We start from the raw sequence: 144,179 nt of genomic DNA on the forward strand, positions 1-144,179 counted from the left end.
TGCTGTTTTGGGAGAAGAATCTGTGCAGGCAGAATTCCAATCAAAAAGAAGAAATGCTAATATATATGCCAAAATCACACAGGGCTTGATGGACAGAGGCTACAACAGGGACACGCAGCAGTGCCGCATGAAAGTCAAGAAGCTCAGGCAAGCCTACCAAAAGACAAAGGAGGCAAGTGGCTGCTCTGGGTCAGAGCCCCATACATGCTGTTTCTATAATAAGCTCCATGGATTTCTAGGTGGGGGACCCTACCACTACCCCACCACTGTCTGTGGACACCTACAAGGGGGGGATTCTCACGCAACATGGAGGAGGATTTTGTGGGTGAGGAAGAGGAGGAGGAGGAGAATGTGCAGCAGGCAAACAGTGAATCCATTCTCCCCAGCAGCCAGGACCTTTTCATCACCCTGGAGCCAATACCCTCCCAAGGTGGGATCCCCAACCCTGAAGATGGAGAAGGCACCTCTGGTGAGTGAACATTTGTAACTACAGTTCAGGGTTTAAAAGCAATAATGTTTAATGTTTGATTTGCCCTGAAGACTTGGGCATTCGCGGCCAGTACAGCTACTGGAAAAGTCTGTTAATGTGTCTGGGCATAGAGCAAGAATCCTCCAGGGACATCTCCATTAAGCTGTCCTGGAGGTACTTAAAAAGCCTTTGCAGAAGGTTTCTGGAGAGAGCTGCCTTATTTCATCCTCCATGGTAGGACACTGTAATATGCCAAACTAGTAGCAAGTAGTCTGGAATCATTGCAGCACAAGGCATGGCAGCAAATGGTCCTGGGTTTTAGCTGCATTCAAACAACATTCGGTCTATATCTTTCTGTGTTAGCCTCAGGAGAGTGATATCATTCACGGTCACCTGGTTGAAATAGGGGAGTTTTTGTAAGGGAACAGTGAAAGGACCCCGTTCATGCTGGGCTGTTTGCACTTGGCTAAAAGGGATCATCCCTGAGAATAGCCACATGGCAGGGGGAGGGGTGAAGGGATCATCCCAAATAGCCACGTGGAGGTGGGGAGAGGTGTGTGCTGCACATCTACCCGAAAACCATAGCCTCTCCTTTTAAATGGCAAACCCAACCAGCATTGCTTGCTATGGGAAAGGAGGATGCTGCAGTTTAAAAACATTCCCACATGTTTAGGAGGATGTTAGAAGCCAAACCCGTGTACCTTTTGGCTTTCCATGGCTGCCTGGAAATCGAATTCTGTGGCCCAGCCGTGTGTGATGTGTCATCATACCAGCAAGTGCTCAATATAAAAGGCAAAATGTGACCTTGTACCTAAAGCACATGTGCTGTCTGCTGTGAATTGCTTGATTCACTGTGAAAGAGTCTCCCTTTTGTTCTCAGAAATGTATCATCTTAAATTTTACTCTCCCTTTTTATCCCCCTACAGGTGCAAATGTTTTTATGGTTCCCCTATCATCTCCGTCCCTGAGATTATCACAGATTAGAAGGCGAAAAAATGCACTCACAATGACATGTTTTCTGATCTCATGCAGTCCTCCCGCACTGATAGGGCACAGCTGAATTGCATGGAGGCATTTAGTGGCAGAGTGCAGGAACGCATTAAGTGAGCATGAGGAGCAGAGGCAGGATGCAATGCTGAGGCTAATGGGGGAGCAAAAGGACATGCTCAGGCATCTGGTGGAGCTGCAGGAAAGTCAACAAGAGTACAGACTGCTGCTGCATCCACTGTAACCACCTGTCCTCCTCTCCAAATTCCATATCCTTCTCACCCAGACGCCCAAGAACGTGAGGCGGGGGAGGCTCCGGGCACCCAGCCACTCCATTCCAGAGGATGGCCCAAGCAACAGAAGTCTCATTCAAACAGTTTTGATTTTTAGTGTGGCTACAATAAACAATGTGGCCTTGTCCTCCCCACGTCCTCTACTGCACCCTAACCCACGTGGGCTACCTTATCAGTTATCTCCCTTTTTTAATTAATAAAGAAAGAATGCATGATTTCAAAACAATAGTGACTTTATTTCCTTTGCCAGCTGTGATCGAAGGAGGGAGAGTGGTTGACTTACAGGGAATTGAAATCAAGGAGAAACATACACAACTGTCACGCCAGTCATGAAACTGGTTTTCAGATGTGCAGCTCGCCTACCTGTGCTCTTCTAATCGCCCTGGTGTCTGGCTGTTCAAAACTGGAAGCCAGGCAATCTTCCTCAACCTCCCACCCCACCATAAATGTCTCCCCTTACTCTAACAGATATTATGGAGCACACAGCAAGCAGTAATGACAATGGGAATATTGTTTGTACTGAGATCTAACCTAATCAACAAACAGGGCCAGCGTGCTTTTAAATGTCCAAAGGCACTCACTCAGCCTATAGTTGAACTGGTCCTTACTGCTGTCCAGGATGCTTGTGTATGGCTTCATGGGAGCAAGGTGTAGGCTGGGTCTCCATGGATAACTATTGGCATTTCAACATTCCCAATAGTAATTTTCTGGTCTAGGAAGTAAATCCCTTCTTGCAGCTGCTCAAACAGCCCGGAGTTCCTAAAGATGCGAGCGTCATGCATCTTTCCCTGCCATCCCATGTTGATGTCAGTGAAACGTCCCTTGTGATCCACTAGTGCTTGCAGCACCATTAAGAAATACGCTTTGCGGTTTATGTACTGGTTGGCAAGGTGGTCCAATGCCAAGATAGGGATATGCGTTCTGTCTATTGCCCCACCACAGTTAGGGAAACCCATTGCAGCAAAGTCATCTACTATGACCTGCACATTTCCCAGAGTCACTACCCTTGATAGCAGAAAGTCAGTGATAGCATTGGCTACTTGAATCACAGCAGTCCCCACAGTAGATTTGCCCACTCCAAATTGATTCCTGACTGACCAGTAGCAGTCAGGCATTGCAAGCTTCCACAGGGCTATTGCCACTTGCTTCTCAACTGCCAGGGCAGCTCTCATCTTGATATTCCTTTGCTTTAGGGTGGGGGAAAGCAACTCTGAGTTCCAGGAAAGTGGTCTTACTTATGCGAAAGTTTCGCAGCCACTGGGAATCATCCCATACCTGCAACACTATGTGGTCCCACCTATCTGTGCTTGTTGGCCAGGCCCAGAATCAGCATTCCACTGTATCAACCAGCCCCACTGCTGACATGATATCTGAATTGCCACATCCTATGCTTTCAGGAACGTCTATATCCATGTCCTCCTCACAATCATCCTCGTGCTGCTGTCTCTTGGCCAGGTTCTGCACATACCACAGTATAGTGCGTGAGATGTTTACAATGCTTGCAACAGCAGCAGTGAGCTGAGTGGGCTCCATGCTTGCCATGGTATGGTGTCTTCACGGGTAACCCAGGAAAAAAGGTGCGAAATGATTGTCTGCCGTTGCTTTCATGGAGGGAAGGAGAGAGGAGACTGACGACATGTACCCAAAACCACTCGCAACAATGTTTTTGCCCCATCATGTTTTGGGGGCTTAACCCAGATAGCGTTCCACAGTGCACCGCTCTGTAAGTGGATGCTAGCCACGGTAGTGAGGACACACTCCGCCAACTTAATGCACTTACTGGGGACATACACAATTGACTGTATAAAATTGATTTATAAAAAATCAACTTCTATAAAATTGACCTAATTTTGTAGTGTAGACATACCCTTAGACTCTAATCTAATCCCCCCTAACTCTCACAAGCGGGTTTTACTAGTCTCACTGGAGTCACATTTTTCTCTTCACTTTTTAGCCTTGTAACATAAAATGGGTGTTGTCTTAAGCTCTCCCAAGCCTCCCACCCCTGTTGTCATATCCCTAAATTTGGTGAATGTTCACGGGTCTTTTAAAGCTGGGTGTCCCAAATCCTAACAGCAATTCAGAATGTACTTGTTATCTAATTTCCTACCCCCTCGTGTGGTTGCACATGCTCAAACGGAGACGTCATTACCATTACTGTTTCCTCAAAGCAGACTTGCAGTGACTTTATTTAGTCAGCCTAGATATCAATCTAAAAAAGAGTTTACTGCCTTCTGCCCGCATAAGGAGGAAGACAGTGGTGCTCCTACTTCTGCATCCATTGAAACATACCGATTTAAAGCTGGGAGTCAGTCAGTTAGTTTTACTCCTAGTTTTTTAAAGTTTTGTTCCACCATGGTAGGAAGAGAAGGGAGGGAAGGAGAAGAAAAAAATTAATAATTTAAGAGCTCCATAAATTCAGCGCTCTCTCCTCTTTAGAAAAATATAAAGTCACAATGAGTATACAAAGCAGAGGTCAGATAATTTAGCTTTGATAACAAGAGCTTGTTTTTAATGCTAATTAGCCAAAACTTGTACATTGTTTTTAAAAATTAGCATTTCTAATCACCTCCATTTAAAGTTCTCCTTTCTGTTAAAGATTAAAAAGAAAATATGCAGCCTCTTAATATTTATCTGGCAGGAAATAAACGAAAGCTGATAAAAGAATGAAATCTTAATATAAAAAAAATTTAATGAGATCTCATGAACAATTAAAAAACATATGTGTTCTTTTAAATCTATTGGAAAGAGAAAAACAAGGAAGGTTTAGCTATAATTACATGCTGCAAAGGACTAGAAAAGAGAATATTAAATGCTTCTCACCGTTCTTCCTGAAAACATGAATAGTGCTACAAGATGCTTATTAGCATGCACGTTGGTGTGACCTGGTTTACCACTGCTCTGCACTTAGGCAGGTGTTTAAAATAGATGCTCAGTCTTTTTTTACCTCTTTCAAAACTATGGTAGATGTGCAGAGATTGCACGGTTAGTTTATCTGTGCTCTCTGCTTAAGGTTTTGATGAACCCTTTGCAGGGAATGGCTCTAAAGGATTTGGTTCAAATTTTAACCTTTGGAGGTTCTGATGGCAAATAAACATGAAGAATTTCTGAAGGCAAATTGGACAGTGAGTCAGCACCCTTTAGTGACTAAAGCTTGCTACCTTCCAACATATCTTGTGTACCACTGTGTACGTCCTGGTATTTTCAACTTTTGTCTTGCTGGTCATCAGTCATTCGTCAGATTTCATCTACACTTATGTAGCAGTGCCAACAACATCTGCAGCCACCCTGAACTGGCTTTGCCATTTGACAATCTCATTCTGTGGCAGTTGTGCTACTAGATGTATAAATCTCTGAAAGAGCATAACAGATAATGATATCCAGCCACTCTAGTTCCAGAGTTCAGATGTGCTAAAGGGCATAGCCATATGATTATAAAGGGATTTGAGTAGTTCTGTTACAGAATGGGAGGACATCCCTTGCTCTAACTGTTCTTCCTCATCAGAAATCTCTTGGGGAACTCTGGGTTCAGTCCTGCGAGGTGCTGTGCTTCTCCCATCAAGGTCAACTGGCACTAACTTCAACAGGACATGAGGATGTTCAAGACCTTGGTGCATTAGGGCTGTTTCATGCAAGTTTCATGTTCTCCACACACCAGTTCCATGCGTTTTTACCTGGTGTACACTTGCCTGATGTTCTTTTGACTTTTTCTGTTTTAGAAGCATTTTGTTTTGTACCACGTGGTACTTACTTACACTTTCCCTCTCAGAGTTTACTGCTGTCTACTTGCTGCTATTTACCTATGATACAAAAGAAGCATGCTATAGAACTGACATGACATGCTATAGAACTGTCTTTAGTAGTTTGATACAGGTTTTTGGGTTCAGGGTGATTTAGAAGGATAATCCAGCTCTTTCATTACAAGAGGCTGCATAAAAAAGATTCTGGAGCTATGGACTTCATAAAAAATACTTGTTCAATCTGACAAGCAACATGTAATTGTTACACAAACAACTAAGGAAGGAATAAGAGCAACCTTCAAAGCGTGCAAGGTGTTGAACTCTGATTTTAAATGATGCTTGTATAGTTGATGGTTTACTTAGTGGGGGAGGAGAAAATTCTAGTAATACAGTTAGTAGTTGTATTGCGCTCAGAAAGAATGCTGTCATGGATATTGCCCAAAGGACTGGATCAACCTAACAAATTGTTTTGGGAGTGTCTTGTTATTGATTTATGTTCTATCACCACTGCTCAATCGCTTTTTACTCTTTGGAGCTGAGTGAATATCCCAGATTTCCCTCCTACTTATTATATAATGACAGATTGCCTTGCGGGTCAAGTAATTAGACTGGTTAATTTTACTCACCCCAGAAATGAGCTGCTTAACGATTAGAAATGCAGGAAATTCATTTACACTTGCATATGTGCATTCCAACAAAAGGATAAAAACATTAGATACCTAACGTGACCCGATATAACACAAATTTGGATATAACGCGGTAAAGCAGTGCTCTAGGGGTGGGGGTGGGTCTGTGCACTCCGATGGATCAAAGCAAGTCCGATATAACGCGGTTTCACCTATAACGCGGTAAGATTTTTTGGCTTCCAAGGTCAGAGTTATATCTGGCTAGAGGTGTATTTAGAGCACTTGGAAAAATCAGCTGTTAAACAGTAAGCTAGTCTTATCCTTAACTTAAGTGGTTTTAATGCCCCACAATATAATACATTTAAGAGGTCCTTTCTAATCAAAGGCTTTCAGCACCTTGATATCTGAGCACCAGGCAACAATTAAAGGTAGAATTATGCCTACCTAAAAGGAACTCTGTTCTCTCCATTTCTCCATGGAAGGAAGGATGCTCTTGTGGGTAAGTATTGAACTGGGTCTCTGGCAATCTGGATTCAGTTCCCAGCTTTACCACACACTTCCTGTATGACCTAAAACAAGTCATTACCTTACCTCACAGTTGTGTTGTGAGCTAAAGGCATTGTTTGTGAAGTGCTCAGTACTAAAGGCACAATACACATATAGAGAGAGATGGGTTCTCTTCTCCCACTGTTGTGATGTTTCTTACATGTCATCTTAGCAATTGCAATTGTACAAGAAATGCAAAATTTAATATTAACTACTAGAACTGGGCCAGAGCTGCAACAATGGATAGAATCCTGATTTTGACCCCTTCAGAATTCAGCTTCAGGGACTCTAAGACCATAAGGGGTCCACTATAATCATTTAGTCTGACCCCTATGTATACAGAGGTCATAGAATTGTTCAGCCCTACCTGTGGAAGGTGCACAGTTCTGGGCTTTCTTAGACTGTAAACTGTTTGGAGCAAGGTTCGTGCTTAGTGGGCAGGAAAAAAAAATAAATGAACTGTACAGGCCATTATAATAGACAACAGCAGTGTTCATATCCAGATCTGGGTTCAGATTTTGAACATTTTCCCCAGGTTTTTCCCACATCTAGGGTTTTGAAGGGATATATGTTCAAGAGTTACATTCTCTTTTCAAGCTTCCCTGCATGAGGCGCTTGCTCCCGCCTTCTGACTGTAACACATTTTGATTCAACCCATGTGGCCCCTCTATTTGCTTGTGGAGTATCAGAAAGTAGATTGCAATTTGTTTTCTTTCAATATATTATTCGGGTAAAATTATTCAAAGACTTTGCAACAATTATTTTTGTAACTCTGATTGGTTGTAAACACCTTCCTGTATTTGCTATTGGCTATTCATGGTCAGCTAATTCACATGCTATTATTTTTGTTCCCTGATTCAATGAGGGAATTCAATTTACTTCCCGAGCAAATACTCATGGAGACAAACGCAAATTTGTTTGTGAATCATCTTGCATGCAGCTTTCAAATGTGATTGGTTCATTGACTTTCAATAGAACTTAAGCTTCTAGATCACTTAGGTACTTTTGAAAATTTTATCTATGATCTTACAGCTCTCAGACAGTGTGCTCATTAGTTTCACAGGAGTTTTGCAAGTGTGGAGGATTGGGCCCTACATCTGATTTTCATGACACTTTACATGTACGTGGATCTTGGAAACAAGAGAGTGCAATCTCAGACAGCAGTGTGGCTCAGTGTCTAGGGCAAGAGACTAGGAGTCAGGAGACTGTTACGCTCTGAAGAGACTTAAAAGGTTTTAAAATCATTGGGAAGCTCAATATTTACTATTTAGAACAGCTTAATCTAATTTTATTTTCTCACTGTTTCCTTGCATATAAGTATTGGGTTCCTCCCTTTCCCCCTTTCTTTGGGGAGTTGCTTTATAGCACGGATAAACCAAAGGCACTCCAACCCAGATATGTAGTCAGTATTATGCATTTCATTAATAATGTATAACGAGCAAACTTGTGCCTTGTTCAGCCTGCTCAGTCTGTCTCCACTGGGCATATGTGATGTTGGATCATTGAAATTCATGTAACAAGTAAGCTTCCCTCTCTCCCCCGTTGCATATACTTTTTAAATTGATGCCCTTCATTGCTTTGTTATAATTCTTGAAGGAGGTTTCCTGCTGCTACATCAATGTCACCTTTTGCAAGTGACAAGAAGATTAAGTCAAATGCTGTGCATATAATTATAGCCAGGCCATTGGCAGTGAGTGACATGTTGCAGATGACATGGCTAATTCTGCAGTCGAGACATAATGTACGTGGCAAGAGTTACCTGTAGCTGTACTTTTTAAAAGTCGTACTGTCTCCAGAGCAGTGATAGGTAGTGCAAATCTCTTTGATTTAAAGGGGTGACAACCAAGATTCCAAGACAAGCTCAGTACGGCCCGTACATACACCTTATGAGAATATCATTAGAGAGTAAGAGGCTACTCACTGACATTGATCTCAACTGACAACTAATCTGAACATTGCTTGGAAAGTGTTTCTTTTATTTATTATTTTTTAAATTAAAATCAGATGTTTTGTGTCTGATTCTCTGCTCTGAGTTATTGGCAGTGCTAAGAAAAATATATAAAAAATGTACTATATCTCATGGATTGGGGGGAAGTTCTGACAGCTTTTATGTGCTTATCCTTGCTAGGTTGATCACTTTCTTGTTATGCATGGTGGAGTGATTCCATCTCAGTTTGTCCTTGATTCTCACAAAGAAGTAATATCACAGCATGTTAGTTAAAATACAAACAAAACATAAGAATATGGTGGAAATCTCCCATTTAATTTTTTCCTTTTTCTAAGTGCAATTTTTTAATTGGCCTAGCGATAAAACTAATAATGGAGCTTCCTTTTTTACCTCTTTTTATTACTAGCCACTAAAAGTGCCTGTGAACAATGAGCAGGGTCTGAATGAGCTTTCTCTTGACATCTAGAGATGCATTGGGGAAGAGACTTCAGGAGTAGTATGTTTTTCTATAGAAATACCTACTCTACCTCAGTGAGCAGCATAATGGAGCTGATTTGTCAAAATGATTAAATTTTTGGCTGGTGTTGGGTCACAAATCATTTTAGTATTTGAATGCAGGAATAATTAAATGTTGTTATCCTTATTGTACAAATAAAGGGAAGCAGAATTTTGCTTCGCATGCCCTGATTGAGGGGGTCACCCTAAACTGAACCTCACTTGCTAAGGAGGTGGAAGAGATGCCAAATTCTAGTGAAGATGAGAGTGGACAGAGACATGTGTTTTTGCTATGTGGTGTGGACTTTGCCTAAAGACCATTTGACCTGCCTGTTGCCTGTGTTTAATGAGAGAGCTGATTACTCTGAGAGTCCTTATTTCTGATTGTTGACTTCTAGATCTGACATCACTGCTAAGCAAGTCTAGGGGCTTGGCCTTAGACCTTATGTGGAGACAGTGTTGCAGCAAAAGGCAGCACAGAAACTTTACTGGCTGTGAGGTTCCCTACTACCTGCTGAAATCACTAAGTCCTGGGTTAAGTGGTGGAATCTCAGAAAGTGATGTGTATACGGAGCAGCAGCAACAAAGGCAGCCAGCGGTGGCTGAGAGACAGGGGTACCTACTTGTTGGTTACAATGGAAATTCAGGTCTTATTCACCCTGGAAGAATATGTGGATGGCTAAAGAACTAGAATTATTATGACATTGCAAGCACCGGGGTGGAAAATTTGATTGTTTGAGACTTTTTAGAGTCTTGGTTGGTGGGGTGATGGGTGCTTGGGTGTCATAAACATCTTGTTCACTGACACACTGTGAAAACAGTTGAAGGAGTCAACAGCTGGTTTGGTGGTCTGAACACAGGAGAAAGAGTCAGGAATTTCGAATTCTGAAAGCCCTGGCTCTGTTAACAAGCTGTCCTAATTCCTGCCTCATGGAAAAGTCTTTTGAAAGAAAATCTCCACAATGCTGAGTATTGTTCAGTGGGACAGTTAGTCTGAGGGTAGGTCACAGGAAGGCATGCAAGGATGAGTTGACTAACAAATGTTTTGGATAGACATAGGTTCCGTCCACTAAATTTGGATCCAGATGAAGATTTAAAAACAAATACAAACCCAAAGTTAAAGAATCTGGAGTTTACTTAAAACTTCTCATGAGTTTTAAGCAACAAATATCTATGGGGTTTGAGTTCAGAAATAGTTCTAAACAGCACAGTGTTTGGAGTGTTCATTAAGGGCAGAATACATCAATTTCAGTTCGCAAAATGTTTTTAGGTTTCAAAAGTTTTCTTTCCGAGGTGGAATGAAACAGACTTTTCAAAATATTGAGAGAAAAAAAATCAAGCAGAAGAGGGACTTCAGCCTTGATCTCCCAGGCCAATGCCCTGACCAACAGGCTATAGTCAGAGAGAGACTTGTGTAGAAACAGACCCAGTTTCGACAATGTTTTCCATCAGAAAATCTTTTTGTCAAATTTTCAGGCCAGTTCTACTGCTCACGTATAACCCTAAAAAACTGAAGAAAGGAGAGTGGGAGGAGATGTTGCTACCTAGCAACCAGCAGCTTCAGGCAGGAGAAACTCAAGAAGCACCACGGGAGCACAGCAGGTGGAGTAAATAAGATCTGAGATGGAGGTGTATGTGCTTGGTTCCCTCTCACTTTCTTTCTGCTTCAAACAGGTCATATTAGTTGGAGCATCAGGTAGGGGTAACTAATGACAGTGCGCTTTTATGAGGAAAAATAGATTAATGCAGTGAAGGTTGAAACCAGAATGTAACTCTTGAACATATATCCAGTCAATACCCTAGATGTGGGAAAAACCTGGGGAAAATGTTCAAAATCTGAACCCATATCTAGATATGAACCTTCTTGTCTTCCATGATGCAAAAAGTACTGAGGATCCACCCAGATGTGAGCTAAACTCATGGGAGTCAACAGATAGCACACGTATCTGGGAGACTCTGGAAGCCCCTTCCAAAGCCTCTAAACATTTGGTGAGGAATTAGGAAGCAGCCTTTCTATCCGGCATCCTTTCCTTGGGACCTGCTGGAGTCTAAGAAGGTTTTGTGGAAATTAATACCGATCGGCAAAGCATGAATAGTCCCTCTTTGAACAATTTACCCATCACAGTGGTGGTGGGGTTGCCTGGTGGGCATTCCCGTTTGATAAACACTGCAGGGCACCCAATAGGAATATGGCTCCTGAGAGAACCATTCTACCAATGGGGAGAGGCAGGGCTGGTGCAAGGAAGTTTTGCTCCCTAGGCAAAACTTCCACCTTGCACCCCTAACCCAGCCCTGCGGCAGCTCTCCGCCCCCCCCCCACCCTGAGGCACCCCCCCCTCGCAGCAGCTTCCCCCTACTCCTGGAGCCGTGTTGCACCTCCTCACCCCAGCTCACCCCTGCTCTGCCTCCTTCCCGAGCATGCTGCCCCCGCTCTAATTCTCCTCCCAGGCTTGCGGCACCAAACAGCTGATTGGTACTGCAAGCCTGGGAGGCAGGAGAAGTGGAGCAGTGACTGCACGCTCGGGGAGGAACGCTGTAAAAAAAATTGTGAGCACCGCTTTTTGTCACTCTCAAATCTTGGCACCCTAGGCAACCCTTGGCCCTGGGGAGAGGGATCTACCAATCTGTGGGATTTCAAGGCTGTTATCTTATCACTCCCACCAAGACTTCAGACCTTACCCTGTTAAAAGGGAGCATTTATTGGACAGTTTAGGAGCAAAATTCTGCCAGAGTTACACCCATTTCACTCAATTGAGATAAGTGGTTTTATGTGATTGTGAAAGGCAGAATTTGGCCCTAGAGGGTCACTCTCCTGGAGTTTTTTGAATAAACTCTCTTCTCATGAGTTTTCCCATAGGAGGACATAATTAAACCTGAAAGACTAAGACTAATTAGGAGAACTACTGCCGTAATTTTTTAAAAGAGAGTATTTTTAAAGCTTATTCACATGAAAGTAAGTGACTAGCAGTAATACATCAAAAATAAGAATGCTAAAGGATCTTGAGGGGAAGAGTTGTCAATGGACAAGCAGCAGGTGAATAATACTCAATGGGAAATGGAGTGAATAAGCTAAGAGAGTTTCTTTAATAGACTAGCCAAGAAATAAAGGACGATCAACTGCTGCAGTAACTGTAATTATGTAAAATTTGGCAGTTGGGGTTTGCAGAATTTTGCATGAATGTATGTTTGGTTTCCATTACATTTTTGTCTTTGAGATTTACATGAACCCCAAATGTCACACTTAAAATTTCAACTGAAACTGCCACATTTATCATGGAATCATAGGATGGGAAAGGACCTCTAGCTGACCTCTCGCCCAGTCCCCTGCACTCATGGCAGGACTAAGTATTAGACCATCCCTGACATGTGTTTGTCTAACCTGATCATAAAAATCTCCAATGACGGAGAGTCCACAACTTTCCTGAGCAGTTTATTCCAGTCCTTAACTGCCCTGACAGGAAGTTTTTCCTAATGTCCAACCTAAACTGCCCTTGCTCCAATTTAAGCCCATTTGTATTTGAGTAATGATTACCGTAGATACTCATTCATTAGCCCGTTAGTTTATAAACTGACCCCCTAAGATGGTTAGGTAAAAATAGCAAAAACTGTATGACCCTTTCATAAGCCGACCCTATATTTCAGAAGTTGGCAGACTTTGGCTCCCAGCCCATTACAGTAAGCCTCTAGTGGGCCTGGATGTTTTATTCACTTGGCACGTTCACAGGCATGGAGCCCCTCAGCTCCTACAGGGAGCTGAGGGTCTTCATACGTGCAGATACTCCAGGTTAACAAAATGACAATGTATTAAATATTCAATTCAATGATTCCATAGAGTTTAAAATCATCAAATTTTGGTATAGACCTGTTTATAAACCAACCCCTACTCTTTGATGCATCACTTTTTTTACCAAAAATGGTCGGCTTATGAATGAGTATAAACAATAATTTGAAAAAAATGTTCTAGCTAAAGAGAAAAGATCTTGCTATGTGTTAAGGAGAAAACATGTCTTATTCTTGTCCCCACTCCCTCAAAAACAGGAAGAAATTTCAGCTGACATAACTGGATATATTTAATGGACCAAGTTGTTTTGTATTAAAGTAATTCTCACCTCTTCCCTTTGCTTCTCTGCTCTGCCACCTTCCATGGTAGTATCGCTCATACTGCCATGAGCTCCATTTTTCCACAATAAGAGATGAGCAAGGAAATTGTCACTCATGCTGACAGACTGTTAGACCTGGAATCTCTTTTAACCTGGGGAGGAATGAAGAGCAGCATGCCCCCAGGCTTCAGTCTCACCCTTGGAGCAGAATTTTTCTGGAAGGTCTTCTTTAATGCTGGATAGGAGAGAGTTTGGCCATAGAGCTGCACTTCTTCTTTATGCACCTGCCCTTCTCTCATATCCAACTCTATTTCTTGTCCCCACCATTCATAAAGGGTGGAAAGAGGATTTCACACAATACCTTTTAAAAAATTTGAATATTACTTTTGCTATGGTACTATCACTCCATTTGCAGTCTCCCTCTCTCTCTGCATTTGCTTGCCATTCTGTGCACTATGATCATTTTATTGTTTTTTTGTTTTTTTAATTTTCCCCATTTTTAGTGTCTCCTAAGCAAACAATAATGTTCAAACTGGGCTCTCAAACACACAACATGTTAGTTGGTTTGAAATGAGGTCTCATCACTACACAAAACTGTTTAGCTTCACTAAAATTTTGCACGTCAGCAAACATTTTGGTAAATCTGGGCCAAATTCAATTTTTTTTATTCCAAAACCTGAAAGCAAACAAAACTTCAGTCTCTCCTAGCTTCATATCATCTTTTCTAGTGTTTCACATAGCTTGGCTGGGAACAATAAAATTTATCCAAGATATCTAAATTATTATTGAACAAAGAAATTATTTTGATTTTCATAAAGAAATCTTACTGCATATGAAGATAATATATTCCTTTCATGACTGAGTTCCTATAGTGTTAGTTAACAGTTGTTCACGTTCTAGCATCTTTACATAATTTAAGGTATTAGATCATCCTAAATTTATTCTGAAATTTCAGAAGAATTTATTTTATTGAATTTGGAAAGTTTGAGCTACTTTAAGTTATTAAAATAATATAATTTTAAGTAAATTTAGCTAGAAGCCTCTGGTAATTGGCTGATCCTTAACCAGTGGGCGGGGCATTCACTCAGGCCAGGGCTTTATAAAACTGCGCACAACTGACCAGGGAGCTTAGCGAACAGGAGCTGCTAACAGGGAGTTTCACAAGGGAGTTTGGAAGGGGAGTAGGAAGGGAGTGGGGGTCCCTTGTCAGTCTCATCTGTGACCCATTGGTCCCCTGAACCTATAAACCAGGCCACATCCAAAACCTTTCTGTTTAGAGCAGAGCAGAGAGGACAGGGAGCTGCAGATGGGAATTTGAGAGAGTTTGACAGAGGGAGGCTTACGATGGTTAGGAGGACCCGCAACACCTGTGGCAGCACTGCTTCTGTCTCCTCCAGCTGAGCCTGTAGCCAGACAGAGCACCAAAGCATGGATGCTTTTACCCAGATTCTGGTATGGGTTTGCAAAGACTGTAACTTGCAATTTCCACTTACTGATATCCAGGCTGGGGGTGGCATCCAATGTGAAAGGTGCCTAGTGGTGGAATCTCTCAGGCAGCAGGTGGGAGAGCTACAGGAGGAGGTGGCTAGGCTGAGGAACATCTATGTCCATGAGCAATTCCTGGACAGTATCCATGTGGAGACAGCTGACGTAGCTGTCCCAGTTCACAGGACTACTGACACACCAGTGGAGAAGGAGATGGCTCAGGGTGGACACTGGCAGCTGGTTACTTCTGGCAGCAGGCAGTGCTCCACCCCTGCTGCGAACCCTCCTGCTATGGTAATAGGTAACCGTTATGCTCTTCTTGATACAGGAGAGAAGGAATCACCCCCAACAGTTGAGGAGGAGAAGCCTCGTACCCCTAAGGCTGGGAGGTCTGCTGCCACCACTGACAATAAGAAACGTAGGGTAGTGGTGGTTGGAGACTCTCTGTTGAGGAGGATGGAGACACCCATCTGTCACCCTGACCGTTCATCCCGGGAGGTATGCTGCCTGCCAGGGGCCAGTATCCGAGATGTTACAGAGGCATTGTCGAGGATTATCCAGCCTTCTGACTACTACGCCATGCTACTCATCCATGTGGGCACAAATGATACTGCGAGGTGTGACACTGAGTAGATCAAGAGTGACTACAAGGCTCTGGGAGTACGGGTTAAGGAGTTTGGAGTGCAGGTGGTATTCTCTTTGATTCTTCCTGTTGAAGGTAGGGGCCCGGGCAGAGACAGATGCATAGTGGAGGTGAATGCCTGGCTGTGAAGATGGTGTTGCCAGGAAGGCTTTGGGTTCCACGGGATGCTATTCGAGGAAGGGCTGCTATCCGGAGATGACCTTCACCTTTTGAGGAGGGGAAAGGCCTTATTTGCGCACAGACTGGCTAACCTAGTAAGGAGGGCTTTAAACTAGGTTCGACGGGGACAGGTGAGCAAACCCCACAGGTAAGTGAGGAACAAGACCTAGGAGATGGGTCAGAAACAGGAGGGATCAGGGGCTATAATGGCAGAGAGAAAGGAGGGTCAGGGCAAAGCTGGGAGGCAAGATCAAACCAGTATCTTAGATGCCTATATACAAATGCAAGAAGTATGGGTAATAAGCAAGAAGAACTGGAAGTGCTAATAAATAAATACAACTATGACATTGTTGGCATTACTGAAACTTGGTGGGATAATACACATGACTGGAATGTTGGTGTGGATGGGTATAGTTTGCTCAGGAAGGATAGACAGAGGAAGAAGGGAGGAGGTGTTGCCTTATATATTAAAAATGTACACTTGGACGGAGGTGGAGATGGACATAGGAGATGGAAGTGTTAAGAGTCTCTGGGTTAAGCTAAAAGGGGTAAAAAACACGGGTGATGTCGTGCTGGGAGTCTACCACAGGCCACCTAATCAGATGGAAGAGGTGGATGAGGCTTTTTTCAAACAACTAACAAAAATCATCCGAAGCCCAAGATTTGATGGTGATGGGGGACTTCAACTATCCAGATATATGTTGGGAAAATAATACCGCGGGGCACAGACTATCCAGTAAGTTCCTGGACTGCATTGCAGACAACTTTTTTTTTCAGAAAGTTGAAAAAGCTACTAGGGGGGAAGCTGTTCTAGACTTGATTTTAACAAATAGGGAGGAACTCATTGAGAATTTGAAAGTAGAAAGAAGCTTGGGTGAAAGTGATCATGAAATCATAGAGTTTGCAATTCTAAGGAAGGGTAGAAGGGAGTACAGCAAAATAGAGACAATGGATTTCAGGAAGGCGGATTTTGGTAAGCTCAGAGAGCTGATAGGTAAGGTCCCATGGGAATCAAGACTGAGGGGAAAAACAACTGAGGAGAGTTGGCAATTTTTCAAAGGGACGCTATTAAGGGCCCAAAAGCAAGCTATTCCGATGGTTAGGAAAGGTAGAAAATGTGGCAAAAGACCACCTTGGCTTAACCATGAGATCTTGCGTGACCTACAAAATAAAAAGGCGTCATATAAAAAATGGAAACTAGGTCAGATTACAAAGGATGAATATAGGCAAATAACACAGGAATGCAGAGGCAAGATTAGAAAGGCAAAGGCACAAAATGAGATCAAACTAGTGTAAGCAGAGTCAGGATAAGCTCTACTCTGACATCTGGTGGAAAGAATGTCAGAGAGAGTGTATTTGCATAGGCACGCCTACCCTATCCCAGACTGCTGAGCGGTGGGACTGCTTGGTGACAAATGACTCACCCTCAGTTGGGTGGTACTTGCTAGACAAGAGACATGGGTTCCAAAACCCAGTGAACTGAGAGAGGCTGGGGACAGGTATCTGTGCCTGGTGGTGCAGGCTCCTTGTGGAGCTAGAAGCACCAATTGCACCTCCTCCTCTCTCCTCTGTGGAATGTCAGAGTTGATTTTTTTTTTTTTATTCCCTGAAGAATCTAGATACCGGGTACTGAGCTGAACGCACTTTGGGCTAATTGTGCACTAGCACTGGGGCTCCCCCACTAAGACTTGAGATCACTACGAGTTGAAATCATGAAAGAGCTGAAATGACTGAGCTGAGAGCACTGAGTACTGTGCTAACTAGTGGGGGAGCCTGAAGTTATACTGTGGAACAGAGCAGCTGGCGGAGTGGAGCAGTTGCGGGGACGGCTGGCGTGGATCACTGGACAGCTGGTGGCAGCAGAGCGGCTGGCAGAGCGGAGTAGCTGTGGGACAAGTGGAGCGGCCCACAGAGCGAGCGGAGCTGAGCAGTTTTGCAGAGCAGCTCATAGAGCAGAGCAGCTGGTGGAGCGGAGCAGTTCCTGAGGACGGCTGGAGGAGCAGAGTGGAGCAGCTGGTAAAGCGGAGCAGTTCGTGGAGAAGGCAGAAGCAGAACCCATGGAGAGGCAGGGCAGTTGGCCCCGGACCACGTAAGGTGCCCCTTTCTACCCAGGCTGGGGGGAGGGAACCTCTACAGATAACTCTTGAACTCTGGGGTGGCATTGACCAGAGACTTTTGGGTTGTTGGACTTTGGGGTGATTGGACTTAAAACCCTAAGGGGAAAAAGGACAGTGCCAAACGTACTTGGAGGTGGGTTTTTGTTTATGGTTTGTGTTATAACCCTGTTTGTGGTGTTTCTCCAATGGGATGCCGCATTGATTCCTTCCTGTATTAAAAAGATTTTGCTACACTCAGACTCCGTGCTTGCGAGAGGGAAAGTATTGCCTCCTAGAGGCGCCCAGGGGGGTGTGGTATGTGAGTGTCCCAGGTCACTGGGTGGGGGCTCGAACCGGTTATGCATTGTGTTACTGAAATGGAACCTCTGGATACTGAACCCGGCCCTTGTTGCTGCCAACTCAGAGAGGCAGAAGGGTTACACTAGCTATGGGAATAAAGGGAAACAAGAAGACTTTTTATCAATACATTAGAAGCAAGAGGAAGACCAAGGACAGGGTAGGCCCACTGCTCAGTTAGGAGGGGGAAACAGTAACAGGACACTTGCAAATGGCAGAAATGCTTAATGACTTCTTTGTTTCGGTCTTCACTGAGAAGTCTGAAGGAATGTCCAATATAGTGAATGCTTACGGGAAGAGGGTAGGTTTAGAAGATAACATAAAAAAGAGCAAGTAAAAAATCACTTAGAAAAGTTAGATGCCTGCAAGTCACCAGGGCCTGATGAAATGCATCCTAGAATACTCAAGGAATTAATAAAGGAGGTATCTGAGCCTCTAGCTATTATCTTTGGGAAATCATGGGAGACGGGGGAGATTCCAAAAGACTGGAAAAGGGCAAATATAGTGCCCATCTATAAAAAGGGAAATAAAAACAACCCAGGAAACTACAGATCAGTTAGTTTAACTTCTGTGCCAGGGAAGATAATGGAGCAAGTAATTAAAGAAATCATCTGCAAACACTTGGAAGGTGGTAAGGTGATAGGGAATAGCCAGCATGGATTTGTAAAGAACAAATCGTGTCAAACTAATCTGATAGCATTCTTTGATAGGATAAGGAGCCTTGTGGATAAGGGAGAAGTGGTGGATGTGATATACCTAGACTTTAGTAAGGCATTTGATACGGTCTCGCATGATATTCTTATAGATAAAGTAGTAAAGTACAATTTAGATGGGGCTACTATAAGGTGGGTGCATAACTGGCTGGATAACCATACTCGGAGAGTAGTTATTAATGGCTCCCAATCCTGCTGGAAAGGTATAACAAGTGGGGTTCCGCAGGGGTCTGTTTTGGGACAGGCTCTGTTCAATATCTTCATCAACGATTTAGATGTTGGCATAGAAAGTACGCTTATTAAGTTTGCGGATGATACCAAACTGGGAGGGATTGCAACTGCTTTGGAGGACAGGGTCAAAATTCAAAATGATCTGGACAAATTGGAGAAATGGTCTGAGGTAAACAGGATGAAATTCAATAAAGATAAATGCAAAGTGCTCCACTTAGGAAGGAACAATCAGTTTCACACATACAGAATGGGAAGAGACTGTCTAGGAAGGAGTATGGCAGAAAGAGATCTAGGGGTCATAGTGGACCACAAGCTTAATATGAGTCAACAGAGTGATACTGTTGCAAAAAAAGCAAACGTGATTCTGGGATGCATTAACAGGTGTGTTGTAAACAAGACACGAGAAGTCATTCTTCCGCTTTACTCTGCGCTGGTTAGGCCTCAACTGGAGTATTGTGTCCAGTTCTGGGCACTGCATTTCAAGAAAGATATGGAGAAATTGGAGAGGGTCCAGAGAAGAGCAACAAGAATGATTAAAGGTCTTGAGAACATGACGTATGAAGGAAGGCTGAAACAATTGGGTTTGTTTGGAAAAGAGAAGACTGAGAGGGGACATGATAGCAGTTTTCAGCTATCTAAAAGGGTGTCATCAGGAGAAGGGAGAAAACTTGTTCACCTTAGCCTCCAATGATAGAACAAGAAGCAATGGGCTTAAACTGCAGCAAGGGAGATTTAGATTGGACATTAGGAAAAAGTTCCTAACTGTCAGGGTAGTTAAACACTGGAATAGATTGCTTAGGGAAGTTTGTGGAATCTCCATCTCTGGAGATATTTAAGAGTAGGTTAGATAAATGTCTATTAGGGATGGTCTAGACAGTATTTGATCCTGCCATGAGGTCCCTTCCAGTCCTAGAGTCTATGAGTCTGAGTCTATATTTCAGAAATAAAGGTTAAAATATCCATTCTTTGTTTTCTGTTAAATGGAATTAAAATCACAATATGCTGTTCTATTTTCTTTGCAATTCCTTTCTATTTTGTGGGTACCTATTTGTTTTTTCCTAGACTGAGGTGCAAGGCAGGGAACAAAAGAAACAACAATCTAGACATACATCCTCAATCATACTCAGATCTCACTCAATTCTTAGTCAGGTATTCCTTGATCTCAATGAGGTTTGGATAAGTATGAATCTCAAGACATGACTGGGTGGTCCCGTCTTGCAAACCTAACTATCACTGAGTGAAAAGATCTATGTAACACTTCAATTATTTTGAGGATTTAAATGGTGTGACTTTCACTCACCAAAAGTAAGAATTCCATCTTTAAAGTTGCTATATCTTTCCTCTTAATTGAACAAGATTAAGTCACCAAACAAGTGTATTCAAGCAGCAGTAGTTTTGTTATTTATATTGCAGTATGACCTAGCCTGTGATAGGGCCCTATCGGGCTAGGTACTGTACAGACATACTGTAGATAACAATCCCTGTCCAGAAGAGCTTGCATGCTAGAAGTGGATAACAATTGGATGAGTTTGTGAGAGAGGGAGAACAGGAAAACTAAAACAGTGTTTTAACATAAACTTGCTGAGTAGTGGATAGCCAACCAGTAGCAGTAATCATCGTATTATTGTTACACCTCAATGGTCCCCTCCTTTAGGGAGTCCCCAGGGAAGTCAGATTAGCATTGTATATGGCTAACGCTGTTGCAAGCATTGCAAAGCATTTTGGGAAAGGTTAAAAGTGTGTGAGTGGGAAATGGAAGATTTTTTTTGCAGGAGTACGGGAGTCCAAGGGGGTGGGGGAGAAAGAAAAAAGCAGAGAATGGGTTAACTCGGCACTTTAGCTAGCTCTGTGAGAAGATAAGATGCTAGCCCTGGCCTAGGGTCATGGGTTCAACGAGAAATCTACAGACAAGAAATCTACAGCCGCCCAGTTGTGAGAAGAGGAGAACTAAGTGAAGCAAAGCTGCAAAAATAGCAGCAAAAACAGAGCGAATAAGGCAGCAATGAAGAAGGCCAACAGCAGGGAAAACAAATTTTTCAGAGCCGGTGTGTTCTGGGCAGCCTAGAAGGCCACAGCAAGCTGATTGGAACTGGTACAAATTGCACCAGGCACAGAGGGCCCTGGTCAACAACACCCTCAAAGAAACCCAGGACTTAAAAACCCTCCCAAGAGCTGGAGCAATTCAGAGATTACAGCAGATTTTTGGATGACCTGGGCCCAGGGCAAGAAGTCCCGTTCACCCCTCCCCTGTTCTTCTTATGTTACACCCAGGCCTGGCCAGTTTTGGGTAGTGCATGTGTGAGTAGGAAAGTGGGTTAGGACTTGGGGCTCTAATGCTTTCTTTCTTCCCCTGAGTGATGTGGGAGCATTCCCAGCACACTCTGCTGTATTTTATTAATGAAACTTTAAAATTTAGTGTACCTCATCATCTCCTCCCCCCAAAAAATCCCGTGGCCCAGCCTGATCAACTGTGGCCCAAGCAGCTTGGTAATGAAAATCTGTCACAGTTTTAGTGAAAAATTGTAGGTGCAGGGGAGAGCCTTGCAGAGCACACCAACTGTTTTGCCCTTGATATTTCATGTTTGCTCCTCCCGGCACTGTTGGTATTTCATGTTAAGGATTTTATAATTACAGGTGTGCCCCACCCTCAGTTGTAGCATAGCTGAGAACCAGAGGGAGGTTTAGCATTCCTCTCTCCACCCTGGTCGGTGGGGGAAGAGTGCTGGTGGGTCATCCCCCATTCATAGAAGTGCCGGGTGCTAGGAAAAGGACTTAGAGATCCTTGCTCCAGGACAGAATCCTTGGTCCGTACGCCCTCAGTCATAGAAGGGCTGAGTGAAAGAGGAGAACTTAGAGTTTCTTGCTCAGCCCCTGAGAGGGACCCTCAGTGATAAAAGGCCAAGAAAATACAGAGGGAAGCTTAGCGTGTCTCCCTCTGGCCCAGTAAGGTAACATTGGAAGCCCCAGTGCTGGCATGAGCAACGTGAAATCTCAAGTAATTAACAAACCTAAAGAGCTGTACTAATGAATTGTAACATCATGTTCGGGAAACAAAGGGGTACAGTTGCAGACTCAGGAGTCCTGCAGTTGTGGGTGATGGCATCAGCAATGAGTTCAATCCTACACGTATGGGCATTTGAGAGTGTGGACATGACAGTCCAGCTGCCCAGTCAGCTGGTGTCATGGGAGGCAGGTGGACCTGATGCCCGAGCCACAGGGGAGGCAGCAAAAAGGGAAGGGACCCTACTGCCTCTTTTACAGGGGAGTAAAGACATCTCCCAGCTGGAGAGGGCTCTCACCAAGGTGGAATACAAACCCTGGTGTTCCGTGATGAAGCTTCAAAGCAGTGTGCATTCTTGTCAGGATTTGTTAGAGTTGTATGCCGCGTATGAAAAGCAGAAGGGCAAAAACCTAGGGGCAAATGTGGGATTAATTTGGACTGCAGCAGTCATGTGGTATCAAATGTCGTCGGGACAGAAAGAGGAGTTGGGAAGAAGTGTGTACCCAACAGCTGGGGAGAGTCGGTGGGAATTGAGCAGATCACTAACCATGCGGCAACCCAGGTCTATGCCCAGGACAAGTTGCAAGCCTTAAGACAGGACTTCCAGGCAGAATAGGCGGGATGCACCCACCTGGAAGCACTGGCTTAGCAGGTACTGGTCCTTCAGGAACTCATCAAAGACTTGACTATCCGTGCTCAGCATACGCCGCAACAGCAGCGTGCTTGCCATGAAAAGAAAATTAAACAGTTAAAACATCAATTGGCCGTGCATTCGGTCCAGGTGGCAAGCCTCATGGGGGGATGATTCGGGTGGCCCTTGTGAGGGTTTTGTTCTCTCCCTTCGTGAGTATCCTCAATTTTGGGTGGAACCTTGTTGCACTCCTATAGCAGCCCCCATTCTGACTGAGCTCCAGTGAGTGAAGAGGGGGAGAATATCATATGTACGGCACCCCCAACTACGAGGAGAGCACCCCAGGGGGTAATTATGAAAAAAAAGGGACCAGGAGGGGTTGGGCTAGTGAAGGATCCCACCCTCCTTGCTAAATTGGTAGTGAAACAAAGCCTGTGCCCATGGAAAGAAACGGTGCAACGAGAAAAACAGGATTGGGCCCAGACAAGCGGGCAGTCAACAGATTAAAAAATTGAAAAACAACCTTAAGGGCATAGTGGCAAGAGTGAAAAAGGGAATAAGTGCAGACATGGATAATTTGAATCTCTATAACAGTACTTAAAATGGTAAAATCTAAGTTAATTAAGGTGTAATTTGGGGAAATAAGCAAGTGATTTAAAAAAAAAAGTAAAATTAACTCTACAGAGGCTGGAGAGAATTAATCAGTTAAATGTTGTAAAAGGTATTATGAAAAGACAATTCTTGATTTCTTTGCAGCCATTTTGAAGGAAAAGGGGCCCTTTTCCAAAGAAATATCTGTAAATAATCCAGGCAAAAAAGTTACCTAAATCATTTGACTATAAAAAGTTAATCAAATCTGCTTAAAAAAACCAATTAAACTCCTGATATTTTGCAGGTTTAAAATAAATTGGTGTTGTTTTAAATAATACCACTAAAATCCATTTGAATCTTTCATTCAAAGTTGCAAAACCAAAAAACACAAACACAGGTAACTAGTGTTGTTTAACGTTGGCATTTAGCATTTAACCCTGAAGGTAACTCAATGCTTTACAAAATTTAAACTGTTTTAAATAAAGACCAAAGTCGTGGCTGCAGCAGGGTAGTCAAAGCCAGAAAAATGGGGGGGAAAATTAAATCTGTTTTTTTTAAAACAAAATAGCAAATAAAAGCTGTACTAAAAGAAAGAAAAACCATGTGCCACACTGAGCCTTAAGGTGGCTCTGTGTAATCAAACTGTCACTTTGCCAAAGGGAGCCACAATAGGTTGTATTTTCTTTTTCAAATCACTGTGTGTTTTGGAAGCAGGAGTCAAAAGTTAAAAGTAATCAAAACTCGGGTGAAAGTTAGGCCATGTCTACATCTAAAATTTTGCAGCGCTGGTTGTTACAGCTGTATTAGTACAGCTGTATAGGGCCAGCGCTGCAGAGTGGCCACACTTACAGCAACCAGCGCTGCAAGTGGTGTTAGATATGGCCACACTGCAGCGCTGTTGGGCGGCTTCAAGGGGGGGTTCGGGGAACGCGAGAGCAAACCGGGAAAGGAGACCAGCTTCGCCGCGGTTTGCTCTCGCGTTCCCCGAACCCCACTGCAAACCGCAGGGAAGGAGACCAGCTTGCTCGGGGTTCGGGGAACGAGAGAGCAAACCGGGGAAGGAGACCAGCTTCGCCGCGGTTTGCTCTCGCGTTCCCGAACCCCCTGCAAACCGCAGGGAAGGAGACCTGCTTGCTCGGGGAACGGGAGAGCAAACCGCGGCGAAGCTGGTCTCCTTTCCCGGTTTGCTCTCGCGTTCCCGAACCCCTCTGCAAACCGCAGGGAAGGAGACCTGCTTGCTCGGGGTTCCGGGAACGCGAGAGCAAGCTGGGGAAGGAGACCAGCTTGATTACCAGAGGCTTCCTCCTTCCACGGAGGTCAAGAAAAGCGCTGGTAAGTGTCTACATTGGATTACCAGCGCTGGATCACCAGCGCTGGATCCTCTACACCCGAGACAAAATGGGAGTACGGCCAGCGCTGCAAACAGGGAGTTGCAGCACTGGTGATGCCCTGCAGATGTGTACACCTTCAAAGTTGCAGCGCTGTAACTCCCTCACCAGCGCTGCAACTTTCTGATGTAGACAAGCCCTTAGTTGTGTCCCTTTTAAGAAAAAGTCTCTAGGCTACTGATGGCTTTGAATCCAAACGCAAGCCACGAAGGGTCTGTGTTAATGCAATTACCTAACTAATAAAGGTAAAAACCATTAAAATCTGGCCTGCCTATAGAACAAACACAGGAAAATATGGGGGTAGTTTCTCTGTTTGCCTGCAATCAGCAAGGGTAATGGTAAAGAGAGAAATATTTTAAGCAATAATTTGTCACCCCACCCCACCCCTAAGGGGTAGAAGCATGTTTTTTTGTCTTTCAAAAAATCAGAAAAAGCTGAAGAGCAACCCAGAATACCAGAAATCTACTGTCACAATAAAAATTGTGTTTTGGTGTTCTAGGTTGTGTTTTGTGTTGTTTGTCTTGTTGCTTGCATTGTTGTATATTAAATGATGCAGAAAAACATCCTTAGGCAGCAGACAACATATTCAAAAAAATTGATTTTGAAGCAAGAATTATAAATACTGTAAACTTGGAGGTAATTAAGAATAAATTAAGCTCTCTGTCACAGCTACAGAACAGCCTAATACAGAAATAAATGAAAATAAAAAAACATATTGCTACAGCTATGGGATGTATTGAAATGCAAATACTGGCTTTGTCCACCTTGGAACGCACAACATGTATGGGGTAATATTAGTAAACACTAAGGTTTTAATACACTTGCTAAAGCAAACAAAACAAACAAACAAAAAGATCACTAATTAATACTTCTCAGTACAAATGAATGCAATATGTTTCTATCATAGTAAGGCCAAACCTTTTAATTGGGGGAAATTGTTAAACCACCAGGCTCTGAAAGCAAAGATATGGAAAGTTAGCCCACTCCAGATATTGCACATGAAATCCTTCTATCTACCCCAGACCTCAAGCCAGTGGGCTGGGGAGGGTGGGAAGCAACTGAACACCAAAGGTGGTACCGAGTGGACTCCTCAAAAGTTGGTATGCTTGTCCTTGCCTGTTGCTCCACAGCCCTGTAGTAAAGACATTTTATTAGAATCCTATATGTGGGATGAATTGAATAATAAAATCAAATACTGTATAATGGGCAAGGGGTATGTGTTAATTCCTGGAAAAAAGTATTTTAAAAGGATGAAAATGTTAGCAACTCGCTAGTAGACAAATGCAAATGTAATGTAAGTACTGTGTTTAACATAATCACATTTACTGTTTGCTGCCACCAAAAAGTCTCAGCTTTGCCTAGCAGAGGAAGGAGCTATGCAAAACCCGTGAAGCCGTAGAGACCACTTTAGATAAGAAAAAGGCCACGCATAAGGAAATCATCAGTAAAGACGTCTGGGGATGGCAAATTGAAAACAAGGTAATGTTGCAAAAGCTGCGGAAGGCGGCCCACACTCTGGACACCAAGTGGTGGGTCTCTACTCCTTTGTAAATAGCATCTCCCCGAGCTTCAGCTACCAGGCAAATTGTGTACGAGCTTCAGCTACCAGGCAAACTGAAATGGGGGCATGCCAATCAGCTCAAAACATATGTTTCTCCCTAGGTTTCTGGTCATGGCATCATGGGATTCGATTGCCTGGACCATTTGGGTTTCCAGCTGGCCATGGAATTCTTGGTATGACTGTAATTATGAGGAGGGAAAATATCTTCAAAGGCTCTTCCTGGCTCGAGCCATCGGGTGGCGCAAGGCTGGAGGGGAAGTGCTTTGGAAATAGTGCATAGTCTGGAGATACACAGCAGGGCCACAGCAAAATACTTGGTGGGTGGCCCAAAACCTCCCCTGAATCCCATTAGGACAAACCCTATTCCTCCTGTGGTGGCCTAAAGTAAAAGTGAAATGGAAAGCCCTTTGGCAAGCAATAGCAACTACTAATCTTGAAATGTAGTATGGTTGTTGTAACCTCCTAAACCAAGCAAACAACATCCATGACGAAAGCCAGGGAAGAACTGTTACGGGGACAACTAATAATTTAGGGAGTTTTCATCCATGCTTCAGTTTCCCCAATAGGTGCATTTGTGTTGTTTTTTTTCTTCCCTCTTGCTTTGCTAACAGGAAAAAGCAATAGCAGCGAGAGCCCGGGACACCCCAAACAGAAATGGTGGAACCACTCTTGCTGCTTCAAGAATACAAAATTCACCAGGGAAAGACCATGTATTTGTAATAACACATCTCTATGAAAATCCTTAAGTCTCCATTGTTTTTGGCATCCTTTATTAATTTTACCAGTGTCCAAAATTGGCCCTGGTAAAAGAAAAGGTCAGTTATCCATTGGCAGGGTGGTGGGGTGAGGAGAGGAATTGTGGCTTAGCTTCCTAGAAAGGTGGCATCATGTATTTATCTGGAATCTGGGATGGAGTGGTCCATGTGAAAGGTGGCTCCCTGCAACATGACTAAACGGTATGTGCTGACTACATCTTCTATCAGTACATATGGATTGCAAAGGGCAACACTTGGCAGCTGTAGCCTATGAAGCCACCTCAAATGATGTGTAAAGAAAAGATAGGCCAGGCCACTTTTATGAGGTAGGTCAACACATCTGGCGAGAAAGGGAGGCATCAGGATATGCTCCCACTAGGGACCAGGTGTTTACCAATACCTCTGCATGTGTTTGGAGGACCACCTACCCCAGGGTGCCTCTCTACTTGAGGTTAAAATCACGAACACAATTTTTTTCTGTGCATTGGCCCATTGTTATGCAACAAACTGTTAATGTTTCTAACAATGTTGTGTTTAATTTTTCATGGATAACACCCAATGTGTCTCTCCCTTTGGCACACATCCAAGAGCAACTTTCCATATTCCATACAGATGCCTCCTTCTCCACAGTGTTAAAACACACATTTAACCTGGAGAAAGCTGCCTTTGCCACTGCCATTCAAGTGGGGCATCTATGCCAACGGGGTGATGTGTTATGCTATGTAACTAATAAAGCCAGAAGTCATTATTGGCTAGTGTATGCAATTGTTGCTGTTCTAACAATCTTGTTCATGCTGTATTGCTGTTTATGTAGAAGGCCAATAGTAACTCTTGCCGCTATACGAGGGGGAGAATGGAAACCTAAGTAATGACCCCTCCCAACAAAATGTTGATTCGAAGTCAATGGGCAGAATGTCACTCCAATGGTCCCCTCCCTTAGGGAATCCCTGGGAAAGGCAGATCAGAATTGTATGTGGCTAATGCTGTTGCAAGCATCACAAAGAATTTTGGGGCACAACTCATCAACTATCTAGTATGGTAGTTTAGTCACTGGGTTACCTACAGGATCACCAAAGGGCAAAAAAGTTCTGTTTCCATTTGGAAAATACAATAATAAAAATGAAGATTAAATCTTGTTGTGTCACTAAAGAACAGATTTAGAATATAATTTTCTCTGGGGGGTTGGGGGGGGCGAGCTAGTTTTGAATCAAAATAGCCATTTATACTCCATACACTGGAAAACCAAATAATAAGGAAACACGACAAATAAGTTGTTAATGAAACAATGAAAAATAATATAGGAGGGTGAAGACTCACACAAAAGTGGTTCTTGAAGCTTTCCATGCTGGATAAATAATGAAAGAATCACTGGCCCGGAGACAGAGACAGAGTATAAGAACGACTCTGTAGCCTGATGGTTACAGCACTCACCTAGGAGGTGGGAGATCCAGGAGAGGGGGAGAGGCTTAGCATACACTCCCCCAGCCCCCATCTTGGCATTGCACACTGGCTAGCTCATGTGAGGTGCCACCTAGAGTGCTGGCTTTTGTGTGTTCCATTCTGAGGTGTCCATCTCCTTCCATTCATTGTAGAGGGACCCTAGGTGCTGAACTCACTTTTTGTGAATCCTAGTGATTTTCTATCTAGGTACCTAAATGTTAAGCATGGCAACACTGAGCATCACCATGCTTAAGTTCCTGTGTGAATATAGCCCCAGCTGTTAGTGGTGCTAGAGCAGACGTATTTTGTTTATTTTAAACGTTTTATCATTACTTGCGTGTATAGTGCGATTAAAATTTTAATCTCATATTTCAATGTGTGGCCCCATATTGTGTTTACTGCAGACAATTCAAACCCTAATCTGCACACAGAATGATTAATTTCTTCTTGGGCTTGTCTATGGTACTCATCACTGTAGTATCCAAGCCACTAGAGGGCAGTAGTCTTCCGATGCTCTAAAAAGTTGAGAATTTATTAACTTTTCAGTCAAAACATGCTTCAAATAATTATAACATTGGCAATGCAGAGGGATGCTAGAATTCCATGTGTCATTCAATCAATCAAAATGCTGCATTCTAAATATTCAAGCCAGTTTGTTCTTAAAAAATGTCAAGTATATTTGTGTTGCATTATGGTATAATCTGTATGTTTGGGCCACATGTTCATGCAAGTGAGACCTTCTTTAGAAGTCCTCCAACAATATTAGGGATCAACAACTAATGTGGACTAAAGCGTCTGTCTTCCATGGAAATTAGAAGATTTTGTGGAATTTAAGGTTGAACTATGCAAATGTATGAAAATCTTAGTCCTTCCAAAAGGGCTATTTAGTGGTTTAAATTATATGTAATCTATATTTAATCTAAATAATGTTTATTTGCTCTAGTGTTTATTGTAATAATCTATAGTAAAACCAAGATTGCAAGGTCTGGCAATCATAGAACCAACATATAGGGCCTAACCCCTTCTCTGGACCTGAACACAACCCATTTTGGGATGCCCATACGGATTTGTTTAATTTTGGTTCAGTGGGTTGGATTTGAATTAATTTTCTGGGATTTGAGTCAGTTCAGAATCAAACCCCCATAAACTGCTTCCAGAAATGTTCTTGCCCTCTTCCCTCTGCATACCCCTTCCATTCCTGTACAAATTCTCCCACACAGAAAATCCTGTCCTCCAACATTGTCCTTCTCCCCTTTGGATCCAAATAGCACAGTACAACAAACAGGGCTGGCCCACAACATCTTGAAAGAGTTTGCAATAAAAACAGTATGCAGCATTGTGGGGTTTTGAGTACATAAGCCATGGCCTCTCCACTTGCTCACCATTGGGGATTTCACGCCAGTAATGTGTCGGATGGAAACTTCTATTTTCACTGTCTTTGGAGAGCATGAAGTTTTTCCATTGCTGTGGCCCATGAAATACAGGAAGTCCCTCAGGCTACTGCACAAGTGGGTCCACAGTCCTGGATCATCTAGACTTAAAGAACTAAACTCAGCAGCAGCTGTTTGTTGTGCCTCTACCACACTCTCCTCTGATCTCTACTTTTCTTCAGGAATGTGCATGGTTACATCCATTTGAGATGGAGATAGGGATGCTGTAGTAGCTGCCAGGTCACCTGCATTCTGACTAACTGGAAGATCAGGCATCTCCTCACCACTCACATCCTCACTAGGGCCGGAAGGCTCACCGTGAATATTTGCGTCTATGTATCTCAGGAGAGCTCCTTCCTGCTTAGATAGAAAAGCTTCCTTTCCTTGCTTTCTTTTTCTGAATGCTGCTCCATAGGGACATTTTCTTCCTTCACTCATGACTGCTGTTCTGTGCCAGCTATAGCAGCTCTCAACACTCAGTTGAAGGGAACTAATAATCAGGCTGGTAGCAGGGCCTGGCTGAGGGAAGATATCAGCGTCTTAAGGGCCTAACTGGCTCCAACTACTTCAGTTGACTGCCTGTTCTCCTCCAGTGGGTTCAGGGAAGCAGCTGGAAACAGGAAGCTCCCTGAGATGTTGGTGTTAATCAGTCCAGGCTCCTGGGGGTGCTAGAGAGGTACATAAGAGGCTCCTCTTCCTCTCTCTCCCTGCAGCTCCTGCTGCTTTCTGTTATTCCCTCTCACCTTTTCTCCTGTCTGCCAGTTATGTCTCTTGTGCCCTCCTTCCTCCAGCACAGCACTCCACCATCTCTGTGCATCTAGAGCAGAGAGAATACATATGCACCACCATCAGACACAATTTTCTACACTTTGGGTCCTAGTGGCACTCCTCTACAGTCTGGCACCTGAGGCGGCTGGCTCAGTTCACCTCATGGTATGGTCAGCCCTGACTAAAAAGCACATTTTATCACCCATCTGGGAGTGCTCGATTTTTACTCTGATTAACTCTGCCTAGGTGTGTTTGGTGAATGGAAAAGGGCCTCCCAACTTTCCCCAGGATGCACCCACTGAGAAGTAGTCAAAATAACTCAGAGCTTTCAACTAAATTGGAACAATTTCATATTTTTCAACCCATGCACAATATTACATTTTCAAAAGTGTTTTTAAAAAGAAACAAATTAATATAAAAATAATCTGAAATGCAAGCACAATTTTTATAGTAAATAGCTCAAATTTTAAAAAGTCTAAATATTTTGAGGCTGAATAAATATTCTGGACTAATATTCTGTGTCCTGGGAGAAAAATACTTTTACCAATTTCTTTTTTCACCTAACGCACCCTTTAATACTAAAGCCAAGACCATGTTTGTCTTTCATAATGACTTGGTTAGAAGCTCTCTTTAAAATGCAAACAGATTTCATGTTTTATTATGAGTTCCCAAATGCAATTACACCGCCACTTATCAAAATTATCATGCTACTTTCCTTCCTACAAGAGGAAGAACATTTACACACATATTCCTTACTGCAATAGCAACATCCTTTGTTTATGTATTTCCTGCCTGCTAAGCCAGTTGGAGCTATTTAATTTATTCATGATGTAATACAGGTGGCATTGGAGATTGCCAGAGGATTATCTGTTTCTTTGCTTTCTTTGCTACTTTACAGGAGCATGTTGCCTAATTTGTTTTTAACTTATATTTGGCCAGACACTCTATTACCATTGTTTTCTACTGAAAGGAATGTCAGGGCCACACAAGCGTGTCATAGCATATAACTCATATATCCTACAGCCAAAAGAAGTTCTCTGTTAGCTCAAATGGTAGAACCCTGTGTTTCTGGATTAAAGAACTTGAGTTTCAGAGATATTAAGGTCAGAAAATGGCCATTATGATAATTTAGTCTTACCAAAATGCATAACATAGGCCATAGATTTTTACATGGTAATTAGTACAGCAAGCCACTACCGTCTGGTTGATGTATAGTATATATTTTAAACATACATTAATCTTGATATAAAAGCTTGAGAGGATGGAGAATCCACATCCCTAGGTAAGTTGTTCCAGAGGCTAATTACACACATTTTTTAAAATCTGTGTCTTATTTCTAGTCTACATTTGTCTAGTTTCTGTTGCTAGCCAGGAATATTAACATGGTGTATTGGATGGTCTTGATATGATATAGTGATGGTTGCAAAGGACTTACTGGCAACTGAATTGTTAGTGCCTTTGGGCATCAGCTTCATTTCATTATTTATCAGGTCTATTGTACATCTTTCCATCTCTAATATAGGTCTTGGCTACACTGGCAAAGTTACAGTGCCCGGCAGTTATAGCTCCACTCAGAGACCACTGAAGGGAAACCGCTGTTGTGTGTTTGCACTGTCAGCTGCCTGTGCAATAGCATGTTCATACTTGCAGCACTTGCAGTGGTATTCGGAGTGGTGCACTCTGGGTAGCTATCCCACAGAGCATCTCTTCCTTTTCTACCACTAAGAGTTGTGGGAAAGCAGAGGAGGGTCATGGGGCATCCTGGGTCTTGTCCAATGCTCCATGATGCATTGCTTTGCATCCCAATAATTTCTGTGCTTCCATCCACATTTGGCATCATCTTTCAGCAGTTTGTGTACTGTGAGCTCTGCCTCTTCAGTCTGCAGGAATGGATCCCGCACCCTTGACCAATATGCTGCTCGCACTAATTAACACATCAGAAGTGGCAGTGGAGTTATTCCTTAAACTACAAAGGCAAGAGGAGTTTGACATTCTTCTCACCATGCGTAGTAGCTATGACACGAGATTGCTTGTGGCATTCATGGAGGTGCTGACCACTATGGAATGCCACTTTTGGACTCAGGAAACAAGCACTCAGTGCTGGGATCACATCATCATGCATGTCTGGGATGATGATCAGTGGCTGTAGAAATTTTGAACGAGAAAAGCCACATTCATGGGACTGTGTGATGAGCTCGCCCTGCAGTGCCAGGACACGAGAATGAGAGTTGCCTTGTCATTGAGAAGTGCCTGGCGATTGCACTGTGGAAGTTCACTATTCCAGACTGCTACTAAGCTGTTGCGAACCAGTTTTGAGTGGGAAAGTCAACTCTTGGACACATGCTGATGGACATGTGCAGGGCCATTAATCGCATCCTTCTCCAAAAGACTGTGACTCTGGGAAAAACTGCGTGACATTGTGGATGTCTTTGCATAAACGGACTTCTCTGATTGCAGAGGGGCAAGAGTTGGCATGCCTATTCCAATTCTGGCACCAGAGCACCTAGCCACTGTGTACATTAATCGCAAGGGGTATTTCTCAATGGTTCTCCAGGCGCTTGTGGATCACCATGGGCGTTTCACAGTCATTAATGCAGGCTGGGTTGGAAATGTGCATGATGCATGCATCGTTTCAAACACTGGCCTGTTCAAAAAGCTGCAAGCAGGAACTTTCTTCCCTGACCAGAAGATCACAGTAGGGGAAGTCAAAATGTCCTTTGTGATCCTGGGAGATCCTGCCTACCCCTTAATGCCATGGTTCATCAAGCCATACATAGAACACCTTGACAGCAGCAAGGAGTGGTTCAACAGGCTGAGCAAGTACAAAATGACTGTTGAGTGTGCGTTTGGCCATTTAAAGGCCACTGGCGCTGCCTATATGGGAGGCTGGACCTGGCCGATGACAATATTCCTATAGTTATAGCTGCATGCTGTACACTCCATAATATTTGTGAAGGGAAGGGTGAAAGCTTCACTCAGGGCTGGACCACTGAGGCTCAGCGCCTGGAGGGTGAGTTTGAACAGCCAGAGACCAGGGCTATTTGAGGGGTGCAGTGCAGGGCCATAAAGATCAGGGATGCCTTGAGGCAGCAGTCTGAAGCTGAAAGCCTCTAATATTTGTTACTATGCTCAGGAGTTCAGTGCTTGTAATGCTAGGAGGTGATTGTTATTGATGCAGATGATGCCCTATGATGGTTTAAGAAAATTACCTGTTGCCTTGCAGGGTTCTATTTGGTTTCAATTAATGGAATAAAAATAGCTTTCAAACCAAAACAATTATTTTATTAAAAAACAACCACCAGAGAGAAGAGAAAAAAAATCAGCACTGTGGGAGATGGGGAAAGGGAAGGTCCCAGGAAGAGGTGGGATCCCAGAACGGTTAAAGATTTGTGTTTGTCCAGATATCATGTGCAACCTTGTCCTTTGGAGTACAGTGCAGTGGGTACTGTACTTCAGCAAGGCAAAACTGCAGAGGGATGGGTGTTGAGTGCAGTGGGTACTGGGAGTCCACAGGGCTGGACTGTGATGGGGGAGGAGTGGAATTTAGCAGGTATAGACTGGAGTCAGGAGGTTGATAAGAGTGTGTTGGCAGTGTCTGGGTGGGGTGCATGGGAAAGAGTTTTGTGACAGCAGCTGCAGGGGAAGGCAGGTGTGGAGCTGCTTGGTTTGCACTGCTAATAGCACCTGGACTGGGTCCGCTTGGCACTCCATAACTTTTAAGAGCACAGAAAGCTGTACGCCTCTCATCAGGATGGGTTTTTTTATAGCACTGCAACTGCACAGTTAGTGCAACACTAAGTGGGTTGGCAGTGCATACACCGCGGGCATTACAACACAGAAAGCTGCTTTACTGCACAGAAACTTGCCAGTGTAGACAAGGCCCTAACACTATCAGTTATATTAGTAGAATGCTGGGAACTGCCGCAGATTAATTTATAAATATCACGGTAACAGGTGTTTCCCCCCAAAACAAACAAACACAAACAAATAAACCAACCCACCACCTTTACCGACTAAAAGACAAAGTATAGTATGGTAATCTACTCCAAATAATGAGTTTCCAATAACTTGCATGAATTTGTGTAGTATCTTTTTGGAGTTAATAAATTACCTTTGTTGATAGTAATTAGTTGATTCCCCATCTGCCCCTCCTCAAACCCCACAAATCTGTCTGTTGTCTTAAAATGTTGCTATCATTAAAAGTGAAGAAATGCATAATACATCAAAAGGCTGCATTTCTCTAAAATAACTGCTCTCTCATAGCCTTGAGCAGCACAAGAGGGAAAAAAGAAAACCCTGCTGCAGCTAGCTATCCAGCTAATGACGATTCTAACGGAAACATGATGTAATTTGTGGATGGAATACAACTGCTGGGCAGGCCTGAGGAAGTGCTAATATGCATGGACTTACTTGTATATGTGCATAGCTGCATTGAAACAAAAACCACAGTGGGTCTAAACAAGTACTTCCAGATTAGGGCCAAATTCAGACCTGCCTTCACTGGGGTACAAGTCTGTTGACTTCAATGGAAATCCACACACTTACTCCCAGTTCTGAATTTTAGTCTGTGTGCATCTCTGTAAACTTATGTTTAATATTTTTTTGGGGGCGTGGTGGGGGGTGGAACTAGTTGGAAAGGAATTTCTTCTTTGAAGGACCAGTCTACTTTGGGCCATTCAAGTCACTTTCCAAACTCCTCTTTACCCAAAACAGGGTTACAGTGAAGCAGGGCTGGCTGATATTGTTCTAGTCCACTGCACTCTGCCTCTGAACACATTTCCTTCACAGCACTCCCATCCTGGTGCATGAAAATCAAACCCTTTTATGTGGTTGTGCAGAGACTAACTCCAGGAGTTCGATTTTTAAAAGGCTATTTTATGCATTCTAGAGAGTTCATATAAATTCACATCTAAGTCCTCAATTAAAGGAGGCCTTTTGTGTCAATCAGCATATCTGCTCTGCGAGCATATATATAGTCTTATATATCCATTCCTTCCTATGAAGAGTTTGAATTCTTTGCTCTGATGTGTATAAGAAAGTAATTGGTTAGGTCAAATATAGACATCAGCAACAATATGGGTCTCAACTGCTCTTTATCTAGTTAAAAATATGTTCTGTGAATAAATCCCTTTCTTCCATCACGCTTCTTCTGAAGCCATGGTTTTGACGTTTCCAATAGCAACTCTCAAGTTTGGGAAAATTTACCATGAGAAGAGGGTACTGGATTTATGGCTATTATGAAGTTCGTCAGTAGGAGTTTCAAAAACTGAGACCACAACCGTGGTCAGTCTGCTTTCAGTTCTACCTGTGCAACTCCCGTGAGGTTGTAGCTTAGCCGAGCAGGTCTTAACCTCTGGACTTGAACTGTTAAGCATCCACCAGATACCTCTGTTCTCTCTCAGCTGCCCAAACCTTCCTCCTCCTTTTTTAACCTTTTAGGGGGAAAGAACAGGGAACTGAAGGCAACACAAAAGACTCCTTGCTGTCTACATATTATCTTCCCTTCAAGTTTCAGATAGCAACTTCTTTATTTCCCCTGAAACTTCTCTGGATTTGGTGATAACACAGAAGTTTTAGATTTCCGAATAGGAGTATAAAGGTAACTAGGAAAAGTTGACGATTTTGGAATGTTCTTCTTTATTTAAATAAAATAAATTTACAGGCCTTGTGTCCTTTGTTTCATTGTATTACTTCAGCTAGACCACAGCATAAAGGGGGACCTTTGGTGCCTAGGTCTTCCACATCCTGTGAAGAGGGGAGGGATTAGCTACCTCTATTGCACTATATTTCATCCCTACTCAATCAAATGGAGAGAGGTCCCCAGATCTGGGGTTGGACTATCGAGAATGGATAAAGGCTGAGCAGGGCTGAGAAGTGTGAGTGGAATGGAGGGTGGACTGTATTTGGAGGAGACACTCCACTCTAATCCCATGAAATTTAGATAGGAAAAATTCAGAGCTTTTCCCTGCAACCTTGCCACCCTCTGGGGGCACTTACAGCCAGAGATAGTCTCTGGTAGTGCAGTTCTGTTGGAGCCCGGGTGCCATGGAGACAGAGTCCACTGGAAAACAAAACTGGCATGGAAGTACAAAACCTCCACATCAATGGTTTTGGCTTTCCACAGATCCACTCATCCCTTCCACTGCACCCCACTGCTGGTCTTGAGGTGTGACATGTATTATACTGTCATCCTTATTCACACAGTTTTAATGCATGGTAAATTTTAGAACAGTTCTTCTAAGCAGAAAGATTACAGAAAAGTGCTTTGAACTGTCAAACTCAGCATGTACAAACAATAGCACAAGAAAGGGAAATGTCACCCTCTTCAGCATTCTAATTTATTCCCTGCTATTTATCAACTTGTTCCACAGTAATCTTTTCAGAAATGTTGAAGAATCTCACACTTGCATTCACCTAGTCACAGTTCAAGGCATTGCTGAATTTTTGTTTCTTTTCCATTGATCTGAAGAGATGAATATTTGACTCCTGGTATTGTTAGGTGGGAGTACCTGCTGAACACAGAGTTACATTAACCGTTAATTACAAAATGTAAGAGAAGTGCTAAAATACTTAAGTTCTATCAGTATAATCAGCTCTATTTAAGATATAGATGAAGAGGTAGTCCTGACTCAGGGAGCTTACAATTTAAATAAGGCAGACAAATACAGTGCATATAGACACTACCCTGATGACTAATATGTGAGGAAAGGTCCTTATAGTATAGTTGTAACTTCTTGTTTATAATTGGCCTCACTCATCACTTCAGGGGATCAGCACTTAATGGCTTTATATAGGAAATGCATCAGGGAGGTGAAAGAGGAAAACTAATCGATAAGTAGTGTTTTTGATGGAATGAAAGGGTGTGAGGTGGATTGCAAGAAGGTCAAAAGATAGGTATACAGTAATTGAGATGAGATGTCTTGAACTTAGATTTGGCTCTTGTAGGCATGAGAAGGAATATCATATGATTCTTGGAACTGTTGTAGTAAGGGGAAAAAGCTGGATTGGCAATTCCTACAATCTGGAATGCTGGGGGTGGGGGGAAGTGGAATAAGAGAGTCTACGGTGAAGGAAGAGAAGATGCCTGGCAAAGAATGGGGATTTGGGAGGAAGGTGGGGAATGTGAGAGCTGGATGAAATCCATCTGTCAAAGTCATCTTTTTCTATGAAAATGGCAAGATCCCACCCGAGAGAGGTGGATTTGACAAGGAATCAGTGTGGAGAAGAAACTCATTAGAGTCTATAGGGGCAGAAGTCCTGGAGTCAGAAGGTGGAGAATTTGCAACATTTAACTTGAGTTTCTTGATCTATTTTACTATATATGTAATACCTGCACATTTAAAATGATAAAATTGGCTCCTGGGCCATTTAGACTCCTGGAGCCTGATTCTCAGTTACTCCAGTCCTGCATTTGGAGTATGGAGGGAGGATTGTGGAGGGGAAAATATCTTTAAGCTACTTTTGCCTTTGGTATGTTCTGTAAACATGCAGGAGCTGGCCCAGATCCATTATAAACTGGAGCAGATTTTGGGTTGTTGCTGTCACTTGTGCTCTACTTCCCAGGGCCTTGCTGCTTCCTAGTGGCCAATAGCATAGTGCTTTCTAATCACACCCCTGACAAGTCCCCTGTGGCAAGAAAGTAGAGCCTTATGCCAGTTTTGCACTAGTGATATTATTCAGGTGCCTTTTTGCACCCACTTTAATACCCCTTCATGTGACCAGAGTGGTGTAAAAGAGCCTTACCATAACTGAAGATCAGGTCTTTAGCAGTTACAAAAATAGCGTATACTTTAATTAGTGCCAAATGAACTTGGAGAGCTTCAGAGTTGGTTTAGAAAAGCATTCAAGTTTGGATGCTGGTCCAAGCTAACTCAGTTTTTATAAGTGTCCTTCCCTCTCACAACCCCAATATCCTTCCCTCTAAAAATTCCCATCAGTCAGAAAATGGAAATGTATCAGAATCTCAACAAGAACTTGTTTATCTTAGGTTCAATTTGGTAGAAGGTAGTGAGGGATTCTTACCTTATCTGAACTAATTTGCTGATTCCCTAGATTCTTCTTATGGCACTGAAGTAGACACACTAAAAAAAAGTCTATGCTCTAAGGAAAAGAGAAGGTGAATAGTGCTTTGTCAGAGAGAATTTGTTTTTCTCTCTACTTGTGTTTTTCATGGTTGCTGCTACCATAAAACTGTCCTACAATATCTCTCCCCCCCACTCCTCTAGTATAAACATTCTCTTTTCTGAAAATGGTATAATTTTTCTCTTTTGTTCTTAAATCAAACCTGCCGACATAAAAGGAAGATGCAAATATTTTGCTTTCAGAACAGACTGGCAAACAGTCTTTATGCAAACTAGGGGTCACAGCAATCTACACAGAAGCCAAAAGAAGCCAGTACCGCCTTCAGTTAAATGGATGAACAAATCTTGCCTTCACTTACTGAATATAGCAGGGTTTCCACAGATGTAAGGAAGACAAGTTGGCCCTTCCAAATTAAGTGAGAAGTGCTTATATAGGGAGAAAGAAAGGAAGCATAAATTGATTAAGCATATATGAGAATGAAAGCATTTTTCCATCAGTGTAATGTTAATGGGCTGACTTATGATTTCTACCTGAGTCAGTGAGATCAGACTCTTGACCTCTAACTATAGAATGGAGCTGCTGAAGCCCCAAAATTCCAATCTGTTCAGTGGTGTTCAGGCCCCATGTTGGTCATCATAAAGTTACTGGCTACTTACAAAGTCCAGGTCTGAAAGGTAGTTCATGTTTGAAATGCCTTCATCATTTGGGAGGCATTTAGATGTCAAGCTTGGTTCATGCTCATCTCTACAATGGAGCAAACATGATTTCCTGCATAATTGGGCACAGAGGGTTGGCTCCTGAGAGGTGTTGGGCATCCACAGGTCTGAGTGAAGTCAGAGTATTGCAAGTGCTCAAGACTACATGGGCTAAAGCTCAAAGTGACCAATTCATTGTTACCGGGCACCTTCCATGGTCACTTACACCAATGAGAAGTGCCAGATCAGAAAGGGGCTGCTTTGTGCTCATTTTGTATTAGTCTACATGGCATGCCTATGACACAAAGTGCAGAGCAGTGGCGAATCAGGCCCAAGGTGAGCAGTATCAAAGCATCAGGCAACAGGAAGCTTATAGGAGTTCTGTCTTTGAAATTGTGCAAACATTTAATGTGAATGCAGTATTCTTTTAAATGGTAATTTTCTCTTCACTATTATTACAGTCCTTGAAAATGAATGACAATCTACCACCTTCAAAACTGTTCTCTAAATAATAATTGCATATTTGCATGAATCCTTAATATGCTGTATGGTATAATTGCTAAAACTCAATAGGAAAATTATCTAACATATTCCTGCACAAATATAATGACTGCTGTTTGGAAAAAAAAAAGTATCCCACTAATAGTACTAATTGAATACCTCTTACAGCCTTGCCTGCCAAGATAATGAGGAAAATTGTATATGGGCTACTCTTAAGTAACATATTGGCCAACAATCTTTTTTTTCCTGTCCATCATAATTTTGCCCAAAAGCAGAGTGCAATTTACAGTCACATACTTTCATATACACTGTTTTTCTATCACTGGTATTTTAAAAATATTCTGCAGGCAGGCTTTTTATTTCCCGGAATGCAATTTGTTTTCTTCTTACTTGACATTTTTAATATATCCTGACACACAAGTAAAGCAGAATCTTCATCACAAACACTAGAGCTCTCTGTCAGCATGTGCAAAAACTGACCGGGGCAACATGATCCAATAAAAGTTGTAAATACATTGACGTTCATACAATATTATTGATTAAAAGTGACTGCAAATGTGTAGCTTCTCAATAAAAGAAATATACAATAGTGCTCATTGTGTGTTCTATGCATGTCCACAATGACTGAGATACCAGAAGAGAATACCTTTTGTTTTAATAAAACCATTTAAGATAGTTTTCAAAAGCATTACTTTATATATAGTGGCCATCATTTATATATCATGCAGTATGTTAATTGACTTTACAGTGGAAAGTGTGATATTTCCTATACTCAGGACCAAATTTAATTCAGATGAAAATCTGGAAACAATGCCACTAATTTAAATAATGGAGTTACCTCAAACTTGTTCTGGTATAAATGAAAGTCATTGGAATGCTCCCTTTACCATGGTAAAGTCCGCTGCATAGTGACAAGGTAACATTGTTGGGGTGTGTGCTGGGGGAGGGGGAGGGAAGTCGGTAGCAGGGTTGGGAAGGATGGCGGGGGTGTGTTACCTGTTATACGGTAAAAATCTCTGTTGTGATGCTTACAAAATTCTTGACAACTGTTAGGCTGCTGGTGCACTACTATCACTGTCTATCATGCTGACCAATATTGTCTCATTGTTTTCTTGTACTCCCCTGTCAGTCTGTATCCATCTGTTGTCTCTTCTCTTGTCTTATATCTAAATTGTAAGCTCTCGTGCAGCTCATATCACAGTGGAATCCTGGTCTATGACTAGGGCTCCTAGACATTATGGAAATAATTCTGTCAGGGGTGAGATAATAATAGAAATTAATAATAATAATAATAATAATAATTCTGTCAGGGGTCAGATACAACTGACACCCAAGGAGTAAAAATCCATGCATCCCACTTCCCTCTGAGCTATCCAGACCTTCATAATTTAAAGTATATATCAATGGATACCCCATTTCCTCTTTGCCATTGCAATGTGGTTTATATGCAATTTTGTATTGTGGATATTTGTCCATGTAAATATTTTTGAAAATATCATCAACTTAAAAAACAAAAACAAACAAAAATACTCTATCACATCTCACTGTAACTTCATATTAGCAATAGCTGTATTAAATAGAGTGAAAAACTATCTGAAAGTGATTTATTGTCCACCGGAGGTTTCACCTTCAGATGGCATCCAAAATATGCACAAGGTCTAACACAAATTGTCAAGATTAATTTGATTAAAATTCAGCCAGAAGCAGAATATTTTTTCCAATACAGTACATCTTATGAATGGATTAGAGATGGTGCATTTTAAGCATGTTATGTTATCATAACCTTTTAAATAATTATAGAGGACATATTTAGTGGATAAATATTCTTACAAGTCTTTGTCACTATTTAACTAAACAATTTACCCCAACGTTTTCAAACCACAGCTGTTAGCCATATAAATTTCAAACATTTAGCAATGCTTTGATGATGTACACCTGCATATTTTTTGCTTTGGCATAAAGGTACTGTAGCCACTATTAGGTGATCAGATACGGGGGCGGGGGGGAGAGGAAGGGGGGCAGAGTGCATAGGGAAATAGATTGTTTGATTAAAGAATCATTGGCAATAACTAGTTCACAATGATTGATTTTTGTGGCTGCAACCCTGTAACTAGCTCAGTGTGGGCTCAGGGATCTGCCATCCTGGAGGTAGGATCAGGGTCTGATATACCACAGCTGCCAGTTATAGAAGATAACTGTGTTAAATTTTGTCAAGTATTACCTTTTAATTGTGCTACCATGCTTTGGTGGATCACAACTGAGAATACCAGATCCAGGACCCATTATTGAGAAATAGGGCAGATTCACCCCAAACTGGTGGTTATTCTATCATTAGATATACCAAGCCAGTAACAAAAGTAAACTGTCTCATCACACAGGTTAACAAGAAGTCAAAAATTCAGTCTCTTTAGGCATTCCAGCACTTATTTCACCACCCAGACTTTATGATAAGTGGTAATTGAAAACCAATTTAATCAAAGTTTTCTTCTGATCCCAAAAGATCAGCCATCTAGCCAGGTCAATATATAACTCAGATCTTACCCAATAATCTTGCTGTTGCCAATCCTTTTAGTAACTAAAATATAAAGCTTTCTTTATAAGACAAAAGAGAAAGAGAGTTAAAATAGTTAAGGAAATCATATCCATACAAGTGATTGCAAAGTTCTTATATCAGATTTGAAGCACTGATTGAATAAACTGTTAGTTTGCAAAAATGTCTCTGAAATTAGCCACACAACTTGGGGGGCATCATCAGTCCTTATTTAGTGCTCCTTGTTAGAAATCCAGTCTAGAGAAATGAAGCAGGTAATGAAGACAAAATGGAGATGTTTCCAGGGTCTTTTATACCCTCCCCCATGTGGATGGAATTCTAGTTTTCCAAACAAAGCCCACAGCACAGTTTGTGGAAAAATACAGGCACAAGATGGAGTCCAGGGTCACATGAACAAGTCACATACCCTTACATGGCTTGCTGATTCACAAGTACAAGCCATTGGCCACTTGGAGGCTAAGGCATCTGCAGGAAGAGCCATCTGTGCAGAATGAGTTTCTTCTGTGGCTCATTGTGAGAGTCAATTTCCTTTGATAGCCATCAAAACAAAACAGTCTGGCTTCAATGTAGATTTTACCTGCTGGATATTACCCCAGGGACAGACACATTTGAAATACAGGTATGTAGTCAATATTCTTGACTTTAGCTACAAAGATGATACATATTTGATAAATTGCAACATTTCCATGGGTACCTTACAGGACATACTTGGTATATGATTTGTTGCAGTTCTATAACAGTGATAGCAACAATTATATACATGGTCATATTTCAATCCTACAGCATCGCAAATGGTTTTTGCTGTATTATGATACACATTTTAGAGTAGAAAAGTTATATTAAATTAAACCAAGTTTTTTTTTTTATTGTAGCTGGTATGTAACCACTTAACTTAGTTTAATTACACTTATGGTGAGGTGGTTTCCTATGAAGGCATTATTTAACCTCTCTTCACTATTGCTTCTTTCAGAAACACAAACATGGTTGCTACTGCTGTTTTTTAATTTGTGTCTAGCTGCTATACTGTCAGAATTTTTTCCACTGGAGGGTGGTGCTGATCCTGTGCATAATGTAGAATGCAAGAGCTCTCGAGAATATATTTATAAAATATTGTGCAGGAGGTACACAAATAAGTAGTTTTATCCATTTTGAAAAGTATATTTTACTAATTTTGAAAACTTACAAGTCTATTGTGTGCCACTAAACTCCAAAAAAGTTGAAAAGTTCTGTACATTTTATTGAAATTATATTTTCATGCAGTTGATGTGCCAAAACTCTGCCTTATGAAAGTCCTTTTGTGATGTTCCTGAAATTGCAGACAAATAGCTCTTTAAGGGAAACAAGAATCTGGTGCTCCTTTCCCTTGCTGGTTCTATTCAGTCACAACTGTGTAGCAGAGGGCACTTTACACTCTGATAATGGCATCTGCTGCGTAAGAATTACCTACAGGAAGAACTTAGCAATGAGAAAATACAGAAATGAAACCTAGAAGCTGAATATCCATGTGCTAGGACAGAGTCCTCCATAAAGAATGAGAGCAGTAGACTTGCTGGGGCCAATCCAGGCCTATGGCCTTTGTGGCAACTAGGAAACCAGGGCACAGAACTCCCTTAACACATCTTTCCTTATTCCAGAAAAGTCAATCCTATTGTTGGCGATGGCTGCAAAGCTGAAGGAGCTGGCTCTGTGTCTGGGGATGTGATAGAGTCAAATCATGTATCTGAAAAGGGGCCACAGGACAACTTTTAGTCTGTTAGTGATTTAAGAAATTAAAGGAGATCTGCATTTGGGAAATGTCACTATCTTAATTATTTATAATTGTATTAGAAAGCAGGGGCAAATTCTGTCTTCAATTACTGATTTCAGTAGTAGTTTATTTGTAACTGTGGGTACAATTTGCACAATACCATTATCTAACTACCCTGACTCTTGGACAAGTGCAATTTTTGAGAATTAAAAACTTAATTCAGAGAGCATCTCACTTGTACTACTCTCACCACAGAATGCACCTAATTCTCATCTGATTAAAAACATATCATACCATTGTAACTCCATTGACTTCACTGAAGTTATTCCTGATTTATAATAGGGTAGATGAAAAGAGTATAAAGTACAATATTTTTTTAAAAATTGGGACCAGACAGTCTTCTGCACCTAGCAGATTTCTGATTAATTTTTCCTTTATCCCTCCTGTAACCACCAGGCATCCAGACCACACAGGATTCTAGTTCTGGGGTCCGAAATTGAGCTCTTAATTTGTTTTATGCACATGTATAGGTCCTGAAATATTTTGGGGCTATCATATATATTTTCCTTATATGGCATGCTTCTAATTTTCTTCCTACAGTTGACTATTTGGAATATTGCCCAAATGATATAAAATATAATAGTAAACTACAGTTAAACATCCCTAGAAAAACAAAACACTATCGGGCCACTCAAAGATGGCATCATTAAAAATCAGAAGGATCATGTGTCCAAACAGTAATAGTTCAAGCTTTGTGAAAATTATCTCACTAACTGCATGTGAACAAGCCTAGAAATGAATGTACACATGTATGCACTGACACTCTGCTGCATACTGAATTTGACTGCATGGCCTCTATTTAAAATTGGTTCTATTTTGGGCATGTATGTGCATAATTCTTGTTGCATCAGAAAGATGAGTGGAGAGTGGGTGGAACCAATTTTCTAAGGCTTGAGTTTTTTCCAATCCTTTCTCAGACAAAATTCCCATAAACTTCAACTGAAGTTCTGTTTGAGTAAGGAGTATTAGAGCAGAACCATAATTATGCATTTCTAATTTTCCAAACAAAATTGTGAAGGAAGCTTTCATTGGGGCTAGGTAAATATAGATGAGTGAAAGCATTAAGTAATACTGCATTTGTGTACTGACAATTGTCATATAATTATATATAGTCATATTATATATGGGTGTTTTGTAAATTTGTCTTGCTAGCCTCTATTTACTGGCTATAGTTGCTGAAATGCTTCTATGTCTTTGAAGTGGAATCTGAAAGAAGATCTTTGTAGAGGAAACTAATTCTGATCTCAGTTATGTCTGTGTAAATCAGGGGTAGCTGTACTGAAGTCAACATTGAACTACTCTGGTATGAAATTCATATAAGAGCCAACCTGGTTTATCAGAAGACTTCTCCTGTGATATTCCACAAAGGGTAAATACAATCGGGGCAGCTCTAGACATTTCACCACCCAAGCACAGCGGCATGCTGCGGGGGGTGCTCTGCCGGTCGCCGGTCCCGCGGCTCTGGTGGACCTCCCGCAGGCGTGCCTGTGGAGGGTCTGCTGATCCCGTGGCTCCACTGAAGCCGTGGGACCAGCAGACCCTCCACTGGTATGCTGCCGAAGGCTGCCTGTCTGCCGCCCTCCAGGCGACCGGCAGAGCACCCCCCGCAGCATGCCGCCCCAAGCACACCCTTGGCGTGCTGGGGCCTGGAGCCGCCCCTGAATACAATGGCATGATGGGGTACGAAGGCTCTATGATCCCCAGTAAACAAGGAATTAATCTCATCTTCCCTTTCCTTTTTCTTCCACTAGTGTTTTAAGGGTGGGTTTCTGTAGATACCGAAGGAGAAGAGGGGGCTGGTTTATTTTGGTTGTAACTCTGTTCACTTGTATTACATTGTTTGGTTTGTTTATAAAGATTTCCTCCTGCTAAACAGGCCTCTGAGTGCCTGTAAAGGGGCTTTGTCTGTGCTCACGCAAGTGACTATCTTTCTTGGTTGTCATAGGAAAACAAATTTTTAAGTGTAGGTATCAAGCAGCAGGCTATATTTTATATCTCTAAAATTTTAGAAGTCAGATACTTGGGAGCTTTCCTCTGCCTGTAATAGTTCAAATAGCATAAAATGATAGGGTTAGAAGGCACTACAAAGTCATCTAGTCCAACCCCCTGCCAAGATGCAGGATTTGTCCTGTCTAAACCATCCAAGACAAATGGCTATCCAGCCTCCTTTTGAAAATCTCCAGTGAAGGAGCTTCCACAACCTCCCTAGGCAGTCTGCCCTACTGTTCTTATAGTTAGGATAATATTTAGCATTATCTATAATTACAGCTTTGTGGAAGTGGCGCTGTCCACTGCCCAAATTCTATTGCAGTGGGTGACTTCATACCTTAGAAATCTTAATTTGGCACAATATTTCATGTGATTGCTTATTTTTACTCTGATAACTCCTTGGTTGCTTGGTTCCTGTAGTTAAGAACCACTCAGGTTTCTGGGAAGGCTCAGGTTGATTTCCATAGGTTGTGGGTCAGGCCCCAATTCTGGTAAACTAGGTCTACATTTTTGGACTGCGGCTCTAAGTGCTGTATGTAAAAATGCTTGACAGGGATGTTGCCAAATACTGTAAAAGCGATAGTGCAGAGACCTACCTTTTTTTTTTTCCTTTATCATTGCAGAGCCGCCTCTAAGTCTTGATTTAAGCCTTGATTCAGTGAGGTACTTAAACAGTGGTAAACTTTAAGCATAGGAGTAGTCACATTCAATAGTACTTAAACATGTGTGCAACTTTAAGCACATAAGAGATACCAGTGTCTTCATATTTTAGGGGGGTTGGCCCCTGGTATAAAATGTCATAAGGGTAATTAGAATCTCAAGTAAAAACAAATGTGTTCTCAGTCTGTCTGCTTTTACTGATCCAGACTAACATGGCTACCCCTCTGATACTCAGTCTATGTTGAGACTCTGTCACTTTGTCAATGAAAGAGAAGGAAATATGTGGCCAATTTTGTTATTTTTTTAATTGATGCATGAACTATTGAGGGAAGCCACTGTATTTTTTGAGAAATCAAAAACTTGAAACGGGCACATTTTTAAGAGTTTTGAATTACAAGTAGAGTATTTCATACCACTCTATCCATAATGTTATTAGCTAGTCTTGTTTCATGCAACACTAACTTAGATGCTTTTCTAAGGAGAACTGCTTATATTTGTTTTCCTTTAGATCAGCAGCAATAATAAACCATGCATAAAGTTTATTAAGCCTACTAATTTTCTATCATTTCTAGGAGCTATATATTTTAGCCATCTGCTGTAGATGACTTGTACAACCTCACATTAAAACAAATGGAAAAACAAACTGAAGTGCCAGTGCAACTTGCCAGATAGATTGTGGATATGCTTGATAGCTACAAGGAGACAAAAAAAATGGATAATAATGACTAAAGCAAAGCTTTACAGCATATCTTAAACATATAAATTGCTTTACATCCCAAACTCAAGATAGGTATGCAGTAGAAAATATGTGGTTCCACTAGTGTACAGGAGACATAGAGCCCATGCAGAGGGGATTCTCTCTCTGCAGCTTCCTCCATGGTACAATTCTGGTGGCTCTTCAATGTCACATGGAGGGCAAAATAGTGTGCACTGGGAGCATGACCACTGGATTTTCACACAATGCAAATTCAGATAACTCTTTTTGGCATCACTTTTCTTTTTCATGCTTCTCACTTTATAATGGTGAACAGCTACTCATCAAAGTAGTACCATTGACCCCTTGTGAGAAAATTGTACATAGCAAGTACATTTTTTGTCTAGACTGTGCCTGACTATTGTGGTGTTATACAAGGCGAGGAGAGCACAAGAAACATCCTGCTTTGTACTCCTCTTCTCTTCCCAGCAGTTAGGCACAATCCTGGTTCCTCCTAGAGCTCTTTGTGGGTGCACACATCACAAACAGGACAAGAAAGACAAATTCTTCAGAACATAACAGGTCCATTGGTTTACTGTTACAGTTGGAGAGTGACAAACTGGTTAAACAAAGTACATAGATATCCAGTGTTCTTGGTAGCTGTAGTAAAAGTCATTCAGAAAACATCTGGGCCTTTTGACTGGATGTTGACTATGACCAAAAACCTATAACCTTGTAAAGTCCCTAGTTTCTTTGCTTCCTTAAATGCAAAATCACATTCTTGAGTCTATTTTTATTTTTTCTTTGCCTGTAACAGTTCATGTAAAGGTGCCAAAACTGTTGCTAGATTAGGCAGAAATTTACCATAGTTGTTAAGCATATTTACCATAGTCATTACCTAAGAATGAATGTAACTCTGACACATTCTCTAGTAGTGGTACTTGACAAACTGCCTTCTCTTTTTTTTGGCAATTTCCTTAAGCCTGTGACATCAAATACATGCCCAAGGTATTCAACTGAAGGTTTGAAAATCTCACATTTGTCTTGGCAGACTCTCAGTCCGTGGTCTTTAAAATGTTGCATGATGGAATCCAAATTTTGAAGATGATCTTCTTGATCCTTTCCTGTAACAAAGATTTTATCCAAATAACACTGAGCTTCATTCAATCCCTTCAGGATCTTATCTGTGGCTTTCTGGAACAAAGCAGGCATCTGTGATACCAAAAGGCAATCTGTTGTAACAATATATGCCTTTTTTTGTGTTTGATTGATTCAACATCTCACAAATATTTCAAAATCTCCATTTGTAGGTATGTATTGAGTAAATCCAATCTACTGAAACACTGTCCATCACAAAAGAATGGCAAACAAACCTTCAATATGAGGTGGTAGATACTGGTCTGAACATAAAACTGGGTTCAGTGTCACTTTGAAATCTCCACAGTTTTGGACAGAGCCATCCTTCTTGACCACTGTATGATGGGTGTAGTCCCCTCACTATCTGAAACCTGTGACAGGACTCCAATGTTTACTATACAGTTCAAATCAACTTCTAACAGAGGCTTCAGAGCATATGGTACAACTCTGGGCTTGCAATAATTTGGCTGGCTGTTTGAGTCAGTGAAGCTCACTATTAAGTCTTTCATCTGGCCAAGTTCTTTTTCAAAAACTTTGGAGCATCTGTCTGGTATTTCTTGAAGATGTTGAGGTGCTTTCATGATTGCCTTGATCCCGGTCTAATTCACCTGGAGATTCTCAAGCCAAGATCAGCCAAATAATTATGGTTACTTTCCTTCAATCATATACAAAGGTAAAATGACTGTCCATCTAGGCGAACTTTCACCTGGAGTTTTCTTTTTGGAACTAAATTTTTTCCAGTATAAGTCTTCGACACTGTGAAGGTTTCTTCCAGGGAAACTTATAACAAAGGCTGGTGTTGTAAATGCAGAAATCAGGGAAACAGAAGCTCCAGTATCAAGCTCCATCGATCAAGGGTGTAACCCAGATGTCATCTCTGATTCTAGCATCCGATAACATGTGCTAGGTTTTGGTCAGTGTTACTAGAGCTCTTATCTGCTTCCATATTGTCAATTCCTGACTTAAATAATTTCTTAGGTTGTCTTCATAAGTGTTTTCTCGGGTATACAGTTAATCTGTGTTGCTAGCTGCTGAGCTGTGTGACAGGACATATCACTGTGACCATTCTTCAGTACTAATCTGACATGCCCAGCTATCCTCTTCAGTGTGCATGGTTTGTGTCCATTGGCCACACAGAAATTCCTTATGTTCCCGTGGTCCTCTGTCCAGGGCTGCCTGGGGGGGCGGGCAAGTGGGGCAATTTGCCCCGGGCCCTGCAGGGACCCCCATGAGAGTTTTTCAGGGCCCTTGGAGCAGGGTCCTTCACTCGCTCCAGGGGCCCCTGAAAACTCTCATGGGGACCGAGCCCCTAGAGCTTCTTCTGCTCCGGGTCTTTGGCAGCAATTCGGGACCCACAGCTGAAGTGCCTTGAAGACCCGCAGCGGGGGGGTCCTTCCGCCTCGGGACCCATTGCCAAAGTGCCGGGTCTTCGACCTCAGGCCCCCTGAATCCTCTGGCCGGCCCTGCCTCTGTCTCGCAGATTCATGAGATGAACTGCTCAGTTCATACTAAATTCCTCTGTAGTTTCCAGTGTAATTGCTACTTCAATGGCCTTCTTGAATGTAAACACTGATACAGTCAATAATTCTTCAGAACATGGTCATTGCGTAGTCCTGAGACTAATCACACAGGGCATCACTCAATGTTTATCCAAATGACAATGCTCTGACAACTTCCTTAAAGCAGCAACAAACTGTGCTATTGACTCTCCACATCCCAGATATCATTTTGCTGTCTCAATTAGGTAAGAGGAAAAATTGCTGGAGTAATTACACCATATGTGGCAGTTCCAGACACAGTAGGAGATGACACATAACTCTGTCAGGAAGGTTGAAACTCACTGTCCATCTGGAATGGTGTTGCAGATTACAAATTGTGCAAAACTATTAAGGTACCCAATCCATTATTCAAATTTCATTGAACTCACTAATCTTGCCCACGACAGGTGCCATTTCTCTGTTGGACTTCACACCACTTGGGCACCTTCTGTTCCACAGGGAAATTCTTTTTTTTTCCCCTTTTTTCCCCCTCATTGCGTACTATTTTCATCTGATTGCTCTCTGATTCTGCTGCATGTGTGCTTACACACACTTTTGACTATACTTGGACTCCCTTGGACTTTAGCTGTTTATAGATTCCCAGTGCAGTCTAAGCTGTTTCTCTGCCTACTTGTGCGAGGTCAGTCAAGATGGCTGCTTACCTCCACTTCATTGCTGCTTTTATTTGAACAATTCAGGCAGTAATTTCAGAACTCTTCTCTTTTGTTCTGTTTTTATTTGTCTGCTTTCCCCTCTCTAGCTAGCTGGTTCATGCTGTATCAGAAATAAAAGCAGCACTCTGTCATTCTATGCCTCTAGGTGAAATTAATCCTTTTCTATTGCATTACTTGCTTACTTTTTCTTCTTGGTCAGACACTCATGGGATTTAAATTCCTCGTCGCCAAATGTTATATTTCTGGAGCCATCAGAGGAGGAGACAGATTGAGACAGGCCGGTGCAAAGGGAGCTGATGGAAACACAACTGTCTGCTGTGGTGGTGGTATTTTTCTGGCTGAAAAACTGAAATTAATAGGAAAGTGAGACTTTGCACTCAGGGAGAGGAGAGTTTAGAACCCCTGAAAATGTAAAAGGCCAGGACACGATGGGGTGGGGAGATGAGGCTTCCATTGCAGCCATAGGCCAATGTTTTCAAAAACTGCCATTAATTTTTGCAGCCTCAGTTGCACTCATTCTGAAATCAATGGCCTAAGTGCACAGCTGTTTGTAGTATATTTGCTACACAACTACTTTGAAGTTCTGAGCACTACAGATGAAAAGCACTCAAAATACTAAATAATGTTATCATTATTTTAGTTCATTAATAGAAATAATGTTATGTACTGATGGCTGCCCGACATAGCAAAATGTGGTTCCTTTTTCATAGATTCACAGAGCTTAAGGTCAGATGGCACCACCAGATCATCTAGTCTGACCTCCTGTATATCACAGGCCATTAACTTTCACCCAGTTAATCCTATATTCAGCCCAATAGTTTGTCTTTAGCTAATGGATATCTTCCAAATAGGCATCCAATCTTGATCTGAAGACAACAAAAGATGGAGAATCCACCACTTCCCTTGGTAGCTTGTGCCAATGGTTATTAACCCTCACTGTTTAAAAATAAATACATAAATTGTTCCTTATGCCTAATTTGAATTTGGCTGTCTTCAGCTTTCAGCTGTTGCTTCCTGTGGCTCCACTAGTTTAAAAAGCTCTTAGTACACAGTATTCCCCCCGCCCTCCCATGTGAAGGTATTTACACTATAATTCAGTCACTTCTCAATCTTTTTTTGATAAGCCAACAAATGGGCTCTTTGATTCTCTTGCCATAAGTTATTTTCTCTAGCCTTGAAATAATTTTTGTGGCTCTTTTCTGCTCCATACCTAACTTCATAAATAAAATTTGACTAAAATACCAAAAAAAAAAATTGTTTGGGCAAATACCCCAATACTTTTTTTTTAACTGGTATATTCAGTTTCAGGAAAACCAAGGGGATATTCTTATTTCCATTGACTTCAATGGGAAGAGGATGGGCCTGTATAATCAAATGCACATATCTAAAACTGAGAAAATGGTGGGCAGGTGTGTAAGGGCAACAGTAGTATCATAAAAGTGGGCAGAGAGAAAACTAATTTTTTTAACACTAGATTCCTTGATTTTGTTGTTTTTCACTTTAGCAGGGGCTTAACAGGTGTAAGTGTTTGGCACTTTATTATCAGTGTCCATCTACTCTTCATGAGATACTTGTGGCAGAGAAATGTAGACTGGGTACAGAGACAGCAGCTGATGAGTGATTGATTAGATAATAGAAATGGAATCAAAACATCAAGGAGGAACAGTCAAAACATGTCTTTCTCCCCACCTCCCTAATTTTGGTTTGGTAGTTTTGTTTTTCAGTGTGTGAGAATTGCATGACAGATTTCAGGACTGAAAGAAAAGGCTTCCAGACAAAGGATAAATATTTGCATTATTTTAATGCAATGAAATCACTTTTATATAGTGCCATGTATGTACTTTGCAGCCCTGCAAATCCTTACTTACGCATTTTTTTCCTGTTGGCTTCATTAGGGCTATGTCTGTGTGGCTTCAGAACTGGGCTCATACAGTAGGATGTTCTCTGCCCCATGATTTCAAAATGGCTGTCATCTAGTTTAGCTCATCACCTTAGACCAGGCTCCCGTTGCCCTGCACCTTGTGTTGTCATTTTCACCAGTATAAAGTGAATGTAAACCATTTCCTGGATCAGAATAGTAGCACTTTTTTGCTCACTTTGCACAGAAATTTAACATTTTGTACCATCTTGTAAATAACTACACAAACTGAAGGGCAATGGTGAATTGGACCCCAAATCCAGTTGGACATTGGCTGTAATGTTAATTTCACTAGTTGGAGTACTCTTTCCAACCCAATTCTGGAATCTACAGAACATGTGGTAGACTATTTTTCAGTTGGCATCCTGAAATAGTCACCTTATTGAAGCGAATCTAAAAATGATGCTGTTTAAGAAATATATTGACTTATCAATAAACCATGTGTGTCTGACACTTATTAATCAATACCTATCTGACAAAATATAACTACTAGGTTTATAATTGCACTTCCTAAAAGATAAACTCCTTAAGATGTTAGTGTACATGCAGTGATCATAAAACAACATTAATAACAATACAATATTTGCAGTTCCTATTTAAAGATTACTAACCCAATACAGTAGTGGAGTTCATTGGCTAAAGTAGTAAATTCAATAAGATGTGTTTTTAAAAAAACCACTGCTTAAAATTAAAATGTTCTGAGTCTGTTGTTCATTATGAGATTTATTATATTCATAAGGAAATTGTTATGAAATTAGCATTGGATCATGATTAAATATTACCGTCATGGAGTATTAGCATTAATGAATGAGGATAATAACTGCAAATGAAAGGATGAAGAAAAGCAAGAAGTAGATATAATAATTAAGCAACTGAATTGTAAAATGCGTCACCCTCTAGTATTCTGTGAATGAGTGAAAAGATTCTGTTTTTCCTGCAATTGCTAAGTAGCATACAATGAAAATGAGTTTTAGAAAATCAGCAAAATCCCACAGACAGAATTTGCAGATTCTGAAGACTCCTGATATTTCATTGCAGTGACTCTCTGCTGACGCAGATAAATAATGCTACCAATGTCCGCAGTGACTTTACCCTTGGAATAAGCCTACAGGAATTAAGAATTCTAGCTGCTTGGAAGAGTGATGTTTGCCCAGACAGAAAGCATGCCCATACCACTTAAACCCTGTGTTGCCCTACTTCAGAGGGCAGTTCCATCAGGCATCATCACAGGCTGGTACAGAAAGAGCCATTGGAAGAAAGATGAGATGGGGGAAGGATTCATTGATCCATGAAGTGCACAGCTGCTATTTTACCTATATAGCTATTTAATATCTTTATTCTCACAACACACCTGTGGGATAAGCAGTTATCCCCATTTTACATATGAGACAGAGAGAGACTAAGGACCAGATGTACAAAGGCACTTTAAAATGTGAATGAAAGAATCATAGAACCATAAGGTGAGAAGGAACTGCAAGCGTCGTCTAGTCTAACTCCCTGCTATGATACAGAATTTCTTGTGTCTAAATCATTCAAGATAGATGATTATCCAGCCTCTTTTTGAAAACCTCCACTGAAGGCCATTTCACAACTTCCCTAGACTGTTTGCTCCATTGTCCTACTGTTTTTACTGTTAGGAAATAGGTGCATTGTGGCTTGAGCTGGTTGGAAATTTTCTGGCAAATGTTTTTGTCAGAAAATGTCTATTTATCAAAACTGAAGCAGTTTGAGAGAGGCTGACGTTCAATGACTCTCCTGCTTTGAAATAGTTCTGAAATATTTTTTAGAAATAATCCAACTGTCCCATTTGGACACTTGGAAATGAAGTTTTACATTTTCAATATAAAACAACTTCCTTTGGAAAATTTTAGTAATTTCTACTAAAAACAGGGTCAAAATTGAACTGATTTTTGTTTCAGGAAAAAAGAGATTTTGTCCCATTTCAGGACAGGAAAAATATCTGATCTCAAACTCTCATGGGACAGAAAAACTGTTTCCAGCCCAGCTCCACTCATAGGAATTACAAAAACACCTGAGCAGTAGGAGTGTCTGGTTCCAATTCATTTCCAGTGCCTATTTGCAGCCTGGAGGTGCCTAAACACCTGTGTAAATCTGGCCCTTGGTAACTTGTCCAAGGTCACAGAAAGTCTGTGGCAGAGCAGGAAATTGAATCTTGTGTCTCAAGTCCCAGGCCACCACTGTAACCACTGGAAAATCCTTCCTTCCACAGCCTAAAAACTGTTAGTAGATAAAGAAAAGCCAGAGTACAGCCTGCCAGTTTATTAAGAGGAAAGGTTTCCCATACAAAGTCTGACTGTTCAAGCTTTGTCTATTAAGCATGTGGGAAGAGGGACTGGGGAACTAATTTCACTACAAATCAATGTTGTTAAATATCTGTTTTATATTTGGCTCTGTCTCCCACTCCAGACAATTAGCATCTTATTGTTGGGGTGTCATAAAGCCATGGAACACAAAAGTCATTACTGGTGCCCAAAGTGTGTGGTTTTTTTTCCTGCTACCATATTATTTCTGCTCATAAGCAGAGAGAGAGAGAGAGAGAGGCGGGATAACATGGTACCAGATCCTCTACTGACAGGGATATAGCTCCACTGAAGTTAATGGAGCTATAGTGTCAAATCAGCTGAAGATCTGGCCCATGAGGAATTTGTTCTCACAGAGCTACTTAGAGTTCCATCAGAAAAAAAATGAATTAGAAGAAAATATCAGGTAAAAGTGTTGGAGAAAAATAGCTTTAATAATTTGTTTATATAATTCTCAATGTGGTAGTGATCATTTTATTTATACTAATTACAAAAAAAGTCTTACACAAAAAAGTCACGTTTCTGTAGGGCTATCTTTGCCTGACCAGATGGATTCCAAATACTTACCTTGTCTCAGAAAAAGCCATGCATTTTTACACTTGCATCTCCACCCCATGTGATGTTTCCTTTTGTGCAGATCAGCTTACTTATTTTTAGCTACTTAATTTTTTCCTTGACAGCCTATTGGTTTGCCACAGATAGAAAATAATGACTTTAGGTAGGAAATAAACAGCAAGAACAAATGAGCTCTCGGAGAAAAAAATTCTGTTTCCTTGTAAATCTTTTGGTAATATACAGTGAGGAAAGCTAAATCATGAATCACATTATTTAAGCAGAATGAGAACATCTGTCAAAGTTTACATTGGGTCTTACATTCCCCCTAATGCCCTGGGTGCAGAGAGCAGCACAACTTGTCTAGCAGTGGATTAGGGCTTTGCTAGCATCAGGAAACCTATTACAAGTCCTTTTTGCACTTGTCCTGACAGCTTAGGCATATGAAAGTGTTGAAAAACATTTCTGATTAATTAAACCAATGAACCAAAAGATATACATTTTAATGGGGGAATTAGGTATATTTTAATGTCCATGCACCATGCTGAAAATGTACTTAATAGCATCTATGTATAGCATGCTTTTGTCTCTTTTGTCAGAGTTGTTTGCCACCTACTGCTTATTCAGAGAGTGTTTTCATGGTTAATAGTGACATAACTAACAACTAAAAGACCTTTCTTGCTGCAAGAACATTTGAGTGCTTTAGGGTTTTTTTTTATTTTTTTTTAAATGTTTGAAAATTAACTTAGGAATTTTGGAATACCAAACTTTTAAACTACTTCCAAGCTAACAGGAGCTACTGTTCATGACTAGATAGTTCATGGATAAGGACTGGGAAGATATTTTCCTCAGCTGGTGAAAACTTTCATGATTTCATAATTAATGCTTAGCACTTACATATATTCATCACTGTTAAAATCTTAGCATTTACTTGCCTTAAGGATGTGCAGTAACAGTGGCATAATCTCAGAGCCAAAGTAGGTAACACTGTAGTAGTGCAATTATTCTAGAGAAGCAGATGTTGAATTTTTAATGGCATCCACAATGGTTTATATGTCTTCAAAAGCACCATGCATATTAAGGATGCAATTATGTCTTTAGGCACAGTCTCTCATAAAGGGTGGCACATAGTTATGAAATCCTGGGAGGAATCCAGAGAAAGAATTGAGATTCTGACACTCTTCCTCACGCTTCATCTTTTCTGGGAAGTAATCCACACCAATCCTTGACTAGGAGCAGATTACTTCTCCAACCCTGTACTGGCTGTAGCTGGCTGGCACATTGTGTGCGGAGTGTGATATATTGAAAACTGTGTTACTATAGTCTAAGCTCTCTCTTGAATTCTCATGGGTTTTCCTAGTTGTGCTTGCAGGCCTAGTGAGCTCTGTAGGGAAGTGTGTGTTCAATCTGCAGAAATCGGCCTAGAATTCAATGAGTTGTATTATATCTCTCTCTGTTTTAGGGTGCAACCTTCTCTCTCTCTCTCTCTCTCTGTCTCTTATGGGGTTCTTGTGTGTAGTTGTTCTGAACTCTAAGCAGTAGTGTTAGGCTGCAACCTTCCAGAAAGAGCACTTCTTAAAATCTAACTTTTCTGTGTGTATGCCATCAACATAACAGGGACACCCTTCCTTCCTTCCTTCTCCCTCACCCTTCTCCATCCTCTCTTCACCCATCATCTCATAGTAGGGAGTACTAGCCATGCTACACTTTCCTCTCCCTCTCCAACATCTAGGGTAGCCTCACAGTGAGGTGTGGACATTCAACTTCCTCTTAAACCCCTGAGGGACCATGTTAGGGCCAGTCCTAATAAATTAGAAATGTTGTTTTGCTTTTGGATCCATTATTATTTATCTCTTGAGTCTGTGTATGTTAGTCACATAGGTGTACTTATCAACTAGCATGCTGCACTTTCCTCGGTCTGTTGAACTGCTGGTTGACTGATAGTATTGGCAGCTTCAGCAGCTTTCAGCACATAATTCAAGCAAGTGGAGATTGCAGTAGTCCCCACAGATTGCTGAAGTGGGATTTGTAGGGTTTTTTGGTGGCTTTTTTTTTTCAAGTGCTAATTCTGAGTTCCTGGTTTGATTTGGCATGGGTTATAATGTGACTCTGTGGCAGTTCTTTTTCGTAGCAGAGATCAAAATCTACTGTGTAGTCAGGCATCTCTGACTGATAGCACTTATCATTTTGCTGCTGCTGCCATTCTGATATACTTCACCATTCATTTTGATCATTTTTTTTTATAAGGGAGCTCAATTCACACCTTTATAAAACACCACCTTAAGTTGATTCAGCTGAGCAAGGCAACTCTGAATGGAAAACTGTAACACTGTTTCAGAGAGGAGCATATCTGGAGAACAAGATGCCTAGATTTTCAATGTCCTGTAAATATAATAAAAATAATTTTGTTTTAGTCCTAAAACCATTGACTAAGAAAAGATTCAGTTCAAGGGGTCACAGATTAGACTTGTCTGTATGTGTATCTGGATGAGTTTGAGAAAAACAGATGATCCAAAAATATTGCTCTAGTAGAAGGCCAGGGTCTTATACCCTTACTAGTTTTGAGTAGCAGCTCACTCCATGGTTTGTTCCTCTGACTTCAATAGAAATACACATTAAGTAAATACTATTTTGTGTGGGTTGGGCTATCATAAGCTACCTACAAAATCTCCACCAAGCATTCTCAAAACTACAATACCCGCACGAGGAAGTAAGGAAACAGATCAACAGAGCCAGACGTGTACTCAGAAGCTTCCTACTGCAAGACAAACTCAAGAAAGAAACCAACAGGACTCCACTGGCCATCACATACAGTCCCCAGCTAAAACCCCTCCAACGCATCATCAGGGATCTACAACCCATCCTGGACAACGATCCCACACTTTCACAGGCCTTGGGTGGCAGGCCAGTCCTCGCCCACAGGCAACCTGCCAACCTGAAACATATTCTTACCAGTAACTGCACACCGCACCAGAGTAACTCTAGCTCAGGAACCAATCCATGCAACAAACCTCGATGCCAACTCTGCCCACATATCTACACCAGTGACACCATCACAGGACCTAACCAGATCAGCCATACCATCACCAGTTCATTCACCTGCATGTCCACCAATGTAATATATGCCATCATATGCCAGCAATGCCCCTCTGCTATGTACATCGGCCAAACTGGACAGTCGCTACGGAGAAGGATAAATGGACACAAATCAGATATTAGGAATGGCAATATACAAAAACCTGTAGGAGAACACTTCAACCTCCCTGGCCACACTATAGCAGACCTTAAGGTGGCCATCCTGCAGCAAAAAGACTTCAGGACCAGACTTCAAAGAGAAACTGCTGAGCTTCAGTTCATCTGCAAATTTGACACCATCAGCTCAGGATTAAACAAAGACTGTGAATGGCTTGCCAACTACAAAACCAGTTTCTCCTCCCTTGGTTTTCACACCTCAACTGCTAGAACAGGGCCTCATCCTCCCTGATTGAACTAACCTCATTATCTCTAGCTTGCCTGCATATATATACCTGCCCCTGGAAATTTCCACTACATGCATCTGACGAAGTGGGCATTCACCCACGAAAGCTCACGCTCCAAAACATCTGTTAGTCTATAAGGTGCCACAGGATTTGCTGCTTTTGGTAATGTGGGTCATGCTGATGCCACTAAGGGCAGTAGCAACACTCCTGTTGATTCAGTGGATCAAGATTTGGCCACGACCCTTGAGGGCCAAATTATATTCTCCGATGCACACTTGTGTCCAAAGCAGAATTTAGGTCTGAATTATAATGAATAAGGATTTGGGAGAAGATTGAATCTTCAGACTGATTCAAAACCTCCTTGAACCCTGGAATGATTTACCTCAAAATAGCCGTACAGTAAAAAAATGAAATGAGTTTTTAATGAATACATTTGCTGTTGATATCTAATTGGTCAATGGCAATATATCCTTTAATTCAAATGTGATCAGGATCTGATCATGAATGTTTACTATATTGTCATGTTGAAGTTTTTAAATTGGCCTTGGAAAAGATGTAATGATGAGTTATTCACATGAGATGAATCTTGCATAAGTGTTACCAAAACAGCTAATGTGCAACGTATTTGTTTAGTTCTCAAATAAAAATCATTTATTTAAAATCATGTGAGTTATGTTTTTTTCATATTTTTGTATCTAATGACATTTAATTTTTCTTGTCAAGTGTATAAAGCCTTGAAAAGGGGTGGGTGGGTGGGTGTGTGTGTAGTGGAAAGTTGCAGACAACTAACTATTGTCTAGTGGTGCAAATAGAAACTACAGCAATATTACTTTAATTTTGTTTAACTAAACTACATACATCTCAATTGATCTGATGTTCTAAATCATAGAAATTGCCTAGAGTAAAGAAATGAGGGGCAACTGATTGAGTGAATATATTTACTTTAAATGGAAGCACAATTAAGGTTAACGAGATAGTGAAACATTGAATTGAAGCTGGGACTGGCAAGAGTTAATGTATAAAACTATATTTTGAATTAATACTGTTTTTTATTTAAAAAAAAAAGGTTAGATTCTTTTTATTCTAACATTCAAATCAAGTGAAACTCCAGGGAATTATTAGCGGCATAAATTAAAACAACAGATGGACTTGCAGTTATATACATAAGGACATCATTTCAAACAGTTTCCTGACAATTTCAGACAATCCAAGTTATTCTATTTAATTTCAAATGAAGAATTTTTATTTTTCTGAAAAGCTGCCAATCTCAGCAGGCCTATGTAAGAAGATGATTTTAAAACATCATGGGCTATACTTTTCTACATTTTTGAGTACTCTGACAATCAGCTTATAAAATTGGTATAAAATGCATTCTATTTTTTTTTTTTTAAGAATGCGAAACATGAGCACTCAAATCTTTCAAACTGAGGCGACTGGATTGATGTGTTTTATAAGAATAATTTCTGTATTTATTTGCAGTCAAATACATTGACATGGTCTTTGAAGACAAAATATCAAATTTCCAGTGGTCTTTCTTTCTTTGAACTAGAAAAAGAACCTTTTTGAATGTGGGTGTTGCTGAATCAGATCAAACCTATCTGAATGTGGCTAGCTAAGACACCAGGCTTGGAATCATCCTTGCAAATCCAATACTAATATAGAAAGACAACAAAGTAGTTTATGAATCACAATGTAAAATAGACTCATTATAGCTATATCCTCTGTCATACTGACATGTATTTTCAAATGCCAATATTCACATGAGAAAAATAACAAAGAAAAAAACTCTTTAAATTAGAAATGAATCCTCCTGAATAAAGTGCCTTTTTGAGAGCATACATATAAATGTAAAGTATTTACCACAAGTTTATTTAAATACAAATACATTATGATCGTAATTCTGTGTAAGAATAGATGAATTGGCATTAAATGTTTGCATAGGATGGGTACAGTGTGGCAACAGGGCTGGCTCCAGGCACCAGCGAACCAAGCAGGTGCTTGGGGATGGCCAATGAAAAGGGGCGGCACATCCAGGTCTTCGGTGGCAGGTCCCTCAGTCCCTCTCAGAGGGAAGAATCCGCTGCCTAATTGCTGCTGAAGAATGAAGTAGCGCATTAGAGCTGCTGCTTAAGTGCCGCTGATCGCGGCTTTATCTTTTTTTTTTCGCTCCGCCGCTTGGGGCAGCAAAAAAGCTGGAGCTGTCCCTGTGTGACAAGATGTTCAGATACCACAATGATGGACATGGTATAAGGACCTAAATAGTTGGACACTGATGCTTGGAAGTCTATAGAATTAACAAATCTAGTTGCCGGTAGCCACTGGCAAGATAGTTACTATCTTAATCACTCTTTCAAAAATAGGATAATGCTTTTAAATCAGATGCATAATTGACTTTTTAGGACAGTTGATTTAATGACAGGTAAATTAAACATGTGTTTAGCTTTAATTACATTAGTAGTCCCATTAAACCCAATGGAACTACTCAAATGCTTGAAGTTAAGCATGTATGATAGACTTTGTGGAATCAGGATCTTACATTGATTTAACTTCATTGGATTTGCACTGATGTGAGCATGATTAAATTCAGGTGCACTGCACTGAGGAAAAACTAGAGCCCTCTGCTGGTTTTAGGCAGTGTAACTTCATTGAGATCAATGGTGCTATACTGATGCGTTGATGAGACGATGGTGTAGAGAAGAGGGGTTTACGTTCATTGGGAACTGGGGAAACTTTTGGGATGGGGGGAACCTATACAGGAGAGATGGGCTCCACCTAAACCAAAGTGGAACCAGACTGCTGGCACTAAACATTAAAAAGGTTGTAGAGCAGTTTTTAAACTAGGAGATGGGGGAAAGCTGACTGCTGCAGAGGAGCATGTGGATCGGACACAGACGTATCTTAGGGGAGAGTCTGATGATAGGGAATCTCCAGGTTATAGTCAGGAACAGAGGACGGAAGAGGATAATGTAAGGGTTGGATCACATGATAAACAATCACATAAAAAAAATCTGGCACATCAGAAAAGGACAGACAAATAAACAGGGACAAGTTTTTAAAGTGCTTGTACACAAATGCTAGAAGTCTAAATAATAAGATGGGTGAACTAGAGTGCCTTGTGATAAAGGAGGATATTAATATAATAGGCATCACAGAAACCTGGTGGACTGAGAGCAATCAATGGGACACAATCATTCCAAAATATATTGGAACGACAGAACAGGTCGTGCAGGGGGAGGAGTGGCACTGTATGTGAAAGAAAATGTAGATTCAAATGAAGTAAAAATCTTAAGCAAATCCACATGTTCCATAGAATTGCTATGGATAGAAATTTCATGCTCTAATAAAAATATAACATTAGGGATCTATTATCGACCACCTGACCAGGACAGTAATAGTGATGAAGAAATGCTAAGGGAAATTAGAGAACTCAATAATAGTGGGGGATTTCAATTATCCCCATATTGACTGGAAACATTTCACTTCAGGACGAAATGCAGAGATAAAATTTCTCTATACTTTAAATGACTGCTTCATGGAGCAGCTGGTACGGGAACCCACAAGAGGAGAGGCAACTCTAGATTTAACCCTGAATGGAGCGCAGGAGCTGGTCCAAGAGGTAACTATAGCAGGACTGCTTGGAAATAGTGACCATAATACAATAGCATTCAACATCCCTGTGGGGGGAAGAACACCTCAACAGCCCAACACTGTGGCATTTAATTTCAAAAGGGCGAACTATACAAAAATGAAGGGGTTAGTTAAACAAAAGTTAAAAGGTACAGTGACTAAAGTGAAATCCCTGCAAGTTGCATGGGCCCTTTTTAAAGACACCATAATAGAGGCCCAACTTCAATGTATACCCTGTCAGGGACTCTAACCCCGACGGCAAAGTTCGTTGTCTGACCGCGAGAGAGACAGGCAACACCAGCAAGGTCCGATCAAAGCTCTTTATTGACAAGTGCACGCATCAATAGAGAGCAGCTCGTCTCCAGAGAGAACCAGCCCCCTCTTTACATCTTAGTATAAGCCTATATAGACAGTTTCATCGCGTCATAAATTATTCACTGGAGCAACCCACCCCCTTCTTCTAACAACTAGAAACTAGACACCTTTAGTATGCATGCATGCCTAAAGTTAGAAATGTAGGGGAGTTAAAAACAAACAAAGAACAAAACCAGGGAGTGAAAACAAGGAGGCTGGGAAACTAGGGCTCTTATCAATTCTTCGAAGGAGCTGCCCGAACACAGCACATCTGGTACTATGCCAGGAATGCAGCTTCTCCTTTATCTCACTTTTTCCCAGCGCTTGTGAGACATGCTGCTGCTTTTCAGTGTTTTCCACTCAGGGATTACCCACAAACCTCTGTTAGCCTGACTTTGGTCAGGTTGGCATACCTGGTTTTGTCTGCTATATCTTTATTCAGGCCTAACAATCCCCCCTTTGTCCCTAGAGGACCATAATGGGACTCTTGGGACACATATCCATTTAACAATTGTACGGGGGAGGCTAGTAAACCATGACACAAGGTCTGAGTGGAGATCCTTAAAACTAAAAGTGTGATTAAGAGATATAGCATGGAAAACAACAGCAACATTTTTAATAGCTTGTAAATCCTTGTCAATTAAGCCAGAGTGATTAACAGAAAAGCAACATTTTTCCCCAATGCGAGCACAAGCTTTTCCCTAATTTAGCATTCATAGCATTTAGCACACGTTTATTTTGCAAAGTTACTTTTGCTACTTTATCAGTCTTTTGTTGCAACTTTTGGAAAGCGTCTATTAATGCATTAGCTGTTTTTTTAAGCTTTGCAGAAATATTTACAACTGCTCTCTTGAGCTTAGCCACCCACAATTCAGGAATGAGTGCACGGACAAAAGAGTAGAATTCTGTTTGTCTGACAACTAAGGGATTGGGCACTGACTATAAATCAGTTAGGTACACCAAGTGGTCTAATTTCCCAGATGTTTCGGTGAATAATCCAGTTTCATGTGCATCCTCCCCATGGACCCGTCAGGATTCGGTATGTGGAAGCCCACGCCCCCCGGTCCAAATGCTTGGAAGGAGCACTGTAAATGTTTACACTTCCACCCAGAAAGTCTTTAGTATATCTTCATGACCACAGATTAGATGGTACTTCTGATGTTTCTGTAAGGGCAGTGGGCCAAGTCTAGTACTCAAGATCACTCCGAATGGCCATTAGCTGGTCATTCAGGAAATTCTGAATCTCCAAACATACTAGATCCCACTGCAATGCCTTCCCAGCCTCAGTGATATTTAATACCATCTTTCCTTGGTGTAGTACTATATTACATTTGTTATTTAACTATTTTAGGTACTTTTAAAAGGCATTGACATTAATAGCATAGGAGGGGGTTACATTATTAGTCACTGGAATGGTTTCAATACAGGTGAAATTTCCAGTGGCAGAACAAACTCTTCGGGTACTTGTTATTTAAAATCCAATACATGCTGAAGAATTTATCCAGAACACAGGGCACAGCCTGTAGAATAAACCCCAAAATCCAATTAATACCACATTCCCAAGCATGGGTCCCACAAATTTTTTCTGCCAGTGTACAATTCTTTGTTTCTTCACCAGGGTCAGTTCTTAATGTCCTTTCTAGTCAGGAATTCCTGGACTTTGGCAATTTCAGTGGAGTGAGGGTTTCTTCGTCTTTCCCAAAACAGTCGTGGTGCAGCATCATATAGGGCAGAGGTTACTAGCACATAACCCTGTAATGGCTTTGCTTTTTGTAGAAAAATTCAAAGGCACAATAGATCTGTCGGTGGACAAGGGAGAGGTTACTAGCACGTCACTTTGTACTTTTTCCCTACTGTCCAGAAGACACAGTGGAGCTAGAAGGAGAAATAGGCTAATCATCAGTAGGAGAATTCTCCCGAGTTGGAGGGGTCTTTTTGCAGTGAGAATCATGGGTCCAAACAGTCAGTCTTTGGCACTTCACAGCGGTGTTGGTAGTCATCAGGACTTAAGGGCCTTTCCAGCATGGAGCCAAGGCAGTCTTTCGTTGGTGGACCTTTACATCAATCCCGTCTCCTGGTTGTAAGGAGTGGCAGGGCTGCTAGAGTCTTTGGGTAGTGATTCCTTACCTGTGAGAAAAGAAACTTAACACATTTCATTAGTGCCTGGCAGTGTTTTTCAGATCTCATAGCTGCATGGGCAAATTCAAGCCCTCCTTTTCCTGGTTGTTAACCAAGTCTTAACTGTGAGCAGTGTCCTTGAATGGAGTCAGTGTCTTATCTATAGCCTGAGCTTGCTATTTTATTTTATTTTATTTTTTCAGTTAATTCATTCTGTTCTTTGTCCTTCTTTCCTTCTTGGCTTCTTTTAACCTGCAAAGGAAACTTTCACTTTTTACTTATACACCTTTTTTCCAACAATGAACACCTACACATTGTCATTATACAGTACATTAGTCTTATTATTTAATGTATGCCACATATACCCTTTCACTAAAATAACTTTATTACAGAACTTTGGAGCAACAGGCCAGGACAAGCACACCCACTTTGAGGAGTTCACTTAATACAACCTGTAGTCCAATAGCTTCCCACCATCCCCAGCCCTCTGGCTAGAAATCTGAGGTAGCCAGAAGGATCCCATGTTCAATATGGGGAGTGGGTTAACTTTTCATGTCTTTGCTTTCAAAGACTGTTGGTATGCAAATTTTAACAACAATTTTTGCAATTAACAATTTGGCCAATGAAGTTTCTTTTTCTTACTTAAGGAAATGCATTAGACTTTAATATATCACATTGTCCTGATTTATTTAAACACTTTGTATTCCAAGTTGAACAAAACAAGTATGTGCATTTTAATTTAACCTTTTTTTCCTGATTCCAAACCAGACCATCCCATGAAAACACTAAACACAACAATTCCGGCCACAAGACAAACACCACAAGACAGAACATAGAACACAAAACATAATTCCTATTGTGCCAGTAAATGCATGGTACGTTGAATGCTGTTCAGCTGGCATCAGTTTTCTCTGATTATCTGAAAGACAAAAAAAAACAGAGGTCTACCCCTTCAGGGCAGTCAATCATTGCTTAAAATAGACAAATACCCTTGTTGATTTCAGGAAAAACAGAGGATTTATCCCATATTTTATGTGTTTCATAGGCAGCCCAGGTTTCAGTGGCTCCTACCTTATCAGTTAGATAATTTGCATTAATACAGATGCTTTCTGGCTTGCTTTTTACTTTTAACTGTTGCTTTCAAACACTGAAAGAAAACATCACTACTTATAGTGCCCTTACAGCCTAATAAAATTTCAATTACATAGCACTATATACATTCTTCAGCTAATTTAACTAAATTCTAAATGATTGCAATTAACAATTTCTTTGCCTCAATTTATTTACAAACATTTCAAAGACACCAAGAACTTTCCTCTTTAGCATTTTTACAAAGTTCAACTGCTGTTTTCTTCAGCAACTACAGAGTTAACTTCTCACTCTCCCTTAAATCACTTGCTTGTCTCCCAACAGCCACTTTTATCAACTCAAATCACCATTCCAAGTAAGTCCTGGGTATTTGAAATCCCCATGCTTACACTTACTTACTCCTTCCTTCCACTACACCCTTAACATTTTCCAACCTGTTTTCCAATCTCTCTGTCTGTTGCCTGCCCGCCTGGGCCCAATCCTGCTTTTCTCACTGAATCGTCCCTTCCATAGGCACCAACTTGTTCCACTACCAGTTTAGCTAGGAGGGTGGGCTTCTCAACTAGCCCCACCCCTCCTGGTCTCTTCCCTTAAACTTTCTCACTCACAAGACTACCCGAGTCCTCCTTCATGAGGCTTGCCACCTGGACGAAGACACATGGCCCATTGGGCAAAGGCCATTTACTTAACATATAAGTTAAAGGACTATTCTTAGAGGGTTTACCCAGAGACTCATTCATCTGTTTGACACTTAAACAGAAAAGAGAATTACACAGAGAGCAGAGGGAATTACAGTCTAAGCCAGACTTTCCCACTTCTATACACTGACCGCTACAGGGGACGGGACAGAAGGATCTCAATTTCACCTCAGAGCTCTTTCGCACACATGGCTTCCACTCCGAGGAATTATGAACGAGAGGTTCAGTTCCGCCCACACTCCTAACACCCAAATGAACAGAGCAAAAAAACCCAACAGTAACTGGTTAAATAGAACAGAACCAGAACCAGATAGTGTTTCCTTATCCTATTAGGACTCACTTTTACTCATGCAGTTCTCAGCATATAACACTAAGGGTACCAAGCAAAACAAACACAAAATAACAAGGGTAAAACAAATAGATGGTGTAAATTCTGCAGGGCTCCCCTCTTCTTAATTGCTCACCAAACTGTGACAAATTTCTGTTACCAATCTATCCCTCGTGTCAGGTGATCAGGCTGACACTACAGGATCGTTGGGGGAAGATAAAGAAAACACACCATATAACTGAATTTTAAAGCTTCATTAATAAAATAATAAAACAACAACGGAGAGTGTTGGGAACGCTCCCACATCACTCAGGAAAATATTAATGCCTCAAGCCCGAAGCTCCTTTCATACTCACACACGTACGTTCAGACTGGCCACTTCTGTGTATAATGTTCAGAGGAGGGGGAGAGGTGGAAGGGAGATTATCCTGTTTACAGCTTGTCCAGAATTTCCAACATGCTTCTGCTCTTGGGAGGGCTGTTCTTACACCCTGGAATCTCCTGCGGCGTCTCTTTCAGAGATTCCAGTCCAGGTCAGCTGCCTGTGGCTTCTTTGGTGTCACCAAGCCACACCGACTCCAGGGTCACAAAGGCACTCTGTTGGATCTTACTGGACAGTTAAGCTTTGCAAATGTAATTTCAGTTCTGTAACTTGTATTTCCTTTGCTTCGCCTCTGTCTATATTTTTTCCTTCACAGCCAGCTGGGGCCGAAAGCAGCCCCTCCCTGCACCAAGCACAGTCCGCGCCGATTCCTGACCCTGAACGCAGAGCAACCCCTTCCTTCCATCCCGGGACCAAGATGATTTTTAAATTAACCCGTTCCTTATGTCTTTTTCTTTCTTTTTCTCTTTCCCATTAAACATTCTAGTAGCAATGCTAACTACTTCAGACAAACTTTTCCCTTGCGTACCATCTGGATGCTCTCTAAATCTCTTTGCAATATCCTTTGCACATTGTGACATGAAAACCATTTTAACCACCTCCTTTCCATGATCAGTTTCAGGATTTAAATTCCCATGCTTTTTAACTTCACAAATTAGTCGAGCACAAAAGTCAGAGAGGTGCTTATCTGGATGCTGAACACAAGCAGTCACCTTGCTCCAATTTGGAGTAGCCTCCCCTGCATCTCTAATACCATTCAAAACAGCTTTTAAAAATTCATCCAACTTTGTCTTTTGAGCTGGATTATTGGGATTCCAGTTAGGGTCAGTAATTAGCCAAGGTGCATTCAAATGAGCTGCAGATTTTTCTTTTACTTTTTGTCTTTCATCTTTTGTCATGAGAGTATCTAATAACTGATTTACATTTGCCCAAGTGGGCACATGAGTGAAAAAGATTGTGCAGAACATTCTTTCCACTGCCTCAGGATTGTCTCATAAGTGAGGCATAGTGCACTGCCAGTTAAACAAATTTGAAGTTGCAAACAGGATATGGGTAAAACCATCTCATGTTCCCCAGCAACCAGTAGAACCAGATAAGTTCTCAACGAGGCTTATCATATCAGGGGTGTCTCAGAAACATTCTCCCTCATGGAGTTAAGCAACCTAGTGGGGGTCCACAAGGGCAAGGACGAGGGCTGCTGTAATATTGGGGGTGTTTGAAAAGCAGTCCCTGACCAAGTTTGCAAAAGGCTGGCTGGAGGCTGCACAGAGGGGGTGAGGCTGCCTGATTCTTCTGAAGATGAGGGACCATCACTCTGAGCTCCCCCTTGATTCTCCTCTGTCCCTGAACTGTCCCTAACCTGCTTTTGAATCTTTGCACTCCATCAGGCGGGGAAAAACAGGAACAAAATTGTCCTCCTCCCGGTGCGGCTCTGGGGCATATGGTGGGGGATTTTTTTTACAAGAGCTCTCCATACAAACAGCTTCAAAAGCTATCCATCCCTCCATGGGTTCATAATTATACCATACAAACAAGTAATCCATTTGTCCCGGCCTAAGATCAACCAAAATATCCCTTAAGGAGTTCATCCTATCTGTGGAAAAGGTTTCACCCTCCGGCCAGTCTCTAGTCGGGGACAAATGAAAGGTAAATGATGGCCATTGGATCCAACACAGATTTCTCATCTTACATTTAATTAGGCCAGCTGTCTCAGAAATTTCTTTCCAATCTCTAAGTATCAGAGACAACGGGGCGTCCCCTGGGCACTTATTGCCAACTTGTCCCATTTTAATGAAGGGACTCTAACCCCTCTTTCCCAGGTCGAGGTAAAGGGACTCTAACCCCCACCTCCCCGCGTCGAGCGCTCGCTTACCTCTCCAGGGACTTGAACACCTGGACTGGGACTCAAACCCAGACAACTTGGATCCTGCGCAAACCTGGACTGGGACTCTAACCCAGACCTGGACTGGGACTCTAACCCAGACCTAAGTAGTCAGGGACTCTAACCCCGACAACCTGGACCCTACTCAACGGGTAGGTGGACATTGCTGGATTTCTACGAGCTTCAGCTGGTTCACAGGACACGCCTTATCGCCAACGCAGAGATCAGATCACCAGGCAAGGCTCCTCTAAACTGGAGGATGCGCGCTGCGTTGCCTCAGGGTCCGATCCCCCGCCGGAGAGTCAGACGGGTCCCGGCGGAGTCGCCAAAGATGTCAGGGACTCTAACCCCGACGGCAAAGTTCGTTGTCTGACCGCGAGAGAGACAGGCAACACCAGCAAGGTCCGATCAAAAGCTCTTTATTGACAAGTGCACGCATCAATAGAGAGCAGCTCGTCTCCAGAGAGAACCAGCCCCCTCTTTACATCTTAGTATAAGCCTATATAGACAGTTTCATCGCGTCATAAATTATTCACTGGAGCAACCCACCCCCTTCTTCTAACAACTAGAAACTAGACACCTTTAGTATGCATGCATGCCTAAAGTTAGAAATGTAGGGGAGTTAAAAACAAACAAAGAACAAAACCAGGGAGTGAAAACAAGGAGGCTGGGAAACTAGGGCTCTTATCAATTCTTCGAAGGAGCTGCCCGAACACAGCACATCTGGTACTATGCCAGGAATGCAGCTTCTCTTTTATCTCACTTTTTCCCAGCGCTTGTGAGACATGCTGCTGCTTTTCAGTGTTTTCCACTCAGGGATTACCCACAAACCTCTGTTAGCCTGACTTTGGTCAGGTTGGCATACCTGGTTTTGTCTGCTATATCTTTATTCAGGCCTAACAACCCCAAATTAAGAAACACAGTAAAAGAACTAAAAAAGAGCCACCGTGGCTTAACAACCATGTAAAAGAAGCAGTGAGAGATAAAAAGACTTCCTTTAAAAAGTGGAAGTCAAATCCTAGTGAGGCAAATAGAAAGGAGCACAAACACTGCCAACTTAAGTGCAAGAGTGTAATAAGAAAAGCCAAAGAGGAGTTTGAAGAAAGGCTAGCCAAAAACTCCAAAGGTAATAACAAAATGTTTTTTAAGTACATTAGAAGCAGGAAGCCTGCTAAACAAGTAGTGGGGCCCCTTTACGATTGAAATACAAAAGGAGCGCTTAAAGACGATAAAGTCATTGTGGAGAAACTAAATGGATTCTTTGCTTCAGTCTTCATGGCTGAGGATGTTAGGGAGATTCCCAAACCTGAGCCAACTTTTGTAGGTTACAAATCTGAGGAACTGTCACAGATTGAATTGTCACTAGAGGAGGTTTTGGAATTAATTGATAAACTCAACATTAACGAGTCACCGGGACCAGATGGCATTCACCCCAAGAGTTCTGAAAGAACTCAAATGTGAAGTTGCAGAAATATTAACTAAGGTTTGTAACCTGTCCTTTAAATCGGCTTCGGTACCCAATGACTGGAAGTTAGCTAATGTAATGCCAATATTTAAAAAGGGCTCTAGAGGTGATCCCGGCAATTACAGACCGGTAAGTCTAACGTCAGTACCGGGCAAATTAGTTGAAACAATAGTTAAGAATAAAATTGTCAGACACATATAAAAACATAAACTGTGGAGCAATAGTCAACATGGTTTCTGTAAAGGGAAATCGTGTCTTACTAATCTATTAGAGTTCTTTGAAGGGGTCAACAAACATGTGGACAAGGGGGATCCAGTGGACATAGTGTACTTAGATTTCCAGAAAGCCTTTGACAAGGGCCCTCACCAAAGGCTCTTACGTAAATTAAGCTGTCATGGGATAAAAGGGAAGGTCTTTTCATGGACTGAGAACTGGTTAAAAAACAGGGAACAAAGGGTAGGAATTAATGGTAAATTCTCAGAATGGAGAGGGGTAACTAGTGGTGTTCCCCAAGGGTCAGTCATAGGACCAATCCTATTCAATTTATTCATAAATGATCTGGAGAAAGGGGTAAACAGTGAGGTGGCAAAGTTTGCAGATGATACTAAACTACTCAAGATAGTTAAGACCAAAGCAGATTGTGAAGAACTTCAAAAAGATCTCACAAAACTAAGTGATTGGGCAACAAAATGGCAAATGAAATTTAATGGGGATAAATGTAAAGTAATCAACATTGAAAAAAATAACCCCAACTATACATACAATATGATGGGGGCTAATTTAGCTACAACGAGTCAGGAAAAAGATCTTGGCGTCATCGTGGATAGTTCTCTGAAGATATCCACGCAGTGCGCAGAGGTGGTCAAAAAAGCAAACAGGATGTTAGGAATCATTAAAAAGGGGATAGAGAATACTACTGAGAATATATTATTGCCCTTATATAAATCCATGGTACGCCCACATCTCCAATACTGTGTATAGATGTGGTCTCCTCACTTCAAAAAAAATATTCTAGCACTAGAAAAGGTTCAGAAAAAGGCAACTAAAATGATTAGGGGTTTGGAGAGGGTCCCATACGAGGAAAGATTAAAGAGGCTAAGCCTCTTCAGCTTGGAAAAGAGGAGACTAAGGGGGGATATGATACAGGTATATAAAATCATGAGTGATGTGGAGAAAGTGGATAAGGAAAAGTTATTTACTTATTCCCAGAATACAAGCACTAGGGGTCACCAAATGAAATTAATAGGTAGCAGGTTTAAAACAAATAAAAGGAAGTTCTTCTTCACACAGTCAACTTGTGGAACTCCTTACCTGAGGAGGTTGTGAAGGCTGGGACTATAACAATATTTAAAAGGGAACTGGATAAATTCATGGTGGCTAAGTCCATAAATGGCTATTAGCCAGGAAAGGTAAAGAATGGTGTCCCTAGCCTCTGTTTATCAGAGGATGGAGATGGATGGCAGAAGAGAGATCACTTGATCATTGCCTGTTAGCTTCATTCCCTCTGGGATACCTGGCATTGGCCACTGTCGGTAGACAGATACTGGGCTAGATGGCCCTTTGGTCTGACCTGGTACGGCCGTTCTTATGTTCTGATTTACACCAGCTGAATGTCTGGCTCATAGCCTTTAGGCATATGAATCATTGATCATGCGACAAGTTCCCATTACTCCTGGGGGAATCGTGCACCAAAAAGATAAAAATTCAGCACACCATTTTTTTAAAATACTGGAAATTTTATTTGTCAAAATAACACTACATAAGCATGCCCGTTTCAATTATTTTGGTAATTTATTTCAAAATTCCCATCAGCAAGTGTATCTGGAACAATCCAGACACAAACACCAATTCCCCCAAGAGTAGAGAGTTAAAGAAACCCCTATGACTACCCAATTTCTGTTTCTCTGCTCCCTGCCCCAGCAGTGCCCAGTGGAGGGGTGGGGCACAGAAACCCACAACCACTCCCCTACCCCGAGCCCAGCCACAGGGGCCCCCCAAAGCCAATACACTCAAACCTCTATTCCCCAAAAGCCCATCCACGGGGCTCAGTAGCCCAGATACTTTCATCCCCTCCAGGGCCTAGCCACAGGGCCCACACCCCTTGCCCAGATACCTGCCCTGCTACCCCTCAGAGCCCAGGGATCCAGAGGGAGAAACAGCCTGATGCTTGGTCCCAGGCATATATGGAGTTTCCTGCGCACTGCCATCTCCTTCTCTCAGGGTAAGCGGGGAACTGCAGCTGCTGGAAACCCTCCAGCTCCTCCTCCTCCTCTCACTCCCCCTGCAGTGTCTTTTATGTGCAAGCTGGTCTCTTCCAGGTCCAGCAGTCCCTAGTGGCAGCCAGCAGTACTGCAGCTTATTTCTTTGGAAAAAGGAAATTCTGCATGAACAACAATAATTTCTGCAAAATTTTGCATTGCACAGTGGTGCAGAAATCCGCCAGGAGTATCCCATGAAGTCCAGGCTTTTTGGGGTAGTACCATTAGTGTAGACAGGAAAACAAAACTTTTGTTTTATTTTTATACTTGGCGTCACCTTCTATTTCTTATGCATGAGGAAAAAGCTGTAATGTTTGCATTTCCAATAGTGTGTGGCAATGCTTAAATCTCTCCCCCAAAATTTTTTTGTATTGGAATTTAAAAAAAGAATCAGGAAAACATTCTATTCAAAGTAATTTAGCTAACATCAAATTCTCTTGCAAAACTAATTTTTGAGACCTAAATTACTAGACAGAGTCCCATTTAAAATTAATAAATATGTTTCACTAATCAATTGCGGTATCTTATTAGTTTACAACTGACTTTATAAAACCAAATAGATTTTTTTTATTTGAGATGCTGAATGAAAAATGAGAGAAACAAAGTGACGAGACAAAAATATATTATTACAAATAGATGTTTTCTTAATTCTTTTCTTCTTTTTTTTTAAAAAATACACCCTAGTGGGATTTTCTTAGCACTCTAGGGAAAGTCAGAAAGTATGCCAATATCCTTAAATATTAAATCTTCAAAGAGCCTTCAAAAATCACATGATACATCTAAACATTGGCTCAGTTTATAGTACTTAATATTTATAGTCACTTTTAATCTAATGAGTTAGGACTGTTTTATTTGTATTGTAGATTTCCCCAAGCTTGGTAGCAGTGTAAGTAATTGAGCTTGCGGAGCTAATGCACTGACCCATTCGTAAGATGTTTATCTGAAATTTATAGCTGTCAGAGTGCAGCACAATTTTGCTGATTTACTTAAGACATTTGCAGCACAAGACAATATGAAATGGTTCAATAGGTACCTACTATTACTGTTCTCATGTATTCCTTCTTATTATGGAAGTGCAGTAACTGATCAATGTACTGTTGCCCATTTGAGTTTCTATAATAGCTTTTGAAACCCTTTTTTTGAGAAAGTGACATCATTTTATCTTTCAATTTCTACGCATAACAGGCATTTAAAATTTGAGTCTTTCCCCTTAAACTCTACTTTAAATGATTTTGCAATATGTTAACTGAAATATATGCCTTTTTATTGTAGTAACTTAGTGACTGTATCTAACTCTATTTCTAATAACAAGCTTCTATTATTATTAAACATTATATACACAGTTCTGCTTCCTATTAAACCCATGCAACCCCGCTGATTTCAGCCTGATTCTAATTTTGTAGTTCTTTAACTACAACAATAGGTAGTACTTTTGACTTTAGTGGACTTACTCCTAACTTAGGCCCCAGTCCTGCAATGAGCCCACATAGAATTTTTTGCAGGATTAGGATCTTGGAACTCTCTTACCCAAGATGTTGCTGCACCACAAGCCAGGGAGTGAATGCACAGTGTGCTAGCTTGCCATGCACTAACGTCTCACGTGGACACTTCTACAGCACCGCGAAAGTGCCAGACTGCATCTTTAACTACTACAAGTCTACTGCTGCCTGTAAAGTGTAGCAAGCCAAAGTGCACTCCAGACCTTTTAGGGTATGTGTACACTGAAATTAAAAACCCGTGACTAGCCTGTGCCAGCTGACTTGGGCTTGCCTGGCTAATTGTGGTATAGATGATTGGGCTTGAGCTGCAGCCCAAGCTCTGAAACCCTCTCATCTCACAGGGGTCCTAGAGTCCATGCTCCAGCTCGAGCCCAAATGTCTCTGCCACAATTAAACTGGCCACTAGCCTGAGCCCCTTAGCCTGAGTCAGCCAGTCCAGGTCAGCTGCAGGCTTTTAATTGCATTGTAGACATAGCCTCATAGGGACTACGGGTGTTGGGAGTGCAGCTGCATCCCCTGGCTTACAGTGGTTTCCGTCATATACAGGGTTAACAGTTTGTTTCAGTGTCTCTAAGCATGCCATACCAAGTGTCTGTTCCTGTACCGTGTTCTGCATTCTATCGAAGACTAATGTAATATTGACAATATGAAGTGTTTTATGGTTCTGATAATTTGTAATTATATTAATTTATTGCATTTCCTAAATAGCTTGTCATATGCTGAATAACTTGGATTTACATGGTTATTCCATTGATCAAATAACAACTGTTATTTCATAGGATATTCATATCTTTGTGGATTTAAGGTGTTCAGAGCTGACTATATAGCTGGATAGTAGGACTAAAATTGCTACAGAAACATTCTGCTTACTGTGAAATAAGATGAAGAAAGATGTAAAAGCTTCCTCCATTGGTACCAGAACTTGTGTTAGAAGAGAGGCACAAAGACTCACTTCAGAGTGACTATTAAGTTTTTGCAGTGTTGGTATAGCCACGTTGGTCCCAGGGTATGAGAGAGAGAAGTTTCTTTCATTGGACCAATACAAATAAAATAAGTTGGTCCAATAAAAGATGAGATGTCACTCACCTTATCTGTCTGTCTTATTAGCTTGTGGGTGACTTCTAATAAGTCAAATAGATGGACGGTATGTTATATTTTGTTAATAGAAATATTGGGATGACATTACATTTACAAGGAGGGTGTGCAGCATTCATAAGGGAATGTCTGGGTTAGATTTTCCTGTGACCTGTCCCCTTAAGGATGGAAGGTCTGCTGAGGGAGTCAAATGGATTAGCTCTGCAGAAGCAGAATTGTATATGCTTTAAAAGGACTGAGCAGCAAAGAGGCTTGTGCAAACTGCATTTGTTTGCTTTTTAATAGTATGTTTAATAAAACTCCAGTTTTAAAACTGTCCCTGGTCTAGGAGTGTAACCTTATGTTAAGTGTGTACACTAGGGGTCGGCAACCTCTGGCATGCGGCTCACCAGGGTAAGCACGCTGGCGGGCCGGGCCAGTTTGTTTACCTGCTGCATCAGCAAGTTCGGCCGATCGTGGCTCCCACTGGCTGCGGTTCGCCGCTCCAGGCCAATGGGGGTGGCGGGAAGCCATGGCCACCACACCCCTCAGCCCGTGCCACTTCCTGCCGCCCTCATTGGCCTGGGACAGCAAACTGCAGCCAGTGGGAGCCGCAATCAGCCAAACTTGACGCACCAGATAAACTGGCTCGGCCTGCCAGGGTTCTTAACCTGGCGAGCCGCGTGCCGGAGGTTGCCAACCCTAGTGTATGCTTTCAGACTCTTCCATTAATAGTAAGTAATGAAGAAAGAAGGAAACAGGGTTATCAGTCCTCCAGGATTGTCCTGAGTCTCCAAGAATTAATGATTAATCTTTAATTAAAGATTGTCATGGGATAAAACTGCCAGGAATATGTCCAATCAAAATTGGAAGAGTTGTACGAAAGAGATCTTTATTAAGCTTGCTGAGTGAACAGTGTTTGCTAAGACTTTAGTTTGAGAGACAGCAGCTTGGCCTTTGCTTGCATTTCTGTTTTTCTTGGTGTCACATTGAAATAGGTCCCTCTGAAAAATTTATCAACTTTCTCTGGTGCCATTCATCATAATACACAGAGGATTGCTCAACCATATGGCATAATTTTTAAGGCTCCGTGTTTGTCCCGGAAGTTGCAGAAGTCATGGATTCTGTGACTTTCCGCAATCTATGTGACTTCTGCGGTGGCTGATCCCAGGGCTGCCCAAACAGCTGGTTCTGTGGCCAGCTGTTCAGGTGGCCCTGGGGTCAGACACACCAGCTGCTGCTGGAATGGCCCCAGGCCAGCCGCACCAGCCACTGCCTGGGTGGCCCCGGGCAGCTGGTCCCGGAGACTGCCTAAACAATTGTCCCGTGGCAGTGGGAGCAGCCACAGTTCGGCGGCCCCTCCAGACACCACCTCCCCAGCAGCAGCCCTCTGAGGCACCTCCCCCCAACAATGCCCCCTCCAAGATTTAGTAAGGGTATTTATAGTATAAGTCATGAGTCAGTCACAGGCCATGCATTTTTGTTTATTGCCCAGGACCTGTCCATGACTTTTACTAAAATTACCCATGACTAAATCATAGCCTTAATAATTATCCTTCAACACATTTGTCAGGGACTTGTGATTACGAAGCAGAAGTTCAGCGTTCCAGCACACCGATTCAGGGAGATATGTTTACAGAGCAAGTGTGAAATCCTAGGTGCCCACAGATCTTGTTGCATAATTAGTAAAGCTGGAAAAATGGATACAATTTCAGGAGAAAATTAGTAGTGAATGTAACAGGGAGTGATGACACTTCAAGACAGGATATAGGTCCATTATTATCCCGTTACTGGTTTCATCCCAGAAGAAGTGGAATTCTGGGATTTAAAGTTTTCAGGGCTGATGGAAGTTGTAGGCACTAGTGGCAAGGATTACTGGGAAGGGGAGCTAAAGAAGTTCCCTTTCCTCTGTGCTAGGAAGAGATAGAGAAGCTGTGGGTCTATACAGAGATGGAGAGAGACATATGATGTAAAGTTGGGAGTTCTGTGGGTCTCTGGTCAAAGAGCCTGAGAAGAGGTCTAAAGAAGTATTTTTAATGTCTGGATAAAGTTATCTCAGTGAATGGATGGCCAGAAAGTCCTATGTAGGTAATTTCTGAGAAGGAAGACAAGGGACTATAGCAGAGCAGAAGGAAGTATACTTGAAGAAAGAGAAACAAGGCCTTTTTGGGAACAAACCTGCTGCCTATTTTGTCATCTACAACCTGAGGCTGGAACTTGTGGACCAGAGAGGACTTTAGCTCTGATGTGCCACCAGAAAACATTGCTGTTATACCCTAATGGAGAAAGAATTCATTTTTGGAGTCTTGTTATCTTGGACTTAATTTACCCTGGGGGGTGGGTGGGGAAGGGAAGCTGGAGTTTAACTTACCAGCAGGGGGATAAATGAAGACACAGTCCCATTTTCATGGTATTAAGGTAAGGCCCTGTAAGAGTGTGGCACTAAAAGTTGTGGGCATACAAGACTAAAATTATTTTTGTATGAGAGCCTATAATATTCCCATTTATATCAGTGGTTGCTCAGTATGTTTAACAACATACACATTGTACCCACAACTTTGCCCGCTCACTGCATCACATATCACTTATGAAACAGACCTTCAGACCTTTTTCTAAGGTACAAAGATATGCACAAATTTTATGTGGGCCAAATGACTGTTTAAAAAAAGGCAATAAAACAATGTCAACAAAACAGAAAAATACCTGGATCCCAAAACGTGCATAGATAACTGAAAAAAAATAAATTGCTTGTTGGTTTGTACAGAATATCACAGCTGCCTGTAACAAGATTGGTGAAAGAGACAATATTTCTAAGAGGAAGGAGGTTTGATGTTTGTAGACATTTTTATATGGAAAATAAAAACCTGTCAACAAACACATAACGACAGAATAGATTATATGTATTCTTTTTCCAACTAGTAACGACAGAATAGATTATATGTATTCTTTTTCCAACTAGTGTATGTAAAAAAAAGATTGCGCCATGTAGATAATAGCTAGCTCTCTCTCCTCTTTTTTCCTTCTGCAGAATCTAACCACCCAGAGTCTCACATATCAAGAAGGTATAACCTTTGTGGGGCAGTACAATGAACTGACTAACTCTCATTATGTTGCCAAGATATACACAATACTGCTGAAAAGTATATAATAACTTAGAAAACTATTAACAAGATGCTTATGGTAGTCATAGACTCAGACATTTCCAGGTCACTAAGATTTCTGCTGTCAAGAGTTCCCAAGCCTCTAGATGATGCTGTAAAGAAAGATTCACTCACTGTACCTGAACACAGAGAAAGTGAGTACTTTAGCCTATTTCTTTGCTAGTTTGGTTCCTTATCTGTTTTGTAAAAGCTGCTGGAAAGCAACAGAGATTTAGCTGCTAGGTCTGAACTGCAGGGGTGGAATTGGCAGTAGTAAAAGCAAAAAGATTCAGCAAATAAAAGATAATATAGATTGTCTCCTGTTGTGCTTGTTTTCAAATTACTGTGTTTAAATGAACTTCTTGTTCTGCAAACTGTCTTTAATCTCTTGCTTGCTGGCCTCCAGTGACCTTTTTTCTGATTTATTTTCCTTTTTTATTCTCATGGCATTGCAAACTTTTATCTCCCTTCTAGTGGCTTAAATATGGGTAAATACAATGCATGCTTTTTATCCTCTTGGAAGCTTGAATTTCTGAATTTCTAGTCATTTGGACAATAAAACAGAATGAGTTGCTATGCTCTGTTTCATATAGTATGGACTTGATTTTGGCTTGGAGAATACAAAGGTTTATGTAATAAAATTTCTTCTATACCTTTTTCTTCCACTGCCTATGGCAATAAAAAACTGTTACTTTTTGAATTATTTTAAAAATAAACATTGAAAAGTTGGTGTTCATTTTCCTATTTTTAATTCTCCATTTTCACCCATCCCTCATCCATATTTTTGTTAGACTTTTGTCTGCAGAATTAAAAATAAGATTTAACATTAACTTCTACCTTCTGTTGCATGCAATTTGAATTATTTTTAAATAAGCACAGTCTAACAGAAGGGTTTGTTAGACTTTCATCTAAATGTGAGTGTTAAGTTAAATATTTGTCCATGGGATATCTTGCATTTGCAACAACCATCCGTACAGAGGTTACCTGTTCAATGTAGGTTATGTTTTCTTTGACTCATTCCAGGAATCTCAGGGTAACATACAAGGCCTGATCTAAAGCCCAGGGAGTCAATGAGAGTCTAGATGAGATCCATGTTTGTCTCATCCTCATCCTGAGCTCACTGAGCCAACATAGGGATGGGAGAACTGTAGAGGTAGCATGCTGAGCTCCTAAAAGGTATCTTCATGCTCACACAACATCTTCTGCTCCTTGTTGTCAGTGTTGCACTGATCAAATTTAGAAAAAGCTATGCCCCAAACTTCTCAGACAGAGGAAGGGCCCTTCTAGGTGAAAGGAGAAAAGTAAAAATGGGAGCCCCATCTGAGACCCCTCCCCTCAAAAAAATGAAAGATTTTTTAGCTGTAAAGACTGCATGAATTGGCAAATTTAGGACTCTTACTCCTCAGTGACTTTGTGCAATGTATGTGATCATGCTCAATCCCCTATGGTAGAGAGTTGTACTGGCAGTTCAAAAGAGAAGGACATTTAGATAAGGCTGAGTCTGATCCTCAAGTTCTTCCACACTAAAACTTTCATTTTTTTTTAAATTGGGGGTTATGCAGACATGGAGACAGCAGCATGGAAACTATAGTCAATAAGAATGGTAGGCAGTGTGGCGGCGGGGGGGGGGGGGGGGACCTACTAAATCCTTGAGTAAAATCATTAAAGGTTGAGAGCTCCTGTTATATGGACAATTAAAAGTAGATCAGAAGAAAATACAAAATAAAACTTCAAGTAGCATCATTTAGAGGTTCAAGCAAAGGACTGGAACTCAAAAGACCTAGATTTTGTTCTCTGCTTTACTACCAGGCTATTACCTCCATCTCTCTTAGGTATTTATATTGGCCCCCATTATTGTGCTGTATGAGTACCTCACTGTTTTTAATATATGTATCTCAAGACTCCTGTGAGCTATTGTCCTTATCTTAGAGATGGGTGTTGAAGGCACACAGACTATATGTGTTGCCTAAGGTACAAGAGAATTGAACCTGGGCACCTTCAGAGTCTTAGATTAGCAGCCTAACCACTAGACCCACCTTCTCTCCTCTCCTGCCCCACCTTGAGTAAATAAGTTATGCCCCATTCCTGTACATACTTAAGGTATGTCTACACTACGAGATTATTCCAATTTTACATAAACCAGTTTTGTAAAACAGATTGTATAAAGTTGAGTGCACGCGGCCACACTAAGCACATTAATTTGGTGGTGTGTCCATGGTCTGAGGCTAGCGTCGATTTCTGGAGCATTGCACTGGGGGTAGCTATCCTGTAGCTATCCCATAGTTTCTGCAGTCACCCCCGCCCATTGGAATTCTGGGTTGAGATCCCAATGCATGATGATGCAAAAACAGTGTTGTGGGTGATTCTGGGTAAATGTCGTCACTCATTCCTTCCTCCGTGATAGCAACGGCAGACAATCATTTCACGCCCTTTTTCCCTGGATTGCCCTGTCAGACGCCATAGCACGGCAACCATGGAGCCCGTTCAGCTTTTTTTTGCTGTCACCGTATGCCTACTGGATGTTGCTAACAGAGGCGGTACTGTAGTGCTACACAGCAGCATTCATTTGCCTTTGCAAGATAGCAGAGACGGTTATCAGTTGTTCTGTACCGTCTGCCATGCCATTGTAAATTGGCGATGAGATGACGGTTATCAGTCATTCTGTACCGTCTGCTGCTGTCATGAGTGCCCCTGGCTGAAGTCGGCCAGGGGTGCAAAGACAAAAATGGGAATGACTCCCCAAGTCAATCCCTCCTTTATGGTATCTAAAAATAGAGTCAGTCCTGCCTAGAATATGGTGCAAGTGTACTAAAGAACCAGTGTACCAGAGAACCAGAAAGCACAGCTACTCCATGTCAGATCCCACAGAAATGATGAGCTACATGCCATTCTAGGGGGTGCCCCTGAAACAACCCCTCCTGTTGCTTCCCTGCTCCCCCAACTCTCCTGGGCTACCGTTGCAGTGTCCCCCCATTTGTGTGATGAAATAATAAAGAATTCAGAAATAAGAAACACTGAGTTTTTAGTGAGATAAAATGAGGGCGAGGCAGCCTCCAGCTGCTATGATAATCCAGGCAGGACATTAAACGGTGGGTGGGGAGAGGAGCCCAGCATCCTGCTGCCATGATAGTGCAGGCAGTACAGAATCTTTTCTTTAGACATGAAAGGGAGGGGGCTGATGGAGCTCAGCCCCCAGTTGCTATGATGAAGACAGTTACCAGCTGTTCTGTACCATCTACTGGGAATGACCAGGAGTCATTCCTATTTTTACCCAGGAACCCCCGGCCGACCTCACCTGAGGCCAACCAGGAGCACTCACGGGCTGATGATGACTACAGATAGCAGTAAATTGTACCGTCTGCCACCGGGGAGGGGAGAGGACAGGATACTGCTGTTCATTGCCGCAGAATCGTGTCTACCAGCAGCATGCAGTAGACATAGGGTGACACTGAAAAAAGTCAAGAAAAGATTTTTTTCCCTTTTCTTTCACGGGGGGGAGGTGGGTAAATTAATGAGCTATACCCTGAACCACCCCGGACAATGTGTTTGATCTACAGGCATTCGGAGACTGCTGGGGACTGTGAGATAGCTGGAGACCTCAGTACCCGCTCTCTCCCTCCATGAGCGTCCATTTGATTCTTTGGCTTTCCATTACGCTTGTCACGCAGCACTGTGCTATGGACTCTGTATCATAGCCTGGAGATTTTTTTCAAATGCTTTGGCGTTTCGTCTTCTGTAACGGAGCTCTGATAGAACAGATTTGTCTCCCCATACAGCAATCAGATCCAGTATCTCCTGTACGGTCCATGCTGGAGCTCTTTTTGGATTTGGGACTGCATCGCCACCCGTGCTGATCAGAGCTCCACGCTGGGCAAACAGGAAATGCAATTCAAAAGTTCGCGGGGCTTTTCCTGTCTACTTGGCCAGTGCATCCAAGTTCAGATTGCTGTCTAGAGCGGTCACAATGGTGCACTGTAGGATACCGCCCGGAGGCCAATACCTTTGATTTGCGGCCACACTAATCCTAATCCAATATGGTAATACCAATTTCAGTGCTACTCCTCTCGTCAGGAGGAGTACAGAAACCGGTTTATAGAGCCCTTTATATCGATATAAAGGGCCTCGTTGTGTGGACGGGTGCAGCGTTAAATAGGTTTAACGTTGCTAAAATCGGTTTAAACGCGTAGTGTAGACCAGGCCTTACATACAGTTAAGCCCATTTACTTAGCTGTCCAATTTAACTTTGTGCTGAACATAAAGTTAAGTATGTACATAAGTGTTTGCAGAGTCTGAGTCTATGAGTCTATAAGATAGGGTTGCCAACTTTCTCTGCCCCTCTTTTCCCCCATCAGTAAAATGGTCATAATAAACTATCATGCCTATCTGACAGAGATATCGTAATACTATATACCATGCAGTAGTTTAAGAATCTTGGCTGGAAGGTGCTAAAGCTAGTGTGATTGTTTTATAATAAATGAATGCCACCCACTCTCTCTGCATAGCCTAGTTGATTTAAACTGGAGCAGAGGAGGGGAAAAGAAGAAATGTTTAAGAACACATTTTCACCTTCTCATACTCCCATTTCTTCTGTTGGGAAAGGGGAAAAAATGAAAAGCATTAAATGAAAGGGGTTGAGTGAACCACAGGAACTGAGGGAAGGGAGGTGTAAGAAATAAAAAATGCCCTCCTGTAAGAGAGAGCTAGTGAGCAGGTAAAAATAAAGATGAAAAACCAGGTGTGGATATCAAAACTGCTGAAATTATCAAGGTTGTGTGTATTTAAAATTAGAAGGTACCCATATATTGTGTGTTTTTTCCTCTGGACAGTAGAGATCATTTATCTGTGAGCTGAGTAATACTGATGCCACAGAAGCAAGGAAAAAAGGCTAATACCAAAGTGTTTAAAAAAAAAAAAAAGCAATAGTACTCCAGGTGACTCCAACAGTTTAACTTGATTCTACCTTCTCTGGGTGCTTAGGTTCACACATCCACCCTTTTTATTTTATTTTATTTTATTTTATTTTATTTTTGGTCTTGCTTTCTCACACGTAGCATATTCTGAAGTGTAACTGTCCAACATTCATTCTACAATCTATTACTTCATGCCTGGCTCTTTAAAATCATTCATTTCGTAAAGAAGAGACTTGCTTCTCTCCACTTTTGAAATTTCACTAAAATAAAACTGATAACAAACTGTCTGACTGGAATATCAGATAAATAAATTCATAGATTTTAGGACTGGAAGGGACCTTGAGAGGTCATCGAGTCCAGTCCCCTGCCCTCATGGCAGGACCAAATACTGTCTAGACCATCTCTAATAGACATTTATCTAACCTACTCTTAAATATCTCCAAAGATGGAGATTCCACAACTTCCCTAGGCAATTTATTCCAGTGTTTAACCACCTTGACGGTTAGGAACTTTTTCCTAATGTCCAAACTAAACCTCCCTTGCTGCAGTTTAAGCCCTTGCTCTTGTTCTATCCTTAGAGGTTAAGGTGAACAAGTTTTCCCCCTCCTCATGACACCCTTCTAGATACCTGAAAATTGTTACCATGTCCCTCTCTGTCTTCTCTTTTCCAAACAAACCCAATTCTTTCAGCCTTCCTTCATAGGTAATGTTCTCAAGACCTTTAATCATTCTTGTTGCTCTTCTCTGGGCCCTCTCCAATTTCTCCGCATCTTTCTTGAAATGCGGTGCCCAGAACTGGACACAATACTCCAGTTGAGGTCTAACCAGCGCAGAGTAGAGTGAAAGAATGACTTATTGTGTCTTCCTCACAACACACCTGTTAATGCATCCCAGAATCACGTTTGCTTTTTTTGCAACAGCATCACACTGTTGACTCATATTTAGCTTGTGGTCCACTATGATCCCTTTCTGCCGTACTCCTTCCTAGACAGTCTCTTCCCATTCTGTGTGTGTGAAATTGATTGTTTCTTCCTAAGTGAAGCACTTTGCATTTGTCTTTGTTAAACTTTATCCTGTTTACCTCAAACCATTTCTCCTATTTGTCCAGATCATTTTGAATTATGACCCTATCCTCCAAAGCAATTGCGATCCCTCCCAGTTTGGTATCATCTGCGAACTTAATAAGTGTACTTTCTGTGCCAATATCTAAGTCATTGATGAAGATATTGAACAGAGAAGGTCCCAAAACAGACCCCTGCGGAACTGCACTTGTTATACCTTTCCAGCAGGATTGGGAACCATTAATAACTACTCTATGAGTACGGTTATCCAGCCAATTATGCACCCACCTTATAGTAGCTCCATCTAGGTTGTATTTGCCTAGTTTATTGATAAGAATATCATGTGAGACCATATCAAATGCCTTACTAAAGTCTAGGTATCCCACATCCACTGCTTCTCCCTTATCCACAAGACTCATTATCCTATCAAAGAACAGATACTGATGTGCCTCTTCGAATGACAGACCCTCCTGACCTGATTTTCAGTGGTGCTGAGCACCTGCATTTCTCACTGAAGTTAACAGAAGTTGAAAGGGCTCAGCACCTCTGACAGTCAAGCCACTGACTGCTCCTCTCCTCTAGGCCTTTGTCTAGACTACATGCCAGGGATGCAACATCTATGCTCATGTATGCATATAGAGGCTAGCTCTCACTAAGCTAACACAAGTATGAAAAGCAGTGTAGCCACAGTAGTAGGGGTGGCAACAGGGGAGACACAGCTTAACCATGCTGAGTGCAAACCCACCTGAAATCAGTGGGTACGTACTTGGCATAGTAAAGCAGTGCTGCCACTACCCATACTACTATAGCAATTTATACTTACAAAATCAGTGAGAGCTAGCACAAGCATGTGAACACGAGCAAGGGACTCACACTCCTAGCTTGTAGTGCAGATGCAGTCTAGGCCCATGTCCAGACTACCCCGCCATATCGGCGGGTTAAAATCGATTGCTCGGGGATCGATATATCGCGTCTAATCTAGACGCGATATATCGATCCCTGAGCGCGCTTACATCGATTCCGGAACTCCATCAACCCTAACGGAGTTCCGGAATCTACATGGAGAGCCGCGGACATCGATCCCGCGCCGTCTGGACGGGTGAGTAATTCGATCTTAGATATTCGACTTCAGCTACGTTATTCACATAGCTGAAGTTGCGTATCTAAGATTGATTTTCCTCCCCTAGTCTGGACGAGGCCTAGGTGACAGCCATGGATACTTACAGTCTTACAAGGAGCCGTATGACAGGGAAGGAGACACTGCAGTAAATTACCCATCAGCCAATGCGTCCTTCTACCAAGGAATCATTTCTGAAGATCAAACAAATTAAAACACAGTCAAAAGTCTATAAAGCCTGCATGTTAAATGCAAAAAACCCCAACAAGGAGTAGTTGGCTAATGGCTAAGTATCCTTGCATCTGATATGATCCTTGCTTCTGATGAAGTGGGTTCTTGCCCACAAAACTCTTATGCCCAACAAATTTGTTAGTCTCTAAGGTGCCACAAATACTCCTATTTGATATTCCCTTGCTTATATATCGAAGGATCACATCAGCCATTTTAGCTGAAGCATCACACTGGGAACTCAAGTTCAGCTGATTATCCACCAGGACCCCCAACTCTTTTTCAATGTCACTACTTCCCAGGAGAGGGTCCTCCATCCTATAAGTATGGCCTATATTCTTTGTTACTAAATGTATAACTTTACATTTTGCTGTGTTAAAATGAACAGCATTCTTGCACCCAGCTTTACCAAGCAATCTAGATTGCTCTGTATCATTGTTCTATCTTCCAGGGGCAACAGGTTTGTAGAAATTTTGGTGGTGCTCAGAACACCCAGAGCCTGCCCCCTCAAACTCCACTCCTCATCTGCCTAAGGCGCTGGGAGGCAGTTATGGTGGCAGAAGGAGGTCTGGGATGCAGGCCCTGGGTTGGGGTATGGGATTATGGTTCAGGATGGGTGAGAGGTTGGGCTATGGGAGGAAGTTTGGGTCGGGGAGGGGGTCTGGGGTTCAGGCTATGGCATGGAGTTTGAGTGCTGGGTGCAGGCTCTGGGCTGGGGCAGGGGGTGGGTGTGCAGGAGGGGGTGGGTGTGCAGGCTCTGGGACAGAGTTTGGGTGCTGGGTGCAGGCTTCTGGCTGGGGTGGCGGTGCATTGCTCTGGGAGGGAGTTTGGGGATGGAAGGGTGTGGAGGGAGGGGGTATAAGATCTGGCAGGGAATTTGGGGGCCCAAAGGGGGAGAAAGGGGTGGGAGTGGGGGAGCAGGTGCTGGGAGGGGGTGGGAGGTGCAGCGTTTACCTGGGGTTCCTAGGGTGGGCCGGAAGTCTCCGTGTGTGGCTACCTGCAGGCACTGTCTCCGCTGCTTCCAATTGGCCACAGGGGCATTTGGGGTGGGACACAGACCCACCCCACCCAGGGGCTGCAGGGAGGGGCTGGCAGCCCTGTGGAGCAAGCAGGTAGCAAGCCACTCAGCTCCGCTGCACTGCTGGTGGTGAGCGCGGGCCCTGGGCTGTTTTAAATGGCCCAGGGGACGGGCAAAGGGGTTGGGGACACCCAGGGGCGGAAGGCGGGGCTGAGGGAGAGACCCGGCCTCAAACAATGCTGGAGCCAGGCCCTTGGTGCCTGAGTTACTGTTGGAAAGGAAAATATTTCATCATACTCGTATTATTTGCCTACATCTACTTTTTTTCCAAATACAGAACAGAAATATTTATTAAACACTTTCTTCTGTTTCTGCATTTTATCCACAATCCTACCATTTCCATCTAGTAATGGACCAATTCCATTATTAGTATTCTTTTTGTTCCAAGTATGCTTAACAAAAACTCATCCTTCTTGTCCTTAACTCTGCTATTTAGAGATCCAAAGTGGCATATATCTAGAAAACTTTATGTCCAATATCAAGGTATGAAAGTGGTACAAAACTCTTTGTTCCACTCTGCCATAGGCTTTGAGTGCATCTGAGTTTAGGAAAAAGACAAAACTGGCCATACACAGGGCTCAGAAAGAACAGTGGAAACCACCATAGTGAGAGAGATTCAGCCCTTTGCATTAATGCCCATTGAGTGATTTTCTCTATGTGGTGCTTTTAACAATCCTCCATCAGAATGAATGTATTTGTGGGCAGCTGACTTATTCTCTGTCTTGTCCCTGGGATTTATTTATTCCGATAATGGGAAAAGTTTGGTATGTGTGCTCTGAGGGACAGATTTTGTTAGTGTGTCCTGTTTTGCGTATGCCATGACTTAAGAAAATTCCCACATACCGAGGATACTCTTTCATCTCACTGTTAGGTTGTGTTGTTCTCACTTCAGATGATTTCAAAGTCCTGGACACACCATGGGTTCCCCAAACTACTCAGCTTGTGCAAATGAAAAGGGCTGCAAGCACGCAACAGTATTTGGGACAATTTTGAGTTAAGCAAGGAAACTATGGGATGCTTTCTGCTGCATATTTGTGTCCCTTTCAAATGTTCCTCTATAGATTACACAACTCAGTGGGCAGTTTGGCTGTCTGCCATCTTCCCTGTTGCCTTGCACTAAGTCATGTTGTTCTGAGTGATTAGAAGGTTGAACCTAACACTTTAACACTTGAATTCTTTCCTCTTCAAGTGCTCAGAATCATCCTTAGAAGTTATGTATATTTGGGTTATTTTCTCCACTTTGATTATTATAGAGACAGTATAGAAATGTACCAAATCAGTCTTCTAGTAACAACATGATTCCATGTTTCTTGACCACTTTTGAAACTGTTTATTACAAGAGAGAGATGGGGGGGGGGAGATCTGAAAACATATGTGGACATGATTCTCTGCATCCTGCTTACAAGAAATAACCCCCATGAGATACAGTATAGTGAAGAGAGCACTAAGTCAGACAATCAGAAACCTGGATTCCATACTCCTTCTGATACTTATCTGCTGTGTGACCATGAACAAGTCACTTTCTCTCTCTGGGCTCAATTTTCCTAGGTGCTGAGCACCCTGGCCCTGATCCTGCAAAGCAATTAAGCACATGTCCCTTAGTTTCAATTGAACTATTCTCAGGCTTAAGTGTTTTGCTGGATCAGTACCTAGAAATTTCAGCCCTTTTCAAGATTGAGCTCCCTGTCTGTTTCCTCTTCCACTTTTTGCCTGCCTTGTCTGCTTAGATAGCCATCTCTTTGGGGCAGGAACCATTTCTTTGTGTCTTGATCTCAGTTGGGGGACCTTGGTTGCTTTCATTGGGTATTCAGCAAGGATTTCCATTTCAGGCCTCTTCTCTTAGGTGTTAATGGTGCTGCATTCCTCCCAGCCCCTTTAATTATTCTTTCAGCTAATTCTTATTATTCCATAAGAACATAAGAACAAACATACTGGGTCAGAACAAAGGTCCATCTAGCCCAGTATTCTGTCTTCTGACAGTGACCAATGCCAGGTGCCTCAGAGGGAATGAACATGTAATCAGTAAATGATTCATTCCCTGTTACTCATTCCCAGCTTCTTGCAAACAGAAGCTAGGGATACCATCCTTGCCCATCCTAGCTAATAGCCATTGATGGAGCTATTCTCCATGAATTTATCTAGTTCTTTTTTGAACCCTGTTATATTCTTGGCCTTCACAACATCCTCTGGCAAGGAGTTCCACAAGTTGACTGTGTGTTATGTGAAGAAATACTTCCTTTTGTTTTGTTTTAAAACTGTTGCCTATTAATTTCATTGGTGACTCCTTGTTCTTGTGTTATGAGAAGGAGTAAATAACACTTCCTTATTTACTTTCTCCACCCTAGTCATGATTTCATAGACCTCAATCATATCCTCCCTTAGCTGTCGTTCTTTCCAAACTGAAAATTCCTAGTCTTATTAATCTCTCCTCATATGGAAGCTGTTCCATATGCTTAATTATTTTTGTTGCCCTTTTCTGAACCTTTTCCGATTCCAGTATATATTTTTTGAGATGGGGCAATCAAATCTGCACACAGTATTCAAGATGTGGGAGTACCATGGATTTATATAGAGGCAATATGATATTTTCTATCTTCTTATCTATCCCTTTCTTAATGATTCCCAACATTCTGTTCACTTTTTTGACTGCTGCTGCACATTGAGTGGATGTTTTCAGAGAACTATACACAATGACTTCAAGATCTCTCTCTTGAGTGGTAACAGCTAATTTAGACCCCATCATTTTATATGTATAGTTGGATTACTTTGCATTTATCAACATTGAATTTCAACTGCCATTTTGTTGGCCAATCACCCAGTTTTGTGAGATCCTTTTGTAGCTCTTCACAGTCTGCCTGAGACTTAACTATCTTGAGTAGTTTTGTATCATCTGCAAATTTTGCCAATTCACCGTTGACCCCTTTTTCCAGATCATTCATTTATGAATGTGTTGAATAGGACTGGTCCAAGCACAGACCCCTGGGGCTCACCACTATTTATCTCGCTCTGTTCTGAAAACTGACCATTTATTCCTACCCTTTGTTCCTATCTTTTAACTAGTTACCAATTAAGGTCCCTCTTAATTTCACTTTCCCTTCCTCTAACTCGGTTTTACATCAGCATACTTTTAGGCTGCAATTTTCAGCTTCCTAAGTAATTTTTTTGGGGGGAGAGGGAGGTATTGTTTTTATTTTTAATTTTCAATTCCAATAAGGAAACGTTTCCAAGTAAAAATCAGCATTTTCCCCCATGCCATTGTACTTCCCTAGTAGGAATGAGAAAGGTATGAAGTCAGTAAAGCAAATACCAGTGATCCATGTTGGCCCAGGAAGGTTATAATTTCAGTGTGTGTGTTGCTACAGTGTAATAGTATTAGCAGATGGAAATGGACCTGAACCAAAAATGTCTGAGCCAGATACTCCCAAACTTTGGGGAAGTTTTGATCCAGATCCAAATGAAGCACCTGAAATAACAGTATTCTATTTCTAGGCCCACATTGGTCAATCATGTTCTAAGCACATTATATAAAACACAGTAAAAAGTATTGAGGTGATAAAAATCAAATCAATGTGCTGTATTGTGGGTCATTTGGGGAAATAAATGGTTTCTTTAATCCAATTTAGAATCAGCCAATTTCAAGGTCTTTGTAAGGTCTGGCAGGAGAGACATTTCACAAATCTGCAGCCAAAGAGGCAAAGACACGGAGTTACTGTTTCTGCCTTTTCTGATCTCAGGTAGGAAGAGTTCAATTTCCGATTAAGGAGGGCAAGATGATATATGGGAATTCCAGAAACTTTGAAAGATACTTGGGGACCTAATCTATTAAGTACTTTAAAGTATGGGTATAGGCAACATGTTCAGGGGTGGTTGATCCAAGGTTTTGGTCTGGTTTGGTCATCCCTAGTACTCTGTATCCATCATATGTTATGACTTTCAGATCAAAGTTGCTTATTTTAAAGTCAAAAGGTGATTTTGCTAAATGCTAGTCCTGCAAACTAATCATATCTGAACCTCTTGACATTTCAGGTTCTACAAAACTTGCAAAGTCTGTTTTGGAGGGAATTGCAAAACACATTTATGTTTCTGCATCTCCCCCACTTGTCCTCTAATTTGAACTGATGTTCTATCTAAATTGCCCTATGTATTAAGGATAAGAGATACCTCCAACCCCAAAAGCCAAACTAGCACAAGTAGTTGCCCTGTGTAATACAGTATTTCATTTGGATTAAATTCTGTTCTTTTTTAGACTAGTGTATATCTGGAAAAATCCACTGAGTTCAATGTCACTTTTTTGACCGTAACTCCAGTTCCTATTTTCTCATACAGGAATTGGTTCATTTGCCAGATTTGGACAAATAGAAACTGAAAACTAATACAAATACCAGATACTGTACTTAAAAACATATGTGGCAGTGGTGTTGGCAGCTGTTGACATGGATTTTGATTGTAACATAGACTCCCACAAAAGTTTATGCCCAAATAAATCTGTTAGTCTTTAAGGTGCCACTGGACTCCTTGTTGTTTTTGTGGATACAGACTAACGTGGCTACCCCCTAATACTTGTCGGAATTTAAGGACAGAAAGCACATCATGATCATCTAGGCTGACCTCCTGCACATTGCAAGCCACAGAATCTCACCCACCCAGTCCTGTAATAGACCCATAACTTCTGGCTGAGTTACTAAAGGACCTCAAATTTTGATTTAAGTATTTCAAGTTACAGACAATCCACCATTTACTGTAGTTCAAAACAGAACTTCACACACTCTTCCAGAGGAGGTCTCACCAGTGCCTCATACAATGATACTAACACTTCCCTATCTCTACTGGAAATACCTTGCCTGATGCATACTAGGATTGCATAAGGCTTTTTTACGGTCACATCACACTGGTGGCTGAGTCATCCGATGATTGATCAGAACACTCAGGTCTTTCCCTTCCTCTTCTGTGGTTTCCAGTTAGTAAGCCCTCAGTTTATAGCAAAAATGTTCATTGTTAGTCCCTAAATGTAGGACTTTACATTATTAAATTTCATCCCATTCTATGACTCTAGTTTTCAAGATTGTCCAAGTCTTCTTGTATAATATTCTGGACCTCCTCCTCATTGGCAATACCTCCCAGCTTTGTGTCCTACATAGATTTTATTAGCACACTCCCATCATTTGTGTCCAGGTCATTAATGAGAACATTAAATAAAATTGATCCAAAGACTGATCCTTGAAGAACTCTACTAGTAACCTCCTTCCAGTCTTAGAGGTCACCTTTCATCATCTCGTAGTCTCCCCTTTAATCAGAATCACCTTTCAACTCTCATATTAATCTCTGTCTTCTCCAATTTAATTAATAATTTCTCATGTGGAAATGTATTAGATATTTTATACTAAAAACCAGGTACAATAGATCTACTGCATTTCCTTTGTCTAGACAATCTGTTACCTTCTCAGAAAAAGAGAGATCAGGTCGGTCTGCCATCATCTACTTTTTGTAAAACTGTGCTGTATTTTATTCCAATTATCATTTACCTTTGTCTTTAATTATTGTGTCTTTTGAAATTTTGTTCCAAGACCTTGCAGACAATTGAGGTCGAACTAATGGGTCTGTAGTTCCCCACATAACTTTTTTTCCCCTTTCTTAAATATAGGTACTATATATATATTCTCTCTCTCTCACTCACACTCACACTCACACACACACACACACACACACACTTAACTATAGGTACTCCCTATGTGTATGTCTACACTGCAGTTAGACACCCATGGGTGGCCCACACCAGGTGACTCAGGCTAAGGGGCTGTTTAAGGGGCAGTGTAAACGTTCAGGCTTGGCCTGCAGCTCAAGCTCTTGTACCCTTCCCCCTCTCAGGATCTTAGAGCCTGGGCTCCAGCCTGAGTCCAAATATCTACACTGCAATTAAAAAACTGTGAGAGCCCAGCTGGTATGGACCAGGAGAGGGTTTTTAATTGCAGTGTAAACATACCCTGTATATCATCAGTCCCCAAGCTGTTTTAGTCATGCCCTCCTCACCTGGTCTGCACCCCTGACCCTTGGGAGCCATGGTCAGGAGTCAAGGCAGGGGCCAGGCGGAAGCTGGGGCTGGGAATGGGGGCAGAGTGGAGCTGGCCCATGCTCCCTCTCCATGCCATGTGGGGGCTGCCCCAGGCCCCACAAACATTCTTGCCCATCCCCTAAGGGGATGCACCCCACAGTTTGGGGACCACTGGTATATATACTATACAGTCAATTCTCCAGTCATCTGGTATGACCCCGAAGTTTATGGATTAATTAAAAATCTTTGCTATTAGGCTTCCAAGTTAATGTGCTAGTTCCTCTATCATATCTTGATGAAGAGTATCTGGCCTCCTAATTTGTTCCCATTAAAGTGTTTGACTCTGGCTTCCATCTTACATGTGGTCATTTCTACTTCCATTTCCTTATTCCCATCAATCACTCTGCCACTGCCCCCAAGTTCCTCACTATCCTTATTAAAAACTGAGGCAAATTATTTGTTTAGTTGTTGGGCCATACCTAGATTATCTTTATTCTCTACCCTATCCTTAGAGCTTAGTGATTCCACTTCTTCTTTCCTTGTTTTCTTTTTATTTTTATGGACAAAGAACCTTTTACTGTTAGTTTTAATTTCCTTTGCAAGGTCTAACTCTGCTTGGCCTTTGACAGTTCTTTGCTGATCCATCCCTTCTTCCATTACTTGTAGGCTTACTATTTTTCCTTAAGAACCTGTTTGAGATGCTTGTTCATCCAGTCTAGCCTGTAACCCTTCCTTCCAATTTTTTTCCCCTTGCTTGGAACACAGGCTCCAAATAGTTTCTGCAACTTTGACTTAAAGTAATTTCAAGTCTCCACTACATTCAGATCCTTGTGTTCTTCAGTCCGCCCCACTTCCCTAACTAATTCCCTTCATTTTCTAAAGTTTGCTCTTTTGAAATCAAAGACTCCAATTGAAGACCTATTTTGTTTATCTTTCCACTTAAACTGAATTAATTAATTATCACTTTAACAAAAGTTGTCCTCTACAACCAGTTCTTCTGTGAGATCCTTACCAATATTAAATCTAAAATGGAGTCATCTCTTGTTGCTTCAGTGAATATTTTATGAAGGAATCTGTCTATCACATCCAGGAATATCTGCCCTATCATTATTAGTAGCACTTTTCCTCTAATTTATATCTGGGAAATTAGTCTTCCATAATCACACAATTCCCATAGTATTTATTTAATTAAAAATATTAGAGGTCTCTATCCATATCCATTTTGGATTTTGTGGAGCTTCTGGTAAGACCACAACCAATATTCCAATGGAGCCTCTGTTACTATTGTTCCCCAAGGTGATTTTGACCCAAACAGATTGTATTTTATCCATTCCATATACCCAGGTACCCATTCTATTCACCTGCCTTTCTGCTGTTACACGATCCTACCTCCAAAGAGCCTCCATGTACTTCCTTTTGCTGCCTGGCTTCTGCCCTGCATCCCATCACCTGTTCCAGTGGCCATCGCCGGCTCTCTTTTCTAATTTCAGCATTCATCTTCCATTTCCTGCTTTCATAGTAGCTATATCAGTATGTGTATTCGGTAGAGTTGGACTGGAGTCCTATAGGTCTAATTTGTGTTTAGCCCAATGTAGGGGCAAGGTTGCGGAAGACTGGCGAGGAGCTAAGTGGTGGACCGAGTATGTGATTGAATATGGGTGGAAGATGCAGGCTGTTCAGTGAACTTTGCCTAATAGACCTTGCTAAGATATGGTTTAGTATAGTTCAGCATGCTTTTATCTGTCAACAAGTCAGTTTACATAATATGTACAAGTTATGAATGTAATGAATGTAGCCAGCTGTTGACCCAGTATAAACCTGAGATAAGTGCGGGGGATATAACATCACAGAGAACTCCCCTTGGTGGAGTCCTGCCTGTCTCAGACGGCCAGAATGCCCCACAGCCCCTCTGCACGCCTCATGGACTCCCCACACAGCTTGGAGTGTAAGTTCTTCCATCAGTAAAGCCTTGCTTATTATTCTCGGGCTGAGTGTCATTCTTTTGCTGGTATCTCGGCCCCCCTTGCGGGTACATCCAACCTTCAGGGGTGCCTGATCCAGGCTTCTGGCTTGAGTCCATCTCTGCATTCAGTACCCATCAAATACTGATAGCCACTCTATGGAGAAATTTTACAAAGGGAAAATTTTCACATACCTGATTGTTTTACATAATTTTTAAAATTATAACCCCCCATTTTAAAAAACACTCTTTAACCCAATTCATGCTTGCATAAGTAGCCATGACAACAGTTGAGCTAATGCCTTCTGCACCAGCTGCAGAGAGCAGATCAGCCTCTTTTCATGACTGTAAGCATAAAATGCATTTAACCCCCTTTTAACTTGGTCACCAGCTGTTTATACACATACTTGTAAAATAATTATAACAACAAACAATGGTTATTTTAGCTAGTCCAAGGGAAATCAAAGCAGTTTACAGGCAAACATACCCAAGATTAGTTTTCACCCAAGGAATCTTTTCTGGTGCAGTCAAGTACACTGTCAACAAGCTACAGGTGCACACCACATGGGTAGGTGAAAATGTAATTGGGAGGGGTGTGATGGTTGTTCTGGGACAATAATATGCTCATCCCAGTGTGCATTTTTGTATCTGTTATAAACTGGCACATTTTTTACTAAGGTTTTAAGAGAACTAGGGCAGGTGAGAGCATCATTCCCTCTGTGAGAGGTGAAATGTTAAAAAGGGGCTATGCTGTCTCTGTAAGACAGCAAAATTGGATAATGAGATGAGCTCACTGTGACTAAAAAGTCTTACTCTCTATTGTATTAAAATGAATGATTTTTGTATTTGATAAATGCACCAAACATCCTCACAAAATTTTATGGATAATTGGCAAAGCAATTCACCTTTGAAGAGTGGGTCAATCCTTAAACTCTTGTGTAACATCTGTTTTAACTCCAGCTCTGCAATCCTTTAACTACTTTTATATTTCTCAAAGTCAGTTGCTGAACTCTCCTGTTTTAATAGTGTCTTTGATGCATTGTGAGACAACATTATAAATGTGATGCAATCCAATTTACTCCAACAATATGTGTATAGTGAATCCTCCATGATGTTCCATTAAGTGGAAGAGAGGCAGGACACATCTATGTTACAACTTTTGTTTGGAGAATCTGCTCTAACATTAAAGATAGCTATTTTGAGATGAAGAGACAGTTACCTTACACACATTTTTACAGTATCTGTTGGGGCACAGTGATCTCTTATTTTGAAAAAAACTGAACATACATCTGTCACTGTGTTCACCTTGATTTGTCCTCTTTTTGTACTGAAAAAAGTTAAAATAAAAAAAATGTTGAGTCCAAATTATCCTTGAAGGCACATGGACAAAGTTCTTGTTGTGTTCAATAGGACTTCACAGATATACATGATGAAAGAATTTGGCACTGTACTTAATTATAATGGGTGTCAGTCCCAACTACTCTAGTTAAGACTGCATAATGATATTCATTATAATCACCTGTTTTGAGGTGTTCACAAATTTCTAGAACATTGCTATTGCAAGCTGAGATTTTTCCTTTCTCTTTCTGCACAAAGTTTATTTTAATTTTTTTAAAATTTGAGTGAAAAGAGTTTGGCTGGTTTTTGAATGAGGGGAAAATATATATTTGTCTATTTTTTTAAAAAAAAGACTTTTTTATCAGCCTTATTGCTGTGAAAATTAAGTTCTGGGCATGAATGCCCAGGTGTTCAGTTCTGAAAGTTGTGAGGCCTTCTAAGTTCCCAGAGAAGTCAGTAGAGGGTTCTGAGCACCTAGCAAGACTGAGCCTCATAGAAAGACATGTATGTGTAACCAGCTATGTCTTTGCTCTCTACATAACATTAACAATATGAGGAAACCGCAGTAAGGAAGTTGGGCTCCAAATAACTCTGTTTGCTAACTATATTCAAGGTCTAACTATGTATATGAATATATCTATTTAGATATAGCTTATATGTAAATATAGTTAGACCTTGAATACCCACAGTTATTTAGAGTGTGTGTGTGTGTGGCAGTGGCAACCAGAAGGAGGAAGGGGTGGGCGGAAGATCACAAAAACGCCGGGGGGGGGGGTGCAAGGCTGGCAGCTGGGGAGATGAAGGGACAGGGCCAGAGCTGCAAGGGAAGAAGCAGGCCCAGAGCCTCTCCTCTTCCAACCTCCTCTTCTGGCCATGCTGCCTGCCTGAGTTGTTGTCTATGGTAGGGCACACAGGTCTGCACTCTCCCAGGCAGTGTCTAGCCACACTGCTTGCCTGGGAGAGCCCAAGCAGGCAGTGTGGCTGGATGCTGCCTGGGAGAGTGCAGTAGCTGCATGCCGCACCACAGTAGCATCTCAGGCAGGCAGCATGCCTGGAGGCTGCATGGGAGACTACATTACTGGCTCCCCATACCAGGGGGACTGGAGCAGAGCCACCCCTCCAAGTAACATGGGATGGGAAGAGGGTGGGGCGGGGTCGAGACAAGCCACATAGGAGTGTCACTGGAGGATGGGGACGAGTCATGTGGGGGGTCACATGCCCCGCCTTTAGCTGGTGTCCCCTTTGCATCCCTCCCACTAGTTGTGCGTGTACACGTCCACGCTGCTGCTCTGTTAGATTGCAGAAATAGAGGAGAAGTAGTCTTGCAAAAGGCTTCCAAACTATTTAAAGGTATACTATCCTATTCATATATATCACATACTAACTTAGCCATTCACTTAGTTTGGGAGGTTTTTCAAAGGAGCCTAATGGAGTTAGGTGCCCAACTTCTTTGTTTCTTTTGAAATCCCATCCTAAACTCCTTAATTGTCTGAATTACTCTGAACTGACTAGGATTACTTACTAAGCATTTCAGGAAAACAGTGTCTGGTGCAAAAAGATCCTGCTTGTGCATTCCCTCACCACATTGCTTGCTTAGCCAAGGAGTGCGGCCCAGAGCTGGGTACTCAGAAGTCTTAAGTGTTATTCCTACTTCTTCCACTAATCTTAATTCTTTGCATTTCACATTCCTTATTTAGTGGATGCCACATAGCAGGCCATCAAATCGCATGACTCTCTCCTGTTACAGATTAACAAAAAGAGGCACAGATAGATGAAGTGGCTTGTCCAAAGTCACATATGGGGTGGGTGAGTGTGACCAAAGTGAAAACAAAACACACACCTAGGAGATGCATGTGTTATCTACTTTACCAATTTTTTTCTCAGAAAAGTTACCTCAGATTTGCAGACTTAGTCATGGGACTACTCTTTGTACTAACTCTTGACAGTGCTCTGAGGCCTACCAATGAAAAAGCGCTATGAGAGCAAAGCCTTAACATTTATAGCAAGTACAGCTGTGCTATAAATAGCTTTTGAATAACAATTCCCTAGCCCCCAGTTTTCAGTCACACACAACTCTCTGAAAATTTCACCTTTCTGACAAATTCTCCACATTTGGTCTCTGGCTGAACATCAGTTTGTTTCTAAAGTTTGAGCAAAAACAGTTCTGTTATTAAACTTGAGGAAAATAGGGAGGGAGGGAGGATACACTTTACCTAAATTAAAAATAGTTGCAGCCTCTTTTCAACAGCTGAAATGGCTGTATTTTGAAGACTGAAATGTCTCATGGAGATCATCCTCGTTTAGGGGAACAGAAAGGAAATTGGTTTTGATTCGTCTAGTTTGAGTGGTTTAAAATTGAGTTATGAGCATGTGCAATTGATTCCCTCCTCCCGCTGTAACTTCTTAAGTGCACATTAAAGCAAGACTGCTCCGTGTGTATGTGAACAGCAAAGTTAGCTTGCCGTAATTGGCTAGTCATTCAAGGGTGGAATTGACACAAGGTCTCTCTACCACTTGAGAGCTTGTCAGAATACCCTGGCCTTGTCACTGGGCATCTTGTAAGGCTCTGACAAAGGCTTTTGTGTGGTTTGCGAGGGGCTCCTTTGTTTACCCCTAAGTATTTTAGCATTTTTAAAATTGTACGTGATCATGTAAGTAAAGATGCTATCATAATGCATATTCCCAGGGAGGCTGTGTTAAGATGGTGATACCAACTTAGTCAAATCCTGATATTTGAATTCTTAAACTGCACCCTTAGCATACTCTTAATGTATTTATTTATACAAAATATGATATAATACACAAGGCACAGTGTTGCTATAGAACATTTTAAATTGGCAATTGCATTTTTGTGCAAATGAGTACCTGATGACCGTTACCTAGGAATAGATCCAATTGCCCTCCACAGCAGCAGTAGTGGTGACTGAATGTTCCTTTGTGTACATTCTTTTCCACCATATGCTTTTTCCCCAAAGAACAAGAACTGAAATTTCATAGAAGGTAAACCACAAATTCCTATCATGTTTTCCAAGAGTCCTTTCAATTATATAAAAAACTATCCATCAAAAGACCAATTTGGCATTTGATTTCATAAGGACTTCATAATGAACACTCTACTTAAGACTATGTGAATAGTTTGCTCATGATTTGATCTGCTGCCTCAGATATAAAACTAATCTGAGCTCAGGCATGCTCTGTGTTGTGCAAATGGGGAAGAGGGAAGAGGGAGCCTCTCCCTGATGCTTGAGTATTCAACTCTGTGGCCTTGATGCTCTGTTGTGGAAAGTTTTTGTTCTTTCGTGTGAAGCATCATATCTTGTTTACATTATTGTTACGGAAACTTGCTAGTTTCCATTGTAGTTCAGTCTCCAACAGTCCTCCCCTAGTGTGACCCCCTGAATTTTTTTTCAGAAAGTCCAGTTTGTGAAGAATTTTAAAAAAATGTACTGAATTCAAATTTTAAAACATAAAAATTTCCCCAGAATTAGAAATCCTGAGTTATGCCCACTTCTATTAAAAAGTCATTTTCTCAGACTGCCCTAGTTCAGGTCTTAGAACATTTATCAAGAAAGATGTGGAGAAATTAGAGAGGGCCCAGAGAAGAGCAACAAAAATGATTAAAGGTCTAGAGAACATGACCTATGAAGGAAGGCTGAAAGAATTGGGTTTGTTTAGTTTGGAAAAGAGAAGACTGAGAGGGGACATGATAGCAATTTTCAGGTATCTAAAAGGGTGTCATAAGGAGGAGGGAGAAAACTTGTTCACCTTACCCTATAAGGATAGAACAAGAAGCAATGGGCTTAAACTGCAGCAAGGGAGGTTTAGGTTGGACATTAGGAAAAAGTTCCTAACTGTCAGGGTAGTTAAACACTGGAATAAATTGCCTAGGGAGGTTGTGGAATCTCCATCTCTGGAGATATTTAAGAGTAGGTTAGATAAATATCTATCAGGGATGGTCTAGACAGTATTTGGTCCTGCCATGAGGGCAGGGGTCTGGACTTGATGACCTCTCGAGGTCCCTTCCAGTCCTAGAATCTATGAATCTATGAATCTCTGGATCCCAAGAAAGATATATTTAAGTCTTAAGTAATCTGAAGTGGAATTTAAGTGTGCATGGTGGCTTGTCTTCAAAGTTAGGATTATTGAAGATACCTGAACTGTGTGTTCCCACAACTGTTGGTGGTGTTTCCTAAAGTCTTTACACACTTTAAGTCATGTATATAACTATCAAAGTGCAAGTTGTTGGGAAATCAGACCTATAATATACTAGATGTAGAGTAAAAATTTCAGAGGTGCCTCACTCCAGTTTTCAAAATGGATTTAGGCTCCTATGTGCCCGTTTGAAAATGAGATTTAGGCTCCTAAATTGCATAAGTGCTTTTGACTTGAGTTTTACCCATGGATCCTTTGTCTTTTTCTCTACTCTTATTGCTGCTATATGTTTGCCAGCAATAAGATCATATGCACGCTGAATTTCCTATATAAAGTTGGTGAGAGTTTAAGTGCACAGCATCCCTACATTTGCAAATGCAGTAAGATATACGAATTAGGCTGTTACAGTTCTTGTGGAAACTGAGGATATGTCTACTCTACAGGATTATTCTGATTTTATATAAACTGGTTTTGTAAAACAGATTGTATAAAGTCGAGTGCACAAGGCCACAATAATTGGTGGTGTGCATCCATGTACTGAGGCTAGCGTCGATTTCTGGAGCCTTGCACTATGGGTAGCTATCCTGTAGCTATCCCATAGTTTCCGCAGTCACCCCCGCCCATTGGAATTCTGGGTTGAGATCCCAATGCATGATGGTGCAAAAACAGTGTCGCAGGTGATTCTGGGTAAATGTCGTCATTCCTTCCTTCCTCCGTGAAAGCAACGGCAGACAATCATTTCGCACCCTTTTTCCCTGGATTGCACTGGCAGATGCCATAGCATGGCAACCATGGAGCCTGTTTTGCATTTTGTCACTATCACCATATGTTTACTGGATGCCGCTAACAGAGGTGGTACTGCAGCACTACTCAGAAGCATTCATTTGCCTTTGCAAGGTAGCAGAGACGGTTACCAGTCATTCTGTACCATCTGCTGTGCCATTGTAAATTGGCTATAAGATGATGGTTATCAGTCTCTGTACCGTCTGCTGCTGTAATGGGTGCTCCTGGCTGACCTTCGCTGAGGTCAGCCGGGGACGCAAAGACAAAAATGGGACTGACCCCTCGGGTCATTCCCTCCTTTATGTTGTATCTAAAAATAAAGTCAGTCCTGCGTAGAATATGGGGCAAGTGTACTAGAGAACCAGTGTATCAGAGAACCAGAGAGCACAGCCGCTCCGTGTCAGATCCCACAGAAATGATGAGCTGCATGCCATTCTAGGGGGTGTCCCTGCAACAACCCCACCTGTTGCTTCCCTCCTCCCCCAACCTTCCTGGGCTACCGTGGCAGTATCCCTCCATTTGTGTGATGAAGTAATAAAGAATGCAGGAATAAGAAACACTGAGTTTTCAGTGAGATAAAATGAGGAGGAGGCAGCCTCCAGCCGCTATGTTAGTCCAAGCAGGACATTAAATGGTGGGGGGGAGAGGAGCCCAGCATCCCGCTGCTATGATAGTGCAGGCAGTACAGAATCTTTTCTTTAGACATGAAAGGGGGGGGCGCTGATGGAACTCAGCCCCCAGTTGCTATAATGAGAATGGTTACCAGCCGTTCTGTACCATCTACCGGGAATGACCGGGAGTCATTCCTATTTTTACCCAGGACCCCCCGGCCAACCTCACCTGAGCCCAGCCAGGAGCACTCACAGGATGATGAGGACCGCTATCAGTCCTTTTGTACAGTACCATCTGCCACCGAGGAGGGGAGGGGAGAAGATGCTGCTATTCATTGCCGCAGCACCGCGTCTACTAGCAGCATGCAGTAGACATAGGGTGACATATAAAAAAGTCAAGAAGCAATTTTTTTCCCTTTTCTTTCATGGGAGGCGAGGGGAGGTAAATTGATGACATATACCCTGAACCACCCCGGACAATGTGTTTGACCCTGCAGGCATTGGGAGCTCAGCCAAGAATGCAAATACTTTTCAGAGACTGCAGGGACTGTGGGATAGCTGGAGTCCTCAGTACCCCCTCCCTCCCTCCATGAGCATCCATTTGATTCTTTGGCTTTCCGTTACGCTTGTCACACAGCACTGTGCTGTGGACTCTGTATCATAGCCTGGAGATTTTTTCAAATGCTTTCTCATTTAGTCTTCTGTAACAGAGCTCTGATAGAACAGATTTGTCTCTCCATACAGCGATCAGATCCAGTATCTCCTGTACGGTCCATGCTGGAGCTCTTTTTGGATTTGGGACTGCATCCCCACCCGTGCTGATCAGAGCTCCACACTGGGCAAACAGGAAATGAAATTCAAAAGTTCGCAGGGCTTTTCCTGTCTACCTGGCCAGTGCATCCGAGTTCGGATTGCTCTCCAGAGCGGTCACAATGGTGCACTGTAGGATACCGCCCGGAGGCCAATACCTTCGATTTGCGGCCACACTAACCCTAATCCAATATGGTAATACCAATTTCAGTGCTACTCCTCTCGTCAGGAGGAGTACAGAAACTGGTTTAGAGAGCCCTTTATATTGACATAAAGGGCCTCGTTGTGTGGACGGGTGCAGCGTTAAATCGGTTTAACGCTGCTAAAATCGGTTTAAACGCGTAGTGTAGACCAGGAAAACACTTTTTAAGGACTATCTAGAAGAATTGTTAAAACATCCTAATTAAAACACTCTCACTGTTACCAACTTCACCTCATCACTTTAGAACTGATCAAATGACTAATCATTTTTATCACTGGGCTATCTTTTAAAAGTACTACTATTTGTATGGAATTTCCATGAGGTACATCTTATGCACAGTTTCACACACCTTGCTTTTTGTTATTCTACTGTTTCATCCATACAGCCACAGAAGCAGGTTTAAATGTTCCAATGCTCTCTCCAAAAATAAAACCTAGAGAGTTTGCTGAGAATCAAATGCAGGATCTCAGCATTGTGTATTGTATTCCAAGTATGGTTCATGTTTCATTATGTTTTACAAGGTATCAGAATCTTTCTGTATTAATAGTGTATGCTAGAAAAGGTTTTATTAAAACAAAATGAGGTCAGACCCCAAAGGCTCCTAATTTTTGCCATGCAGTGTATCAGTAATAATGTGGTACTGCACAGACAATAAAGTGAAATGTGGAAACATCAAAATGCTTCTCATGGCTTCAAGTCGATATTTTCACCTACTCTTTGCAAGAGGTTATGTGACCTAAAAAAACCCACCTTGTTTTCTCCTTTTGGTTCACTTGGTAGCACACTTGGCTCTGGCCTAAGTTCCTCATACTCAACGGTGACACTGAAGTGTAATATTATACAGTTAGAATTACCATCCTTTGGATGAAGCATGTAACTGATATCCATTGTGACCACCTCAGAAGATATTAAAGGTCCTGCAACACTTGTGTAGAACTGTAATCTTGATGCTGAAGACAGCATTTCATCTAATATATATATTGTTAATATTTAGTGTGTCAGGGCAAACAATAGTGCGTGAACCTGCATTTGCATGTAGAAATTGTATTTTTACATGTTCAGCTCCAAATGTGTGAGCTTTCTTTGTACAACAAACTCAACTGCTGTTCTATTCTATACAAGTTTTTATGCACTGTTTATCACTATAGTATCTGAGCACCTTCCAGTGGTGCATTATGCAATATGCAGAGGCAGCTCCAGGCCCCAGAACGCCAAGCTCGTGTTTGGGGCCGCATGCCTCGGGGGGCGCTCTGCCGGTCGCCGGGAGGGCAGCCTGCCTGCTGAGGGTCCACAGGTCCCGCAGCTTCGGTGGACCTCCCGCAGGCATACCAGAGCCGCGGGACCGGTGACCGGCAGAGCGCCCCCCCGCGGCATGACGCCGTGCTTGGGGCAGTGAAACGTCTAGAGACGCCCCTGCAATATGAGCATACATTTGTCATTTGTTGTTTGTTTTCTCATCTTCTCCCCAGAGGGAGAAGTGTGTGCAGTGGAGTGTCTTATTTTTATAGGTATAGAAATATACCTGTTACTTGTATTTATGCTAGAGAAGATGAGGTCAAAGAAATGTGCCTTGCACTTGGAGTAGAAAGTGGTCAGGTTTGTGATGATCCTTAGTTCCTGGGGGAGTTCATACCATAATCTCGGACTTCCTCTGGGGAATGTTCCATCTTCCCCACAGACTAGCTTTACCTTTACTGTGGAGAGTTCCATTGTGGCAGAGGAATGAAGTTGTCAACCACAGTCTTCATCCCAGGCTATGGAGTGCTTTGGACTGATAATGATAAGGACTGAGACCCTGAATTTGATTCAAAATTCTATAGGAAGCCGGTATAGAGAATAGAGTACAGGTGCAATGGGCTCACGGTAGCCTGTGTTACTGAGGACGTGCTGCAGTGTTCTGTGCCAGTTGGAGTTTAAATGCTGAAGGTTTCATGTCCAGTTATATCACATTGCTGTAATCCAGCTGAGTGGTGATGAAGGCCAGAGTAACTGAAGCTAGGTCTTCATTGCCAGGATGAGAGAGAGTCTCATAACCAGCTGGAGATGGTAGAAAGCATTGCTCGCAACCATTGCAATATAAGAGCTCAGCATCACTGAGGAGTACTCTTAGAGCATGGACTAAATTGGCCAGTTGTGGATGTGAACCTTCAGTCAAAGGAGAGAGCACCATGTCTGCAAACTCCTCAAAATACTTTCCTCTTCCCACCAGCATCACTTCTGTTTTGTTTGGATTCAGCTTCAACCAATGTTTTTCATCCATTAGCTGATCTCAACCAAGCACCGGGCTGACTTGGTGGTAGTGATGTGATCATATGTGGTGATGGGCAGGTAGAGCTGTGTCATCTTCATCAGGGCTTTGGAATGGAGCACGGAGTTGGACCACAGAGCAGCTCTGGAGCAGTGGAGCTGCAGGTTTTTGCCTGGAGCTGGAGCAGAGCTGGAGCACAGCTCCAAAGCCCTGATCTGCATGCTTCTGGCACTTGAGTTCAAATTGTCTGATCAGTTTACCTAGTGAGTGCATGTAGATATTGAAGAGAACCTGTCAAGGTTCCTTCCCCATTCTGAACTTTAGGGTACAGATGTGGGGGACCTGCATGAGAAGCTCTAAGCTCAATTACCAGCTTAGATCTGGTCTGGCTACCACCACTCGCAAACACTACTTTCCTTCCCTGGGCAGCCTTGAGAGACTTCACCAATTTCCTGGTGAACGCAGATCCAAACCCCTTGGATCTTAAAATAAGGAGAAATTAACCATCCACTCTCCTTTCTCCCACCAACTCCTGGTGGATCCAGATCCAACTCCATTGGATCTTAAAACAAGGAAAAATCAATCAGGTATTATAGATTCATAGACTCAGACTCTAGAACTTGAAGGGACCTCGAGAGGTCATCGAGTCCAGTCTCCTGCCCTCATGGCAGGACCAAATACTGTCTAGACCATTCCTAATAGACATTTATCTAACCTACTCTTAAATATCTCCAGAGATGGAGATTCCACAACTTCTCTAGGCAATCTATTCCAGTGTTTAACTACCCTGACAGTTAGGAACTTTTTCCTAATGTCCAACCTAAATCTCCCTTGCTGCAGTTTAAGCCCATTGCTTCTTGTTCTATCATTGGAGGCTAAGGGGAACAAGTTTTCTCCCTCCTCCTGATACCTGAAAACTGCTATCATGTCCCCTCTCAGTCTTCTCTTTTCCAAACTAAACAAACCCAATACCTTCAGCCTTCCTTCATAGGTCATGTTCTCTAGACCTTTAATCATTCTTGTTTGCTCTTCTCTGGATCCTCCCCAATATCTCCACATCTTTCTTGAAATGCGGTGCCCAGAACTGGACACAATACTCCAGTTGAGGCCTAACCAGCGCAGAGTAAAGCGGAAGAATGACTTCTTGTGTCTTGTTTACAACAAGAAGTCATTCTTTAAAAAAGGCTTTTAATTAAAGAAAAGAAAGGTAAAAGAAAACCCTCTGGGAGAGATTAGCATACCAGCTACTCCCACAGACAACAGATTCCAAACACAGAGGATGTTCCCCTGGGCAAAAACTTAGTTACACAAACAAAATACCCAGATACCCAATTTGACTATTCCTCTAATTGCACATGACAGGTTACAAAGAAATAAACATAAACCTATTTATTTCCTTCACTAATACTCACTACTTAATAAAAGGCTGAATTCTGGAGCTTTCTCACTCCAGTCAAAGTGAAACTGACTAAACAAAGGAAACTTCCCTCCTTCCTTTTGAAACATTTTGTTCCCCATTGGTTCCTCTGGTCAAGTGTCAGCTAGGCTAGGTGATCTTCTTAACCCTTTGTAGGTAAAAGAGGCATTAACCCTTAACTATCTGTTTATGACAGAATCAAAGAGAGAACTGATCCTTCTGATCAAGTGAGGGTCTAGTGGTGGAGGTGCAGTTTCCCATCACTACCCGTTGGGTATGTTCCTTTAGGAATGACTCAGATCATGTTATCACCTCTTTTTCAAGTGAGACAGCAGTATCTCCTTGTCATGGTATAATTCCCCACTCTGAACCTTAGCGTCCAAAAGATGGGGTACCAGCATGAATTTCTCTAAGCTCAATTACCAGCTTAGTACCTGTAGCGCTGCCACCAAACAGGAATTCCAGTGCCTGGTACACTCCGTTTCCCCCCCAAAAGAAAACCTTGCCCGGGGACCCCCAAGACCCAGTCCCTCTGGATCTTAACACAAGGAAAGTAAACCCTTTCCCTCACTGTTTCCTCTCCCAGACTTCCCCTCCCTGGGTAACCCTGGAAGATCACTGTGATTCAAACTCCTTGAATCCTAAAACAGAGAGGAAAATTCACCTTCCCCCCTCCTTCTCTCTCCACCAATTACCTGGCGGATCCAGACCCAGTCCCCTTGGGGTCTCACCAGAATAAAAAAACAAATCAGGTTCTTAAACAAGAAAAGCTTTTAATTAAAGAAAGAAAAAACAATAAAAATTATCTTTGTAAATTTAAGATGGAATATGTTACAGGGTCTTTCAGCTATAGACACTGGGAATACCCTCCCAGCCTAAGTATACAAGTACAAATTAAAATCCTTTCAGCAAAACGCAAGTTTGAACTCCTTACAGCCAAATACACATTTGCAAATAAAGAAAACAAACATAAGCCTAACTCACTTTATCTACCTAGTACTTACTATTCTGGACATATAAAAGACTGTATCAGAGAGATTGGAAAGAAACCTGGTTGCATGTCTGGTCACTCTCAAAATCCAGAGAGAACAACAACCAAACACTAACAGCACACACAAAAACTTCCCTCCCTCAAGATTTGAAAGTGTCCTGTCCCCTGATTGGTCCTCTGGTCAGGTGACAGCCAGGCTCACTGAACTTGTTAACCCTTTACAGTCAAAAGAGACATGAAGTACTCCTGTTCTATTAACCTTTAACTATCTGTTTATGACACTCCTAGTTAATAGTATCAAATGCTACAGAAAGACCCATGAGGATGAGAATGGATGTCTGTCCTCTGTCCACTGAGAAGGAGAATATCATTCATCAGTGCCACTAATGCAGCTTCAGTTCCATGTCCTGGCCTGAATCCATATTGTGCCAGGTCTATAATATTGGCTTCAGTTACATGAGTCTATAGTTAGCCGTTTGCTACCTTCTCTATGAGGTTTACTCAAGGTGAGAAGTTTGACACTGGGTGATAGTTGGCTAGGACCAAAATATTCAGCATGGGTTTTTTCAGGGTTGGTCAGGATATTGCATGATTGAAGGATGAAGGGAAGATTCCTTCTCTGAATGAGGCATTCATTGGTTGTTTCAGTCAAGGATGGCCACCAGTCATTCATGACTGTCTTGTGTAATCCAGGAAAGGCAAGTATCCACAACTTCCTGGTGAGTGAATGTGCTGAACTCTGGGCATGCAGGAGGACTCTTGGTTGGTGGTTCCAGGTGGAGAAGAACCAATGATCTTTGAGAAGGATTCCCAAAGGTATATGTGATCTTTTCAGAGAAGTATGATGATAGTTCTTCTCAGTGCTTGGTGCTGAGCTCTGATGCAGGTTGTAGGCGCTCAGACTTGTAGTCAGGTAAGCTCCTTGCAGTGGGATTTGGCAGCCTCAGGTTCTCTTGGCCTGTAAGACAGCCTCAGCATAGGCTTTGAGAAATTTGTTTCATCCTGTCTGAATCAGCTTTTGTTTACCACCATCAACTCTTGAGTTTATGCCTCTCTTCTTTGATTAGGCGCAGCGTGCCAGAAAATCAAAGAGATCTGTGTGGGTGACAGGGAGGAAGGCATTGTTTGGAGGCCAGTGTGTCAGTGGTTGATACCAGTGTGGAATGGTGGTAATTCACCAGGTCCATGACTTTTCATCCTGTGGGTGAGGTAGTGGTGTCCTTCAGCAGGCTTTGGAATTTGATGGAGTTTGTGAGTCTTCATGGTCATGCTTGGGCACTGGAAGGTCTCTAACCACTGCGTTTATGAGTCGTTGGTCTGTCCAAAACAGTGGCTGGGTAGTAATCTTGATATCTAGGCCAAAGATCAGATTTAATGTGTGACCAACCATGTAGATTGGACAAGTGTGATCTGTGAAAATCCTAGCAAGGCAAATGAGGAGGTGAGTTCTTCGGTTTTTGCATCTGGGATATTTTACCACCATCACTGACAAGGTGTCAGTGAGCTCCTTTATGAATCCTTTTGTCTGGTGGTCTGTAAATAAGTATAACATTTATGGCCATCTTTGGCTCTGGTTTCTACTGTCAGATGAATGAATTCAAATGAATTTGATTTATATGAGACATGCCTCTCTTGCATTCACACAGCTTCCATGTGTGGGGAAAAATAGCCCCAAATGGTTGCCATATTTTTGTATTGCTTTGTGTCAGTATACAGTAACTACCTTCCCACACACACACACACAAACAGATACCTAAAGTAGTAACTCTTGTAGTAACTCAGTGTTAGGTTACTAGACCATCAATCACAAATCCTTGATTCTAAATTCTTTTGGCAAGTATTAAACTCTGAAAGCAGTGATGGATTTAGTTTTGAGGTATGTACACCTCTCAGTGAACAGCTAAGTCCATCCTATTGCTATATAGCCTTCAACCTCACACTGCTGGGCAAAACAGGGAAAGAAAAATATGTTATAGAGTCAGTTTGTTAGTCTCTGATTTTTGACTATTGATGTGCATTAGATTTTCCTGTATGTAATCATAAGGAAAATTTCAACTGCTTAAGGGCTCAGTTGTGATTTTTCCATGAGCCCTGAAAAAGGGAGAGCAGAACATAAGGAAGAGATCTCCTGGTATTCCAGCATCCATGTGCTAGCTTGTGCATTTGGTGGGTGGAGCCCAGGCTGTGCCTGCTCTCCATCCCATCTTGCCCACTTGCAACAGGAAGCTGCTTCCCTTTCCATGATCTGGATAATGAATGAAAGGGAATCAGGGTGAATAAAACATTAACATAACTGTAGAATGCTGTTTGTACATTTTACAAAAATCATATTGAAAAATTTGACAACGATTTATTTTCTATTGAAAAATGCCATTTTATGAAACCATAACATTTTGGGGGGCTTGAAAATTTAATCAAAAAGGTTTCTCAGGTCCAGCATGGAAATTCTTCTCAAAATGAGAGCGAAAGAGACCCATCATAGGATATTTTTCATGAAAACATTTGAACGGCCTTTTTTTGTTCCACACTGAAACAAAAGAACATTTCAAAACCTCAACATTTATGTAAAAATTGTCAAAGTTGTGTGTCTAAACGTAGGCACTTAAGTCCTTATTGAGGTATTTAAATAAGTGGTCCTTATTTTTATAGATGCTGAGCAACTCCTAGTGAAGCCAGTGTTCACTTTGAGAGATCAGCACCTTTGAAACCTTTCTTGCCTTTGTTTATGTACCTAAATACTTGGTTTAGGTGCCTAGCATCAGGCATCCTTGTCTGATAATCTTTTCCATAACTCTGGTGTCCTATCACAGGAGCTAAGATCAGCAAAAATTCTCCTGTCAGTTTTCACAATAGATCTTTCTAGCACCAGTGGCATGGATGGCCCTTGTCTGTGAAAATAGCCCCTTCTGGTGACTTACCCTAGCCTGGGCTTGACAATTGTCAGAGAATGGCATGGGGTACAATATGCCTGTCCACTCAGCCATTTGACTGATGGTCATTATCATTGCAGTGATCAGAGATTTGGGGCTGAGGAGTGAACCACCAACCTGTAGGGACAGTGGTTTGGCATTTTGATAATTATTTGCTTTTAAATAGTGTGCGACACCCAGATTTTATGGTGCCCCATCTAAACAAAGAGAAAGGCACTTGACAATGTAAGCAATCCCTTACTATTGCTCCCGTGCAAGAAGAAGGATGTTCTTATTGTTAGGATATAATATAATTCAAAATAAACAATTTGATAAAGGTATCTCCTTAATTTGGCAATGAACTATAGTCTTAAACTCTCCTTGATGCCTGGCTTTAATTTTCAGTAGTAAGTGCTGGCTTTAAAATTTTTATGAAGGTAAGGTGAAGTGGAACTACAGATGCCTCTGCTAACACAAACCAGGAAGTAGACTGGTTTTCTGGTTTCCTGCATTATGGTCAGGTAGTTCAGCACAACTGTATCACAAAGGTATTGATCACATTTATGTCATGAGGTACATAATAAACACAGAGGTAACTGATAGGAAAGGATATCACTGTCATTTGAGTTTTCTTCCATGTAGGCTGCTTGATCTATTATCGATCCATGATTATGTATGGTACCATATGTGGTTCTTTCCTATGGACATTGATACCTTTTTTCACATCTGTTTCATTCCCTGCCTCCTTCAGTAAGACTAATTGTGAAGAGAGAGAATATAAAAACAGTTTAGAGAACAGAGTGAACGGCCAACGAAAGAATCACTTAAATAAATGGATTTGTAAAACTTGATTGTTCTAAGACTGTCCATGCCAGGACTACAATTTGAATTAAACATAAGGTGACTTCTTTCACTGAATCAATAAGTGCAAATAACATAGCTTGCAACCGTGTTTTATGTCACAGACAAAAATGGTTCTTAACAGCTCTCTGAAGGCTATGCTTCAGCCACCTGCTGTTAACGTTGTTTGCATTTTCTTAGAAAATTTATTCTTCTACAACATTAAAATAGACAAGCATGCAGACAGCACACTTGGGGCTAGAATTTGTAGATGTTTGAAAGGCACATTTCTTAATGAACACTATAACTTTCTGCAAACTTCTCGGTACCAAATATAAATGGCAGGGAGGGAGCATGGAGAGACTCTACTGCAGCTCTTTTTTCTTTTTCAAATTAGGGATGGCTGGTTTGTGGAAAAAGACAGTTCCTATTGTTGTTTGGAAAGGCCAGTTTGCTGATTAAACCATGTGACTCTTTTGTCACTTCCATAATAATGGATTCCATTGCAAAATACTGTTATTTTATTCCCATTTGGTATGCGTGCTCTGCTATTTGGGTAGCTATAGGGACCTCCTAACATATATTTTACAGCGATTGTTTCCTTTCCACACATATGCTGTGTGCATATTGTAATATTTATTAATTTTTTGCAACTGGCATGTGATTGTATATTTGGTAGCTGCAACAGGAGAGTCATTGCAATGGAGTACTGTCCAAAGCTGTTTACAGAAGCATTCCATTTCCCAACTGATGGCTTGCAATGGGGAAAAGGTTCCTAGAAATTTTTTTGACCTCTGCGCGCGTTTGACTTCCAATCTTTACCTCCCCTAAGGCGAAACCGTAAGGCATGTTCATTCCGCATTTCCTGCTCCCACCTCTTTCCTTCACCAAACTCTGCCATGAAAACAAGTTCCTCTATTCTGCCATCCACCATGACTATCCTTCTACAAACCCACCAAAGATGTTTCTACATCCCAGACCCTTCACTGTCTTTCGATTCCTAACCTCTTAATAGAAGAAGGTGCTGAGCACCACTATGGGATTTAACAGAACTCAGAGACTCACAAAACTGAAAATGCTCAGCATCTTTCTGTTTTTTTCCCCTCAAAGACCCTATATATTCCAGCTCCATCCCATTCTTCACTTCTACTCCTTCTCATATTGAATCTTACACCCAAAACTGGCAGGTAAATAAAGGAAGAACTGACTTTGAAATATTTTGTTCTAAAATGTATTTATTTTTCCATTTAAAGCATACACATCTAGAACTGGTCCTTAGCTGGTATAAATCAGCATACTCTACAGATGCCAGTTTATATCAGATGAGGATCCTGGGTGTTAGTATTCTGTAACTGATTAGTAAGTTTGTGTCTTATAAAACCTTTGCAGTTTACATTTAAGCGGCTGTATGAACAGCAGGCAAACTGCATATATTAACATGTTGTGTTGCTGCTGTTAAACCTAATTCATTTTTGGAGAAAAGCTTAAGGGGAAAGAAAACTTCCAAAACCAAGACCAAATGAAGTATTTAAAACTCAGTCAGAAGAGAAAAAGCCAAACAAACTGAGCATTTTACTAGAAAGGATATGAATCTGGACTGACAGTTTGTATACCAAGATGCAATTTGATCTGATTTCAAATGGCCAGGATGTTATGCCCAAATAAATGACCCAGGGGAAAAGTATCACATTGTATTAAATTATCAGTTAAGCATTTATGAACTTCATTTATTTTCCTAACAAAAGGATTTTACACCCCAAAATAGAAAGTAAACATCAACTCCATTCTAACCAGTGTTGCATTAGTAAACAATAAAGGCAATAAAATAATTGTTTAATTCTCTCCGTGACCAGAACTTTTCTTGATAATGAGACACCTTGGCAGGTGCATTTTATAGATGACTTTCAAAAGCTTAGTGGACATTTATTAATCCTCTACCATTAATTATGCATGTTTATAGAATATGTAGTGTGTGTGTGTGTGTGTGTGTGTGTGTGTGTGTGTGTGTGTACATATGCATGTGATCAGAAAAACAACTGCAATTTAAAATAAAATAAAGCTGGCAGAATTGTTGAGTTAGGAAGAGTATCTGAGTGGGAGAGGTCCAATATACACAAATGTGCTGGGTTCATTTGGTCACTTTAGCAGTAAGGCAAGCCAAGAACTCCCATTACATGTGACAGTGTTGCCAGGTGTGACAGATATGGAAATTTCCTACAATATCTTTGGAAGATCTGACTGCATTAAGTTTATGTATCATTGTGGGTCAGGGGCTGTATGTAATTCAATTAATCACAGCCCCTCCAGAAACTAAGAACAGTTGGCAGTGATTAGGCAAATTCACTCAGGCTGTAACACTTCCAGAAAGGTACCACCACTTGGAGAGTCTTGCATATACTATATCAAACTAGATTCTCCAGAGACCAACAGACAGACAAAGGACTTGGAATAAATAGCTTGTATTAAAGCTGACTCAGGGCCATCTTTTGATTCAGCAAAGAGACAGGACCCTCTGTCCAAGGAGAGGACCCAACTCTTGTGTAAGGGGTGGAAGGGCTTAATAGGGGCCCATAAGACTGATGGCTGACCTCTGGTAAGCTTTTAGCATGCATATAGGAACTTTTAGTGTTTAAATATATTTTCTCTGTAATGCTTTTACCTTAAGAATAAAAGTAAAGTGCTTGTATAGAAGGAGTTGTGTGGTAATTTGTAACTGCAGACAATACACTGGTCATAGGCTCTGGAGAGAAAGCGAAGTGTAGAACCTAGCCTGTATAGGCAATCTGGCTTGCTGGTGATATCACAGGGTAATCCCGGGAACTGTGCAGCCTTAAAGACTCCAGTCAGGTGTGAGACATGGGTCTCTACCCAAGTGAAGTGATGGCTGAGAGGTGCAAACCATTGGTGGACCATGAAGGAGGGAAAACAGGTGCAGTTGTCCTGAGACCATAACACCACTGTTCCTAAATATTTATTTGAACCACTCTTACCAGTGATAGGCAGCTCTGTTCGTTCCCTATCCAGAGTCACTGCCCATACAGATTACACATTTGCTGCTTAAACAACAACAAAAAGGGAAGGAAATATCTACGGAGGAAAACTATCTATGGAGTGCTTAATTTTTGATAGAGACTTAACATCTTCTAAAGCAGCATGTCCATCTTTGATTTACCTGCAGGGAGCTAAGTGACTATACACGTGTTGTGCTGCATAGACACTATGTTCCTTCTCTTTCTAAGATGATATTTTATGATATGTTATAGATTATGATATCTCTAGCAGTCCCCAAACCAACTGTTTATAAAAGCCTCAGTGGAAAAGATCTGTCCATTAACTTTATCTGAAAAATAAAAAGAACCCTGCAGTTAGTTACGGAAGTAAAAATTACCCTGGCTGACAGTGTTTCCTGGCGCTTGGTGGTTTTACTGTGCTATTTGAAATGATGGAGAGGGAATGTAAAACCACAAAGCTGCTGGAAATTAAAAATAACTCCATAAATGGATAATTACCAATGTTCTATCAAATAAACATAGTTACATTCAAAGGGCTCTAGATAGCATGTTACATTGATTCACAAAGAAAATACTTTATACAAATTGAAATCCATGATCCTCTGTGCAAAATCCAGGATGCCTTTTTAACAGTTGCCTAGCCCACAACTGCAGCCCGGCGCTGTTTCCCAAGAAACTATAATTATAATAATAAAGTTAAACTTTTGAATGCATAGTAATACTAGCTCAATGTTAGTGCACATATATGTAGCATAATACTTTCAAATGTCAACTAGTGACACTTATAAATGTACCCTAAAATAAATACAATAGATCTGATCATACTAGGGTGACCAGACAGCAAGTGTGGAAAATTGGGACATGGGGTGGGAGAAATAGGAGCCTATATAAGAAAAAGATCCAAAAATTGGGACTGTCTCTATAAAATCGGGACATCTGGTCACTCTAGATCAGGAATTGGCAACCTTTGGCACACAGTCTGCCAGGGTAAGCTCCGGTTTGAACTGGTTTGTTTACCTGCCGCGTCCACAGGTTTGGCCGACCACAGCTCCCAGTGGCCATGGTTCACCACTCCGGGCCAATAGGGGTGGCGGGAAGTGGTGGCCAGCACATCCCTTGGCTCTGCCACTTCCCACAGCCCCCAGTGGCCCCCAGAGGTGAACTGTGGCCAGTGGAAGCCTCGATCAGCCAAATCTGCAGATGCGGCAGGTAAACAAACCAGCCTGGCCCACCAGGGTGCTTACCCTGGCAGGTCATGTGCCCAAGGTTGTCGATCCCTGACCTGGATCATACTCCCATTGACTTCACCAAGAGATTTGCCTTTGACTTCATCTGAAGCTAACTTAGGCCAGTATGTGCAACATGGCCATCCCTAAGTCAAATCAGCACAACCTTCAGACCTCACCATGTCATCATATATTCCACACATATGTATAATCACACAGTGTAGCATTGGGAGGGGCGTTGAGAGAGAATGGTAATAGCATATTGCATGCAGCTTATAGAAATTAAGGTTGGGCTCAAAGTTAAACTCAGTATGCAAACAACCTGAACTCTGAAGTGCAGATCCAGAGAGTATTTTTGAATCAGGGATTCAATAGCATATCCAGCTATAATAGGGTTGAGTAAAGGGGACCAGAAGAGATTTTCAGTCTTAAATAACCCATTTATTATTTCTTAATTATTTCTTGCTTTCATGGTATAACTCTCTGTGACTGAATGGACCTCTGTATTCATATCCTATACACTAGTGTAATAATCTTTGTTCAAAATATGCATTGTGAGATATCATTTGAAAACCAATAACTCACTAGTCAGTATTATCATGGTGAAATGTATGTAGCAACATTATGTGTAAAGTTATGACATCCCCCCTGTATGATGATAAAGGCACATGTTCATACTCATGTGGCCCTGAATAGGTAGATCTGGTGAAGCAGGGCTGTCTTAAACAAAGGGATGTGTGTATACCTCACGTTCACATATAAGCGGTAATCAGAGTTCTCAGATAGCAAGAGGGGGAAGAACTAAGACACACACACACACACACACACACACACACACCAAAAAATCTGCATTTCAGCATAGCCTGGTGAAAAGAAACAGCATGAAGCCTCCTTCCTCCACAAGACTCCATATCTCCCTGACTGTAACTAGAGGTCACAATCAGGAAAATGTTTTTCAAAGGGTGACTGAACTATAAAAATGAGGGGCAAAACCACCCCAAGTTATTGCTCCCTGTCCATCTCTCTTTTTACCTAAGACAAAAGAAACAGGCACTGGACATTGGGAGCAGACCTTGACCTGAAACTTGGTCAGCAATGCTATTGAAAACCTGTGGCAAGAATTTCACCTGGAAACAAGTTTAGTTTGTTTAGTACAAGGAAGTATTTTATCTTTATTTTTCCTGTAACCATTTCTGACTTTAATGCCTTAATACTTATAAACCTCTCTCTTTATAATTAATTAAGGAATAAGACAAGTTTTTTTTAAACTAATCCAGTATTGTGAATTGCTTGGGTAACTCCATTTATGGTAGCAGGCTGTGTATTTTGAGCCCCTTAGAAGGGCAATGGAGCTAATATATAGACTGTCCAGGAAAGGGCTGGACAGAACACACTTTTCTGGGGGAAAATACAGGACTGGGAGTGTACTGGGGTCACCCAGCAAGTAATAACCAAGACTGGTGGAAGCCAGAGCTAAAGCCAGAATTGCTGAACCAGGGCTGTGGCTATACACAGACACTCAGGGTGTGACCTGCTTGTTGTTTGGCTGTTTGTGAGGAGCCCAAGTTCAGAACTACAGCAGCAAAGCATCATGAGCACTCCAGGTTGCAGGGCAGAGGTTGAAACAGCCTCTCACTGGTCTGGACTGCACCCTCAAATGTCATAGGCTTCCTTTCTTCCTCTCCACAAGCCACATTCCAAGAGAATCAAAGCCTCATGTTTTTTTCCAAGAACACATCTTAGCTGTAAAATGTAGGATATGTCTACACTTGAAGCTAGGCGTGTGATTCGTAGAGACTGTCATAAACAGATAGTTAAGGGTTAATAGAACAGAAGTACTTCATGTCTCTTTTGACTGTAAAGGGTTAACAAGTTCAGTGAGCCTGGCTGTTACCTGACCAGAGAACCAGTCAGGGGACAGGATACTTTCAAATCTTGAGGGAGGGAAGTTTTTGTGTGTGCTGTTAGTTTTTGGTTGTTCACTCTTGGGGCTCAGAGGGACCAGACGTGCAACCAGGTTTCTCTCCAATCTCTCTGATACAGTCTCTTATATGTCCAGAATAGTAAGTACTAGGTAGATAAGGTGAGTTGGGCTTATATTTGTTTTTCTTTATTTGCAAATGTGTATTTGGCTGGAAGGAGTTCAAATTTGTATTTTGCTGAAAGGATTTTAATTTGTACTTGTATACTTAGGCTGGGAGGGTATTCCCAGTGTCTAGAGCTGAAAGACCCTGTAATATATTCCATTTTACATTTACAAAAATTTTTACTGTTTTTTCTTTCTTTAATTAAAAGCTTTTCTTGTTTAAGAACCTGATTTTTTTTTATTCTGGTAAGACCCCAGGGGACTGTGTCTGGATCCACCAGGGAATTGGTGGGGAGAAAGGAGGGAAGGGGGAGAGAGAGGTTAATTTTCTCTCTGTGTTAGGATTACTTTCTCTATCAGGGAGAGAGAGAAGGAGGGGGGAAGGTGAATTTTCCTCTCTGTTTTAAGATTCAAGGAGTTTGAATCACAGTGATCTTCCAGGGTAACCCAGGGAGGGGAAGTCTGGGAGAGGCAACGGTGAGGGAAAGGGTTTACTTTCCTTGTGTTAAGATCCAGAGGGACTGGGTCTTGGGGTCCCCGGGCAAGGTTTTGGGGGGGGACCGGAGTGTACCAGGCACTGGAATTCCTGGTTGGTGGCAGCGCTACAAGTACTAAGCTGGTAATTGAGCTTAGAGGAATTCATGCTGGTACCCCATCTTTTGGATGCTAAGGTTCAGAGTGGGGGATTATACCATGACAGAGACATACTCACACTAGCTGTTACCAAGCTAGCATGCTGAAAACAGTAGCACAGTGTGGTAGCATGGGTTAGCTCTGCTCAGTACAATCCCACCTGGACCACATGGGCACATAAGGTAGCTACTCTGTGCCACGGTTATTGCTGCCCATGATACTTCAGCTATACTTCTCTATTTAACATGCTAGCTCAATGATTGCTAGCACACGTATGTCTATGGAAACTAGGACTCACACCCCCTAGTTCCACGTAGATTATCCAGTCAGGGAGCAGATATACTATTATGTGATTTAGGTGCTTGGTTACACACACTGGATAGTGAAAATAGAACATTAGCACACTAAACAGCTCATAAACAATCTACTAGCCAAAATGTATTCCCACCAAGTATCCATGGAGCAATATTTGAATAATAGATACATTCATACAAATTGCATCATTTCTGTGGAGAATTGGCGCTTAGGAGAAAGGGCTAAATTCAAAGAATAAATTGGCTGCAACAAATAATTCACCCCATTCTAGATACTGCCTTTATATATGCATTTTTCTCTTTATTCATTTTCTTTTTTGGTCACAGTTTGGTATTTCTATACAGGCTGTTCTCCCAGCCATAGACTACTAGTGTGGACTGAAACTCAGCATCAATCTTCAATAGAATGTAGGAAGGGAAAAATATACGATAGCAAGCTAATAGCTACAGGCAGTTGAATGTACCCCAGGCAGTGTTCAGCAGATTCTTATGGTTCATCATCTAGGTGGTCTATTTCTCTTTCATAATCAGGCAGTTGTGCTGAATCATAGAGATGAAACAAGGCTTAGTGCAACCCCACGCAATAATCTTTGACTCATTTTTAGCATGCTTAACATCTATTCTACACCTCTTTTGTTCCAACACCTATTTTGTTCCACTTAAATCAATACAAGCCTAATCAAAACATCTTTCTCAAGAAATCAATTCAAGCTCAATGATACTTAAATAGCAATGATGGCTGCTTAATGGGTATGATAATATGCTAAATGGAGATGCTACTAGTTATTTAGTGGAGTTAGGAATGTGTTTCTAACACCTATGTGGACATTCTTACTGAGCACTAGGAATGCCTTTGTGCATTTTGCTTAATAAAGCACACTAAGCTAAAGTGCACAAAGGCACGCTTAATTTACAGTGAGGGTGACCACACAAGGAGGTAGTGCAAAGTAGCCTGGTAACTGTAGCTTATTCCACACTAATTTCCTGGTATGGAAAAGACCTAAATGTCTAAACTTTTCTAAAACAACTTTACTAACTCTAGACCTCTCTGCCATCTTGTGGCAATGAGTTTCACAGGTTAACTACAGATTGTATTGGGGAGGGGGAATAGTATTTCCCTTGATCATTTTAAAGTGTTTTGAATTTCAATTTTTATGTTGTCTTTGAGTTCCACTGGATGCCATGTTCTTCTTTTATGAGGGAGGGTTTATCTGATGTAACTTCTCTGGACCATATTACTTTACCATGTTCCCTCTTATAATATGTCTACACAGCAAAGTGCCAGCTGACTTGGGCTCATCGGGTTTGGGCTGTGAGGCTGTTTCATTGTTGCGTAGCCTTTTAGGGTCATGTTGGAACTTGAGCTCTGGGACCCACTAACCCCATAGGGTCCTAGAGCCTGGGCCCCAATCTGAGTTTGGAAGTCTACTCTTGAATGAAAGAGCTAATTCAGTTTAAACTAAATGGAAGGATGGCCAAAAGTAGACCTACAGCTAGGGTCCTTGATTTCAAAAGGGCAAACTTAAAAAAAAAATCAGGAAATTAGTTAGGGAAGTGGACTGGACTGAAGAACTCAAGTATCTGAATGTGGAGAAGGCTTGGAATTACTTTAAGCCAAAGTTGCAAAATCTATCTGAAGCCTGCATCTCAAGCAAGGGGGAAAATATTCATAGGGAAGGGTTGCAGACCAAGCTGGATGAGCAAACATCTCAAACAGATGATTAAGAGAAAGCAGAAAGCCTATCAGGAATGGAAAAGGGAAAGGATCAGCAAGGAAAGGTACCTTGTGGAGGTCAGAAAGTGTAGGGATAAAGTGAGAACTGCCGAAAGTCAAGTAGAGTTAGACCTTGCAAAGGAAATTAAAACCAACAGTAAAGGATTCTATAGCCATATAAATAGAAGAAAAAAAAGTGGGACTGCTAAAAACTGAGGATGGGGTGGAAATTAAAGATAATCTAGTCATGTCCTAACACCTAAACAAATACTTTGTCTCAGTTTTTAATGAGACTAATGAAGAGTTTAGGGGTAGTGGCAGGTGGCTAATGGGAATGAGGATATGGAGGTAGAAATTACCACATCCAAGGTAGAAGCCAAACTCAAACATCTTAATGGAACTGAATCATAGGGCCTGGACAATCTTCATCCAAAGGAACTGGCACATGAAATTGCAAGCCCAACAGCAAGGATCATACCCTATGACTGGAGAATTGCTAATATAACGCCTATTTTTAAGATACAGAAAAAAAATAGATTTAGGAAACTACAAGCCTGTTAGTTTGACCTCAATTGAATGCAAGGTCTTGGAACAAATTTGGAAAAAGGAAGTAGTTAAGGTCATTGAGGTAAACAGTAATTGGAATAAAATACAACATGGTTTTACAAAAGGTAGATCATGCCCAACCAACCTGATCTTCTTTGAGAAAATAACTGACTTTTTAGACAAAGGAAATGCAGAAGATCTAATCTACCTGGATTTCAGAAAGAGACTGTGCCACATTTAAAATTATAAGTTAAATTGGAGAAGATGGGATTAATATGAGGATTGAAAGTGAAGACTGCTACAGTGGGTCATGCTGAAAGGTGGACTGTCAGTCTAAAGGGGGAGGTTATAGTGGAGTTCCTCAAGGATTGGTCTTGGGACCAATCTTATTTAACATATTTATTAATGACTTTGGCACAAAAAGTGGGAGTATGCTAATAAAATTTGCCGGTGACAGAAGGTTGTGAGGTATTGCCAATACAGAGAAGGACTGAAATATCATACAAGAAAATTTGGACAGCCTTGAAAACTGGAGTAATAGAAATGGGATTAAATTTAATAATGAAAAGTCATGCACTTAGGGACTAACAACAAGAATTTTTGCTATAAGCTGGGCCTATATCAGTTGGAAAAGACAGAGGAGGAGAAAGATCCAGGTGTATTGGTTGATCACAGGATCTGCTAATATGATGTTGTCATAACATTTCTTCCCAGATCTGGACCTTAGCATCCAAAATATGGGTGTTAGCATGAAAACCTCCAAGCTTAGTTACCAGCTTGGACCTGGTAATTGCTGCCACCAGCTAGGAATTATACAGTGCCTAGCTCACTGTGGTCTCCCCAAAACCTTCCCTGGGGGACCCCCAGACTCAGATGCCTTGAGTCTTACAACAAAGGGAAATAATCCTCTCCCCTTGTTTCCTTGTTACTTCCTCCCAGGTTCCCCTCCCTGGACGACCCTAGGAGATTCCCTGCTTCCAGTCCTGGAAACACAAGTACCGAGAGATCTAATCTCTCTTCCCCCTCACCCAGAGGGTAGGCAAAGTCAGGCTTAGTAAATCTAACACAAAGAGATTTTCCCCCTGACTTCTTCCTCCCACCAATTCCCTGGTGAGCTACAGACTCAATTCCCTGGAGTCCCCACTAAAGAAAAACTCCAACAGGTCTTAAAAAGAAAGCTTTATATAAAAAGAAAGAAAAAGGACATTAAAATTAGTCTCTGTATTAAGGTGACAATATACAGGGCCAATTGCTTAAGAAAAAAAAGTGAATAAACAGCCTTATTCCAACACATTCCAGCAACTACACACATGTAAATACAAAAAAAATATATAAACCTATTGTCTTACTATCCTTGTACTTACAACTTGGAAACAGAAGATTAGAAAACCTGGAGATAAAAAAATCACTCTCAGAGTCAAGAGGGCACAGACCCAAGACAAAGAACAAAAAACTCACACCCAAAACTTCCCTCCACCCAGATTTGAAAAAGTCTTGTTTCCTGATTGGTCCTCTGGTCACGTGTTTCAGGTTACTGTTGTTGCCCTTTTACAGGTAAAAGAACATTAACCCTTAGCTATCTGTTTATGACAGATGTGTCCATGAAAAAAGCTAATGCAATCCTAGGATGCATCAGGTGAGGTATTTCCAGTAGATAGGGAAGTATTAGTACTATTATACAATGTACTGTGAGATCTCATCTGGAATACTGGATGCAGTTCTGGTCTCTCATGTTTAAGAAAGATGAGTTCAAACTGGAACAGGTGGAGAGAAGGGCTTCTAGGATGATCCAAAGAATGGAAAACCTACCTTATGAGAGGAGACTCAAAGAGCTTGGCTTGTTTAGCCTAACAAAAGAAGGCTGAGGGGAGATAGGCTGCTCTCTATAAATACATCAGATAGCTCCTCTCCCTCCCTGGTATTTAACTAAGTGTCAATGTGGACACAAGAAAAACTGGATACAAAGTGGCCATCAATAAAGTTAGGCTTGAAATTAGGCAAATATGTCTAACCATCAGAAGGATAAAATTCTGGAACAGCCTTTCAGGGGGAGCAGTGGGAGCAAAAAACCTAACTGGCTTCAAGACTAAGTTTGATAAGTTTATGGAGGGGATGGTATGATGAGACCGCCTACAATTGCATGTGGCCAATCTGTGACTGCTAACAGCAAATACCTCCATTGGCTGGTGATGGGACACAAGATGGGGAGGGCTCTGAGTTACTACAGACAATTCTTTCCCAGGTGTCTGGCTGCTGGGTCTTTCCCACATGCTCAGGGTCTAACTGATCACCATATTTGGGGTTGGGAAGGAATTTTTGCCCAAGTTAGATTGGCCCTGGGGGTTTTCAGCCTTCCTTTGCAACATGGGGCTCACAGGTCACTTGCAGGTTTAAACTAGTGTAAATGGTGGATTCTCTGTAACTTTGTCTTTAGATCATGATTTGAGGACATCAGTAACTCAGCCAGAGGTTACGGGTCTAAAATAGGAGTGGGTGGGTCAGATTCTGTAGCCTGCAATGTGCAGGAGGTCACACTAGATGATCATCATGGTCCCTTCTGGCCTTAAAGTCTGAGTCCTGCCAGTCCATGTCATCTGGCACAGGGTAGCTGCAGGTTTTTCTTTGCTGTGTAGACATATCCATATTCAGCTTATTCCTTAACTAAACTATCTCAATCTTTTATTCTCTTCTCATACAGAAGTCTTTTCCAAGCCTTTGTTACCCATTTCTGGATTTTCTCTATTTTTTATTTTTTTTCCATATTGGATAACCAGAACTGTGCACTTTATTCAGGGTCAGGTGGCCCATTCATTCATATGATATTCTTTTGTCTTTGTTCCTATCTTATTCCAAATGAATACTAATATTTTGGTTTTATTTTTGATCATGAGTGTTCACTGAAAAAAGTCTTTTTATTGAGCTATTTTCAGTGATGTCTGGGTCTTCTTCCAGAATGGTTAGTTTATTTAGAGCCCAGCAGTGTGTATGAACAGTTCAAATGATTCTTTACAATGTATGTTACTTTGTATTTCATCTGTTATCATGCTGTCCATTTGTCCAGCTTCGTTAGATCTCTCTAGAGCACCTTACATCTCTCTCCAGTGTTAACTATCCTAAATAATTTTGTGCCATCTGCCTATTTAGCCATCTCACAATTCATTTTCAGATCATTCATAGATATTCTAAATACTACCTATCCTGGCATGGAACCTTAGGGCACCTGCTGGCAACCTTTTGAAGTGCTGAGAATTGAACATTTATTCTTTCTCTTTGTTTTCTGTCTCTTGGTCAGTTTCTAATCTATGACAGGACCTTAGCTCCCCATAACTCTCACTATAGCTGTTTGACATATGGAAAGGGTAATAACTGCTTCAGTACTTCCTGCTCCTGGCTAGTAGTTTGTTCCTCCTATATCAGTTACATGTATTGAGATATCATGCTGGGCTTCTTACAGCTGCCCTTGTCACTTCCACTTAGTAAACAGCAGATTTAGTCCCTCTCCCAGCGCAGGCTGTGCCTCTGAGCTCCAAGTGTCTGTCTAGTGACATGATGGGCTGCACAGCACACAAGAAAACAGCACTGCTGTTAAAATGCTGATAATCAGTAACTCCTTTTAATGGGGAGAAAAGGGCATCTACCAAGACAATCTGAATTCTACTGTACAAGACAAGTTATCTTAAGCTGTCTGATTAACTACAGCATTTGGACTGGTACACAAAGGTGCCAATAACATAGTCAGACAAACAGGGGCATTTGATAACTCTCAGTTCAGTGGTAGGAATTCAGTGTATCTCCCCTTTGGTTGGTACACTGGTGTAGGTAGCACTCAGCATGACAGAGCTGTTAGGAACAAGCAAACAAGCTGTAGTGAATGGCTGCACTAAATAGAGGAATCGTAAACCAAAAGTAAATATTAAAAATTAGTGGTATATGGGGTAAAGTGTAAATCAGCTCATATACTTCTAACAATTCTAAAACTTTGTGCCTCATTATGTCCTAGGATTCACCAGCATATTTGGCTGATGGGTAGGTTTTAGACTTATTCAGCCTGGCAAGAGTGAAAAGCAGTCAATAGAGGGCAGAGTCTAGTTCTTGAACTGTAATTGTTTCGTACTATATAGTTAATTAAAATATAGCATTCCTTGAATTGTAATGAGTACTTAGCACATAGTACTTATAACTACTCGGAAACTCTCAGGATCCAGCCCACACTGTTTTACAGTTTAACACTTCTATGTATAATCAGTTTTGCTTTAAAATTCTTAGTCACTATCACAATGCTGCAATATTGAGGTTCTAGAAAAATCTTTAAGTACAAACAGAGAACTCTTTGCATTGGAATTTTAAAAAAACAAAAAGGTGACATTTCTAAGCTTTTGTAAACTGTGTTTTTACAAAACCTAAATTTTGGACCTAAGTTGACCTGACGTCTTTTTAAGGAACTTGCCCAAGATCACACAGTGTCCACACAATGTCAGCCAGAATTAGACCTCGGGAGCTGTAGGTGTTCTGTCCACTAGACCAAGCTGCCTCTCATGCTGCTATGGGAACTCCATGGGCCAGATCAGACTGATATTTTCTAGACGGGACTAATTTCTAAAAGCATGTAAAACTCACCCGCACCTTGGAGAGTGAAATATCATTTTGCACCAACAGAGGGCAAACCCTTCATTTTTAAATTTAAAAAAAAATACTTCATACAAGAATTGCACATAAAATAAAGAAACAAGGCACTTAAACCTCAAGGACCCTCACTACCTTGTCTAATCTCACCACTTAAATATCACATAGAAAATCACCTTAGATTGTGAGTTTGCTGGGGGGAGGATCATGCCTTCATTTATGTTTGGACAGCACCTATTGCTTTGTGGGCAGTACTGACAAAGATCTCAGGAATCTGGCCCAGATACACAAAAGGACTTAGCCCCTAACTTCCATTTTTGATGCCCATGTCCCAAATGTAGGTACCACTGAGATCCTGAGAAACTGCTTCTCACTTGCTTCCTAATTCTAGAGGTGTCTAAAATCCTTCAGTGCCTAAAGTTTCTCCATAAAAGTCCCCTAGATACCTAAATTTCTGCATATGCATAATGCCTCAGTGTAGGTCCCTGAGTGTTTATGTCATGCCTGAGCCACAATGCAATCTTCAAAACAGGTGCAGGTAGGTTTCCCCAATGACCTTGCCTGTGGGACCTGATCCTGTAGGTGTTCTCAAAGCATGCCTAACTCCACAAACAATGTGTGGGGAAGGATGAGGCCAGTGGTTAGGGTTCTCACACAGGGTATGGGACACCCCTGTTCAATTTCCCCTTCTGCCTGATGAGGAGAAGGGATTTGGACTTAGGTCTCTCCCAGCCTCCTCAGGTGAGTGCTCTCTCCACTGGACTATAGTCATTCTCAAGCTCTCTGACCCAATGCCTATTAAATTATTTATCCACAGAGGAACAGGTTGAACTGGAGAGATTAAGAGAGACTCACATCAGACTATCCCAGAGCCCAGTGAGTAGGGCACCTGAGCAGTGGAACCCGTGTTCAGATCACTTTGCCACATCAGGCCGAGTGGGGAACTGAACTGCATTCTCCCACATCCTTGGTAAACTCCCTAATCGCTGGGCTCAATATTACAAGAGAGTCTCCTCCTCCACTGTTTTGTGTGGAGTTAGGTGTGTGCTGCCACCATTCTTACAAATCATTGCTTAGGTGCCTGTCTCCAGGAGAGGGTTCCCAGCTGTAGATTGCAAGCGGAGATAGGCACCTCCCTCCAACTCAGACTTCTATGCCTGAGAAGGGCTGGGTTTAAGACACACCCCTCTTCTCAGCATTTCCTATTGGCATCACTTTTAGCTTGCTGGCTTTTGGGGATCCCATTCTTAGGTGCCTCTCCCCCACCTCAGGCATTGCATAGGGAGCCTGGATGCATAACTTGGGGTTTGTGGATTTCACTGCGTGGCTAGGAATCTAAAAGTAACCCTTTCAATGTGTAAGTCCCATTATAGATTTGGACCTGTGTCTGTTTCTTGTCTATCGCATATTTTCTAAGAAACTTCCCTCTCTGGGGTCTTTTAAAGTACCAGTCCTTTTAAAACTCCCTCGCTGTCCACAAATTACTGAGCATAAGGGCGTAACAGCTCCTGCTCTGATGTTGCAGAAATTTATAATCCTCCTTTATATATTTTTTTTTACAGTAAAGAGACAGTAGCAGCAAGACAACTTCTTATCCTAATGTAATAACAATAATGCTTAGCACTGCTTTAGTGCCTTTCATCTGAGGATATCAAAGTGTGGTCCAAACACTAGCTAGTTAAATCTACACCACTCCTGCAAGGTAAATACTTCTAATGTGGGCAGCACTGAGCTACTGTAGTTCGTAGAGCTCAGAGGAGTACTGTCAGACTCCACGGACTTTTGAGAGAGATGTAATTGTAGAGAGGAAGATGTGAGGTTTAGAGCCCATGGATTAGGACCATTCAGACAAAGGGCTAGCTAGCTAGGACCATTTTTATCCATTTAGGCCAAGCTCTTGTCAAATTTCCTCTCTGCCTAAACTCTGAGCGGCTGGCTTCTCAGCACTGAAAGCATCGGAACATGCAGGTAGGAACAGCTATAAATAATGCCCTGGCAAGGGGGTAGGATTGCCCTAATGTTGGGTCAAAGTAAAGAAGTATGCCTTTGCTGGCCTGTTTTTATAGCAAGTGCTTGGCAGCTGAAGTTACACTTGGGCTTTCCTTATGGCTCCTTGCTTTAAATGTGGATAGATTCTTTTTCACTTCCCTGAAAAAGTATTCTTTTTTGGCTTACATTTTCCGTGCTTGGTGTCAGCCTAGAGGTATGCCTTTATTTATTTATTTAGTTATTTAAAATGGTCAGCAAAATCCCTTCGGCTGTTTGAATTATGAGAGGGTGAAAGAAATATACTTTTCTCATTGTATGAACATTTTCAGGTGTTCCCTTCTGCACACCAAGCCTGATAGTATGAGATAAGGAGTTCCCTCAGCTCCATCTGATGTCTACTCAACTCCCTCTCAGATCAGTTTCCTGGGGGAGAGGAGGGATGGTGCTCAGCATCTCCCAGGAGACACTCTGCATCCTGCAGCATCAGGCCCGTGTAACTAAAAAATGGCTGATCTTTCAAATCTGCAATGTTCATGTTAGCTAATGGTCTCTGAGGCCTTTCGCTAACTCTGAATGAATTACTGAACTCAAAGCATTTAAATTCTATTTGCAGCATTTGCAACAACATCCAATGGTAGCTAAAGCTTCTATGATATTATCTCAGGCCCTGATTTTGTAATAAGCTGCATGTGCCTCAGTGCCCAAATGGAGCTCCACTACGGTGGGGCTTGACATGAGCACAGGGGTCATCCACATGGAGCTTGTGGCAGGAGTGTGGCCTCAGATTTTGACATAGATACTGGCTATGCTACTATAGTAAGTTCAACACAAAATCTTAAAGCCATAAACTACTTTAAAGTGGCATTCAACCATAGGAGGGATCCATTCTCTGCTTATACAGACTACTTAATTTTTGAGGAGGCCAAAGGTTGACGATGGATATGATTCACGATAGCCTTAGTTAAGAGGATTGTATTACAATAAGGGTCAGAGTTAAGGTTCAGTCTTCCTCAACTTTCATATATCCTGACATCTCAGTCCTTATCCAGGTAACTTTAGCTTTGAATTTGTAGCATATTCCCTGATCCTACATGGCTGCTTGTCTTTAAACATATAAACAGTCTGGCTTCAGTGGGACAAATGGCTTGTTTATTAAGCATGCCCATAAAGATGCCTAAAGGATTATGTCCATAGTTCTTCCTATGATATTACCTGTATGAATAAATAGGCATTTTGTCTCAGTAGAGCTGAAACACTGAAAGATGCAGCAGCCACTGTTTAGCTGCTGTGGTCTCGAGGGGGGAAGGAATTATAGCTGTTTCATATTTTCCAAAGGAAATCTAAACACCTCTGTTACACTGGGATCCCTCAACAGCAATGCCTTTAGCACCACATGCTTCCAACAAGCACCACAAAACTAACATCTCAGTTAAGGCAACCATGCAATTTATTTATGTTAATTGTGAAGTGATTATTATAGCCCAAGTGCTCTAACCATTTTAAAAATGATGCATGCTCCAACCCAATGTTGTATACTGATGACAATGCCTGTTAAAGGGCTGTGCATGTGAATTGCTATTGGGGCATATAACCTTGTAAAAATAGCACTGCCATTAAATTCTTATTTTTAACTCATCAGCACCTGAGTCATCTTTCAAAACTAATGTTGTATCTGGATGGGGTTTTTTGGCAGGGCTTCCTAGGGAATTTTTAAAATAAAAACCCTGTCTGGCAGTTGCTTCCTCTGGTGATTACTGATCTTAAGGATGAACTCTCATCCCTGATCCATGACCCCTTTTATTCATTTGGTTGAGTCTCCATACTAATTGGGAACCCTCCAGCAAGAGAGGGATTACATAGAGTTCTACCCTTGTTTGTCAAGAGCAAAGAAAAAGGCTTTAAGGAGCATTCACACCTCATCACTGCTTTCAGCTGGAGTTGTGCCAAACTACTCACCATTACTTTGAGCAGCAGAGAATACAGAGTAGCCATCAGTCTTTGAAGAGCATGGCTATTCAGCTACCTTCAGAGGTTGGTGCCAGGTTTAGAACAAAATGGTGTCTTAAAGCTCTGGCCAAATTTCTCTCACTCTTCCTTTTTATTGCTTTTTTTTTCTTTTCCACTAATTACAGTCCTCAGCACCCTAACAGTGACAACAAGGGGAGGAAAAAAAACCCTACATGTTCTGTACCTTGCTTTTTTTTTTCTGTTTGACTCTTGCATCCAAATGCCTTTTGCAAACATAGTTTAGTTCATTCTTGCTGTATCTAAGATGTGGTTTATTCTTTGTGAACATTTAAATGCTGTTTCAATCTTTGAAAACAAATGTTTAACTTTGTTCAGTCTTAAATAACATACACCCAATTCAAAGTAGGAGGGAGGTGGTCACCACAAATGTCTCTAAAGTCAAGTAACATTTAGTAACTAGCTGTCCATTGTTGACTCCCTTTTGGTTTTGAATAAAAAATAAAAGGAAATCATTACAAAAGTATGATCCAATAATCCTAGTGTGCTACTTAGTACTAAGCTATCCTCTTGTAGTGTTAGAATCCTTTGAGAATTATTATTCTTGGTGATGGGGGAATGTTTGGCTTATCCATTTTATCATAATTATGATTTTTTTCACATTTATTTCACAAAACAAGGAAGCATTAATAAGAATAAATCCAACAATTTTACTGTTCAAAATACATCTGGGGGTCCAAATTTTTGTTGTCATAAGACTCCTTTGTCCCACTCTGGCAACACAAAGGGGCTGTAAAACCATCTTAGCTAGCTACCATGCGAATCCTGAGGTTAAATAGTGGCTTTAAACCCTGATGCAGCCCCTGGTAAAGGGGGCAAGACTGGAGCAAAGAGGGTGTGGATAACCTGGGCTTGTAATTGTAGACACATTTTCAGTAGACTGGGATAAAATCAACATGTGTGACCCACAGTGAGAAGGCTGTGAACCCATAAACATTTGTTCTTTCCATAACTGGAATATTTTGGTTACAATAGAGCTGGGAAAACAGTGGAGAGATGAATGTCAGGATGACTATAGCTCGGTGGTTTGAGTATTGGCCTGCTAAACCCAGGGTTGTGATTTCAGTCCTTGAAGGCACTATTTAGGGATCTGGGGCAAAAATCTGTCTGGAAATTGGTCCTGCTTTGAGCAGGGGGGTTGGACTAGATGACCTTCTGAGGTCCCTTTCAGCCCTGATATTCTATGACTATGCAACACAGGACACAGATTCAAAGCCAGATATTCAAAATCTTTACATGTTTGTGACAGGCAGGGCTGGCTTTAGGAAGTGCAGGGCCCAATTCGAACATTTTCGGCGGGGCCCTGGCAGGGATTACTTAAAAAAAAAAAGCCTTTTGTTTCTTCCATGTATTATTTACTTTCCATAACTATATAAATAATACAATTACATATTATGTACATTGCATCATATATGCTGTTGATTGCTTATTAATGACTGCCATTTCACATGTGTGGGTCCCTGCCACTCCCTGCGGGTGTGCACATGTGTGGATCCCAGTTGCTCCCTGCCCCCCTCATTGAAGCAGGTGTGCAGGGTTACTGCCCTGGGAACTGCAGGGCAACAGTGGACATGAGGCTGGTTGGAGGCAGGGCAGGGGCTGACTGGAGGTAGGGTCTAGCTGCAAGCAGGGCAAGGGGTGCAGGGCTGGCTGGAGACAGGGGGATGTGGGGTGGGCTGGCTTCAGGCAGGGCCACAGGAGGATGCAGCAGGGGTTGAGAGGGCTGGAGACAGAGGAGTGCGGAACTGGCTGGCTTCAGGCAGAGGGGTGCAGCAGGGATTGGCTGGAGACAGGGCAGGGGGTGCGAGGCTGGGTGTGGGCAGGATGTGCAGGGCTGGTGAGGGCAGGGCTGTGTGTGGGGCTGGCTGGCTTTGAGCAGGGCCACAGGGGTGTGTGGCAGGGGTTGGCTGGAGACAGGGCAGGGGGGTTGGCAGGGGCTGGCTGTGGGCACGGGTGCAGAGCTGGCTGCAGGCAGGGGGGGCAGGGCTGGTGTGGGCAGGGCAGGTGGTGCAGCAAAGGCAGCTGGATCCCTCACCCTTTTAAATAGCCCCCAAGGCTCCCGCTATCCCAGAGCTCTGGTGGTTATTTAAAGGCCCTGGGTCTCCCCTGCTTCCACCCACCCAGACTGGAGAATACATGGGGGCAGGGGGGCTCCGGTGGCTATTTAAAGGATGGGGTGGCAGAGGCAGCTGGAGCCCCGGCCCTTTAAATAGCCCTCAGAGCCCCCGCTATCCCAGGCTTTTGGAGACTATTTAAAGGACCCAGAGCTCCAGCCGGGTGAGCAGGGCAGGTCTTGTGCTCTGCCCACATGCTCAGGGTTTAGCTGATCGCCATATTGGGGGTCGGGAAGGAATTTTCCTCCAGGGCGGATTGGCAGGGGCCCTGGAGGTTTTTCGCCTTCCCCTGCAGCGTGGGGCACGGGTCGCTTGCTGATGGATTCTCTGCAGCTTGAGGTCTTCAAACCAATTTTGAGGATTTCAATAACTCGGTCCTGGGTTAGGGGTTGTTATAATAGTGGATGGGTGGGGTTCTATGGCCTGCCTTATGCAGGAGGTCAGACTAGATGATCATATTGGTCCCTTCTGGTCTATGAGTCTATGAGTCTGGCCGGGGCTCCAGCCGGGGCCGCGGTGCGGCTTGCCCCGCTCTGGCCGGGGCTCCAGCCAGGGCCCCAGCTGGGAGAGCGGGGTTGCAGCGCGGCTTGCCGCACTCCGGCCGGGGCGGCGGGGCGGCTTGCCACGCTCTGGCCAGGGCTCCAGGTGGGGCGGCTTGCCCCGCTCTGGCCGGGGCTCCGGCCAGGGTTGCAGGGCTTGCTGCGCTCCGGCCGGGGCTCCGGCCAGGAGAGCGGGGTTGCAGCGCGGCTTAGCCCCGCTCCGGCCGGGGGTCCAGCAGGGACGCCGGGGTGGCTTGCCGCGCTCCGGCTGGGGCTCCAGCTGGGAGACCCGGGCTGTGGGGCAGCTGCGCTCCCACCGGCACTTTGGTCAGGGGAATGGGGCCATGGAAGACTCCGGAGCAGACTGCAGCTGGGGTAAGTAAAGAAAATTTAAAAGGTGCTTAAGGCGCGGGGCCCTCTTAGACGCTGGGCCCGATTCCGGGGAATCGGCTGAATCGGCCTAAAGCTGGCCCTGGTGACAGGGTGTACCAGGTCCTTCATGTTCCCCTGCTGGAGGCCCATAGTCCTACTACACCTCACCCCAAGAAAGGAATAATGAAGGTAGGTTCTCCAGGCCTGCCTAGAGAGGCTGCACGAAGGAGTCAAAATCAGACCTCATCAGACTGAGATAAAAGGAGCTGTGAGGGCCTTAACAGCTCAGTTCCTGGCTGGGACCAGAGGAGAAGAGAGTGGAGTGTTCCTCTATTCTGGCCACAGGAGCTTAACTGGCTGCTTTTGCTTTAGCAGGAAGAGAGAGGACCTTAGCACTTTAACCCTAAGGTAAGGGGTGAAGAAAAAGGGACCAGGTGGGAAGAAGCCCAGCAAAGTACCTGTAGCTAATTGCAGGAAGCAGTATGTGGCTACTGTTTACAAAGTCCCTTGGTTGGTGAAGTGGTGTAAACCTTGAGAAGAGGACAAGGCTAGTTTAAAAGCCTGAATGAAGGGCTGAATTTAAAAGGACAAAAAGCAGGACTGAAGACTCTGGTGAGGTCAGATAGACTGGTTTTGTTGGACTCTTTTTGGTAACTTGGAGAGGGTTTATTTTGATTCTGAGACCCAGCTGGAAGGCTGGGCCACTGAGACCTGCCAAGTGAGGTTGGCAACCTGCAAGAAGTGGGAAACGGCCTGCAGTACTGCACACAGCAGCAGGAGACACTCCAAGAGGTGAGTGCCCTCTCTTACAGTGTTACAAATAGTATGTTAAATTATGGGAAATTAAAAAAATTTTAAACTCTAACTCTGATAATTTATGCTGCATGGAGGACCATGCATATTACTCTGCCTAAGTAATGAAAAAAATAGACAAGTCAGTTTTTCTGATTTTATAGTCAGTTAACTGTGTGGTTCTCAAGCATCAGCACAATGCTTCCATGTCTGGATTCTAAACCCTGCAGGAAAATGTATCCTCTTTGTTTAACAAACCAGACACACACACTATCTACTGGAAACTTGCTAGAAAAATAATTTGTTTTCTATAGATTTGGGGATTTATAAAAACTTTTTTTCACAGAGTGACGTGGAAAGCTTAAATGCTTAACTGTTCACCTTTCAGTTTCATCAGCATCAAATTGCAACATACAACCCCCACAATTTTGCTTAGTGAAAAAGAGAAGTGCTTGCAGTAGGTACTGATTCTCATCAACATTTCTAACCAGTTCTTTAGTGTAAGTTGTTGCATAACAGCTTTGAACAAAAGTTATTTCAAGTCAGAAAATGTGTAATTTACTGCAAACTAGGCAGAAGGCAAGAGAGCATTAAGTTTAAAATCAGGCTGCATTTAGATTAGCATAGGACAATTAGTAACATTGGCTGTGTTTGAGAGCACCTGTTTGGGAAAGTGTTACCCCATTTTGAAATACTCCTAGTAGACATTGCTTAAAGGTAAATCCTAATGGAGTAATAGAACTATACCCTTGTGACCACAATTTAGCACACCTGGTGCCATTAATTCTATCAGCTACCATGGTACAATGACACTTTGTATTCCTGCAGTTTGTGTTTAAAGTACATGCCAAAGACAAGATAAAGGTGTGTTATTAACACAGAGAAATTATAGAGAGCACTTATCCTATGAACACTTGTCAACCTCCACATTTTCAGGATGTACTATACCTAGTTCCTAAGGAGGGGAACTAGTTGCAACTAGTTGTAGTATAATAGTTGAGTTTGCTGCCTAGTTATTCCCTGGTTGTTTTGTAGTCTAACTGCCCTCAAGCCTTAAAGTCTGCATTGTAACTACATTTAACTATAATAATTGTTCAGTCTCTCTCAGTAATATTTTTTTAAAGGATGGAGGTGGTGGGAGGGATTTGTAATAAGAGACTGAACAAAAAATTAAGGGCACCAGCTTCCTTCCTCCAATATTTCTCACAATATTGCAATGTGAGGGAATCGGGAAGTAAGCTTCATGGCAAAGCAGCAAAAGATTGTATGAGGTGACAAAATCATTTTCTTTTGAGGACCTCCATTGATACAGTAAAGCACTTGTACATCTGGATTTTAACCCAAATCTCCAGTTTTTTGAGATTTTTCACTTTGCTGGTGTCAGGCACTTTGAAAATATCAGTGCATTTAGAAGCACACCCAGATGGGCACTGGTGTAGTGTAGCAATGCAAGGTCTTGTTTTTATAAACTGTTCAGTGTGGGTTCTAAAAGTATGACAAACCAGCTATAACCAACATAAGCAAGCTATGTGCAGTGTGTACAATAATGCTTGTAAAAAAAACAAAAACAAACAAAAAATCTTCCTGACAAATTCTCCTATCAATCCTGCCAGGGGAGATGTCCAATCCCGTGCTTATTGCATCAGATGGACAAAAGTTGGCATTTAAAACACACTTGCTAACCAGAAACAACCAGGTAAACCTGATTTCCAAATTATATTTGGATACCTATGATACCATATTCACAGATATATTTGTATTTGCAAAACATGAGCAGAAAACTCTTACGCCCGAATAAGTGCCCTCACACCTGCTTCTATCCACAAAATGACTCCCTTGATACAGACAAATTACAAATAAAATGCAATGAATCTTAGTCATCTAGTAAGTGAGGTTGAAAGCACACCATGCTCATTCATGGCTCTGCTGTATATAATTGATTTCATAACCATCAGTGAGCATGTAGGTAATGTAACATGCCCATTTAGGGGCCCAATTACTGAACTAAGGGGGAAATAGTTTTCCTGTCCTGTAAAAAAAATTTTGAGATTTCAAAGATTTTTCTCATTCTGCCTCAGGATGAAACCAAGACCTTCTCAATGTTGAGGACAGATGACAGAGAACCCCCACATGGGCAATAGTCCAATGGGTAAGGCACTGCCTCAGGCAGACCGCGGACTCAAACCTGCACCTCTCATTTCCTAGGCCTGACCACTGGACTGTTGGCTATTGTGGGGGAGGATGACAAGTCTTTCTGTCGCTCAGATACCCATTTTGAACAAAACTTCCATCCTGGACCTGAAAAATCGTTGTCAATGAGAGCTTAACATTTTGTCCAGCTCTACCCTTCACTGAGCGGCAGTGAAGGAGTTAGAGTGATGTTTGGCTTTAGACCTTTTTGCTGCAGCTGATGCAGCTTCTTAGACTGGCAGAGACAAGCTCAGACTGGCATTCAAATAATGTCTCTAAAGCCAGCTTATTTATAAAGAGAGAGAGAGCGTGCCATTCATCCATCTTGAAAAGCCCTTCTTTAGTGTACTCTGTGTGCCTCGAAATATACTGCAGACAAGCCAATGCGCTACAGTGAGGAAACAAAACAATTCTGTTGTATGACTGCCCCTGCAAGATCCAGTGACATGGATGCACAAGAGAGAGGATGCTTTATTAAGGAGACTGCCTACTGTTTTCTTACTCCTCTAAATATACTACTAAGGCCTTGTCTGCCCTGAGAAATGTAGCTAAAATGACCTACTTTTGCTATCTTTGGCTCAGCTCCACTACAGTAGACAAAGTGTCACTGACCACCACCATGTCATGTTGGACCTCTGCGGAGCAAGGTTCAACTGCACTGTACTTGAAACATGTGTGGCCACCTGGTGTCCTGCCTACATTACTGGTAGCAATGGTGGGTAATTTTAGCTATTTTAGAATAGGCACCACCTATAAGGAAATCTATTTTAATGTTTGTTTTTCTTCTGATTCTTCTCCAGCTTTCTTCTGGGAGGCAGAGTCTGCTGCAAAACACTCAGAACTTAGAGTGTTCTCAAAGCCTGAAAAGCCAAGTTGAGTTTGTGTTGTTTGCATTCAAGGTTTCTGCTTTCAATTAACTCTTAAACAATTTGATTATCACTTGGGTCTTTTACTGATAAATGGCATTCATTCAGTGGAATGTGCGAATTAATTCATTTGCATTCAGGGCTCTTAATGGAGAAAGCGTGCTGAGTGACTCATATCTTAGTCCAACCAGACACGTGCATCATGCATTCAATTACAGCTCTGTGGTTGGGAGATAGGTTAGCCATTGCTGCTGCTAAGCATAGGGGAATATCTTCCTTCATGAAAGCTTTTCCTGACTCCCATAAACAAAATAATATGCTTCCTTTCTAGTCTTCTAGGAAGGATTGCACTTCTTTTCTCCTCTGCCAAACATTTGTTTCATCAAGCTAAGCTTTTGCTGTTATGTTCCTAATTAAGTTAACGAGTGAAATGTGCAGCCTAATTTGGCAACAGAATATCCTATTGTACTACAGACTCTTCAATACTAAAAGTAGCATCCTATAATGATTCAGTTTTTCAAGCTTTGAGTTTAGATCAAAAGCGAATGACACCTTTTGAAGTCATTTTTAATGCATTCATTAAAAACATGAAAACAATTATAGTTTGCTTTGCTCTGCAATAGACTGCGTGCTGGAAACCAACGCCTCTTATTTGCTTTACTTCAGTTTAATTTACTAAGACTTTATGTATATAATATCTTCCTTTTGTCTGTCATTTATATTGGAATAGAAGCACAGAATGATCTTGCACAGAGTACAATAAGTAAAAATGACATCTTGTTGAGAAAATTTCACAGATTTCTTAAACTCTTTTCCCAAACCAAAATGTTATTAAGATTGATTGAAGGTTCTAAATAGATAGGTAATAGACTTTCTTTAAAATAATAATAATTAGAATGCTATTGACATGTTTGGAAACTTGGAAATTCAGAGTATACATAACATTCGTAAATGAGAGAAAAACATACAGCAAATGTTAGGAATTCAGGAAGTATCAACCTTATCTCTGCCCTATTTCTTTTAATTATCCCTCCATTACAAATCCTATCAGTTGCCACATAAATTACATTGTCTTATATGTTGTTCACACAACATGAATCACAATAATATGGTATCTTCTTGTACAAAGATATAACCTACACCCAATCTGTATCAGTTACAAGGAAATGTAAAGCATGACTTTTTTTGTAGGGGCATATATATTTGTCAGAGGAGGGTGATCTGTGATCTATTTGTCCAGGGTGAAGTTGCCCCAAGTTAATCTCTGGCCTCTGGGTTCCCAATTAGGAGACTGTTTAGGGTTGAGTGGGCTACCCAGTCCATAAAAGGGTGGTGGATGGATCTTGGGTGAGTCACATGTGGAGGATAATGTGTAACTGTTATCTCTGACCCATACGCTGAGGATAGGGGAGGCCATCTCCATCCTCTGTTTGTTAATATAAATGTATATCGTTTCATAGCTGTGCCTGGCATTTTATGTATAGAGAACGGAGTCTTTGTCTCAAGGAATTTACCATTGGGATCAGCAAGTTGAGAGGTCAGTAGTGCAGGATGTGTGGACTATAGTTGGAAAGTTAGGTAGGTGAAAGTAATTGGAGATGATTGTCAGATTTTAAGATGGTGGTAGAACTTTAAGGTTATTTGTAGACTCATCCTTTATAATTCCTGACTTAAGGTAAAGGGCTATTTTGCATAATGTGGGAGGAAAGGGGGTCAGATTGTACTGCACTTAAAAAGAGTTTTAGGAATATATACACTATTCAGGACCAAGGTTCCCTCCTGTGGTGCTGAGATGGAAGTCTTAGATCTTATAAGAACTGCAGACTCTCTTCCTGGAGTTTCCTTGCTGAGGAACTTATAAGTATCTTCAAAAGTGGTCTAATTATGGACAGCATTCTTCTCTCTGATCCATGTTACAGATCTCAGTTGCATATGCTGCATGAATTCCATCTGTGGAACTTTCATTCATGTGCCTGGGCAGGCTCTCATGAACCCAGTCCTGAAATTCTACCACCATATTGGGAAAACAGGGATAACTTCCCTGTGTTTGGTGGAGTCGCTCCATCTCAAGATAGGGTTAGACCACCCAACCAGAGATGACTTATCTCAGAGGCTTTTAAAGCACTATGATGAACTTATTTATTTATTGGCTCTTTGTTGGACAAGACTGCACTAAATGGAAAGTAGTTTATATAAAATCCCAATTTACAGGGTAGGACACAAATTCTTCACTCTCACATCAAATGACACAAGTTGGAACCCGGCTATATTATCAGTAAACCCAGGGATGTCTGGGGGGGTTTCTGAGTCAAAGTGGAAGTATTTTCAGAAGAGTAGGGTGACCAGATGTCCCAATTTTATAGGGACAGTTCCTATTTCTGGGTCTTTTTCTTATATAGGCTTCTATAACCCCCCCACCCCATGTTCCGATTTTTCACACTTGTCTGGTCACCCTACAGAAGAGGCATTTGTAATAAACTTGCCCAAGTCACTGCTTCTTTTTCTGTTTATAGTTAGGAGAAAGTGTTCTTGTTCAAATGGGAAGACCAAGGGAAATGGAGGAACACAATCTCACTCCTCTTAGATGCAGGTCCATGTACCCTGGAAAACAGGGGTGCCATTTAGGGAAGCTGGGAGGAGGGGCACCTGTCTCCTCCCCCCTCCCAAGTTTTGTACCACATTTGGGTGAAGTTTGCAGCAGGAGGGAAGGTGCTGCTCCCCCCCCCCACACACACACACACCACCACCACCTTGCCCTGCTTTGTTCCACTGCTATTTGCAGGCACAATACTGGCCCTGCACCCTCTACCATGGAGCTGTCCCCGGCCAAGCTGCTCGGGACTGGGAACCTCCCGATCTGCTGCGCAGAGCTGGGCAGGGGCTGATGTCGGGAAATCCCCCTCTTTCCCTCCCATGTACCCAAGTCTCTGTTGAGCTAGCGTGTGCGGACAAGGAGCCTATCTGTGCTGGTGCTTCTGCTTCAGAAATGGGCTGAGCTGTGGGTGCTGTTGTACTGAACAAGCCTTCGGGCTTCTGAGTGCTCGGCTTAAAGAGACAGCATACTGACACACTAACTCAGGAACACACAGTTTCCCACACACATTCCCCCCATCATTCGCTCTCTCTCACACTCGCGCGCAAACACTTCCCCAGCACGCGCGCGCACACACACACATTTGTATTATTGTTGTTACTATTTGGTACTTCCTGTCGAAATGTGCAATGCGCATATGCTCTCTGTAATTTTATTCTTTCAAAATTTAAGGATTACAGTGCTGTTATTTTATTTTCTTGACCAATGTATGCATTTCATAATCTTATTTCTCTCTCATGCTTAAATTTAATTCTTTGAGTAGTGAATTCTAAAATGCTTAACCTGTCCTGGCTGAAGTATCATTATTACTTTTATTATCATATTGTGCTCTATCGTTCATTATTTAAAGTGGTACAATTAAATAATAGTATGAGTTTAAAATTTGCATTTGGCTTGTACTCAGCTAAGCAGTGCCAATGTAAAACAAATAGCTAAAAAAAGAAACTTTAGACACCATTCAAATGAAGGTCACTTATTTTCAACTTGTATTTTTAGTTATATCTATAAAATAACTTAAAACTAATTGAAAATATATGCAGTTCCAAGTCTGATACTAATAGCAGTGATGGAGTCAGATGTTAGTGAGTCATGTGCATCATTGTGATTGATAAACATAAATGCCAAAATAATTAGAAAAATAAATTCCTGTTCTTAATAAAAGAGTAGGGGGGAACATAATCATGTATGTTAAAATTAAATAAATGTTTTTAGTGGAGTAAAAAAACCAATTGACTATAATAGATAATGGCAGTAATTCAGCATATCTGTTAGAGAAAGTAAGCAGATTTTATTTTTATTTATCTCTGCTAAAGATAATGTACAAAATATCAAACTGTTTCTGATGTCTATGTTAAGGCTCCAAAACTGATACCTCAAGTCTTGGGATTGGAAATATCTTGCTGAATTATCTCCTGATTGTTCTAAATTTATATGCAAATTTAAAATATGGTTTTAGTTGGTGTCTGTCTATATATATATATATATATATATATATATATATATATATATATATATATATATATATATATATATATATAATATTTTTAAATTCTAATTCCTAGATTAAAAAAGAGTTTTCAGATGCCTAAGTAGCCCCTGGGCTCATGGTAAAAATTTCTTCCTCCCCTAATAAAAAAAAAATAGGTCCTCTGCTGGATCACAGGGCTCTTGCAAGCTAATGGGCATGATATTTAGAGAGCCTCATATCAGAATCTCATCACTACATGACTGGGAAATTCCGCTGACTATAATGTATTCCCAACTGTTGATTCTTATCACAGGTATTGTGATACTTGGGTGTTCATGGGAGTGGGGGGAGGTGTGGTTCATAAAGCCCTAACAGTTAGAATTAAGAAATTACATGAGAATCTGTTTTCAATTTTCTAAAAAAGTTTCAACCCTTCATGATTTTGCAGAAAATCTTGCAAATCTAGCAAATGAACCCTAAGAAATCAGAAGGCAAACATGAAAAGAATTCCACATTTATTATTTTGTTTAATCTCAGGATTTAAAATCTAATTTTTTTCTGGTGGGCCTGACTAATGATTTTGGAACACTTGCATTCCATATGAATCAAATGCAAAATAATCTGTAAAGATCCACAGTGCCAATTAGAGATCTGTGATGCAATGGCAGTGATGCTATTGTTACAGGATGGGGGTGAGTAAACTTTATTAAAGGTAAGAGATGAATTCGCCTGGCTTTAAATGAAACATCAAAAGCAAGCTGGAGAGAACTCCAGTTCTGCCTGGTTCAAAGAAATTTCCTCAGAGGACATCAGGTTACAAATGCATTATAACAGAAATGTTATTGGCTGAGCTTACCCCTAGAGATTTAATAAGGTTTGCTAGGCGTTGTTGAAAGCAGTAGTAGTAGTAGTGTGCAAATTAATCTTTCTGGGCACTGGTGCACCTTGGTTCTTCCTATTCTCTGTCAGTGGCACGTAATAGTCTAATCTCCTATGAGATGTAATACTTTGGTCTATTTTTGTGTGTTGGGTTCAGTGTACTGATGCTGGGTGGTGGGTGGTGACTTGTGAGATACAGGCCAGCCTACATGATCTGATGTTCCCTTCTGGCCTTAAACTCCATGACTTTGGTTCTTTTCATGGGTGTCATCCACCCCAGTGCAGGTTGGATAGGACAGTTCTGTTTCTGTCTTGTCCTTCTCTGGAACAAAATGAGATTTGGTTTAAGCAGATGCATCTTCATTGATTTAACCAGGTTTACAGCTGCTTTACTTTGCTGGAGCACCTAAAGAAAATGGAGAGCACTGGTGAATCTGGTCCATTACTTTTAAATGGCTTAATCTTCTCAATTCATTTTTAATGGTGAATAAACCCTGGCTGGCTTGTCAGTTTCTGCAGTGAGCTTCAGCTTTGTGGTGTTTGATATGAAGAATATGAACATCAAAAAATTGTTTCTTATCCAACCTTTGATCCTCTTTTAATTTCTAGATGTAAACACAGTATGGCAGAACTGGTAGCTTTTCCCAGCTCCAGCCAGCCAGCAGGACCAGTTGCTTTCCCAACAGCTTTGTTTATTATTAAATAAATGTCCTGAAATATGAAGAGAGATTTTAGATGCTTGTTCTCCACTGCCTTACACCTTATATAATCATTGACATCAATGCAAAATGGTTGTAAATCACCACCATTTTGATTTATTAGCATTTTACACTCTTTGTATGGGTGTATATAACTGCATGAGGGCCAGAGAAGTGGAATCAGGCACAGTGTACTAGTACCTCTTTTTCAGCCTCTCGCTCTCTCACAGCAAGAGGAATGTAAAGATTAACCCCTTTGGTGAGAGGAACAAAAGTGTATGCTTTTTAATCAGCAACAATAATGATCAAAAATAAAGATTGTTCTACTGTTGGTCATTTACTGATTATCATTAGGGCTGTTGAGTAATTGCAATTAACTCAAAATTAATCATGATTAAATCACCCTGATAAACAATAGAATATCAATTGAAATATTTTAAGTATTTTTTGGATGGGGGGAGAATTGTATGCCTCATGCTTTGTTTTTACCTGAACTCTGCCATATATTTCATGTGATAGCAGTCTCGGTTGATGACCCAGCACGTTTGTTTTAAGAACACTTTCACTGCAAATTTGACAAAACACAAAGAAGGTACCAATGTGAGATTTCTATAGAGAGCTAAAGCACTCAATCCAAGTTTTAAGAATCTGAAGTGCCTTCCAAAATCTGAGAGGGACAAAATGTGGAGCATTCTTTCAGAAGTCTTAAAAGAGCAATATTCTGAGGAAACTACAGAACCTGAATCACCAAAAAAGAAAATCAGCCTTCTACTGGTGGCATTTGGCTCAGATGATGAAAATGAACATGCATCGGTCCTCGCTGCTTTGGATTGTTATCGAGCAGAACCTGTCATCAGCATGAGCATGTCCTCTGGAATGGTGGTTGAAGCATGAAGGGACATATGACTCTTTAGTGCACCTGGCACATAAATATCTTGCGACTCTGACTTTGACGGTGCCATGCAAACACTTGTTCTCACTTTCAGGTGAAACTGTAAACAAGAAGCAGGCAGCATTATCTCCGATAAATGTAAACAGACTTGTTTGTCTAAGCAATTGATTGAACAAGAAGTAAGACTAAATGGACTTATGTTTTACATTATTTTATTTTTGAATACTTGTATTAGGTGAATTGAAAAATACTATTTTGGTTTTCAGAGTGCAAATATTTGTAATAAAAATAAATACAAAGTGATTACTGTACACTTTGTATTCTGTGTAATTGAAATCAGTATATTTTGAAAATATAGAAAATACCCAAAAAAGTTTAATAAATGGTGGTATTATATTATTTAACAGCACGATTAATTTTTTTATAGCTTGACAGCCCTAATTATTATTTAAGTACATTTCAAACTATTGGATTTTATTTTCAATAGAATTTTTGTTCGGGTATTTATTTGCAAGAGATTGTGCTGCAGGGACAACCATGGGAAGTGACTCACCCCAGGATGGCGTGGGTTGAACAAGAATGAGGAAGGATGGTGGATGGGAAATGGAAGAAGCTGAGGAAAACTACTCTTTACCTGATATTTATAGCTAGAAATTGCCAAAGAAGATAGATGTGAAGTATAATTACAAAAGCCCATTTCTTGCAAATGTTAGGTGAAGAGGGCTATCAGTTTCTAAAGACTTTTTAAAGAATGTAGTGGGGGCAAAAAACTTAACAGGCTTCAAGATTGAGCCTGATAAATTTATGGAGAGGGTGTATGATGAGACTGCCAACAATGCCATGTAGCCAAATTGGAACTCCTAGCAGCACATATCTCCAATGGCTGGTGATGGAACACAGTACGGGGAGGGCTCTGAGTTACTACAGAGAATTCTTTCCC

This window comes from Gopherus evgoodei, chromosome 2, assembly GCF_007399415.2.
Source record: "Gopherus evgoodei ecotype Sinaloan lineage chromosome 2, rGopEvg1_v1.p, whole genome shotgun sequence".
Taxonomy (NCBI): domain Eukaryota; kingdom Metazoa; phylum Chordata; order Testudines; family Testudinidae; genus Gopherus; species Gopherus evgoodei.